The sequence below is a fragment of the Platichthys flesus genome, chromosome 24 (genome assembly GCF_949316205.1).
Source record: "Platichthys flesus chromosome 24, fPlaFle2.1, whole genome shotgun sequence".
NCBI lineage: Eukaryota > Metazoa > Chordata > Actinopteri > Pleuronectiformes > Pleuronectidae > Platichthys > Platichthys flesus.
The window spans coordinates 1,115,046-1,239,811 of NC_084968.1; the positions used below are offsets into that span (position 1 = coordinate 1,115,046).

General features: G+C 42.3%; 6 protein-coding genes across 14 annotated transcripts; 4 read left to right on the forward strand and 2 right to left on the reverse strand.

The window, feature by feature from the left end:
• Window positions 1-3,259: 3,259 nt before the first annotated feature.
• ecsit (ECSIT signaling integrator) lies at window positions 3,260-11,817 on the forward strand. 2 transcript variants are annotated; one of them, XM_062383809.1, is made up of 8 exons: window positions 3,260-3,416; window positions 3,756-3,916; window positions 5,029-5,419; window positions 5,579-5,802; window positions 9,547-9,640; window positions 9,948-10,096; window positions 10,765-10,870; window positions 10,968-11,817. In XM_062383809.1, exons 2-8 carry the CDS (start codon window positions 3,776-3,778, stop codon window positions 11,252-11,254), a joined length of 1,392 nt encoding a protein of 463 aa, XP_062239793.1. In that variant the 5' UTR covers window positions 3,260-3,416; window positions 3,756-3,775; the 3' UTR covers window positions 11,255-11,817. The 2 variants fall into 2 exon arrangements, with proteins under 2 accessions (XP_062239793.1, XP_062239794.1); XM_062383810.1 differs by having other exon boundaries at window positions 9,583-9,640.
• Window positions 11,818-12,014: 197 nt separating this feature from the next.
• LOC133949812 (uncharacterized) lies at window positions 12,015-23,969 on the reverse strand. Of its 2 annotated transcripts, none has more exons than XM_062383806.1 (7): window positions 23,872-23,969; window positions 19,250-22,672; window positions 17,874-18,566; window positions 15,166-15,215; window positions 15,014-15,075; window positions 14,572-14,919; window positions 12,015-14,138 (listed from the first exon to the last, which is right to left on the reverse strand). In XM_062383806.1, the coding sequence occupies exons 2-6, from the start codon at window positions 22,472-22,474 to the stop codon at window positions 14,603-14,605; spliced, it is 4,347 nt and encodes a 1,448-aa protein (XP_062239790.1). In that variant the 5' UTR covers window positions 22,475-22,672; window positions 23,872-23,969; the 3' UTR covers window positions 12,015-14,138; window positions 14,572-14,602. The 2 variants fall into 2 exon arrangements, with proteins under 2 accessions (XP_062239790.1, XP_062239791.1); XM_062383807.1 differs by lacking the exon at window positions 23,872-23,969 and adding an exon at window positions 23,585-23,765.
• A 1,338-nt stretch (window positions 23,970-25,307) lies between these two features.
• zfta (zinc finger translocation associated) lies at window positions 25,308-35,243 on the forward strand. Its single transcript, XM_062384589.1, has 5 exons — window positions 25,308-25,779; window positions 26,935-27,450; window positions 28,535-28,894; window positions 29,867-30,322; window positions 31,494-35,243. The coding sequence occupies exons 1-5, from the start codon at window positions 25,659-25,661 to the stop codon at window positions 31,970-31,972; spliced, it is 1,932 nt and encodes a 643-aa protein (XP_062240573.1). The 5' UTR covers window positions 25,308-25,658; the 3' UTR covers window positions 31,973-35,243.
• Window positions 35,244-36,718: 1,475 nt separating this feature from the next.
• Window positions 36,719-65,055, reverse strand: rtn3 (reticulon 3). 3 transcript variants are annotated; one of them, XM_062384468.1, is made up of 9 exons: window positions 64,755-65,055; window positions 56,364-56,411; window positions 50,176-52,743; window positions 45,211-45,418; window positions 43,760-43,898; window positions 42,057-42,126; window positions 41,376-41,422; window positions 40,348-40,406; window positions 36,719-40,225 (listed from the first exon to the last, which is right to left on the reverse strand). In XM_062384468.1, the coding sequence occupies exons 1-9, from the start codon at window positions 64,843-64,845 to the stop codon at window positions 40,177-40,179; spliced, it is 3,279 nt and encodes a 1,092-aa protein (XP_062240452.1). In that variant the 5' UTR covers window positions 64,846-65,055; the 3' UTR covers window positions 36,719-40,176. The 3 variants fall into 3 exon arrangements, with proteins under 3 accessions (XP_062240452.1, XP_062240450.1, XP_062240451.1); XM_062384466.1 differs by lacking the exon at window positions 50,176-52,743 and having other exon boundaries at window positions 64,755-65,038; XM_062384467.1 differs by lacking the exons at window positions 50,176-52,743; window positions 56,364-56,411 and having other exon boundaries at window positions 64,755-65,037.
• A 671-nt stretch (window positions 65,056-65,726) lies between these two features.
• Window positions 65,727-77,317, forward strand: men1 (multiple endocrine neoplasia I). Of its 2 annotated transcripts, none has more exons than XM_062384464.1 (10): window positions 65,727-65,906; window positions 67,210-67,692; window positions 67,816-68,024; window positions 68,749-68,877; window positions 71,755-71,795; window positions 71,939-72,026; window positions 72,464-72,600; window positions 73,765-73,906; window positions 75,745-75,903; window positions 76,034-77,317. In XM_062384464.1, the coding sequence occupies exons 2-10, from the start codon at window positions 67,257-67,259 to the stop codon at window positions 76,556-76,558; spliced, it is 1,866 nt and encodes a 621-aa protein (XP_062240448.1). In that variant the 5' UTR covers window positions 65,727-65,906; window positions 67,210-67,256; the 3' UTR covers window positions 76,559-77,317. The 2 variants fall into 2 exon arrangements, with proteins under 2 accessions (XP_062240448.1, XP_062240449.1); XM_062384465.1 differs by lacking the exon at window positions 65,727-65,906 and adding an exon at window positions 65,956-66,535.
• A 7,953-nt stretch (window positions 77,318-85,270) lies between these two features.
• Window positions 85,271-117,565, forward strand: map4k2 (mitogen-activated protein kinase kinase kinase kinase 2). Of its 4 annotated transcripts, none has more exons than XM_062384191.1 (32): window positions 85,271-85,543; window positions 94,023-94,080; window positions 95,174-95,264; window positions 96,118-96,182; window positions 96,824-96,879; window positions 100,508-100,555; window positions 100,674-100,716; window positions 100,840-100,912; window positions 101,555-101,686; window positions 101,882-101,944; window positions 102,066-102,147; window positions 102,695-102,811; window positions 103,004-103,082; window positions 105,175-105,233; window positions 105,327-105,379; window positions 107,267-107,305; window positions 107,751-107,784; window positions 109,583-109,739; window positions 109,852-110,027; window positions 110,253-110,294; window positions 110,955-111,039; window positions 111,460-111,539; window positions 113,299-113,359; window positions 113,450-113,573; window positions 113,669-113,727; window positions 113,827-113,930; window positions 114,770-114,947; window positions 115,043-115,111; window positions 115,213-115,299; window positions 115,383-115,453; window positions 115,564-115,619; window positions 116,742-117,565. In XM_062384191.1, exons 1-32 carry the CDS (start codon window positions 85,451-85,453, stop codon window positions 116,827-116,829), a joined length of 2,622 nt encoding a protein of 873 aa, XP_062240175.1. In that variant the 5' UTR covers window positions 85,271-85,450; the 3' UTR covers window positions 116,830-117,565. The 4 variants fall into 4 exon arrangements, with proteins under 4 accessions (XP_062240175.1, XP_062240176.1, XP_062240177.1 ...); XM_062384192.1 differs by having other exon boundaries at window positions 105,330-105,379; XM_062384193.1 differs by lacking the exon at window positions 107,267-107,305.
• The last annotated feature ends 7,201 nt before the right edge of the window (window positions 117,566-124,766 follow it).

Consider the following 124,766-nt stretch of genomic DNA (forward strand, 5'->3'; position numbering starts at 1 on the left):
ATGCATTTAAACCAGGATTTAAAAAAGAAAGATTCAAGCTAGTTGATTTTGCCGGCACGTGTTCCGGAAATCAATACATCTAACTTGACCCTTTTCGCGGTAAAGTCACTAGTGTGCAGAGATTCAACGTGATTGTCAAACGTTGCACGTGTTCACTGTCTCCATCACGTGTTTTCTCTCAGGCACAGCGACTCAGCAGATGTTGGAATGTGTACAAGTACAACAACTTTTACAACAACAACAACAACAACAAAATTACCAGGCTTGAACTCAGCGGCTGTCAGCGCGACGATCAGCAGGCTTTCACTGTTCACAGGGCATTTGTCGCCCCCGCGCGGCGAGTTTGTGTTTTGCACCACCCACCTCTGTGTGGCTCCTCCGTCAGTTTCACCCGTCAGGGTGAAAGGGATCTATTGGGTGAAACTGAATATGAAACATTCCTGGTGATGTTTTCACAAGTGTGTTATCATCTAAATTGTACAAATTGTTGTTTTCTTCACCCTATAATGGGTCCCTTATGTTTTATTACAGTTGTATTATAGTTGAGTTTACATGATAATTAAAGGGTACCTCAGGTTCTCTCTCATGTCTGGAAGGGGAGGGTAACAAGAGGGGTATTCAGCTGCAATATGCAACTTCATCACTAGATGGCACTAAACACTGAACACAATACACTCCAGGTCTTTCCATAGCCACATCTGTCTTTAAAAGCAGATTTGCCCATTATCGTCATGGCTTTTATTTTTTTTAAATACTTTCCCAACACACTTCACCTCGTCTTCTGGTCTAGGCATAACTGTACTTTCTGTTCAAATTGAGAAATGCAATTTTCATTTCTACCTGAGCTGCATCTTCATTCTTTAGTCCCAAAAGAAAAATTATAAAAGAAATGGCAAAATCTAAATCTATTTTTGGATTCTGACACCCAAAACTTTATTTCGTTTTTTAAACAAATAACAGAATTACGGTTTTATAGGTACAAATGGAATATGGACTATCCAATGGTATACTACCAGGGGAACTGAAAATAAATAATACATAAAATAACTGACTTTTTAAACAGTTACCGGTCACTCTAAGCCACACATGTGTCATGTTGACAACACACTCGACACACTTCGGACAGATCATCTGTTGATTTCACACAGATAAACAACACTTGCATTACAGAAACTACGAAAAACCAACACACCCGTTCTGTGATGAGCGGTTGGGTTGTTTTCATTCTCCGATGACAGAACCGTATCATCGACAACAACGAGAACATCTTTTAAAATCCCGTCCGCTGACTTTAACCAGCAGCGACAGGAGGACACGTGAAGCACCACACGTCCATTAGAAGCACGTTCACCAACTTAACTCATGAAAACACCGCTCGAGCTTCCGCCTTGTTGATGTAGCACTGGTTTGGTGTGTGCGCGTTGTAATGATCACCAGCGTCAAACAAAAGCACTTCGAGTGGAGCTGGTGACGCGTGTGTGTTCTTCAATGCTCCCTGTGTCTCCTATGAAGAGGAGCGTCAGATTTGTAAAGCCTGGTATTACGTTTAAAGCGTTTATTCTGTGTTCGGACTATCACCAGATGACATGGGCGTTAACTTAAAGCTGACAAACAAAGAACGTGACATTTATCTAACGCGCGATGCAAATTTCAGCGACTCGGTGGCGTAGTGAGATCGTCATCAGGCTAGAAGCTTATAGTGTTTCAGCTTGTTGTTTCGAATCCCGTTCAAGGATTTTGTACAATTTTTTTACCATTTGAATGTATATTGCGGTCTCAACGTGATAGTCCAGGCAAAGTAACCCATTTTGGAGCCAAAAATAGAAGTAATTGTAAAAGAATGGATTTCCTAGGACTTTTAGTATGTTTTTCTGAACACCTCATAGAAATGATCTATGCTGAATTAATTTTTTTTTACAATTAGTCGGCTGTAAAACGCTACTTAGGAAGCAAAAGTAGCGTACATTTTTTTTCCAGCATAGATAATTTCTATGAGGTGTCCAGAACCTTGCGGACATCTTATGACAGTGTGTGTGAAATGTATGTCAGATATGTCACACAGAAATATGGTACGGCTACTGTCATAGTCTTTGATGGCTACAAAGAAGAACCAACAATAAAAGACACCACTCAACAACTGCGTCGAACAGGTGTTACTCCCGTTATGACTGTACTTCTCTGGTGACATGATCATCCAATCCAAAAAGGACCACTTCCTAAACAAACAGTTCTTGGTTTATCTCAGTGATAAACTTGAGAGGTATCACAGACCATGCAAAGCACTATGCAGATGTGGTCATTGTCCAAACTGCCATTGCCTCTTCCAGAACAAAAGACACAGTCTTAGTAGGTGATGACATAGACTTGTTAGTACTCTTGCTGCATCATGCTGATCTGAATGCAGTGGGAACTGTTTCTGGCTCTAGAACCGAAGAAGCAACAAAAACAAGACGGATATGGGGCATAAAGCAGACAAAAGGAGTTACTTGGTCCCAAGGTGTGTGACAATATCCTCTTTATCCATGCCATTTTAGGCTGTGATTCTACATCTCGTCTATTTGGCATAGGAAAGGGAATGGCACTGAAAGAAGTAAAGAATGACACTAGCTTTCTCGAACAAGCTAAGGTGTACAGCCAGTCACAGGAAAATGTGGGAAAAGGCATCATCATTTCAGCAGGTGAAAAAGCTGTAGTATCACTGTATGGGGGCGAAAAAGATGAATCACTGGATATGCTGAGATACAGGCGATTCTGTGATAAAGTAACTCAGAAATCATCTCCAGTGGAACCGCGTGATGCCTTTTCCCACATTTTCCTGTGACTGGCTGATCACCTTAGCTTGTTCGAGAAAGCTAGTGTCATTCTTTACTTCTTACAGTGCCATTCCCTTTCCCTGTCACGTCATGGTAAATCAGTCTCTTGTGCCGCCCTCTCGGCATTTTGCGCCCTAGGCAACCGCCTATGTCGCCTGTACCAGGAGCCGCCCAGGGCTTGATACGATGATGATTTAAAAAAATGGACGTGAACATGATGTTCACTCATGCTCATCATATGAAAACCGATTCGTTAAGTTCACCGTTCGCGAATAATTTGCGCAACATGCACAACACTGTACAGGGAGCCACTGCAGAGGGGCTGAAGAGCCGCATGCGGCTCCGGAGCCGCAAGATGCTGACCCCTGCTCTATGCGGATACAACAACACAATAACATATTACGACGGTAATAGCGGAACCACATCTGCGCAATTGTGTCTGTTGTTTGGGGGAAGAGAATGTGTGCAGAACCAGGAAGTCCTAACGGATTTCCAACATGGCGGCGTCCACTGAGAGATATTCCTGAAGGAGACCAATTCCTTTCTTCACTCATCAATTCTACTGCTTGGTACTCAGTAAAGGATCAATACATATATACATATGTAAGTACATGAATCATGTATTACAGAATACTGGTTCGTTATAATACGGTGCCTGACTCTACACACTAACTCTGACATGTCACATGTGGAACTTCATTCAAAAAATGAACTGATTTATGTTTCCTCCTTTCCTGACAACTAAGTGTGGGTGACAGAAGTTAACTGAGACACGTTTATGAGCTAATTAGAATTAATCTTCTGTTCTGTTTGTATATTTGTATTGGTAAACATCAGATACAGCTGGTCTATTCACTGTGCTTGGTGTTGTTAGTGTATTTACAGTCTATGAACGGTGCACACGTCTTGTTCATTGTCTCTGTGCTGCTCTGCTCCCTGAAGGTCAGTGTGATGGTTCAGCCATGAAGTGTGTCCGCTGCCTGCTGCAGTTGCGGTGCCTCAGACTGGTGGGCCAGTCAGCCAGGTCTGCTGCCCAGTGTGGTGCTCTGCTGCAGGCTGCCGCATCCAGTCAGCCCAGCGTGCTCCACCAGAGCCAGCACAAGGTCAGCTTCATCCTCTGCACCCGGACTCCGGTCACAATGCTTCTCACCTCATAAATCCGGCATTATAAGCAAAGGCAACTCTCTACACAAGGATGACTTAGGAGTCTGGTCTTCATTAATCATACTTCACTGAATTCAATCCTTTTATTTAATGACAAGGAATCCCAATTATAAGCAAATGCAGCTCTACACAAGGATGACTCAGGAGTCTGTGAGTCTTCACATGGGATTATAGGAAAATAATAGATTTTGATTTAACTTCTTTTATGGCGGTTTTTTCTCTCCCAGAACTAGTTTCCATGGCCATGTCAAATGTAATTCAGTTTATAGTGATAGTGAATGACCACACTGGAAGGTGGAGTGAAATTCCAGGTCTTCATTGAGAGGAACTGTCATTGAAAAACAGGGATAATGGTACATATTTTTATTCAGTCTCAAGGAGGACATTCATAGTGTTACATTCTGTTGGTGACTGATTGGAATTTATTATCTGTCTGAGCAGTATGTCAGAATGTCAGATGGGGGGATCTGTTTTCATTCTATCTGAAGGGGACTGAATTTATATTCACACTGTCAGATGTCCCCTTCAGAAGAAAACTTAAAAAAATGTTTTATTTCAGATTCCAATTCCTAATAATTGTATAATATCTTCAATAGCTACAATTCGCTTTTTTAATTCTCTAATCCTGTAGCATTTGAGAGAGGATCTTGATGTTTTCTGAGATGTTTTCTGTGATTATTGGGACAAGCAATATTCGATTTCTGAGGCCAAACTCAAAATCAGCATTTAAGGGTTTAAAATAAATCTGATAGTTTATCAATTGCTGTTAATTGTAGACATTTTCAATGAATGTTCCTAGTTTGTGTTTTATTAGGCAGGTGTATGTTTTTGTTTGACAAACGAATGCATATAATGATTAGCCTCTACTTTCGCATTTGGACATTTTTTGTTACTTGCCCAGTGAAATTTCCACTGATATATTTCTTTCCTTTTTTGCTTAAATATCATCTCAGATTTTGATCCCATTTCACGGCAGGTGTTTGTTGCACTGCAGAGTTGCTTGGGATCTTCCTTTTTCATATGTGTTAATAGATAAAAACCTCTCTCGTAGGTGTTGAGACATTTCCACGGCAGCCCAGCCTTGGCCAAGAGTCAGCCAGAACCAGTGTACAATGACAAGAGGGAAAAGTCCCTGATCACCAACGATGATCTCTTCGAGCGGGTGGCGAAAGATGCCAGAACCAAAGCCATGTTTAACAAGGTGATGGACATCTTCATCAAGAGGGACATAAGACGGCGGGGCCATGTGGAGTTTATCTACGCCGCCCTGAAGAAGATGCCGGAGTTCGGCGTGGAGCGAGACCTCGCCGTCTACAACAAGCTTCTGGATGTTTTTCCCAAAGAGGTGTTTGTGCCCAGAAACTATATCCAGCGCATGTTCAACCACTATCCCCGACAGCAGGAGTGTGGAGTGCAGCTACTGGAGCAGATGGAGAACTATGGTTGGTGTTACAAGATACACTCTCCTGACCCTATTCCTGGAATGCTTTGGAAATTTAGACAGCTACTTTAAACTGTATATTGTATATTCATTTTACATGTATATGTATATGTTTGCAGTTTCTTGTGTATGACTTCCTTTTTAAATTGTCACATTTCAGGTATTATGCCCAACATGGAGACCAAAGTCCTGCTGGTTCAGATTTTTGGAGAGAAGACCCACCCCATGAGAAAGTATCAGCGCATCATGTACTGGTTCCCAAAGTTCAAGCACATAAACCCCTTTCCCATCCCTCAGCAGCTGCCGGAGGACCCGGCGGACCTGGCTCGCTTCAGTCTGACTCGCATCGCTAACGATCTGGATGCAAAAGTTATCGTCTACCAGGTACAACTGTACTGACTGTGATGTCTGTGTGTTAAATAAAAAACTGGGTTCAGGATGCTGTTAACCTAGCTTAGAATAAAGACTTGAAAGAAACAGTAAGTGAACCCTTTGGAATAATCTGTATCTACATTTGTATACATGTATACATTGATTATCTAAGTTACAACAAAGACACTCAGTCAATCTGAACTCGGAGGAGGACAGGGTCTTCAGAGACTGACAAAATCCTTTTTTCTACTATTAATGAGATATACATTCTCATCAGGGGAATGATTAACTTTTGTCAGCTTGTTACCTGTTCACTGTGGGTGATGAAGAAAACTTCAGCAAAAACACTGTATGCAATTAGCAATTTACACGCTAATAATAATATCTTCTCCTTCAGTTTAGTTTTTTTTAATGGTGTTTGACTCATTAGGGCCCGAGCACTGACAGGGTGAGGCCCTATTGAAATTGTAAGGATTATTATTCAGAGTAAATTAATTGCCTTTTGAGGGCTTTAACATGATAAAGAAAGTGAGAAAGTGGTGAACATTAACGTATTCAGGAGAAATTTTATAGAAAATCGATACACAGGTGTATCTTGACCAGACAAACAAAAAAGTCTTAGCTGCAATAAGAAAGGCGCAACAGGAAGCCTGCTATTTTGCATTCAGTGGCCATTTTGGCCATATTCCACATTTTTACTTTGAGGTACTTGTAACAGGGCTTTCATCAGATCAACTTCAAATTGAGATGAGTGTCATCACAACAAGATGGAGATACAAAGTTATTAAAAGATCGATTTTTCGCCACACGGTGTCGTCCATAGTAAACATGTTTTATTGTTCTACCACAATCAAAGAGCAAGTGTTTGTTTCCCTCTTTTCATCCCCATTCCAACGGACATTCAGCAATCATGAAGGAAGAAAGCTATCACAGACACAGCAGTGGGACCAATTTCTCTACCCAATGTAGCCTCGGAAAATAACATCTTGCACCTGCTGCGTTTTGAATAACGGCAGAGACTGTAGAAAAAAAGTTAAACATCCCCCGCTGCTTTTCTGATGTCTATCTGGCTCCAGATGAAACTTTTCTTCTGTTGATGAAAGAAAAAAGCTACAGATCTAGTTCCGGATTTATAGGAGAAAACAGGAGAACCACTTGCTCCTCCCCTTACTTCCCCTCTCCTCCTTCTCCTTCACCTTCTTCTCTCTCTTTTTCAGTTCTTTGCTCTCCTTCTTCTCCTTCTTCTCTCTTTCCATTTGCACTTTCTTTTCCTGCTTATTAGTTTCTTTCTTCTCCTTCTTGTCTCTCTTCAGAAAACAGGAGAACCACTTGCTCCTCCCCTTACTTCCCCCTTCCTCCTTCTCCTTCTCCTTATCCTCCCTCTCCAGTTGCTCTTTCTTCTCCTCTTTCACATTTTTGACCTTCACATTGTCCGAGTTGGTCTCAAAAGTGAGATTCTGAAAAGACAGAGACAAAACATAAGTGTCAACATTTTCTTCGTCAAAGTCTAAACGTGAAAGAAACGTACAATCCATATCATTAAGATCTGAAATGATCTGATGTAATGTACCTGATGCTGAATGCTCTTCAGTAGCAGGCTCTGTGCTTCCTTCGCCTCATTGAAAAAAAACTTCTCTGTCTTCCTGAGCTTGTTTTCCAGATACTCTTTCTGCTTGAAGCTGGCCTCCCCTTCCAGGACACTGCACCTCAGCTTCTCCTCGTAGTTCTCCTGCAGAGCTGCAAATTTCACCTTCCAGTCATTTTCGGCTTTCTGGAGCGTGCTGGAGATGAAGATCAGTGGTCAGGGAGATATTTTCTTCCACTTTCTCTTTCATCGTCGTCTTCATAACTTCAAGCTCCTTCTCAAACTCTTCCTCTCTGGCTCTTGCTGTGTTAACAAGCATCATCATGTCGACACAGTCTTCTCTGGCCCGAACGAGCTGTAAGGTAGTAGAGATCATGTGGTCCTGCAGTTTTTTGTACTCAGCAGTCAGCTGCCTCTTCAGAGCAACGTTTACTGCAGCTAGACCAGTGCTTTCTGCAGCCTGCTTTTTCAGAGCAGCTTTCTCTGCCACATGCTTCTGTATGACTGCATTCTTAGCCGTCAGCTTCTTAAGAATAGTGTTTTCTGCAGCCAGAGCAGCCTTTTGTGCCGCCTGCTGCTCGAGCTGTGTTTTCTGCAGCAAGAGCTGTGTTTACTGCAGCCAGAGCTGTGTTTTCTGCAGCCAGAGCAGCCTTTTGTGCTGCCTGCTGCTCCAGAGCTGTGTTTTCTGCAGCCAGAGCTGATTTCTCTTGCTCTCTCAGACCAATGTTATCTTCAGCCAGAAACGTTTGTTCTGCTGCCTGGCTCCTCAGTTTAGCCTTTTCACTCGCCTCCTCCTTTAGAGAGGCTTTCTCAACAGCGAGCTCCTGGTTCTTCCTCCTTGTGTCGCGGAGGGGCTGCAGGCTTTTGTTGACGCTGTACCCCTTATGTTGGGCAGCATCATCAGATTGCATTTTTCCAAGTGACTGACACAGTCCCATCCTAACTTTATATATATTCAAAGAGACAGAGCTGAATGAATTTGAGACTTTAACACACATCTGATTTTTCTTGCCTTGAAGTGCTGGTCTACTTTGTCATTGTGAAGATTCCTACTAATAGTTAATCTGATTCTCCTTAGATTGTGTTTCTCCTTTATATGCAAGTCAATTGGCTTTGATCTAGAATTTAGAGGTGTAATTTAAGTAGTTAGTAGCAAAGGACTGTTGTTTGTATTATTGGACCTGGTTGTGTCGATTGGCCTACATCTACAAAAATCGATAGGGACATGTGTCTTTTCATGACAAAGAAATAAGTTTCTTGTATAGACATGCTAGACAAATAAGGAAGCCCGCCATTTTAGATTTGGTGGCCATTTTGGCCATTTTCTAAAATTTTACTCTGATGATCTTGTCGTAGGGCTTCCATGAAATCAACTTCAACTTTTTGAAATGTCACCTAAACAAGATGGAGATATAAACTAATTGGGTATATTTGATTTCATCACATAGTGTGACCGTTGCGTGGCGTCAAATTTGTATTTCACGCCATCAGAACACAAGCTTCTGTATCTCAGACATATTTGGTCCAATCGAGTCCAAACTAGACATGTAAGACTAGAGTCTCGACCTGATGACAGCTACAAAGACATCATGACTAACATCACAGCGCCACCTGCTGGATACAGGAAGTGAAGCGTTTATCCTTGCCACAGAGCGCAAAACGCACGCTTGGTCATCGACCGCTCTCTCTCCATCAACCGCAACAGACTTGAAATCGCCTGTGCAGCCCAAGTTTTCATTTAGCATCTGACTTGTCTACAAATCTCATTGCATTGCACAGCTGTTAGTCAAATGTAAATGTGTTTGTTCTTCGATTACTGGAAAAACCAGAGTCATCTACAGGATCCTGACAGGGACAAATGAGTTACAATTAAGTGAGAAATAATAAAGAGTAGCAGATAATTTTATAGATGAGTGGAATGATTCTCTGCTCGAGACTTTCTGTGTCCACTCTGGTTTTAAAAACAACATTAATCAATGAAGGGCGGATTTATCATGACTATGAATGGAGATTTCAGATTGACCTCATCACATGACTTCTCTTCTCTCTGCTTTGGGAGCAGAAACAGTTTAATACTTCAATTTCTGTTCAGGATATTTTGTTCATCACCAGATAAATGCCACCGCTCATAATTTTTTATTTCATTGTCATCCATCCAATCGTCTTTGCAGAATATATCCTGTCTTTTGCTTTGCTCTTCCCACCAGCTGCCCTGCACAGATGTTACAGTGAGCGGAGAAGAGATAACACTTCCACATATCATAGGTATGGAAACAACTCGATCGTTGGGATTCAGAAGTTTCCCAATCCTCATTAAATTGGATATAATATCTCGACATATATTTCATAATATATGTATTCTTTGACATATAATGGCAGTGGATGATTTAAGGCCAACTGGAAACCACAGAACAACATTAACAAACCAGGGAACTGCTTTTTCTTCATCTTAGCCATGAAAAGTAATGAATTCATGTTTAAACGAATACAGTGGTGGGTTCAAATCCATATATTCTGGACCTGGACTGTGTCTCACTGCCGTTTTTCCCTCACCTTCCTGCTCTGTCACCAGGGACCCAGAGCCCCAGTCAAATGGAGCTGCTGGCCAAGCATAACCCGAGCAGGCCTGTGTTTGTGGAGGGCCCCTTCCCTCTGTGGCTGAGAAAGACCTGTGTGCACTACTACATCCTCAGAGCTGACCCCATACCGCCTGATGAAAAGGTGGGGAAACCCTGCTGGCAGCCATGTTTAAATAAATAACAGTTGAAACATTATTGCACCTACTGGTGAATGAAGTCAGTTTTAAATAGCAACACATTTTTTATATATTTTATCAATTATTTTATCATCTTTGAGGGAATAGAACATTATATTTTCGCATGGGGGGGGGATTCATAAAGCCTGAATCCATGCGACTGTGTAAAAGTAAAATCAACTAAATAAGAAAAGGGAGTATATTCCTTGTTATTGCATATAATGACAAATTTTTTGGGTAAACCCTTAAAAATGTAAAATCCTACTAGTATTACAGAGTCTCACACATGTTTAAAGTCAAGGAACACCATTAAACAAAATGTGTAGGTAATAAAAATGGTTCAATATGATCAATAAAGACCTTTTTTTTAAGCTCAGTCTAAACAGTAAAGACTGTGGAATGTTGTTTGACCAGCTTAATGAATAGATGTTAATTGGCTGTAGCTCACTAAATTCGACAGCTACATTTGCCTCAGTAGCTGGAGACCATGATGGATATGATAACAGCCAGGGGGCGGTCACCTCGTGTGTCCTTTCCTTTCTTTCCGTATAACTATGTGACTAATGTTTAGTACACTGAAGTCTGCAGTGGTTATTTTTCAGTCACTGAGTTGTATCTGTGTTTCTCTCCTCAGGTCGAGGAGCCCTATGATCCAGAGCAATGTCTGGACTACCCTCTGCAGTTAGACCTGGATTTGGACCGTGACTTCGGAGACGAAGAGAGCTTCGATGTAGAAGACTGTAAGATATTTACAGCCTTCCTTGTGGTACTCTTGTTTTAGAGTAACCATTGTTTTCTCTGTGTAACTCAGCCCTTGTATGTGTGTTGTGTCTCCAGTGGATGAGGGCCCAGTCTTCGCCATGTGCATGACCAGTCAGGGAGACCAGGCCACCCTGAACCAGTGGATCTCTGGCCTCCAGCAGAGCAACCCCGTACTGGGTCAGGTCCCCACTCTGTTTCGTCTCAACGCCGGGCCCCGTGAGCTGCAGGGGGCAGCCGCCACAGAGTCGGGTCACTCCCACGGGCCTGAAGCAGAGACCCTGAAAGAAGAGTCACCGCATGAAGAAGAACCGCAAAATATAGTGGAAGAGGAGCCAAGGAGGAGCCAGGGGATGCAACAGTGAACAGCCGTCAAACTGGCAAAATAAATCATGACACACTGTCAATGGCTGATTAAGAGATATTAGTCAAGGCTGGTTAAGAACTGAACTCGTGGGAGGCCCTGGTTGGGTTCAACAGGCAAAGCTGCAGAACCGGAGGAGGACTCCTGATCTGTTGCTGAGATTCAGGAATGAAATAAATTAAATGAAAACAAAACTGTTCTTCTCCATTGTTCCCAACTTAGGGCTCATTGTGGGGGCACAGGGGTTTATTTAAGGTTTTTTGTTGTCATTGATCCTTATTCAAGTAATATGGCAAAATATGGTTTCTCACAGGCTTAAGTGGAAAATCTAACATGCAAAGTAATAACATAAAATCCGCCATAAGAGAACCGTTATCGTAGGTTGGTCAGCAATGTAGATATGCACATTCAGTTACTGTAATTATGAAATATAAATTACATGTATAACACATATATAACCACTTACTGTAAAAACTGAATATATAGATAAAGGAATAGTACATTCAAACAAGTCCTCTATTTTATTGTTTCCCAAATACCAGGCAATAAAAGCTGCAATTCTGAGATTTTGCCTTGTATTCATCTTTTGATCTTTAGTGTGCACTGTCAGATCTCACTGTTCCACACTGTTGGACACTTATGTGTGAAGTGAGCTGGGACCAAATGCGTTCAGTCCCATTTGACCTCCAATCAGTTGTATATGGCCACGACGAAGGAATGTGTGACCTGATACGTGAAAAAATATATATCGAACCAACCCAAAGGTAGAAAAGGTTTATTACTTAAAAGGCATTGAAACATTCCCTTTGAACTGGTAAACAAGTCAGAATTACATTCTCAGAAGGTAAATTAGCTTGGTCACTTCCAGCTATTTACAGTGTTGTGGCTGTGCAGGCAGCTCCTCAAAGCAGAACTGACCTCCGCAGCCTTGTGCTCAAACAGATTTTTTTTTTTCAGCATTTTTCTCTACATAACAATCATACAAAGAAAACATGGGAATGATTTTCCAGAGCTCATCTCTGGTACACAACTCTTCATCCATGTACTACTCATGCAGGAAAGCCTTTTGATCCTCAATACTCACAAATGAGATGCTTTTCTAACATGAAACTACCTATGGTTATGAATAATGCATCATCAATAATATAGAGACAATTCAATAAATAATAAATTAAGTTGCACAAAGTCAAAGAAAAATTTGGCATCTTATAACCACTTCTGTTTTTTTCGTGTATTTACAGTGCAAACTTTACACATGGTGAGGCTGGTATGAACAGCAGGAGCGTCTTTTTAAAGAAGCTAGAAATGTACTATTTAAAAAGTTGTCTCGACACAAAACAGTCATCTAGAACATGTGTAAAGTTTCGGGTTTGAACAACATGGTGCTACCACATACAAAAACATGTGGAACAGTTCCTGATGCCCATAGTAAATAATAAAGGGTCTCAGACCTTTATCCCAAATCTGATAGCAACTATCAGTTCATACAACTACACTACAGTAAAAAGTGTTTGATTCTTGTGCTGTATGTGTGTAGACACATTTTCTGATAACTGTCTGACACTGGGTTTAAATCTAAATTTACTGAATATTCTACTATAAATATCTATAGTTTGATAATAGCTCTGATATGACTCCGACAACAGCTATTACAAACACATCCTTCTAAACCTGACAGTGCACTTTTATATTTTCTACCATTTCATGTATCTGTTCAATGTCTGATACACACCTTGTTTCTATTTGTAAGCTGTCTCATATCCCTTGGTTGTCATTGAATCGTTAGGTTGTCGCTGAACCCTCTGGTGACTCATCATTGGTCTGACTTTAAAGCAAGTCCATGTAACTTTTGGACAAAAGAAATCAATTCGTCTTCTTAAAAATAAAAAGTTGTAAAAGCAGTAAAGCACACCCTGACTTAATTCATAACCCTCAGGGTTTTACTGCTGCAGCCCTCTATATTCTGACCAGTAGCCCATATTTGACTACGGCTGCTTTGTGTCTGCTGGATAAATAAAGGAACGTAATGTAAGCAGACCATAGGAGGGGAAACCTAAATCGTACTTTTCACCTGTTATTATGCCACAGGGGCTTGTATTTTCAAGGGTTCATTTCTGATGGCCTGAAATCCTGGATCTTTGAAAACCAACATTTTGTTGCAACACTGGCCATCCCCTCATCATGCTCGTGTTAGTGTCGTGTAGGAAAGGAACTTGAGCTGAGTAGCACAATGTGCATACAAATTATATACTCAAGGGTTTGGCTTAAGCAATGCATTAAGCACAGTGGGATTACAAAAATATCTGGAACTTTAGAATTTAAAAAAGAACAGCCCACATCTAAAACAATGTGGTTTTTTTTCCTAGGGTTTGCTCAGACAAATCTATACCAACTGCTATTTATATCTAAACCATCAGATTGGATTTATAGTTTGTGGCAGGCATTGAAATAACTGGGGATTTTAAATGGGTGGATCACAATTCAAGAAATTAAAATCAATGTAAATTTTCATCTTTGTCTATTTGAGAGTAGGTCCAGGATGCATTTAGTCCATATTAGCACAGAGATATGCTCCCTACAATGTTGGACTTCTCTATTGATTATTTTAAATATTGTAACAAAATCTCAGTTGTGGCAGCTTCAGTATAAAAGTGTCCATACTGAAGAAACAATATTACAATCCTGGCGGGACAATGAGGTAAAGCTGCTGTCAGGGCAAGAGCAGCATTCTTTTCAAGGTGACTTTTTATGAAGGTAAACAGATTGATTGAAAAAAAAATCTAAAAATAAAGAAGACAACGCATGAGTGGGGCTTCTCTCCGGGTCCACGATCTTCAGTTGACTCCTGCAGGACACGTTCTCTTCTAATCAGTTCCTGCTTTATTCTGCAAAACAGAAAAAAAAAGGTGTGTTAAGCATCTACACAATCATCAGACCCAAATTCATAACTTTCAAAATAAAAGCTCTGTAATCCGGCTGGAGGGCAGCACCTGCGGACAAACACACTGACTGCCACAGAGTGCTGATTGCCTGTTTATTCAATTTTCATAAAGTTTGAACACATCACATATCCAAATAACACCAAACGAGATATGCATTCCACAGACAGACAGACAGAACTTCTGGGACTGTTGAGTGTTTTTGTTTTAACAAAAGTTACATAGTCTCACGGCAGTATCCAAACCATGTAATTGTTATGTGACCAGTGGTTATTTAGATATTTTACTCAGTGTGAGCAACAAAAATGTTGGAGCTGGGCCCTTTCACTACTTGAACAACCATATGTATACAGTAGATGAACAATACATGAATAGCTACCTTGCACTCTCTACATGTCTTCTCTCTGAGGTCATGATGTACCGCTCTGCTGCTGGAGCTGACTGGTGAAGAAGCGTTCCCGCCGGGACACCTGCTCGTCCCATGCCTCCAGAATTCGCTGTCTCTCCCCGGCTTCTAGCGTCAAGGTGTCGGGGTGGGCGTCCTCGATGTGGGCCCTTACGCCCTCCAGGCTGTGGGAGTACTGCAGCTCCCCACACACCATGCACACCAGCAGCTGGTTGAGTGGGTCGTAGTCCATGAGGTACCTGTACCTCCACACGCTGTCCGAGATAGAACCTTCCTCACCGCTGTGGTTCTCATAGTCAGTGTACAGCAGCTCCGGGTCATCTGCGGAGACAGCAAAAGGAGAGTGAGTTTTGTGCTAGCTTTACCTTTGTAAAGTTCATTCTTTACGTATAATGTGACAGTATTAATACTCCACCTTCCACTGGTGCTGGGTAATTTGGGAACTGAAATGATTCCTGGTCAGTGTCCACTGAAGTGCTATGACAGGAGGAGAACAGTTCTATTAATCACCATCCTACATGGAACCAGTAGCAGATATACCAAAGGGAAACTAAGCTCATCACCCACCTCATTAGATGCTCTGACTCATCAGAGGAGCTCAACCACTGACCAGAATCCTACAGAGAAAAATATATGCAGAGTTAGAATACGTTCGCTATTTACCAAATAATTCCCAATTCTGTTTTTACTTCTTGCTGAGTTGTATCCTTAATTCACGACTTGTTTATTAAATCTTATCAATGCACACTTCCTGTCTTTAAACTATAAGCCTATATCTGTCAGTCACTACAGCGAGGCATTAGATAAGCCAATGAGAATAATAAAACATGCAAATATAATAATAAGCAAAAGAGACAGAAACAACAGGAGGCTGAGCAAACCGTTTTCAAATGACATCTCTTTGTAGTTGTTGAATTTGCTGTGCGCTTCTATATCGTTTTTGTGTAGGCTAGCTCAGGACTTTAAAATTCATACTAGGGCTGTGGTCAGAATAATCCCCCTTCCAAACCACTTTTCCTCAACCCCCCCGGCAGAAAATGTCAGTAGGTCAAGGAAAGATGTGAAGGAGAAACCCTGAGGAGTTAGGAAAGGAACACCACAGTGCAGAGGAAATCTGACTCCACTTGCACTCTGCGTTTAGATACACACAGACTCTACAGTAGAGAAACAAACTGTGCTGTGCAAATACAGTTTGAGTAAAGTGTCCTAAACAGAAATCCTGGTCAAAGGTTTTTAGTTTATGCAGAGAGAACATTAAACCATTGGTTACTCACAGGAAGAAATAAAATTAATTTTTATAAACATAAAAATAACTAACAGGATTGAAATGTTAAACTAATAGCATGACGAATATTAGTGGAGAAAACCTTACATAATTAGAGAGAATTATTTTGTGCAATTCAGGTATTGAAATGACTTTAATGATGATACTTATATATTATGTATTTTCTGATTATGATATTTATATATATTTATATATATTGTGAACTATGAATTCAATATGCCTATGACTCCTGACTAGACATCTTGTCACAGGTCAAAAACGTCTGTTCTGTTTTTTGGAATATTTATGCGGGTCTGTCCAGGTGCAACTACGAGATTGTGTCGCTTCAAACATTGCTGCAAAAGAATTGTGGGACGGCATTCTCTCCTTTTCTTTCATAAAGGATGGTCCAGTGTTTCCTATGCTGAAGGGGATAAATTAGGAAGCATTGAAGCTCCTTTCCTTATCATTTAGAAAATTGGTACAGCTCTTATTATGGCGGCCGCTGAACAACTTCCGGGTAATTTCACTCAGTTGGGAAACTTCCGAAGCAAAATGGACTCTTCAAATGCATCCTAGGACTCCTCAGCTTGTTGAAATCTGTTTTCTGTGACTTTGGAGGAACTTTGGCACGGCTCTACAGATGTCACCTGGGTTATCTTGGCTTGAGTTTTGAGACACACAGCTAAGGGGCCTGTATTGCAAAGAAAGTTCAACATACCCACAGCATTTTTTCGTTGTCCGCTTTCGGCAGACCTTGATAACCTGGACTATGAGGCTGTCTTCGTAAACCCTATGTTTTCTTATCCAGCTATGAGCCCAGACTTATTCATTATAATCTGCCACTTCAGAATCTTGAATAAAGTTCTTAATAAGTATGAGAATAACACTGAGGGTCTGCAGGTAGAGTCAGACACAGCGACATCCAAAAGGGACTTTATACAGTGAAACATCAAAGATGATCACATTACTAGAAAGGAAAAGAAACAGTGGGTATGATTCTCTAACTTAAAAGTATAAAGTTAAAGATAAGTCTATAAATTAGATAAGATAAATAAGTATTTCTCTTGTTTTAGTCTGATGATGTACAAACTATGATGAGCATGTGTTACAGATAAACAAAGTTTAAAGTTATGTCAGTGTTTCTGCTGCAAAAGCAGAGAGGAGAGAGGCAGGTGATGAGCTCAGTCTGACTGACATGTTGATTTGTACTCATGGAAATATTTCATGGATTTTTAATAAAGTACATCGTAGGCTTAAGTTTTATTTAGTTTTTACTTTTCTTATTCTGGTCTGCAGTGATAGAATTAAGCAGCAAAAGCATCAACACTGTCGGGTTTTATGTCTGCTATCAAAGGATCTTTGGTGAATTAAAATGAATCTATAATAGTTCTGATGTATTTACTTCTTAGGTTACTGTTAACTCCTATGTCCCTCTCAGGATCTTAATCTTAATTATCTTAATGACTTAAAAGTCACAATATGTCTGCCTCCATTGATTTTAATTTGTCAAATTGTATTCGACTCCCTTTGTTAAAGGCTGAATAAAGATGAAGAATGATTATACTGAATGAACTCAGAGTTAGGTAGAGGATATATTTGCACTGCACCATAAGATGTACCACTAGAGTAAGTAATCAGTACACAAAGTAGCCAGTCTGCCTCCACTCTGTGTGGGGACACTATCTAATGCTCACTGGTTTAAATTACCATTATAAAGTACAGATCAAATAAAGCTACGGTCTGGTTTCTGTTAAGTTTTGCTTTTATATCTATTCTGAACTGTTTTCACTGTGTCCCTATCTCTCTTTTATTTCTTTACTGTCATTAAGGTTTATATTCCGGAACCAAAAATAGACATTTAACTCACAAACCGACTGCCTCACCCCTTTATCATCTAGCTGTCATTGAGCGTGTAACCCCTGAGGTACACCCTCATTATGAGTGATCTGTGATGTGCAGAGCGTGTGAGCCAATGAACAAGTCTTTTGTATATCTGTGTAGCTCCTACCTGTGTTGGTGGGTCCTGTGCAGGTAGGATGGGCCTCCAGTGGGCAGCTCTCTTCGTGGGGGCTCCCTTGTCCTGGATGGCCTTCCTGGCTCGCTGCTCCTTCTTTTTGATCCTCCAATACTCTCGCTTCCTCCTCAGAAAGTCCTCCTGAGACTCCCCAGGGATGGGTTTAGGTGGAGCCATGGTGCTTACAGGTACCAGCTTATAGGGAGAATGCATCGAATGTGAGGGGCTATGAAGTTGAGAAGTGATTTTTATCGCACTGAGGGTGGGATCAGACGTTTCAACATGGGGTTCAATGGTTTGCAGGTTGATGCTGGACAGTGGGTTGTCTGGAGGCGTCAGAGTAGGAAGGCGGGGTGCTGAGTCTACATCCGAACTTGATGACATCGGCATTTGAGAACGTGGCACGGCTTGCTGCGGATTCTCAGAAGCGTCGAGACAGTCTGACATGATATGTGAAGGTCCAACGTCTATGTTGTTCTGCTCACTCCCGGGAGAACAGGAGACACTGAGGACAGGCAACTTCACCTGGGCCGTGTGCGGTGACCGCTCAGCACGACATGTTGTGGGGCTGAGAGCAGGGAAGCTGGACACGGCCGGAAGTGAGACAATCGATGACCTGGATCTGAGAGCTGGTTTTACATGAGGATTTCCACGCTTAACATTGTTGAAGACACCAAAACCTTGAGCCTGAAACACAACAATAAAACATTAACAAAAAAATGTATATACCAAGCAATCAGTTCAAATTTAACTGTTAAAATGACAAATACCAGAGGAAGGTTTGCTGCGTCATTCAGGTTTTATTTGGAGAGCCCACTGGTCATGCCTGTAAGCCCTGAGCTCTATTCTCTCATCAACTGATACATCTGTGGCATCGTTGATATAAAGAGTAAGGGTCTGTCTTTTGAGATCATTATTCAGTGATGGACAGAAGCCTAAAAAAATCTATGTTACGTTTATAGGAATATAGTAAGCCTTGATACACAGATGTATGGAACCACTATGGGGACATGAGCCAAAAGTAGTTTTCCCATAACATTCAGGTGAGCACCAGATACCTTTAGAGTACAGCAAATACACCAGAAACTAAACTTAACATTTTTTGTCATAAAAAATGTATGTCTCTCCTCCGGCTTGCTACTTGCAAGGTGACTGACAAGAAAAAGACAGAGAAAAAACTATTTCGAAAGTAACTTCAATAGACCACAGCTTTAAAACATGCAGCACAGACAATGAACTCCTTCAGCATACAAAGTTGTTTATGCTTCATCAGAGGCCACTAGAAATCAAACATTTTGATTATTTGCTCCTTGTTGCAGTAACATTTGCTACACAATCTATCAGAATCTAAATAGATTGAGTCTCTTCACCTGGGTTAGCCGACTGCATAGTCCTCCCTGCCTCTCCTTCTGCCTGGCCTTTGACCTGGCCCTCTGCTGCCGCTTCATCAGCTTCCAGTACTCCCTCTTCCGCTGCAGGCTGGTCAAGCCGACCTGCTCAGTCCACACACTGTGATATCTTCGTGCTGCTGGTGACATGCCGTTTTCGAACTGTTCCTGTGTCTCACACTGTTGATCACCCGGTTCCTGCTGTGGGTGCAGCTCATCGATGGGTGGTTGATGTAGCTCGGGCGGCTCTGGGGAGCAGCAGCCTTCATGGCCCTCCTTTCTGGTGAGAAGCCTCTGGGTCCTGTGAGGTGAGGATGGACCATCGGGGTCTTCCTTGGAGGGGTTTAATGTGAATGTGGGAGAGGTTTGGGAGGCGTGCTCAGAGGTGGGAAGCATAGGTGCATCACTGGAGGTAGGAATAGGTGGGGGTGTCTCACTAATTTGTGGTGAGTTTTTTAAATGAGGGCCTGGTGAACGTGAGTGTGCCAGGGCCCCAGTGTCTGGCGGCCAGCTCTTTATCTGCAATGTCAGGTTAGCAGCCAGAGGAGCCACCTCATCCTCTTCAAAAATGAGCTGAGGTAAATTGGGCTTCAGCTCTCGCTCTGAGGCCTCTTCTGTTGTCTCCATTTTCATGTCAGTCTGCGGACTTTGACAGTCCCTCACTGTGCTAAGTGATTCTTCCAGGAGCTTCTTCATAGAGGCCACGGCTCGCAGAGTGGTGGCCTGGCTGTCTGCAGCCAGAGCTGGATCAGACTCCGGCTGGGGTGCTGATGGCAGTGGTAAGGAGTTTGGGCGTTTGATATCTGGACAGATGGCTTGTTCCGGTTGAGAATTTAGGTCAACTGCTGGCACAGTCTCAGTCTCTTGTTTTATCTCATTAGCATTTGGTGTAACGGGCACACTGTTATCTGGGGGAGGTTGTGTGTTTCCTTTTAGGTTAGAGAGACGTTTGTTCTGTGGTGCAGAGTTCAAGGCTACTTGCTTCTGGGCCCTTCTCCTCTGTAAGGCTGCGTTAGCCCTCATTTGTAGGACACCCTGCTTCAGTCGCCCTGCACGGGCTGCTCGCTGTTCACGTTTCTTTATCCTCCAGTACTCCCTCTTCTTTGCCATTCTCTCTTCCTGTGTTAGCGCTGGATCCAGAGATAGAGCCAGTGGAGCTGCACTACTTGAAACAGCCATTTTCATGACACAGCTGGACCCTGCCGACGATCCTCCAGAAATGGCCTTTTGAGGATGAGTGAGTGTGAGCTGCCCTACAGCTTGAGCGGGTGACGAGTGAGAATTAGAATTATCACGTGGAGTCCTTGGTCTGGCAGACAGTAGTTTTGGAAGGTTGATGACTGACTTTCCAGAAAGAGGAAAAGATACTTTCACCTGAGCTGGGCAGAAGGGCTGGTTAATTGTAACAGGGGTTACACCTCTTCGACTCGTATAAGGCGGATGTTGAGGCTGCGTAACGTGGGTATTACTGGAACTTTGAACATGAAGTTCTTCTTCACTTTGATGAGCTGCTGTGTCGTGACATGTGGAAACCTGGGGGATTTTAATGGTCACTGTCCCATCCTCTTTGATGAACCCGCCAATGGTCTCCGACGCGTGGGTCAGAGTTCTTCCCGCTGATTGTGTGAGCGCTCTGGCTTTCCTCATCTCCTCTAGGATGTTCTGGTAGCGTTTCACTCTTCGCATCAGAGAGTCCCTCTCCTTCAATCGATCCCTCACCTCCATTGACAACTTAGCTCGCTGTTCCCGCTTTTTAATCCGCCAGTACTCTCGCCGTTTTTCTATTATCTGCTCAGGTGTGTCATTGGGGTCGATCCTGGGCATATTTCTGGTACCAAAGACTGAAGCAAGCAGCGGGGACTTACATCTCATGTTTCTTTGAATCATCAAATTCCTCTGAGCTTCAATTAACCTCTGTCTGGGTGTTTTACATCGCACAATCCCTCGGGTAACATTGGAAAGATGTGCGTAACTTGGAAACCTTCTTAGCGTTTCCCCAGATTTTCTCCGAGAAATTGCTGTTGGTGATGTCCTGGTCTCATGTGGATTCTGCACTTTGATCTGCAGGTTAACTGTGGTCAAACTCGCTGCCGCAATTTTCAGTTTGTCATTTCTCTTTTTGGCCGGCCTGAACGTGGCTTTGGCCTGAGTAGGACCCGCTCTTCTCGAAAACGACTGAGATGGAAGATTTTGACGTGGACCCATGATTCCTGTTCTTTGTGCCATTTGCCTCTGTACCATCATCTCTGTGGCCTGTGTCCTATCTCTGGCTTTAGCTATCTGAGCGGCCAGCTTTGCTCTCTGCTCTCGCTTTTTGATCCGCCAATGCTCTCTGCGTTTGGCTGCTCTCTCCTCCTCAGACTCGATGGAAGGTTGCGAGTTGCCAACACCTTTAGCTCTCTGTGTGGTGACCAAGGAACTCTTTGTTCCACTCTGAGGTGTTGTGTTCTCTTCTTTACCCTCAGTTTTTATGGAGATGGGGCCACATGGAGAGGACACAAGAATCCTACCCATGGTCAGATTGGTAGGGGAGAGTCTGGGCTGACTGCGTGAAGCAACATGTTGTCTGTGTTGCAGGTTTAGGACTGATGTGCCCTGCATAGACACACGTGTATGAGGTGTTGTTTGGGCAGAGCTGCCATTGGTAATTCTGGTCACTCTGACTGGAGGCACTGAGGAACTGGAGTCCAGCTGGGTTCCACTAGGTGTGGGTGAGGTAATGGCTCTGTTCACAGCCCCCCTCGCTGCTCGGCATTTCACCGCGTCGCCCCTAGCCGCTTTGGCTGAGATGGAACATGATGCTGGGAACTGAGGCAAGACCTTGTCGAGTTTCATTGTGTGGAACCACTTCGGCTTTTGGCTTTCAGGGGTTTCAAATGAACCTTCTCCCACTGCATTTGCACTATGGGATGCTGGGGAGACATTGGGTGTTTTATATGACTCATCATTACTCTGCACAGGAGAAGAGGGAGCAGCTAAGATGCCAGATAAAGTGGAATTCACCACTGCGGTGGTATTTAGGTGGAGGATCTTTTTCCCTCGACTGTCTTGTGATGGCCTCCCTCTTCGCTCTGACAGACGAGCCCTCTGCTCTCGTTTCTTGGTTCTCCAGTATTCTCTCTTTTGGGCCAGGGTGGCATCATTGTATTCTGAGGCAGGCTGGTGGCGGTGGGACGCAGAACCACCTTTATCTTTTGCAGTTGGCATGCTGTTGCCAGCTTGGACAGCTCATCAGTTCGCATCCAACAGTACTGGTTGGTTCTTCCCTTGTCACACAGATTCAGACCAGACTCCTTCACTGCCATTTACTCACACAATGTCCTCCCATATGATGCTGCTGTGGGTGGTTTTCCTCCACTGAGCAGCTGCCAAATGTCTCAGACATCACATCAGTCTGCAGGTGTCCTGAGGAACAGAAAAAAAGCTCTTTGTTACGTCTCATACAATAAAAGTGTGAGACAAGCATGTATCAAACAAGTTTAATTGAAAATTACTGTATTTGCTAGTTGCCACTTTATTAGGGACACCTGTACAAACCACTCAAATACAACAGCTCAGCCATAAATGATATCCTCTGTCTCTTTTTTGGGTATAGCTGTACAATATAATGTAATTCAATGGAATAGCCCTGATAAGTCCCTTATTAAAAGGTTTAATGCTCAGTTTTGTGAATAGTGTCCAGGAGAAGTAAACTATCAATTTGTTATATTTCATGTGACAATTATATATCCCTTGCGATCATCCAATTTAAGCACACCAGGTGCTAGAATGAGATTAAACATCTTTTCACATGGGATTAATCCTCAACATAAGGTAACAGATTACTGATATCCCATGTTCAAAATGCAAAACATCACCTACGAAAACATCCAATGTGAATCGTAAGTCAGATCAGTGATACATTCACCCTGAAGATCTGGGACCTTCAATAGGCTCTTTTGGAAACTTTCCTCCTTGCTGACCAAACGTCACTTTGGGTGTCACATCATAGCGAGTGTACCCATTTTCCACACACGGATCCAATGCGAATGAAGACAATGCAGGAGCACCGAGACGCCCATTGCACTGTCACAACACAGTGCACGGTGCGCGAGGTCCAAGTGAGACAGACAACGTCTCTCAAGGTGATAACGGCTATAAATGTGGCATCCCAACACATCGACGCAAAGCATTTTCATCGCCCTGCACCTGTGACCCCGACACGTCGCGTTTGCAAAATGTGGAGGCTACAGGAAGCAGGACGGAAGCGGAGTGACACTGTCCCTTTAAACCTGTCCCTCTCTAGCACTAATTCTAGCAGTCGAGGGCCATTTTTACCCGTAACTCCGGCTCTGTTCGATCACTAGCGCGGCCAATCGACCAGGCGGCAGCACAATCGATGTTAGAGATAGGAATTCGCCCGAAGAAATTACCGCGTTTGCGCGCAAATGGCGCATACGGCGCAGTGTCTCCGAGGCGGCACAATGGACAGGCTCTTCCTCATCCTGTCCACACGGACTGCCTGAGTCTACTGCCTGTCGAAAAGACACGAGAGAAGCCGAGCCCTGCCGCGGGAGAGCAGGCCGCTCGAAGGCGTGTGGAAGAAAAACATGCATATCAGTTACCTTTCTGTTACACATAACTTTCCGGGACAGTTTTGGGACACAGATATTTTTAGTGCCAGGACACTGCAGCTACTTTCCGCCTGCCTGCCGAGCTCTGGGGCTGCCTTGACAACGCTCCGAAAGTACCAGGATGTGGGACCTGGATGCTCGCTCTTTCTGTGTGTGTGCGTGAGTGTGCGCGCGCTTGTGTGTGTGAGTGAACCGTATAGTAGCGTACAACGCCCCCCCCCCTCCTCCGATCAGACCCACAGACATTAAAATGATTTCACCAGTCAAACTATCAGCTCATATAAAATAAATATTTATATATGTCTTATTATTCAGGCTGAAGCGCGTTGAAGCCTGATTTTAGGAGAAGAAATTCTAAACCCGAGCAAAACAAATCTCAATGTATTTTCTGTTATATCTGACATGGCCCTGCCTGTAACAGCTGGACAAAGGTCCATTGATTTATTGGCTTTTTCTGCAGATGACCTCAATTGATGTGTGTGTTTTTTTTAATGCAGAAGCTTCAGGGTTAATGCAGTTTAGCTTTTGCTCTGAATAACACAATCAAATTATAATCTACGCGCGTAGAGGAGGGTGTTTAGAGCAGATGGTTTGTAGAAGTTCCAGAGACCAGGAGAGGGACAAATATAAATATTTTTTTTCAATTTTATTTCAACGTCAATATTTAATCAATCAACACAGGTGCTCGGATGTTTGGACGAGGTTTATTTAAATATATCATTGTGTTTATTTTTTGGATGGGCGGATCTTAGAAATGGGGCCAACACCCAACAATAGAAGAAGAATTAATGATTCTATTACAATAGATGACACTGCATATGAAACTGAATCTATAATTAGAGATAAAACGTTGATTAACGGGTTGATCAACAATGTATGAATTATTCATCCTCTAACCGCCAGATTGCTCCACCGATCTCACATGTGTTCGGGCCCATTATTTGTTTTTCTTTGTCTCCTGTGAGAATAAAGTGAACCATGTCCCGGTTTTAACTGCGACTCAGACCGAAGCAGCATTTTGATCCCTGCTGTCCAACATCCCTGCTTGTTGTGTACTATAGACCTACACTGTGTAACACAGTCTGTGTTTATGAACAGGGTTTGATAAAATTGCCGGAGCTCACGCACTAAACATTATGAGCCGGCGGAGCTGTGGGGCCCTGATTCAGCAAGGCCCCGCCTCGTGTGTTAACCGATGCTTCCCCGCAGCAAGCCTTCTCTCGCCGCATGATTTTGTGAGAACAACAGCATTAGTATTAGCAGCTTATCTGTATTAGCGCCTGCTGCCTCGCTGCCCCCCATCCCGTGCACACACGTATACACTCACGCACACGCACAGGGGGGTGGGGGTGCATTGTCGACGCTGCTACTGTCTCTTTAAATTTACCCAGGAGCCCCTTAAGGAGCCCCAGGGGCCCCTAGTCCGGCTCCCCACCCTGAAGACAAGCAGGAGCCTTAAAATACATGAGTGTCGGCCTGCGCCGCGGCGCTTCCCCACAGACAGGCCGGAGGAGCGCGCTGCGTTCGCGGAGGAATACCTGAATACCTGCCGGTGTGGTTGTATGAAAAGTTAACTTGGCTCCCGTGCGTGCGGGGGGCGCGTGTGGGGGACATCGCAGAGCACGGGCTCCTCGGCTCGTTACGGCGGACAGATGCGTGTCGAGCGGGGTGAGCGGGTTGCCGCCGCGAACATGTTGTTGTGGCGAGCGTGACAAGTCGGCGCCGCGCTACAGGGACGGAAGGAAGGAAGACGAGCACGGGTTTAAAGAGGCCCGGTGATGGAAGAGGCAGAGAGCGGGGGACGGGAGCCCGAGCCCCGGTGCGCCGAGCAGACTGAGCTGCTCTCATTAATAATAAGCGGAGAAGAGGAAGCGACGCCAGAGGAGAGTGAGCTGGGAGGTAAAGGGGAGAAAACCAGTGTCGTTATTGTTGCTGAGTGGGTCTGTGTGGCTGTCAGGGCCACGGCCATTGTCCCGCAGCCAGTTACTCTGTGTCAGGGACAATGCCAGAGAGCAGCATGGCCCCTCTGTCTCTGTGGCTCCTATAAACAAAGGCTCAACAGCACGCAGGCAGGCGGACACACTCTCTGCTGCCACCTAGCGGTCAATAGACAACCCTATGGCTGCTTGGATCAAATGAGCTGCAGGAATAATGATGTTATAATAAATAATAATGATCCCTCCACCTTTATGGTAAAAGACACCCAGAGGCTGTTTAAGCCATATAAGCAAGCTGAGGTTCATTAAGAGCAATGTGATGTCATCACATATAATGGAGATTTAATGACAATATGTACAATTCCTCTGTCAATTTAAATCAAGAGGTATCTGTGTATGAGAGCAGAGACACATGTTGATGCAAAGAATTTACGTTTCACAATGAGCAGTAGTTCCACATGTCAGCACATACACGTTCCAGTGTCATATAGAAACATTGAACTGGCTGTAACAGACTTTAGGACGTTACTGTTTGAATAGTGTAACTCATCTCTACTGATTCTTCTTGTTATTTAGCAGGTGACATTTTCCAATTTTTATTCCATCTGCTCATATTGGTTATATTCCAGTTATTGTGGAAAGTGTTTCTCCACAATTTAAGGTTATTAACACTTAATACGTAAAGTGCTTTGAGATCATGTATTCTATGATTTGTCTCTATACAATTAACATATAATTGAAATATATATAACTCGATGGTCTGTCACTGTGTGATATTGTAGTGCACTAGAATAAAAATAACTTGAAGTTCCATAACCAGATCCATCAGCATTTCCTCTCCACACTCTTGATCCATCTGCTTCAGTACTGATATCATGAAATGGATTGGGGATAAGCCAGATCGACATTAGATACACTCCTTCTCTGTGTCATTGATTTTTTTATTATTATTATAAAAAAATACGTGTTTTTGAGCCTTCGAGCTCAAGAAACCCCAAAAGAATGTTGCCTATTAGAAAACATATAATTGCTCAACCATACTAAAGATATATTTACCATACTTGTGTGAAGTTGCAACTTATAAGGTTTTATTTGTGTTCTCTCTTGTTCCTGCTAGAAGAGGATGGTCTTGCCAATGGCCATGGTGAGGAGGAATCAGGGGCTGACATGGTCACAGCTGTCACATCTCCAGGTACCAGCTACTGGAGCATCACAGAGGGTCCTGACCATCCCTTGCTCCTCTCCCTGGCCCCTGGGCCCTCTGGACGAAAACCCAGGGTGCAGAGGGCCTCGCGCCCAGGCCTCAGCCGTATCCCAGGTCGGGACCACCGCCGCTACTACCACGAGTACTGGCGTAGTGAGTACCTGATGGACTTTGACCCCCAGCGGCATGGGATGATCTGCATGGTGTGCGGCAGCTCACTGGCCACTCTAAAGCTCAGCACCATAAAGAGACACATAAGACAGAAGCACCCAGACTCCTTGCTGTGGAGTGCTGCCGACAAGGAGGTGATTCGCTCGGGCTGGGAGAGCCACCTGAGCCTGGGGGGGAGTCAAAGATCGTACAGCTCTGCTGTTGGACCTTTACCACAGGAAGAAGAAGAGCAGCTGGACTCAGGCCAACATGCTGCTGGTGGGTAGGACTCTGCTCAGATAGGATTGGCTAGAAGTGCTGTAGATCTCACACTTGGTGGCAGTATGAGTTTGTGTTTTGGCTCCAAGTGAGAGGAGGAGACAATGATGTAATGATTCACAAATGATGTGTCAGTAAAAGGAGAAGGGAGGACTGTGCCTGGGCATGACGTGTAAAAATGTTGGATATATTTGAGACGCTATATATTTTGAATTATTGCCTGTTGTGACATGTAGCCAGGGAAAAGCTTTTGACATTTCCATGAATTGAAAAACAGAGGAGAAGTGTGTATTTTTCACATGCATTTTAACTCTGAAATGAAACACAACACTCACTGTTGGAAACCTTTTTTTAAAATCAAGGTAGAGGTCATCCAAAAATGAAAACAAAGTCTGTCTGGAATACATTAGTTGATCTGTGAGCTTTAGAGGTGTTGCCAGGTGTATTTTTGAACAGGTTAGCTGTGTCCCCCTTCTTCCAGTCTATATGCTAAGCTAGGCTAACCGCATCCTGACTCCATCTCTGTACCGAACACAGAGATTCATATTCATGTTTTCATCTCATTCATGCTACTTCTTACTGAAATACATTAGTTATTTAACTGATTTTTTCAGTTAGACATTGCATCACTTCTTTAGTCATGCACATGTACTTGTAAAAAAGCTGATAAGAAACTCTATTTACCTGCATACATGGAAAATAGGTTTCATAGCCGACTTGAAAGCAAGACCATAGCATTAGTTTCCTTCAGGCCCTTTGTTGCCATCCCCACACCTCCTGCTACTGCAGGCATTGTTGATTCCTCTTCTTAATTTATTATTTTTTTAAATGTAAAAACAAAGATTAAGCCATGTTTAGTAATCATTTATAGATAATGATAAGTAACAGTAAGTAGTGTAGCACAGGAAGAATGTAAATATTATAATTCTTCTAAGCTTTGAATGTAATACTGTTCAAAAACAGTCAAATGGATTATGTAATTTTTTAACTGGACATTTCTACTCCCTGGTGGTAGTATCAGAAAGACCCTTTGTATTTTTCAGTTTTTTAAATACGAGCTCCCGTTCTTATTGATTCCTTGCAGATCTCCTGGATCTTGTGACTCCCCATGAGCAGCCACAACAAGCCCTCAGTCTGTCTCCCAAATCTGAAGAGGTTGAAGTCCCACAGACCCAGGAGGAGGATGAGCAGGATCTGTCCGGACCATCGGCTCAAACTTTGGAGCGCTACCTGAATGACTCACTGCATGCTTGGTTCCGTCAGGAGTTCCTGATGGAGTACGAAGCAGAGGCTGGCCAGCTAATGTGCATGGTGTGCGGAGGAGAGCTACCCTCCCTTCACCTTGACCACATCAAGAGCCATGTGCTGGACACCCACCCTAACTCCCTGGTCTACAGCTCAGAGGAGAAGCACTGCATCCTTCAGGCCTGGGCTCAGACTCATGGTGAGAACAGACAGTTCAAAACCGCATGCACTCAAACACAAAATGTGAAAATGTTTTGAAAAATGTATCTCATCATTTACGGCCAATCCCATTTAGGCCCTTGGCCATATCCCTCTGTTCTGTGGGTTCCCATGTAGGGAACAGCTGTCCCAATACCTGTTGGGAGGGAGGATTAGGGCCAAGTTTAGTGCGCGTCTTTGCTGCATGATAATCCTGTAATTTCACGAACATACATGATGCACTTGAACTGAACTGCTCCTCTAATAACAAAGCCTCCTCGGAGGGTTGCCTAAAAACCAGCCAGAAGCTGTGTACTTTTGATTTATACGTCAAATAATGACGAGCATCCAAGCTTTTCAATTTCCAACGTCATTGATTCACCTGCATTAGCAAAGATCATATAGGTTTGTCACTTTAGTAACTGCAAGCTATAGCATTGGTTTAGTTAAGATCCCATCAATGTTGTAACAATGACATCCCCGGTCAAACTTTTTGTCACATCTGTTTACATTGATGACTACTGATGACGTGTCGACTTCTTGAAGGGCTGTTCAAATTCATAGGGGAAGATAACCCTTGATAAGCCCCGGGTAGGGGTCGGGAGAATGGTTGAAATGGGATTGAGCCTTAATCTGTCTGAACTTTGAAATGTATCGACATCACAAGCACAAACCCACAAAAGCATTTTTATGACTGCATATCTGGATGTTATCTAGATAACATAAATGAGCAAAGCATCCTGGACATCCTGTCCCCCTCTTGAATCTTACAACACTGCCTCCCAACCACAGTTCCTGAGTGTGTTTTATTATTATGCTCCTAAATGATTATTTGGTTTGATCATTCAGGCTCTTTCCATGAGTTTCTGACAGCGTCAAAGTCCCAAAACCTCATGTGCACTTTAGACAGAAAAAAAAACATATTTTTATGTGCTTAATATATCACATGATATGCTTCTCTGCTCCACAACAGAAGATTCAGAAAACTCAATCAAATCAGAGCCCAGCACCAAAGAAGAAGGCATGGACCTATTTGCTCAGGATGCGGAGGCCATCCAGATCAACACTGACTTGTACCCAGAAAGTGATGGCACTTTAACTCAGGAAACGTGTCTCATTGGTGAGGACGGCGGCGTAGGAGCTCCGCAACAGGGATCCCAGCCCCTTCGCCAGCCCAGGAAGAGGCGGCTGCCTGGGGGCGACCCATGGCGGCTCCGCCTTGACTACCTGGTGGCCTATGGGCCTCAGGGCCAGGACACGTTCTGTATGGTGTGTTCTCAGGTCCTGCACGAAACCAAGGTCAGCAGCTTCCGGCGCCACATAAAGGAATGTCACCCTGAGACCACAACCCTCAGCCGACCAGAAAGGGAAGCCATGGCTGCTGCCTGGACCAAAGATTATTCTAGTGACGACATGGAAACTCAAGATGGTGAGATGCCAATGTTACATGTCACTATGAAGAATATTCTCCAATATTAACAAACGGTCAGCTTATAGAGAGGTCTTGTTTTCACCAGAGAGAGGGCTTCATTCCTGTATCATCCCTCTTTTCTGATCTGCTCAGTTTTTTGTGCTTTTAAATGAATAATCCCAAATGTTTATTTCTTTACTTGACTCAAGTTATTATACATTTCATTTCCACTGCACCTATTGAACTAGCACAACAACACATTTAAGTCAGACTCACCTCTCCACACTCATCATTTCCAATTGCTTTTAAGCTGTAGTTATCAAGTTAGTGTAAAAAACAACACCTCCTGCAAAGAGGTCACCTTTCGAGCTTTACATTAGAGTACACTTTAATTTAGTTCCCTTGATACAATGTGTACTTGTTTTGATAAGAACAGGAGTTACAAGTTGTCTTAAGACAGAGGTGCGAAGAACATTACAATATGTTCACAGTTCTGGGCTTAAGTTTACTTTTATTTGGTTATTGTTTTTTTCTTCAAAGAAGTGATACTTAAGTTATGGACAGGGCATTTTAGATCATCAGGAGTGAGGAGTTACACTAGAAGAAGTTCACAGTATAAAAACAGTGAGTGGAATAAACTAGTGAATAAAAAAAGTGAGAGCAGGGCATCGGCACATGACTGATGGAACTAGTGCAGTGGAGATAAACATTACATTGAATTTATCATGTGAGCCTGTAGATTCTTAGAGATGAACTCGCTGACATAGCTACACTAACATTACTGTCGCTAATCTGGCGCCGACCTTTCAACTTTTATGACATTTCTAAAGACACTGTGTGCAGAAGTAGCAGCTTCAGTCAGCTGATTCATAACCGAGCCATCAGCTGGTTCATAGTGCAGATCGGCCCAGGGTTCCATGCATCTATGAGTCACAACTCTAACGTTAACATCAGCTTCTTAATTTATATCAGATCACTTGTTATAACCTAAAGTTTATAATTTGATGGGATAAAATAGGATCATTGCTGATTGAGCGTAGTAAAACAAACACATCTTCATATACTACCGCTTAAAGACACAATATTACATAGAAACTTGTAAGAAGATCAGCTTTGAATGTTAAAAGGTTTTGGCAGAGGAAATAGGCAAGACTATCAAAGTAATATAGTTTCATTTTTCATTTTGCAGAAATCAACCTTAGAGAAGCTACTACAGGAGAGACATGTGAGGACACCTGCCCAGACGTTACAAGACCCAGTAAGACAGTGAAGAAGGAGGATGGTGTGAGTGGAAGAAGGGTGAAAGTGAAGGACAGCGGCACCGCAGCCACACCTTCTCGTCACAGCCATTACCCCGGGAAGGACCAGAGGAGGAACTACCAGGTGCGTTGGCGGATGGAATACCTGATGGACTACGACTGCAGGAGACACGGGCTGATCTGCATAGTGTGTGGAGCCACTCTGGCCACATTGAAGGTCAGCACCATCAAGAGGCACATCCAGCAGGTGCACCCCCACTCTCTGGACTACAGCCCAGAGGAGAAGCAGCAGGCTATGCTGAGCTACAACCAGGTCGCCTTGCACTTCACCCACTCCGATGACTGCTTCTCCTCCCCGGACCACGGGCACACAGAGCTAGCTCCAACTCCAGCACACTTTGGCACTTAAAAAGGGCTTCTGTCCGTTGCTCCTCAGAAGTCCCATGTCCAGAAACAGCCCTTCATTATCTTTGTTACAGGGACGTTCAGATCAGACATGGTCTTACTGTCCTATTCCCGCTCCTTGTCTTCTTTAACTTTGTTACCAAATCTATACAATCAGGTGACTAGCTGTCTCAATGGTCAGAGATATGAGAGTAAGACCCAGGTTGAGAGACACAAGAATTCTAAATCTGAGAGTACTTTTGTGGGCGAAGGTGCAGATTGCAACTGCTGCAAAGGAAATGAGACAACCTAAAATGTCATGGCCTAAAAACTCAAAGTCCAGCCACTCATTTGAAATTAAAGCCTTATTTGCACGGGACCAGTATTACACAAGAACCTCATGGGATGTTTTAGGAACTGCACATTTGCATGGATGCACATAATCTGAGCTTTACAGATATGTCTGTCAAATCCTAATCCTTTTTAACAAGTGATACCATTGTTACCATAGATAACAATACTGACCCAGTAGTTACTGCTATCCCGAAACTATACTATGTGTATTGGAATACCAAGAACTTATACATATATAATATGTATATACACACACACATCTGTTTAATCAGATCATCATCAGTCTGCTTTAATGTGGGCAAATACAACATGGAACTGCACAGATGGTATACTCTGTAGAATGTGTATTTAAGGAATACTTATATTAATTTAATTCTGAATGGGATCCCCAGTTAAGGGCCCAGTCAGACCAACGTTAATGACTTCACAGCATTAATTGTTGTGTTCAGTGGAATCTCTCACAGAACCTTTGACATCCAAATATGTTCCACTGACCAAAAAACAAATGGTCATGACATTGTTGACCTTTTGAGGTAATGGAGAGCTGGATTGCAAGCTAACATAGTAGCTGTGTTGGACCTTCTTCTTTCAAATAATCCCCTGCCGGAGACTAAAGCTCAACAACAGAGGCATTCACCGTATTCGCATGGCATGTATTTAACCACCTACCAGTGTGATACCAGAGAAAATTAGTTCCTATGAAATTTTAATGGCATGGCTTCAAAACCGTTTCACTTACATGTGGCTGCTAGTGCTAACATGTTCCTGTCAGCTCAGTAGCTACAAGCTAGCTTCACGAATGGTTACTTATGTTGTCAGCACCACATGGGGCGGCTGTGACTGAGGGGTAGAGCGGTCATCCTCCAACTTGAAGGTCGGCCGTTCGATCCCCAGTCTGACCCATCTGCATGCCGAAGTAATTCCGGCAAGATGCTGAACCCCGATTTGCCCCTCATAGAACAAGGAAGTGCAGCTAATAGTGGCACTGTATGAATGGGTGAATGTAAAAATGTACTGTAAAGTGCGATGAGTGGTCATCAAGATTAGAAAAGTGCTATATAAATACAATAAAAACATTTACATGTTTCAAAAGGACACACACATGATATTTGCTGATCTGGTTTGACCAGGGTCTAATACTGAAAATGGGGCTTTAGACGTTCAAACTCCTTCTTGCTTCTTCCTATACTTTCAACACCGAATGGCTCCCTGGACTTTTACTTTTGAATGACTGTCATCATGTTTTCCTCTGAACCATGTGTTCAGGTCTGGCTTGTTTCTGGTAGGGGCCAGAGTCTTATGTTCTTAGGAACTTAGAAACAGAACCTTGGGCAAGGCCGGGTTGAATTAGTTTGATGATAATGTGTCTGAAGACAACACAGCACTTTGCCCTAAAATATGTACTAAACCCCAGCTTTCCTTCTGTACAGCTAATAGAATGAGACTGTGTTTGATGTTATTGCTGAAGACAATGAATGCCAGCGTGCGGTCAATGAGTTTCGATCTCCTTAATGTAATGTATTTAATTCCTTGTTTACAGTGGAGGAGACCTCCTCCTCTCTCTCATCCATTCTAATGAGATATGTTATCTCTCTGTCATTTTGCATTGTTGCTACATCGACCTGCATCCTTTTCAGCATCCACAACTCATGTGAGCCAAAAGCTGCACAAAAAAAGAATATGTAAATACTTATATGAAAAATTTGAATTATTTTTCCTTTATACAAGCACTTTTATGCACCCTGGTTTCTACAAAACATGTTTGTAACTATGTCCAGTTTTTCTACTTCATTCAAGATTTCAACAATGTTTGTAAACGGCTGGAGGACAGCCTGCTGGGCTTCACTTTGAAAAGCCTACTCCAGCTTTGGTACTGCTTCATTTTTTTCATTCATTGTACAAAGTTTATGCAAAAAAATGGAGTTGAAGAAAAACTAAGAGTGTGTGCGAAAGAAAAGTCTGCCATAAAATGTCACCAGGAAATGTAACTCAGGGATTCTGGTTTCATCAACAACCATTTTATCGGTGATAAGAACATGTCAGCTGGTGACATGTGAACATAGATAAATACATGTGTCTGCTTTGGGTTGTACAGGTATTAGGGCCAAAATAAAGTTATAATTTCTGGAGATCAAAGTTTTAACTGAAGGAATTTAAAAGGTCACATAAGAAGAATAAGGAATTTGGAAAATAAGAAAAATGGAAATATTTTGAGTAAAAAGCTGAAGATGATTTTTCAGCAAAAAATATTTCATCATGCGGGTAACAATTTAAATTATAAATGTAATACATTTTTATCAAAACATATCCTGGTCTGTCAGGAAAGTAAAATATGCAAATGTTAAAACTACCAAGTCTATTAACAGAGAATATATCAAATCTAAGTATGATGTTTATGTAAAATTATTACTTTATAAAGTTATACTGTCAACCCTGTCTCTTGAATTCAGAAGAATCTAATTTCTCTAAGATTTTGACGCCAATTCAACATTTTCAAAAAATGTTGGACATAACATACAAATCTCCTTTTCTTTCCTTACAGTGGCCCTATCACTCTGTCGGACAGAAATGTGAATGACACATAAAATCTCAATAGTTACATTTTTGAAGAATGATCAGAAATTACGTTCTTGTACAAAAGCTCTTAACAAACTCCCTGCAACGCTCTGACAGCAGACAAACTGTGACTTTCCATCCCACACATCGCTCTGGTAGAAATCTGACATAGCACTTAAATTATTTAAAATGAACAAACAGTGAATGGTAAAGCAATTGAAAATGAGATCAAACTTTTTGCTTGTGTGTACGTGTGTTTATACTGTGAATGATCAGCTTCTCATTTTTCTTCAATTTGACTTTGTCTTCTCACCCTTCATCTGTACATGGCCAACATGTGACATCTCCATTCTCTCCAATGACTTTTGAATAAAGACTCAACACTGTGATGCTCTCTGCTTATTTACATTTTCCTGCTCATGGTGCCTGTCTTTCACAGTGCACAAGAGAAAAGACAAAAAAAAATGTACGTTAATGATTAATGATTAATTGTTTATATTATTTATATAGTTAAGACGTGTCTTATGTCACATAGATACAACAACCTATGCTAAATAATAATTCTGCCAATATATTGCATTAATATGCTTTGGGTGGCTGAGACTTATAGTGTTAAGTGCTTAGAGTGGTTGGTAAGACTAGAAAAAGGCTATAGAAATACAGTCCATCTGAGATAACTTGCACATTAAGCAGGTTCATTGGAGTTGGGGCTTCAACCTCCCAGTGCCTGGGGTTATTTGCGAAGTTTATAACAGACCTCGCTGTACAGAGGACCTTAATCTGCTGCCACAGAACAAGAAGATGTCAGAGGAAAGCTTTAACCACAACAAATCAAACCTGGATTAGATTTAACAGGATCCTCAGTGCAACAGCCTGCAACTGGCAGTAAATCAGATCTGCTCAGAGATACAGTAACTGCTCCACAGAGCCACAGAGCCAATTTCATTGAACTACAGGGTCATGTCTTAACCTGCTGAAATGAGTCGGTTAATTGACATCCAGTGACTTAACTGTGGAACCTCCATGGTTGTCACAGCTTTACAGAAACAGGTCATCTATCCGTTATCAAACCACTTCTCCTATGAGGGTCATGCAGGGCTGGAGCGGATCCCAGGTGAAATCGGATGAGAGGTGGGTTAAACTCTATACATGTCGCCAGTCTGACGGGACCGATGTGTGTGTTTAGGATTAGAGGAAGACAGAAAACCCTCACAGGCACAGGGAGAAAAAATACAAACTCCACAGGAAAACGGCCTGGCTGGCCTCTACTTAATTCAGGATTAAAGGATTTTAGCCAACTATCATGATCCAGTTTATTGTCCTCCAGCGTGTCTCGTTTTTTATCTGCCTTCAGGTTTTTATAATCCAGTTACATGCACTTCAGAGGTTTGTTGCTTTGATTTGAATGTCCAGAACCTTCAACTCCAGGTTTATGTGGAAGCTGATGTCCATGTATGGAGAGCAGGGCCCAGCATTGCTATACCCACAATGCACTGTCTGTTCATCTGTAACACAGCAGCTTTATTTCAGCATTTATACAAATGTGGCTTTGATTCTATTACGTAACCCCACATAGGCTTCAAAGGGGATATGTGTTGGAAGTGTTCATGTGTCTATTACCCCTTAATGGTTTTAGTATGCTAGCTTGGTCTAAAATTAGAAACTATAATCGCCTCTCCACCCAAACACCATAACAGACAGCTGCCTTCCAAGTCAAATCTTCTTGTTTTGGATATTTCATCTGGATGCATTTTTTAAATCCCCCATCCTCCCACACTGCTGGCAAGCTGGGAAAATACAGTATTTTTGTATAGATGCCCTCCAGTGCCCTTAGCCCAGAGACAAATGAACAGATGCAGAGTCCTTTGACATGTTTTATTAATTTCACTTTGACATCAGTACAGAGACCACATACGTTTTTTTCCAATTTTCCTTTTTTTATTCCTGCAACATCTTTCCCAAAGCTTCAAAAACCAAAGTCATATCTAATACAAAACAAAGCTGATGTTAGTGAACAACATCTAGATACCAGTTACGAGTCAGAAGCAAAACAAGACTCCTCAAGAGACGAGATAAGTCAAACACATTCCTGCCACACACCCCCCCGAACCCGATGAAGACACACTTGGACAAACGGGAAAAGGAGCAAAGCAACATGCTGTGAGGGAACAGGTTCAATGTGTCAAGGCGTTATTCATATTATATATTAGACTCTAAAGAAATAAGCAAACTATAGCTCTGAGTTGCAGTGATGGGTTAACCCTGGTAGCACAGTAACATACAGCAGGTAACATGGTCTTTAGTTTCACCTAGAGGTGCAGTGCATAATGGTAGCTGCTGGACCGTTAAAGGGTCCGTTCAACCAAAACACCTCAAGTAGTATCAAGCCTGGCAAACGGATTTGCTTCTAGTTTATTATTTACTTCAGAGAACTACATTTATATTTGCCTTAGTTTTCCAGATTAAAGTCAGCATCTCAATTTCTACCTCCACCATAACGGATGATAATGGAATTTAAATTGGAATAAGTAATAGTCCCTAAAAGAGCTGACTGTTCTACAGTTAATCCAGAAGAACAAGGACACCGTTTTTGGATAGAGGAGTTTTCTGTGGATGTTTGATAGAAATTTTCGACATCTATTTACCTCTACTGTAATCAAGTAGAAGCAAATATCTCAAAAGCAATTTTCATCTTTATTTTTTTTACAATTTGATTGAACCGACCCTTTAAATAAACTGAACCAAACTTTTCATATATATTCCAGTGGTTTACGTCATACCTTTAGATGAAAATGAGAATGTAACTTTTTAAAGCTACAATATGCAACTTCTTCACATTCAAATAAATAAGCAGGATGCATTAATACACCATCATTCTCTGCATCATGGCCTGAGCCCCCCCACGGCACACACAATCTGTCTGTAGGGGCCGTACTGACGCTGCTCAGACTGGGGTGGGGGGGGGGGACCTACTCCAAAGAACCTACTTAATGTGCAACATCTCCAACAGAAATGTTGCATATCTGGGTTTGAACACCCTGGGTCCGAATGAGACATCATGCACGGGGAGTTAACCACGACGTTGGCGAGTTGACACACAGAGGTGTGGCATGCATGGAGAGGAATGTTCCACCAGAGAAAACATTCAGCGGAGAGACGCGTCGTGTAAGCACTGAGAAGCAGTGACAGCACGGCCCTCCACTGTCGGCCTGTCAGCATTCAGGGGCTTGCACTCTGTGGTACTGGGAAATGGTTAGCAACACAGACACACCTGTAATTTAATTTCCTTCTACATACTCCTCCCTTAAAACAATATGGAGCTGTAGCAGTAGCGCCGACATATGACTATGGTTTTTTACTTTTAGTTCAAAAACACCACTGAAACAATCACAAGTAATAATCATATTAAACAAAAGTCAGGGTCAAAACTATGATACAGCCTATATAAAAGGGTGAGAATCTTTCCAGCTTATACTATGACATGCGCTTCATGGCAGTCAGAGAAAAAAAAAGTGACAAGCAGAGCTCTATAATAAGCAGCTGCACTCAAAATATCACTGCCCGGGTTTGTTACACCAACCCCTCAGCTCTAAAATGTCTCTCAAGTCGCCGCTGAAGCTAGTACGAAGTCTGAAATGTGTTATTTCAATAACATTAATAAATCATTCTGGTAATTAGTATAGTAAACCTACCAATTACATTTGCTTTTGAATTTTGTTATTCATCACTAGAGTCAGAGTCTGCCTATCATATTCCAACTAACAATTTGTCTCCTGGCTCCTTAATGAATTTGTTTGAATATTTGAGTAAATAAAGTTCCAATTACATGTCAATTCAGGGCCCGCCTACAGGGCAGCAATTGGCCAGACACTTGCAACATGAAAGCAAATTTGTGTTTCAATATAAACTTGTAAATAGTAAATCTGAATTTCAAAGACAGATCATGTTTTTAAATCATTGAGTTAACCATGGCACCAGTTAAATGCAGATTCCACAAAGTTATTTGACAAAAATATTTCCCAAGAGCTGTCAACCCTTTCTCATGGTCTTCAAGATCCCTGACAAAAAAAACTAGCTGTGTGAAACCCTGATAAGATTTAACACAATCCAGACTCCTTAATTGAGAAATTCCGCTGTGAAACCATTTTGAGATAAAGGGGTGTGATAACACTTTAAAAGAGTATTTCATACCCTAAAAGCCCATCGGGAGTTTATTCTGAAAGAGTTTCAGTGTAAATGATGAAGCGCAATGACACTAACATAACTCTTACAATGCTGCTGTCAAGCTAGTAGGGAGTCAAAGCAGCCATTCTAACTCATATCAATAATAGTAATAAGTAGTGATAGGAAGAATCAAAATGTACAAGTGCATGTGAGATCAACACTTTGTGGCTTGAACGGGTGCGACGTAAAAGGAGTTAGGACTGCTGTGCGGGAACTGTCCTTTGATATAAAAAGCGAGGCTTACGTGTTCCACACAGCAGAGAGCCTGCAGTTGTCTTTAGGTGAATATATACAAACAGAACTGTTCCAGAGAAGCATCTGATCAAGACGGTGAACTAGACCAAATTATCACAGCTGGCTCCGTGTTCCGAAAACCGTTTCTTTCACCCGGCTGATGATGGTTTCAAAAAGAAAAGTTCAGTGCATTGCGGAAACTGTCTAACATACAGAGGTGCCTGTAAGGTGAATGGAAACAAACCCAATACACAGGGCAATTAATAACAGCAGACCCATTAACCAGCTTCCAAATATGAACTCATATCATATCTAGTCCAAAAGATTGCTTTTATTTATTTTTCTCTTTTTTTTTTCTTTATTGTTTGTGGCTTAAATTTTCCGTTGATGTTTGGGGAAATGTGCGGTTTTAAGGCCAGACATTCGCTTTTTTATTGATGAACGGCTGTCAAGCACCCCCTGCTCGCTGTACACGATGGAACCAGGTTATAGATTCAGTCTAGTTCACTCGACCCTGCCTCCATTCCCCTGTGGCACGCCCACAGACAGGCGGACTCGCTGTGGCATTACATCACTTCCTCGCTAGCGCTGCTCTTCCTGTCTGCACAGGCGCAGTTCTTTTCTAATGCTTGCAAGTTAAGCTGCGCAGTAGTTTTACATTGAATATTGAGTAGCTCAGAGATTTTCTACCTAGCAAGGTTCAGTGCTGTAGGGTGGTGATGGTAGATAGAGTTGGGAGGGGCAGTTAGACTGGGGCCCTGGGTTATGTGGAGAGGGGGCTGGGGGAAGTTAAGGGGGTTTAAGGTGGTGATGGAGATGAGGATGATGGTGATGTGGAGGTTTCGAATGGGCCGAAGGTGATCATTCAGTTTTGCTGCGCTTCATAGCTCCAGGAAGTTTCTCTTGCAACCTGGAGGAGAAAAAGAAACAGGCGTGAAATACAGAAACCGAATCAGGATGTACAAGCTGCTGATTGTAAGATGATTACTGATTAAACCCCCCCCCCCCCCACTGATAATTAGAATCACTTACTTGGCCATTGTGGTGTTGACTTGAGTACGTGCCACGTCAATGTACTGATCAATCTGGGTCTGGAAGGTAATAATGAGATAAGTATAAGTGAAAACATATACATTTAAATCAAATTTTAAAAGGGAACATGCAAGACCTCCGTTCAATTAGGGGTGTTGGGGCTCTTTTAAGCAAAGTGAAAGCTAAGTTAGGAAAGTCGACCACATTCTCCATGAGTGTTAGATGAGAGTGTGACCTCTCAACTCTGATGATGTCACGCTGTTGGCTTCCTCAACCTGTGACCTCTAACCTTTACTGGTGGCAGTTTGAGTTTGGATCAGCTGGAGGATGCTGAGAATGTTGGAAACTAGTTGGAAGGATTATCGGAGGATCTTGCTCATGAGTTAAAGTGAGAGCATGAGATCAACCGGAGGACTGATGCAATGTTGGTAATAACTCGTGGTTGAGCATGAAGGACAAGCCATTGATTCACCTGATAATCAGATAATCAGATAATCATTTACCTGATAATAATTTAAAAATAAAGTAAAAATATCCTGAACATTGAAGGAATCCTAACTTAAAATGACTGGTTTAACAATGAAGACAAAAGGTCTCACAGGTGGTTGATGATGTAAAACCTCGGCTCATACTTAATGGAACAGAGCTGAGTATTAAATCATAAAAATGGAGTATGACTGTGAAGTTAAAATAACTCAATGACAAAGCAGCACCTTTTTGAGGGAATCATAAAATGTGGCCGATGACAAATACTGATACAGCAAATGAAGAAAAGAAAAGAAAGAATGGTGATGCCGGCAGACATGTTGTATGACCTAACAGTGCAGTGAGGTCATACTCTCAGCAGCTGGACCAGAGGGATGCAGAAAGCCTTCAGTGTCTGATCAAGGCTGGAGTCATCCAGTGAGCTCCCTGCTGATTGCTATATTGTATTACCCAGGGGATAGTGGGGGATGTGGGCAGCTGACTGAGAGTCAGGCTTTCATCTGATATATTCACCATGACCTGGGTGGGAGGGTCAGTCTCACCTTGTTCTTCTCGTAGACTGGAGGCACAGCGAAGAGCAGGATGTCAGCTGGAGAGCAAAGGGAGACAAAGATGTGTTAATGTTTGATTCTAATGTTTCAATGGAAATCCATTTTCACAGAAGACATAAAAACCATGCTACGATGCCGTCTGAACTATCAAGCTGTTATAAGGGCTTATTTAACAGGTTGATAAATATTTGTATTGATGGTATTAGCAGTATTTGTAATCAACTTGTTAGTCATTAAAAAGATGATAATTTGCAAACATCTATGTAAACGTTTGTGATGGTTGAGGAAAGAGACAAGGTCAGCGACCTCAGAGAGAGCTTTGCTGTCCTGATGTGTGCAATCCATTATGGGATGGTTCACTGTGGTTATCTGGTCATCACCCCATATATACAGTAATCTACTGCCTATGATCTATCCAATCACTTGGACCATAAGAGCGAATGAGTATGGTGGCCTCACTACAATACCCAAGGTTATTATGGTCTCACAATAATATCTGCTAGTTTCCATATATCGTGAGGCCCTATTAGTTACAGGAGTTTACAGAAGTGATAACTTTAAACTTAGAAATATGAATTATTTTCGATGTGAGTATTTGGGAAAAAGCATAAACATGCACTTTTTCTGCGGCATGGTGAATGTGGCATGTTTTCTGGTTCCCACGGTGCTTACCCAGGATCAGAATGGTGATTCCATTGAAAACAGCTCCTACGTAGGTCAGCAGCCACATGACCACAGCCAGCTGAGGAGAGGAGAGCAAACAAAGGAGCACACAGGGTGAAGTATTTCCAGGACACAAACATACTTCTTAATTTTACTGATATCACACTGAAAATGATTAAATCATGTGGTAAATAACAGGGACAAACTAATTTTGGGGCCTCATCCTCTTACTGGTGTAGAGGCAAAGCAAACTGTAAAGCTGAGTAACCAAAACAAAGTAAAATAACAGCATTGATTGGAGATTTCAAACTCATCAGATCCATCCATACATGTTCAATCTAGGAGAGTGGACAACACAAACACAAAAACTACTCTTGCATTAATTTCCTCATTATTTATGCATGGAGCAAATTGTCCGTATCGACACCACAGAGCAAACACAGAGCTGTTCTTCAGAAACACCTGAAGTTTGCTTAAGAGCAGCTCGACTCTCTGCAACACTGCTGGGAAATTTTAAGAGGCCTGTTGGAACTAAAACTGAACTGTTGAAACATTCAGCTACTGTTCAGTGGAGAAAGCTTCATGATTTGGGGTTTTGCTTCCTCTGGGTTTGGATAGTTCATCAATATGGTATAATTATTATTACTTAGAGTATAATGTCAGGCATGCGTCCCAACTGAAGATCAATAATTAATGAAACAGCAGGAGAATCACCCTTAAAAGTAAATCTACTACAGAATAAGTTCAAACCAGAGTCATTTAGTATCACCTCTAATGCCGGTGGTTGCCGTCAGGAAGGGAAAGACTTGAGTGGGGAACAGTTTCCAATATGTGGTCTAACAACCCCAAAACCAGCACCTTTGGTACGGTTTGGAGGAAATTCTCTATGGTAAGTAAGATAGTTGTGAATCCTAGGGTCAGTCACATTGAGCAAATGTCACTATTGCCTCAATCCACCAAATTAATTTTGATCAGTAGGGACAGGAGTAGAAAGCTAACAAATCAAAAACTCTCTGGCACGCGTGTAGTGTATTAAATTGAACTAAACGAAAATCTAAACACATTTTCGACAACAGGTCGAAACATCTCCTTCAAATTAAGACAAACATTCTTGAGCAGGTAACAACATGTGTTCAGGTAAGCTACAGAAGGGGCTGAGGCTGACATTTGATGGTAATCATTTTACATTTGCACTTTGATCTACATGTTATTAGATCTGTATTACATCATAGCTTCAACCGGCTCCCACTAGCAAAGACCAAACACAAACTGAATGATAACTTTACTTTGCTCCTTTTTTGTTGACCTTGTAGCATTAGATACGTTTTTCCTACATAGTGAAACATGTCCACACCTTCTTTAAAATAATTTAATTTAATTATCATTAGGGATGGGACTTTAAAGGAGTTTTCATGTTCCAAAATTCATAACGTTATAGAACAATTAATCGATTATTTGCTAGGGCGGGGGGGGGGAGTCGCTAAGAACCGGAGGACGGCTGGCGAGTCTTAGAAGACGGAGTCGGAGTCCTATTAACTGACTGACTCGCCCCTCATGTTGAGTGAATACTGAGCTAATCAGAGTTAAAAAAAAAATTCTCCCAGGAGAGGAGTATGTTTGAGCAGAGTGGAAATAGATACCTGGTAACATACATTATAAGTCATTTAAATGATCATAATAAAGGATGACAGCGGGCAGCTGCGGCTGCTCACCTTTAGGGAGTCCACAAGGTCCTCGACCAGAAAGAGGCGGCTCATCTGCTTTAGGGCTCGGTTGATGTAGGTCAGACTGGAGTCCACGTGCTTGCGGAAGGTCTCTGGGGGGATGCTGACATCCTTATCCATCAGCGTCCTGCGGAGAGGGAGGAGGAGGGGAAGGTTAGCACAAAATTAGGCTAAGTGAAAGTGCAGCAGAGAAACGTGCATAACCAGCCTGTGGCAAAAATAAATATTCAAACAGGAAACCATAACATTTCCTTTCAGAATTATAATTTCTACCACTTGGCACAAATTAATGATAAAAAGCTAAAAGGAGGTTAATAGGATCAAGACCAATGGCTCATTAATGACTTAGTCATATAAAGAAATGTCTTGTTTTCAAGACTCACTTTCTGGCAGGTATTTCTTTCTCTTCTGTGACACTTACTGAATTTCACAAATTATTTCCTCTCGCTGCTTCTTTACCATTACCGATTGTTGGCTGTTAAATTGCCATCTATAAAACTTGATATTGAAACAGATATTTCACATTAAAAACCTTTCGTAAGCCTGGTGCAACTTTAATTTTAAATAAATGCAAAAACAATCAAGTTTCACAGACAGTAGATTAAAAGCAATTAGAAAAAAACATTATAAAGTAGGAGCAACTTTAAATAATAAGTAGATATCAACAATTTTCATTGAAGCAGAAACTGTAAAATAACTGTTCATTATGTATCATGTGAGCTGCGCAGATAACTCCAGCTTCCATTTTTTTTGTTACAGCTCTTATTTAATACTGCCAGTACCTCAACACAGGCTGTTATCTGACCATTTATGGTAATTACATTCATGTAACTGGAAAAGGGTGCAGAACGTATCTTTGTGATGTGACGTCTTTGGTTCGTGCTCTGGAAACTTAAGATGGGCATTTCCCTCAATTTATGAATATAATGTTGGGTTAATAGGTTAATTAAATTTGTACCGTGGACGCATCATGTGTTTTCCATAATAATACATCATGTTCCATTCTGTAATTCTCTGTATCAGTTGGATTAAATGTTCAGATGGAATATTAGGAGGGCTCAGTTTTGTACCTTTATGAAGCCTTCCTCTAGGCACTAAAGTGGCTTTGGTGGCCTATGTGAAGCAGTGGTTTAAGCCATGTGGCAGAGCAAGGCAGTAACATGGCTCACTGAAACTAGTTTTATCGCAATCAATCTTTCATGCTTTTTTATTCCATGCAGTGGAAGTTGTTTTTCAAAAACTAGTTCAAAAACAGAGTTAATTGTATAATTCCTGCTAGAAGGATCACATGGAGTCTCACCTGATCATCAAATTATCCGTTTCAGTGGTCAGATAAGAATTATGAGTGAAATACCAATTCAATCAAAGCTCCCAGACAACAAGTGAGAAAAGGTCAGATTCAAAAGACAGCAGTATTGATGGCTTCTACTTGGTCTTACTTGAAGGGGTGTCCATCGCTAGACTTCTGCACGGCCTGGACCACAGACTTGTAGATGCGGAAGGTGATGGTGACACAGAGCAGGGCCAGTAGCAGGTAGGAAGCCACGCTGATGACACTGAAGGCTGCCAGGGACAGCAGCATCAGCATGGACAGACCGAACACCACGCCCGACTTCTTGGGGTCTCGCCAGTGGATCAGATCCTTCACTGTGGAGATGAAGAGAGAAGGTAAGACTGGTGTTTGTTTGACAGGCCTACACTGAAATATCATGAAACCTGTTTAAAGTAAAAAGATAAACTACAAGCACATCCAAATCTTTTCCATGTAATGATTTAGATGGAGCATATTAGAACAATATTTTAAAGCACTTTGATGGATCACATTTGATAGAAAAACAAATTTGAAAAACTTCTATTCCTAGGATGACCAATATTAAGTTATTGTCTTTGAGAATGTATGCAAAACACTTTATGTAGCTATTTCCTATCAAACACAATGAAGAGGAGAGTTGAAAGGCTTGTTAATATTGTGTTCCACTGATGGAAGCATTATGCATGAAAAAAAAAACACAAGATAGAGTTTGACATGTCTCGATGGAATTAAAGTTGCTAAATTTTTTTTATGATTATTACTAAACATGGAGCAGGTTTAGATTTGACATCAACCTAAACAGGAGCAAATCAGTAAACACTAAATGATTGACCTTGTTGAAAAAAAGTCAATTAGGCCCACTACAGTGCAGTTCTGGGCCAGTAAAATGTCAAACTTATATGCGCCATAAATATCCTTGGGTGTCTGTGGCCAAGAATAACAGAGAGGCACATAGCTGTAGATGCCACTTGGTGTTTGCATGCATGTCCTGTGAGAAGTTCTGCGTGCAGAAGTAATAGCCTCTATACAAGGCGGTTATGTAATGCTGGGCTGTCACTCCTTCCCCCTGCGTAGGGAAAATGGGGGTATTTAAAAAAGCCTTGTGTCAAATTGGTGGAGAAGCCACGTGGGCTGATGCCTCAGGGACGGTTCAGGCCTCGGTGCTGCAGCTAGTTTAATGGGAACACACGTTACAAAAAGGACCCACCGACACACCACAGGAAAATGGAAATCTATTTGACAATTCCGATTTTGAACAGCTGTATCGTGTTATTCCTTAGCTAAATCTTGCAATATCTTTTGTGATACAAAATACAAATGATGTGTTTTTTTTTGCACTTACTGTAAATACAAAAAGACAGAATTTATTAAAGTTTGCCCAGCTAAGTAAAAGACACCTCCCCTATATAAATATCAAAAGTCATATAGATCAATGAATAACATTGACTCAAGACTACTTAATTTCATTGTCTTTCTGTGGTCAAGTTAAAATGATGTGCCTGCTCACTTTTGATCAACTATGACCTACTAAGAAACCGGAGTTGTTTCTTCACTGTCTATAATTACTGAATTTTCATTTTGTAACTTTTATAAATTTGAATTAAGAGTTATCCTGAGTTTGTTCTGAACCAATTTAGAAATTCAGCTCAATTGCTTCTCGAATGAGTGTGCTAAAAGTTTCTGAATCACAAGAGACACTTGTCAAGTGGAATGCAGATAAGACAAACAGTTTGCAAGATATGCAATCCACAAACAGACTAACATACAGGTAATATAAATAGGACAAGTACAACTAATCTTCAATTCCAGTGTGGTTCAGAATGCCTTAACTGTTGGTACCTTGGTGCCTGTCTCCTCTCAGGCCTGTGGTTGTGAGTGCAGCTTTAAGAGAGGAACACAACACAGCGAAAGCAGGCCGAGAGAGATACAGGGTGAGAGAAAGAGGGACACGAGAGGAGATCTTGAACAAGGGGCATCGAGTTCCAGCTGCCTCCCTGTGGGTGCCCGCAGCAAAGCATGCTGGGAGAACACACACATCCCTGCAGTGCAAGGTGAGAAAACCACTCACATTGCTGCTGTCAGATTGAAACATTACATCAACTTTGTTTCCAGCTCAACCATAGAGCAGTTGAATGTCAACCCAGTAAATATGCGGAATTTGTAAATCCACCTACTATATTCCAAAATGTGTACAAGGTCTAGAATCCAGAGGTCATGAGACCAAAGTTGATACGCTAAAAAAGCAATTGTAAGTAGCACAGACTTATAATAAGCTGCATTACTACAAACTGTTCAGCAGGAGTTACAAGCTGTAAGATTACGTCAAGTAACAAGTAAGCCTGTTCAAACCTTGCTCTATTTTTCACTTTACAAACCCAAATATAAGCTTAGTGTTAGGGTTACTAAAAAACAGATAACAGCCACAACAAAAAAATATTTACCGGTTCATGTCAGGCAGCTTAATGGGAGTCGGATACCACTTAATCAAAAATGGCCTAAATTCCACTAATCTTTGAAGCACTGACAACAAGGCTGTGATTAGTAAGTCAACAAAGAAAAGTCAGAACGCCTTTAGCTTAAAACGATAGGGATTTCACAACCGGAATGTTGTAGTGGATGTTTTAAAAGGTGCTACTTTGGTCAGAAAATAATCAGTAAGCGTCCTGCATGACGAGCAGCAAACCAACTGAAATGAACACACCTTGTACCCCGCCTAATATCCTACTGAGGAGCAGCACTGCAGTGAAGCATTTAAATAGAACAAACTCATGGCTGGAGGGGGAGGACACGAAAACGCATGCCCCTCTATTGAGCACACATAAAACAGAGCTCATCAGTTTGAGTAAAGATTCTAAAGATTTTGTGCATTGTTAAGAGGCTTCACAGAACAATGAATATGACCGATTTTGATACTTAAATGTCTGATACATAGCATTTTATGCTTTTTCAGCACACCTTTACTGCAGCACTAGCACTCTGCACTGTTGTTTACCAGGCCAGATCCAAGTTAACATATTCAACACAGATGGAGACGTATCACTGAATGTGTTAGGATTACTGTCTGCATACCAACCTCTGGGTCTGTGTGCGTGTGGAATGGAGATCATGTTTGCAGAAAGGGGAGGGTACTGCCGGACTGGCAGGAGTATTTACTCCTGAAATATAACACCCTTTAAGAGTCTATGTCTATGCAGTTTAGTTAATGAGGCCTTATCCATCAAAAAAAGACAATTGATTCCTTTCCCTTTGCCAGTAAAACAGTTTGACTTTGAATTTCTGGTGAGTCACAATGATGTCACAAAGCTGCCCAAAACCAAGGTTTGTAATCGAACGAGAACAGAATAGACGGATTACTATGTTACAGTACAACACTGACTGAAAGATGTTCCAGCAGTTACTGAGATGGCAAATAGTCCGAGAAGTTACAGATGGTACAACAGCACTTCATTGTTTCCATTATATTGCTGTTAATTTGAATTATTTGACCTGAAAATAAAGCACACTAAACCCTTTCTCGACGAAGAAAAAAAAGCAGTGGTGTCAGTGGGTTTTTCTTAGTTCAGTGTGAAAGGGGGTTAACACATTCCAGGATTCTGACCTTCACAACTTGAAGTGAAGCGTATATACAAAAAATTATTAGAATGGTTTAAATCAGCTCTCACGTCTATAGTGAAGAAGAGTGAGAGCATTATCAAAAGGTTATTCTAGATTACTTTATTTTATTTTGTTGTGTTTAATCTTTATTTAACCAGGAAGTCCCTTATAAATAAATTATCTTGTTTAAGGGAGATTACTTTTGCATCACTTGGTTTATGTACCATGTCTTTTAATCACCAAGTGTACTGTGGACAGTTGCACAAAGACAGAAACCTGAGACTGAAGATTGACTGTAACACATGACTTCCAAGGTTCTTGCAAGCCAACACCAGGCCACCATATTGAATCCCCCACCCACTCTTTCTATGGACCCCTGCCCAGCTGTAATGGACAGAGGGCAGAAGAGGGTCATAGGCTTAAAATGAATGGGAATCACTGGAACATAAGCTGCCTTAGTGTCAATATAGCACACTACCCTTTGCTTTGATTGCAATAATCACTGCACTGTCTTCAGCTTCAGCATCCTGTCCAGTAAGATATATTTCAAGAGGAATATTTGTGTATTGCAGGCCCCTTAGGTGCAAATGCAAATAAAAACTTTACACAGTATTATCTGACTGAGGGTAGGCAATATCACATCCAATGATATAATTTCTATCGGAAACTTTGAGAAGCTATTCAGCATTACATGCAAGCTTAAAAGGTGGATGAGCTGTATCCAGTATTCCTTGATGTATCAGGCATTAATACATTATGACATAGGCACACCGGATCTAGCTACGTAAGTGCTCCATTTCACTGCATTTTGGCATTCAATGCTGAACATGTTCCATCATGTTGTAATAAAATTTGCCCTAATAGCAAATATGGGCTGCGTTATTGCATTCCAAACTGCGCTGAAATGTCCTCACTGAAGCTTCAAAAGAAATTAATTCTCCAATTTTGCTACAACTTCTAGGTGGTTTGGACAAATGACAGAATGAGTAACATCTAAACTCTGTAGGGAGTTGTCAAACATCTGTAGAGGTTTTCAAAAAGGCACGATATGCAAGTCTTTCACACACAAATTTTCCCCCCATTCTACTATACGTCCCTGTTAATGTACGGTGTATTTATTTTTAAGCCATTATTAGATTAAACATTTATGACTTTTGTACTTAGGATGCATTTGAACTATAGATCAAATATAAAGATGGATGATGTGACAGCTCCCAAAATTGGTTGTTTGAAGCATACTAAGGCCTACACTTCAGGCTACCCTAGGTCAAAAGTAGAGAATGGCAAACAAAAATAAAAAAATCAATCCTCCTGCAATCATCAGGTAGCTATTTTTTTCTTCTGGCCTAAAAACATTTCTATACAAATACAATATATGAAAAAATTAAATCATCTTGAAAAGGAGCAGGCAGTTACAAGGTGCAAGTGAGAAAAGGGATTCTATTGAGGTGACTGCATCAGCTTAGAAGGCCTACTGCCCTAAAAGAAGGGGCGTTACCTGATAAGTGGGTTAGTATCGCTGTCAAGACATGCTCAGCAAGATGACAGGCTTCAGCTACCCATTCATCAATGGCTTCCACCTCTTTGGAGTATGTGCTGTCCATTGCATGTTCACTTTTGGAACACGGAGGGGTAGGAACTGATGTATCGGAAGACTGTTCTATAACAGTAGCATTGGAATTAGCTTTTTCCTGATCAGGAAACTTAGACTGAAGAGATGCCAACTCATCCTCCTCTTGACTGCTGCCCAGCTCTTTGAGAGCACTGATGGTAAGTTCTTCTTGTGCAAGATCATTCACCATGGTTGGTAGGGACTGGGAGATAGACCAACCAGTTTCACAGAAATTGGACTCGGAGAGAACACTTTGTTGCTGGTTGTCAGGTTCTTCTTCCTGCCTAGATTTCAGGCACTCTCTCATGAACTCCACAAAGCTATCTGTACGCTCCAAAACTGTGCTGTCAGGGTCAATGCTCTCTAGGATCTGTGTTGCCTCAGGTTCGAGGACACCTGGTTTCATGTCATGCTGGAGAGAGTTTCCATTTGCAATATTATCTGAAACATCATCCGTGGTCTTTATCTTATTGAAATCTGGCTCATTGGTGCTGCTTATTATCCCACAATAATTCAGTGAAGTGAAGTCATCCAGAGTTTGAGAGTCCTGTTTGTTCTCCAGAACATCACTTTGTGCAGGGCTTGAAATCAGTGTTGGAATGTGGATTTTAGAAGGATCAGTAAGAAACTTCTCATCCACAGGTGAGGATCGATCATAATCGTAATCAAAAGACTCTCTGTCATACATCTCATCTTGAATTAAGCTGGTGCTAGTGTGGGAAGCTACTTCCACGCAAACTTCTTTTACAGCTGTGTTGCTACTCAAATCCAATTCGGACTGGATGGACGGAACGGATTCCTTGGATGCAAGATTTATGCTGCAAGATTTAACCAGCATATCATGTGCTTCATCTGACCATTCGTCATCATTGTTTGGGAAGTCCACTTCTTCTTTTGGGACTATGAAAGCTAAGGGTTCATCATTTACTTTATTAAAAGTACTCTGTGACTTTGGGAAATGTGCTTGGGAAAAGTCTGTTTCCGAGTCCTTTGAAACAGTTGGATCGGGTGGGGCCTCTGGCACAGATTTAGACTCCTGATGGTACGCTTCTGGAAGAGATTTAAGAATCTTGTGTTTAGGACTGTATTCAACATCAGAGTCCACAGGTGAGGATGGAGGAGAGTAGCCTTCGATGAATTCAGTTTCTAAGGGGCGTGTTTTGGTTTGTTCATTTTCACTGTACTCTGGTTCTGGGGTTTTGGGAGCCTCTCTAGTTGAATCTTTCACAACTTCATAATCCTCATCTTCATCTACTTCAAGCTCCATTTCCATTTCCTCTTCACTGTAATTTGGCTCATCTGTCTCAATAACATTGATTGTTGGAACCTGCATTAACTTCCTCTCTGACTTTGGTGGAGGGGTCCCCTTTTCCTCAGTGGGGAGAGAAGGTGCTGTCGAGGCAGGGGCAGTGGTGGGATCATTTGAAAATGCTGGATCAGAAGATGCAATGGGAACAGATGCAGGGACGATGACACCATCTTCAATGACGGTCTCATCCGATTCTCCTGAGCTGTCTGCTTCACTTGCTTCTGGTCGCTCCAGATCTCTGTTCCAAGTGGTTTTCTTTTCATGCAAAACATTCTGTTTAGCCTTCATCTCAATGAGTGGGGAGACAGGAGGAGATGGGGATTCAAAGCCTGCAGGAGGAGCAGGTGATGCGGGAAGCTCTGAATCAAGATTTGCTTGAACCTGGACGGCTGATTTTTCCTGTTGATCCCACATGTAGGCTGTTGGCAAAAAACTAAGGTCAAACGCTGGCTCCAACTCTTGCTTATGTGCATCACTTAGCTCATCCTTCAGCTCATCCTTCAGTCCTGAAGTTACAATAGGAGAATCCATGAAAGCATCTGGGACACCAGCAAAGGTAGCAGGAGCATCGGGTAAAACTATGTCAGTCTCCTCCTTCTCTTTGGATGTAACAGTTTTGGAAACCAGGGTATCTTTGATTAGATCTACAGCATCAAGGTCTGGCACAGGTGGTAAATGAGCCTTCATCCACACTTCTGTTTCTTCAAATTCAGTCACTTGTCTTAAATCTCCAAGTTCTTCAAAAGGAGATTCCGGTGACTCCTTATCAACAGACCCTCCTTTTTTCTGGTTAGTTGGATCTATTATCTCAGTGGGAGATTTTGGGGTATCATTGGGAGATTTTTGGGCCTCATTGGGAGATTTCTGTATGTCCGTGGGAGACTTTTCATAGTGCCGATCTCTGAAGTGAGAGAAACCTCCCTCATTTCTAAAGTCGGGTTCCTTCTTTTTGGCAGCAAGAGCTTCCAGTGCCTTTATTCTCTCAGAAACTGGAGACGTCTTTATTGGTGAATCCGGCTGTCCATCTGCTGGCCCCGCTTCACTCGCATAGTGACCAGGTGTGAATGAGCCGGGTTGAGAAGGAAAGCGAAGGGATGTCGCTACACTTTCACAGGGCTTTTCAGAGCCCATGACAACTCTTTTGTCTGCATCAGCATGCATTAAGAATCAAAGCGAAGAGGAAAAAGGAGGGAAGGTCATACAAGTCACAGTCACCAAAATCGTATGCACTTCTACTATTCAACGGGACATTATTGTTGCAGCCCAAGCAATCATGCATTGCATTATGATAAAGTAAGGCTGATTCATGAAATAGATGGGATCTTCACTTTTTGCATGCCGCTTTAAAGTAATACACAAAGTTACCATCAAGAAGCACTTATGATATCTTAATTTATTGGATGATCAAATGAAGCAGCAAAGGAAATAAAAACTCACTGACCAAGAGTTATTGTTAATTACCATGTGTGGCTATGGCCACTGCTCATCAGTTGCAACCTGTATATCAAGTCTGTATAACTTACTATGAACTTGCAGGCCTGACGGCAGTATATTTTTGATAATGATTATTTGATTTGATTATTTAATTTAATGTAATTCATTAATAAATTCTCCAGATTTAATCAAGTTTGAAAAAGTTGATTTGACCGCCCTTCTCTTTAGATACATAGCTACAATTATTTTGGCACTTTTATGTGATGTGCAATATCCTCAAGTCTGCATTCTTCTCTTAAATTTCACGTCATCTGAACTTTGGCATCAGCCTCAAGTATTTATATGGTTATATATGTATTGGTATTATAGGCCTACATTTTTTAAGTTTGTCCACCAAAAGTTGCAGTCACTGAGACTAATACATTCACTTTACAGAAAACTGAAAAACTTGATGAATGAAATGGACAGTAAATCCATGTCACGTGTGTCAAGATAACTCTGTCACTCTGCTTCTTTCCGTAAGCAGACTCCAGTCTACAGCGTAGTTTGAAACCGTTGGGACTAATCTGTGTCTAACCCTTGTCAAGAGGAATGTCAGACTGTATTGGTTGACCCAGGAAACCCAACTAATCTTAAATATAATGTTGTAAAAAACTAAATTATTCGATGGACTATAAAAATGTTTACTTCTGTCTTCTAAAACAATACCTTTATCTGGATGTACATTGTTTTTTTAAAGGTAATACTTGACCAGTGGATCGCCTCCCATTTCACAACTATTTGCATTCAATATATCCAGACCAACTCCTGACCTTCACACACACGTTCAGGCCCATTCCATCAAATCAGATTTTGAATGAATGCCAACGAGACAAAATTACATCAACTCTTTTAACACTTTCTTGACGCACAGACTGAGCAAACCACATATCCTCAGTGCATTCTGCATACTTGTCTGACCACAAAAAGTGACCAGACAACAAATTGCCACTACTCTCTAACACAGATACCTACAATAGTTCTGATTAAAGAGAGGCTGTACATTTCACTATAAATTAAATACAGACCTGCACACATATACACACCCAACCGAGAATTTACTGTCAGTTCATTTAAGGGCTTAACCATCAGGAAATGATGCAGTCTAATGATTGGATGGCCAATAAACCTGCCAGCCAATAGCTGAGATTCAAATGTCTGTGTCTACAAAAATGCAGTTTTATTCAAATTCCAAAATTTCGAGTTCTGCACATACAAACATAACATTAAAGAAAATGATGAATCTCAAAAACTTATACCCAAAACTAAAGAGTTGCACTAATTTTTTTTGCCAGTTACTTGATGTATTGGTCAGTTACTTGATACATAATTAGTGTTGGTTAACTGTCCATTATAAAATCGACAAAAACATGTAATAATCTGATGGCAAATTTGTGAAACATATGCATAAGAGTTAGATAATACTCCTGCTCCTGTGCACATTGAGGTCATTTAAACACTATTTACTCACAAAGTTGAGAAGGATTTTATAATCACTCTGATGGCAAGGCGTCCCCCCGCCATACTGGCAGCCACAGTTCCATAATATTTTCTATGCAACTGTTCCAACGATCACATGATCCTTTTCAGCACCAATGATCTCCCATTTCAAACACCCATCACAATATATCAACACTCAACCTCCACCTACAAATGACAAATAGAGATTGGCTGACTTTGTCTAGATAATTTTTTACTTGAAGTGTTAGAATATTAACCATGTCTGCACAATACCATGACCTCTACCCTTCCCTGACCATGTATAGACAGACTTTTATACTAGTGCCCAACTGACTGGTCAATTTTATCTTGGATAGCACTGCCTCCTACCCTACACCACAATACAATGCCTTGTTCAAACTAGGTCACATGAATGGACCTTCAATCTTGCCAACAGTGCTGGAGTCCTTTAGCTCTGTAGACAAATTCCCAATGTACCATCTCCTAATTTAGGCCTATGAGGTTTTCTTAGCCTGATGTATGTTATCCGCTTTCTGGAGTAACTGGAGTTTTACGATTATGTATGTGGCCTGGATATTGTGATGTGCTCGTAATAGGTAGAGATTCACAGATTTATTTTTTAAGTGTGGAACTGTTAAATTTGATTAAAATACATTGTGGCCCATTGACGCTATTCTAATTTAACAAGCACTAATTTCACAGTATTGGCTACCATTTAGTCCCACGCAAGTCTACACAAACTAATGAAAAAAAAACCTACTTTTGAATGCTTGAAGCAAGGATATGAGACATGCACAAAGCCTAGAAAGCTAAAAGCAGATTGTGGGGTGGAGGGCGAGTGAACAGCCACAGGAAATGCTAGGCCCAGGCCACTGGGCGGTGGATGGTATCTTCAGTGCCACTCATCCTCTGGGACCTGGTTGCTAAGAAGGCTGACAGAGGGTAGCTTGGATACTAGGCCAGGAAGAAGGTAGCACCATCCCCTCAGGACATCAACCTGATCCATTTTTAGGTTTCTGCTCTTGTGTGCACAATGTGAACTTGAACTTCTCTTCTTTCTTAAAATAAGGTGGCAATCTTGGGATTATCTTGAACCGACAGTGAGGGCTGCTGACCTAAATAATGCTCGTTAGCAGGCGGAGCCGGCTGAAATGGATCAAATTGCTTACAGCTGCAGAGGCATTGTTTTACAGGTTTAATTCTTGGCGTCTGTAAAGATCCTGAGATCAGCGAGAATAAGCTGCAGTGACCTCTAAATCAGAGTTATAGGGGTTTCCCTGTAGACAGCTAGGGATGTTTGCCAATTTGATAGATCACTTCCAAGGCAACCGAGGCATATTATTCAAAATCTATCATGTGTGTAAATATCTGTAGACACTCTGCGGTTTCAGCTCCTGCAGCCATTAGAATAGTCTAAACATAGCAGTGTGTAGCATGACCTGGCAGCAGGGGTGGGGTGGAGAAGAAAATTACCAATGCCATATGTCACTTTAAACAGGAGGTATGCTGCCCTGCTAACAAACAATTAGTCCAGCATCTGAGGGTCAGCAGTGTCTGATCCAGATGGGTGGTACATGACTAATTTTGAAGGAGGAAGGGCAGGTAAAGACCGGTCGAGCTAGGAAACGAGCTAGAGTTAGAGCTGGAGTTCATCATGTTGCTGGTTTTTGTGCAGGTCCTTTTTATTTTTTATTGTTAAATAAAAATAGACTGATACAAGCAGGAGAGGGGCACTTGAAAGAGGGATGAAGTAGCGCATAGCAGCAGGCCAGCGTGAGAGTAAAGGATAGAGGAAGAACAGGCTAGCAGCGTAAGAGAACCATACACTTGCCTTGAGGAGACTGAATGAGAGATACAGGCGAAGAGGAAAGAAAGGAATCTGAAAAAATAAAAAGGACAGAAGAATGATCATTCTAGAAGAAGAAAAATAACTCCTAACCACTGCAACCATGGAAATAAAGGCATTCAATAAGAGGTTAACTTATCCATCCTTAACAACTCTATTTTTACGTAGAAGTTAACAGATGCCCATGCACTCTCTCATTGTTAACTTCATTTAAAGTACACCAACTTTAATACATGCACTTATATTTGCTATGAAGGTAAGACCAAGAAGACCTTATCCGTAAGAAGCAGGCAAAAGCATTTCTCACTTTGCTCCAACAGTTTAACTACAACTACTACAAAAAGACCATAATTTGTTCTTCAGTACCTCTTACAAAGATCATGTTTGTTCTAAAGAAAGAAGCAGGGCACAACCAGTTTATGTAAAGTACAATCCAAGAAGTATGTGGGCAGTCTTACTCAACACACCTGTCCACATACTTTTGGTCTGGGGCTGTTTGGGCGAGGCCTCTAAATTCCCATTGAGGAAAATCTTAATGCTAAAACAAACAATGATAACTTAAACTAGTATGCGTTTGATTATCCTTTCGGTCAAGGCAAAGAAGAGACTGGTTTCTCCTGTTTGTTGCACTATTACATATCGTTTAACTCATGCCTTTATCCAAAGAATGACTGGTATGCATGGAGCACTGACCTCAACCCCATCAAACACCTTTAGAACAAAAATAGATTTCCAATCAGACCATATAGCACTACAGCAGTGGACATCACTAATGTTCTTGCAAAATCCTTACAAAGTGTCTCCAGAATCGTGTGGAGAGTCTGTGTTAAGAGGGCTGCACCTCACACACAGATCTACCACCACGAATAGCAGCCTCCTGGAGGATCATGGTTATGTCAACACCTCTTAAACAAAGTCTCTAAGAAAAATTTGTATAATTAGTTGAATGTAAAGAATATATCAAACTGCATTAATTTCAGTTTAGTTCAACTTGTATACATGTAAAACTGCTCAGATTGTACTTCTGTTCTTGTAACTGTACATCCTTTAACGTTTCATGTTTCAGCCTCTGTCAGGGATAAGAGGAAGTGACACTTCATACTAAAGTGTTTTAGTTTATAAATGTTTAACATTTGCTACATTTACACCTGGTGTCCACACTAGTCTGGAGTCTGATTCCCAGAAATGAAGCCTTTTGGAAATAATGACATAGACAACAACGCTTGCTTCTTGAATCGGTCTTATCAGTCAAAGACTCAACTACCAGTAGTGAATGCAAGGCATTGCCAACACTTACTTTCAGTGACAGTTCCACCTCGTACCTGCTCTTACTTTTCACCATTGCTGTTTCTAGTTTGTGGCTTGTTCTGCAAGTAAGCAACCAGCTGCAGAGTAGAACATTCCTTCTGTTTCAGCATGCAGGTACATGACAAGAGTATGTGAATGGTCCCATGATAATGCATTTTCAGGTCTGTTAGTGTGGATTAGGATTATTTGTGATGTGTAGCTAACACGCTAGTCTGGAGGGAGATCATTTTAAAACATATTAATGTGAAGCTAGTCTGGGTCATGATTTAGACCGCTCTTTCCTTCTCATTGATTTTTAAAGGGAGAAGTGAGCAGATGAAGCTGGCGGGCCATCCAAAATGACTGCATCATGCAGCAAAGTAATTGAATATGGTTGAACTTTTGCTGCAATGCAACATAATGTCATCTGGCATCCATTCCCAGTGTGGATGCAAGCCCGTTCGTCCTGCCTGACTTCTCAGATAGTATTTCGCTTTCTCACTGGTACATGGACAGCACACCCTCACACACGCCGCCCCTTGCCTTGTTTAAAAAAGGCATGACTTACGTCTGTCTGGATGTTCACTGAAGATGTGGGAAAGTTCAGGTTTACTCAGGGAGGTGTGGCATCTCCCTTCCAATCATCTAAAGTGGAGTTGGTACAGGCCGAGCAGGTTGGGGTTGCTGTGCCCTTGCAGGGCAACATTCCTTCTGTCAGAATCATACAGCTGATACTCTCTCAACACACCACACCTTCACTTTTTAAGCATAGTGCCATGTGATAGTTAACAAGAAACCTTTGACATTAGATCTGGATATGAAACCATCCAAAAAAACTATATTTGGATATTAACATAGGTCAAAATAAGCATAATATGAGCATAACATTATATATAGCAAAATATGGAAATAACAATTATATGAATAGGTCTTTTTAAAATACACTATGCGCTCTGTTGGAATCTGACTAAAGTTCAAGCTGTGGAAGAAAAACCAACATGCACCAACATACTGATCCAAAGATGACATAACCCAAGTTTTCAACACAGCAGAAGAGAGTAGACGATTAATTTATATATATCACTACATCGGCTGCTAATTGAGCATGGGGTAATGCCAGGCATTGCAAAACTGCATTCTGCAATGGAGGAGAAATTGATTATTGGTGGGGAACCACCCTGTTCTCTAGATGTCAAGGCAGCTTGTGGTGATAAGAGCTGATGCCAGTGTAAACATGTGGTCTCCTCAGCAGATTTAATACATGACGCCCTGCCTCTGCATGATGCACCGGCCATCGCCTGAGTCCTGTGGAGGATTTGTGCAGAGAACCTCCTGCTACGTTGTTCATGTTGTAAAGACAAACTGCGGAGATAGTCCGGACCAAAGTTGCTTACATGATGGACGTTCACTGGATATCTTCAGATGGGTCGTAGTTCTGCTCTCACATACAACAGTTGCATATGGAATAACAATCATTGTCAGCATAGACTTAATTGAAGTGTAGCCGTAGTTATGAACTTGCTGCGGCAATTTAGAAAAAGAGAGAGATCTGGAATCGAGAGGTAAAATGAATCATCAAATCATCAAATTCCGTTATCAGAAACAGACTAGAACAGACAAAATGCAATTGTTAACTTTTGTATGGCAACAACAAATAGAAAATCTACTTTCAAAGACCACCAACCAAATGTAAGAGATGGGCGATAGGAGTGGGTTTTTTGGGGAACTGGGACCAGTTTAATAACTTAACTTTTGGTGTCTATACCTCCTACTACAGTGAGAGAGCTGGGAGACTGGAGGGATCAGTTCTTTCTCTATTTTGTTTGACGTTAAATACAATTACTTAATTTAGTGGAGTAGGAAAAAACTATGCTACAGCTCCTGCTGGAATCAACATGATCACGATTGGCTCTGGTCTTGCTGTCGCTTGGGGAAATTTGAATTAAGTTGTGCCAATTGAGCTCAGGGCCGTAAAGCCAGGTCTCGTTCACAGTGAATAGCAGCTGTAGCTGTCCCAGCTTTTTGTGTGAATGGCCCATTAAGACTGCCTTCATGTAGTCAGTCTATACTCCAAATAACAGCTCCTCTACGTTTAAAGCTGACATTTGCAGATGGGAATTGAATTCACCTTTACCAATTTGCATGGAGTTTATATCTTATTCTTATTCAAGAGCGTGGTCGTTCACTTTGAGAGCATTGCTTCTTCATTTCATGTCCACATTTTGGAACGCTTTCACTCGAAACCCTCCTTGAACAACGATTTGCTCTGTTCCTGCTGAAAACGGTGTGTCTACATTCATTTCCTGTGCTTTACTTCTCCTCATAGTCAGGCTGCCTCTGTTTACTCCAACTTTACTCTCTCTCTGGGACTTTTTGTAAAAATTATCCCGTCAAAATTCCAGTCAACAGAATGCTACGCTTGCTTTACTTCTGACAGCGTCCCTTACAGGTGTCCATTGTTTAACCAGATTCAGAAGATCACTGGCCAGATTGGATCATGGGATCCGTGGGCGTATGAGGATAAGATTGGCTTTCAGGTGTTGATTATGCTATGATTAATTATTCAAACTCCATGGCTAGGCAACAAATAATCAAATGGATGACGACGTTTTCCAACTTACAAAATGTCAGGGTTTATAAATAGGAAAAGTAGACAGTAGAAGTTTTACGTAATATCTCTGCAAGTACGGAAAGTGTAAATTACTGATAAAACTGAGGAAATTCTTAAATCCTAACAAATATCATTCCACATTACTCAAATCTGACAGGGGACATCTTGGAGACACATGATGTGGTCAGCTGGCCTGATTTAGACCTCAACTATCTTCATGTCACGTTGACTCATGAATCTATCCTGAATGACGCGGTGGCAGAGAAGATAAAAGTTTATAGAGATTATAGCAATTGTCCTGTCATGTGGTACTAAGTAAGCAATGAGTGAGTATCAGTATACAGTCATATGAACTGCCAGCGGGTGCTCCCCTGCTGTGTCGTAACATCGACTTCTCCTGGGTTGCTACAGACGTAAGTGGCCAGGGGGATAAAGTGAATTTGCATTCACACTAGCACCTCTGAAGAAAATACTAGAGTAACTGCAGAGTTCAGGGCATGTAGAGGGAGAGTAGAAGTTTGGCGAGTGCACAGGCCTGTGAAAAGGAGTCAAACTGAAGTTTAGGACATTTGTGCAGACACAGTTTAGAGGAGTTAATTTTTACTCTGAACATGAAATGAAGACAAAATGCTCTCAAGATGAAAGATCACACTCTTGAGCAAAGATAGGAAAGAAAGGCCATAACTTTGGTTGCGGGCTTCCAACGCTTTCGTCTTATTTGAAGAGATGGTTCAGGTTGGGTCCAAGGCTGTGCTTGCCATTTCTGCCCTGGCTGAAGCTATCCTACCCAACCCTGAGGGCTATCTGATTGCCCTGCTGACCTCTGTGATATAGTCTGCTCCAGCAGGGAGAAGAGGGAGGGGGGTCGACTTGGAAAGGCAAGCGGAGAGAGGGGGAGGCTGAAAGAACTCGGTGTTCTTGGAAGCGTTGCTTGTAAGTTTCACCTTCAAGTGCTTTATAGTGAGCACCCATCTTAATCTGTGAATCAAGATCCTTTAGGCTTGGTGAAATTAGTTCCTTTAACAACCCGGATGGTAATGATAAGAGAATAGTCAAAAAAATCAAATCAATGCATTGGACCAACTTTTTCCAGCCTGGCTACAGCTTTAGGAGGAATGTGCGTGTTTATTAATGTAGCTGTGCATTTCTCACTTACTGGAGCGTCACCAACTACAGAAATTTAAATATGTTCCCTCATTAAAATGACAGAATGTAATGTATACAAAACTGAGGGATATAACATTGTTCTACTGCTTTATTCTCTGAACACTGAACATTAACAGAATGTAACTTGGGGTTTGATGCCTAAAAATAAAAGGTTAGTCTGACTATATTAAGAAACATGACAACAGAGACCGTTGTTACGTAAGTTGAAAAACAGTGAGCTCAGACTTAATGTTGAGTGAGGGAGTGAGACTAGTTTGATATGTTGAAAGTATGGACAAAAAAAAATATGTTTCTGATTGTGAAATTACATATAATGCTGCATCAAATGAATTGGTTCCATGGCCAAGTTCCTCTGAAAATGTGCTGCAATGTAGTTTGCGAAATTAGGTCCTCATCATGAAGTGTGCCACTTCCTTTGTGACTAGTGTCACTCATCAGTGTGCGAGTCAAGTGAAATGGGACTCATCTGCGGTAAGAAGCTGCAAAGGGCGGAGCAGGTCTTCTTATATGTGTGACGTCCAAAGACTAAGAGATGAACCTTGTAGCTATAGATAGATTTCTATGATAAACACAATCACTATAAGGAGCAAAACTACATCTATAATGTGGCAATCATTCAGGAACGTATACAGTACATTCTCTGGGTTAATCAATACTTTCTTTTCAAGGGTGAGACTGGTACTGAACATTAATGATCAAGGAGAGGGATAGAAATTTGGGGAATTAAATCTGTACATTTGTGGTTTTTAAATCTTGGTATCAAATTTGTGAATGAAAAACCAAGACACAAGCTACTGCTACATAAAGCCGAAATCCACTGTGGTGTACAGGTCTTTTATGTTTTAGTCCAGACCATTTATATTAATGAAGGTAGGCTAAATAACGTACATGTCTGTATTAAGCTTAACAGAACCACACATTAAATCCTAAAATCACAACACACCTCTAAGACAATTTCACTGAAAGCTTAACATTTGAACCTTCATTAAGAGGATTTATTGCAAGACTTTGGTACACTAGACAGCATTAGTTTAGCTAGGTGTTCCTAATAAACTGACAAATGTATATTTGCAATTATTATTCGCAAAGGCTACAAAGTACCTGCCTGGAATTTATTGGTTAATTTTGATGCAATTCTCACCTGGAAAAAGCAAATATGAATTGAAATAATGAAATATGATTTTTAATGCACAGTAACAGTATCATCATGTTACAATCGGGGCTTTCCCAACATTGGGAGTAGAACAAAAGCATTTCTGTGCAGCAGCTGAACTGAATATATTCTTCCATCTCTTTGAAGCTTAGGTTTTAAAAATGTAAGTTGTCACTAATGGACAGATACTGGCTGTTTGTAGCATTATTAGGTTGCTAGGCTAGTGACTGTTGGAATCCGTCTCCAGTGAGTCAGAGTGAATCAGCTTGCTATAAAAGTGTTTGGTTGGTCCAGTTTAACCTGCAGTAGTTTCTGAAGGCCGCATGTTCTGCTCCTACAGAGGAAATTAATACATGGGGACTGGAAACGAGTTCTTAGCATCTCCCTACATCTTTCCGGCAGATATCGACCAGGGACTAAAACTGTCACAGATGATGAGCTAAAACCGACTGAAATGTGACAAAGGTTGAAGGTCAAAGAAAAGGAAGACGTGAGAGCGAGGAGAGCATTGTAATTGAATATTGTAACAATAATATAAATTATAATACTGTGATAATGATAATGGTCATAAATTATATGAGGATTATTTTTCAAAATGGTCAATGTCCTAGCCATTTAACTATTAGCCATGAAGCTACATCCACACTACATATATGGCTATCTTGTTAGTTTTTTACATCCACCCCTCAGTTAACCTGGCAAAAGTGTGTGACATCATCAACTCTGTATTATCGAGACACCAGAATGTTCAGAAACAAATCTCATGAAACATTCTGACTATAAGATCATTTTGTGATCATATCATACATCTCATGACCACTGCACAGATTAATGCACTGGGATGATGTTTGTATCCCAGTGGATTCCTAGTGGACTCCTATCTAATATTCCTGTCCCCACCTTAGCGATAATAATTTCGAAACCAAGTTCAAACTCCCCTAGAGCATAATATGCCACACCCTGCCATACTCAGCTGACGCCCACAAACACATGTGCCATAATTCCTTAAACCTTTTAATCCTTTTCATGAACTGAACATGGCTTCCAAGGATTTTCAAATGGCTCTTGTGTGGTGGCTGATTGAGCCATGGAGTCCAATCAGATAGCTTAAATCTAAACACACACGCACGCGTGCACACAGACACAGACACACACAGATGGCCAAGCTGCCACTCCCTGTCAATATGGTCCTTTGTTTTGATAAGGCTCGTCTAGCCTATAACTTGACAAACTGCATAAACTACATCAGGGAACATGATGGGTTATGAGAGAGAAATAAATGACGGCGGTGAAGCTCATGATGCTCCTGATGCTTTGTTCGGTTACTACGATGAAGACGACACAAAAAAAAGAAGAAAAAAAAGGGGCAATGCGCCTTTAAGAGGTCCTCCCTTCACTGGCAGTTGCCCAGTAACAATGCATCTGCACTGCAGCGCCGCGCCGGTGACGCTTTGTCACACCAGAGGGCCACTGTCAAAACTGTCATTTTTAGGATCCTGCGCTTAGAAACACACACAACTCGACGAGCACGTGAACACACGTCGGCGACATGAGCGGTGGCTGCGACACGCTTCAATCCGGCTAACACGAAAAGCGTGTGAACTGCACGTATTCTGGAAACATGTCCAAAGCAGCCTCCTTATTTCAGCAACGTTAACGCCGCTCATTAGCAAACGAGACCAGTCCCACAATTCATGGCCGACTGTATTGTTGAGTAACGTGTCTCACCTTCTGCTCCGACACATCGGCCACTGGCTGTGCCTCTCGCCTGTTAGCAAGGCGACATGGTCGAATTTGTCAGGTTCATTAAAAGGGGGGGTTGCTTTGGCGTTAGAGCCACATGCGGGGGGGCAGATCCCAGAGACCCACCGTTAAAGAGCATGGTCGGTAGCCGTGTGTCCGGATATGTTCGCTACCACAGGTGTTTCTCTTTATAGCCGAAACTATTTGAAACAACCACGCACGGGCCAACAGACAAAACGAGTAAAATTATTCATTAGCCACATTTCTATCTATGGAGCTAACCTGATAACATGCCTGTAAGTAAACACGAAGCATATAAATATATATGTGGTTGAGCAGCGATTAATGTCAAAAACGTTACGTTGCTATTAGCATTGACACTTAGCTTGCGACGTAACGTCAGGTTATTTCTTACCGGACAGCTTAGACTCTTTGGCAGCGGAATTTTGCCCATCGGCAAGCCCTTGCGACGATGTTATCTGGGCGGACTGAGTCATCGGGTCCATTTTGCTGTGGTTTTAGAGACAAATGACTGTCGTTGCTGTTCGGATGGTTGGACTGTCCCTCGAAGGTGTTATACGTCGTCTGACTTTCCTCAAAAATTCCCTAGGAGCGGGACTCGGGTGTTCACCTTGATCAGTGGCTGAGCACTGGGAGAAAGACAGCGATGGTTGGAAACAAGGCGGACTGACGAGGAGGAGGAGGGCGGAAAACATGTCGGGCTGAGACGCCTTCAGAGTCTCCGCTGGGCCTCCGAAATCTCACCTTCAATCAGTCCAAACGGACTTTGCTCAAGCGCATACACATAAAAACACCAGTTATTCTTATTTAACACAACTATATTTTGTATGTATCCCTGTAACTTTAGCATCAGCTAAATCCAATTACGTTGTAAAAGAATGTCTAATTTGTATCTGAAGTTCAAACATGGTGGGGAAATATCCGACAGCAATGAAGGCAGCAAAAGGAATATTCTTGAATACAGACACCATATTGTCATACTGTGAACCTGCTCTGAACGAAAGTGGGGTTTTATTTTTATTTGAGCCATTAGCGATTATAACACGTGGGTTTATACTGTATGATATTATCAAAAGTATTGTCTCTAACCATATTTTATTTAATTGTGTGTTGAATATATGACGCATGTGTGTGCAGCAAACCCAGGAGGCCATATTGATGAAACATCTTTTATTCAGGACGGTTTCCAGTGAGTTTTCACTGTGGCAAGTTTTCCATTATGTAATGTTTACCTTTGTTCGATTTCCAAGCGACTGCCCGCACCATGCTGCCCCCTCCTGGGTGGCTCGACGAATATTTACTACGAACTACGTCTCCCGGCATACATCAGAAGAGCTCGTGTGCAGACTGGTTTAGATCTCCAACCAATGCGCACATGGAGCAGCGGCGTTCAAGTGCAGGTGACAGCGAGAGACGCAGATGGTTGTGAGATCTGCGGCGCTGCGCTAACGTAGAGGCTGGTACCACACTTTCGGACGGAGTGAACTGCGCGGCAAAAGAAGGGAGACACAAACAAAAACATGTGTCGGAGGCTTTGAGATAACGGGTATGTAATTTACCACACACGGGGGGAAATAGGGCGCGGGTGAGAGCTGAGGGGGAGCCGGTGTTGGGACACATTACGTAGACGTGTTTCCCGGGAGCGCTAAGGGAATTAGCTTTGTGCAAAAGTGGTGAGTTAAGCTAACTAGTAGCCCGTTAGCTTGTTAGCTGCTCCTAACAACAGTCATCATTCAGCCATGCTGCTCTCGAGTCGCTAGTCCCGGTGTGGGCTGTCTCTGGTTCAGGTTATCCTCAGCACCATACCCTTCTTATTTAGCCTACTTAGCATTGACTGTACAAACTAGCGCTGGTCATATATGGGAAGCTAACTTAACTTTAGAAGGTTAGCCGGTAAGCTTACGTTAACCAACCCGGCTAAAGAGTTAACACGTCAGATCGTGTCTTTTGGTGTGTATTGATGGATACAGCGTGGGAGATGAGCTCGAGACGTGCCGACGAATCGATCGCCGCGACCAAGTTGAAAAAGCTTTCGGCTGCTTTGTATTGAATGGATGTGTGTAGCGGTGGGAGTGCCCCGCCCACCACAGCGCCATGTAGTCCCTGTTAGCTGCATTGATGTAACCAACATTATGCAACGAGTCAAGCTGCCCGGCCACGGGTCACTGTCTGCCTGTAAGTGTTGTTTGATCAACGTCAGGTAGTAAAACCACGTTATTAATACATTATTATTATATTATTGACCGTTAAAGACTGGGTGGTTATCAATCCTGACAAGTCTCCTGACGAGAAATGTTGCTGTGCTTATGTTGTGTTCGCTCTTAAGAAGCGGTTCATTACAAATCCGAGATATATAACCGGAAGTAAACATGAGTGAAAACTAATTGAACAAAAAGTTTTAAGAAAATGTATATTATTAGCTTATAATTGTATCTATTTATATTTAATTATCTTTTAATGCGCTTTATTTATTCAGGAATACATTTCCATATGTCTGTTCATTTTCCGCAGAATACACAGAGTAAAAATCCAAAATTGATTGGCGAGTCTGGTGATCATTTATTTTTTGTCGATTTCCTCTTATTTGAATAATGTTACTAAAATATACATTAGCTGTTGGGTTAGGAAAGTACTGCACCCTGTTTAAAAAGGAAATGCCTTTTTTGTGAGCTGAATTTGGAGTTTTAAATGTTGAGTAGGAACCCATGGGCTTGGAGGTCAGGAAAAGTAGATGCATAACAATATAGAATCAAGGACTTTTCAGAGCCATACTTTAACTTCACCTTCTTTCTGCAGCATCAATGTATTATACGGAGGGTTTGTTGATATAACTGCTGTGTCTAATTCAGTACTGCAGGTGAGGAGAACATCTGGCTCGTGACGGACTGTGGACACCATGGGTTTACATTCAGGCCAAAAGAAACACTTTCCCCTGCGGGGGATCGACGGTGTTGTTCAGCTGTTTGACGCTGAGCTCCGTAAGCCCGAGCCAGACTTAGCACTTCTTTCCCTGGTCCTGGGTTTTGTCGAGCACTTCCTGGCTGTGAACCGAGTCATCCCCATAAACGTTCCAGGAGTACGGTTTGAGCCTCTGGAGCCAGATTGCCCCAACTCCTGCTTCCCCACAGTGGAGCTGGGAATGATCTCTGCACTGTACGAGCGCTTCACGGCCCAGATCCGGGGTGCGGTGGACCTGTCCCAGTACCGGAGGACTGCTTCAGGGTCCAGCAGGGAGCTGGTGAAGAAAGTATCAGACGTGATCTGGAACAGTCTCAGCCGCTCGTACTTCAAGGACCGGGCTCACATCCAATCTCTCTTCAGTCTCATCACTGGTAAAACATCACAATTATTCAATTATTATTATTATTCAAAGTTGTTTTGAGGATGTTTGATTAAACTGCAGTTAATGTAAATTCGTAGGAATTCCAATTAATTCCAAATTTAATTTGAACCAGGCACAAAACTGGACAGTTCTGGGGTTGCGTTTGCGGTGGTGGCGGCCTGCCAGGTTCTCGGCCTGAAGGATGTCCACTTAGGACTGTCTGAAGACCACGCTTGGGTGATCTTCAGCAAAGGCGGCGAAGAGACTGCAGAGGTCACCTGGCATGGGAAGGGGAACGAGGACCGACGGGGACAAACAGTCACAGCAGGAGTTAATGAGAAAGTGAGACCTTCCTTCATCTACATGTCTGTCCCAAAACCTAAAGAGATCATGAATATACATCCAGAGGTGCATCAGAACCCTTTATTCACCTCTGCTAGCAACATACAGGTCCCCTGTCAAGTGAAAATATGATTAAATACTGCTCAAGTGTGAAAGGTCAAGTCTTTATAAAAAAAATATGTTTAAATGGCAGTGAGGCAATGCTTCTGAGAAGAGGTCTGGTTAAGGAGTTCTGCATGAATTATAAGAGTCATTGGATAAAAATGTCACTTTTAATTTAATGTAACTAGGGATTTATCAGCAGGCAGGCTCATGAATCAGATAGGTTCCTACTGCTCTGAGTCACGCATGGCCCCATTAGAAAAGGTTAAAAAGGATGTGTCTCATAATCAACCAACAACCAAGATGAGTCACAAGATTTTCCTATGTTATCTCAGAGGGCTCTTACATCTAACCCAGTGGGTGGGACTTAGACATACTTTGGGGCTTTTTCTGGGTTAAACGTGTGCTCAACTTCTGTCTGTAAATGCCGGGACTTTCACTTTTACTTCAGCAATGAGAGAAGGTTCAGACAGAGGTATGCTGAGCTTGTGACATATGACCTTTCATAGGCTGCAGCACTTCCATAGAATATGTTTTAATTTTATTCTATAGCTATATATTTTATTTGATGGGATAGTAATTTCTAATATATGATATTTATGTGTTTGTGTCTATTGTTCAGAGTTGGCTGTATCTGAAGGGCTCCTACATGAAATGTGACAGAAACATGGAGGTTGCCTTCATGGTCTGTGCTATCAACCCATCACTGGACCTACATACTGACAGCTCTGAGCTCCTGCAGCTGCAGCAGGTGAGAACCACCACTTTACTGTCATTCTTATCCTCCCCCAGGAAACCACAGCTTTCATTTTCATTTTCATTTTTGGGGAAGTTGGCTAATTGTCTAGCCTGACGTTGTCAGACTCACAATTCTAGTCAGAATGTGAGTCTGAGACCCCTCCATTGGGCTGTGATTATGGGGCGTGTTTCAACTGACCAGGAAATAAAATTACTCTTCGCTCAATTGGATAGACCTACAACCAATCAGAGCAACGTAGTATGTGACGTATGTTAAGCAACGCATTGTGAGTTATTTACTAACGCCGGGTTCACACCGGACGCTGAAGCAATGCCGAAGCGACGCTTCAGCGCAGCGCCAAGCCTTATATAACAGCTGGCTCCCATCCACTCCCATGTTAAAACTTTGTGCGGGTCACACCGGAGGCCGAAGCACCGCGCTGCGCCAAGGCTGCCTCGCGCCGTGCAGCGATCGTTTCGGCGCAGTCTATTTTTTGCGCTTGACGCGAGTATAAGTCGACAGGAAACACACTGAAAAACGATCTTAAACTAAATTGATGACATATTTTATATGATATAAATTATCAAATATGCATCCCATACTTTGAATTCCCCTTTTGTTGTCCTGGAGTTTTAATTTTACCAATGACATTATTAAATGTCCCCCTCTGCCAATCCACTACAGCCACACAAGCAGTGATACAGATAAAAAGAGAGAGAGAGGGGGCTACGTATTCTCCACATAGGCTTGAGTGGAGAATACGTAATTTACCCCCGACACCCGCGTTTAACGAAGCAAACAGCAAAGTTCTTCAATATGGATGACATTAAACTACTAATTGAAGTGGAGAAGTACAGTGAGTTGTATGATCCTCGGAACATGTTGTATAAAGACAACACCAAGAAAGACAAATGTTGGGACGCTGTTGCTTAATGTTGGAGCAACAAGTAAGTATATGCTTTTAATCTACTGGATCAACGGGTGATATTATTAGCGCTGCCCGGCGGTTCAGCGTCGCTTCAGTGTCCGGTGTGAACAGCCAAGTGCCGGCGCGATAGGGATTAGCGCAGTGCTTTGGTGTCGCCTCCACGTTCTCTGTTCCTCTTTCAAAATGAATGCGCTGTCGGTGTCTTCTAAAACAGACTCAATGGTAGCATCTACACATCTCAGCTCTCCAGCGGCAGGCGTGTTTGTTGAAAACGAATTCAACCCAAGGGCACTTTGATGACGTGGTTGATTACGTTACCGTTGATCATCTGTCCATCATCGTATAAAGCCGCCCTGACAATCTGATTGGCCCGGACGGGCATAATTTCTCCTCAACGGAGCGACTCCAGAACGAACTTCCTGACCTCAAATGTTGTGGGCGGGGCTAAGTTCGTCTGGCATCCAGGCTACTAATTGTCAGCAAGGCCATCTAAAACTCAAAAGGTTTTGATGTTGTTATATATGACATGATTATTGACTCATAAATTTCCATCATCTTTCCTGTTTGCTATACAAATTCTCACAGTTTTATAATTTGTTCAGTACAGTGTTAATTTCGTTGACGAAGACTATGACAAATATATTCGTTAACGACCCTTTTTCCATGACGAAGACGAGACGAAGACGTAACGAAAACAAATCTTTGAAAATAAAAACTATGACGAAATCTATTTTAATTTTCGTTGACGAGACGAAAATGTTGGTGGATGACTAAGTAACAATAATTTTTAAAACATCATTGTATCAGGCCGTCATGAAGTATCAGGAGTGGTCGAGTGAGTGTGTGTCTGTGTGTCTGTGTATGTGTGTGCGCCCCAGATAGCGCTCCGGTCCGTAGCTCCGCCCCCCGCCCCACGCACTCGCTCACAGAGACACAGTGAAAGCAGAGCTCGTTCTCTATGAGCAGCCTCTCGGTGACTGACTGCTTCTTAACTATGGAAACAGTGAAAACACAGAGTTTCTCTGGTCTCAGCTGCTCAGAGATCAGCGCTGCAGCTTCTTGATCAGAGCAGAAGCTGCAGTTGGTTTGTACCGAGCTGCAGTTTCTGTGTTCGCCTTCAGTCTGACCTGCTCTCCCTTTTTGTTTTCACTTTTAAAACTAAATATATATTTTCAAGCTATTAGGCTGCAGCTATATGTTTTTATAGAAAAGGAGTTTAATGTGGCTATTAAATGTGACTAAAACTAGACTAAAATGGAATTCGTTTTCGTCGACTAAAACTAAGAAGGATAAAAATGACTAAATGTGACTAAAACTAATATGCATTTTCGTCAAAAGACTAAGACTAAATCAAAAATTGCTGCCAAAATTAACACTGGTTCAGTACAGTCCTTATCCCATCCAAACATCAACTAGAGCTCATGTGTAGCAGATATTCCTCTAGATAGAAGATATAGAAATGTAAAATGTATCTAAGGAGACCACCATAACAGATTTAGCAGTTTCTTGTGTTGAAATTAAACATGAAGTGAAGGATGGTTGAATAGTAAGAATAATAACATTAGTTATAATGTTGGAAAACATACTCATTCAACCCGCTCAGAGTTTCATTTTATGCAATCAGTCTGTGCAAACATTAGCACCAGAGTCATGTCCTGCTGCTTCTCTGAGTGTCTCTCTGAACAAACAGAGAGTGAAATCTAATTCACTTGTTATTTTTACTTGTTTAACATCACAAAACCTCATAACTGCCTGCAGATGTTTCACATTTTGCACTTTAAGACAGTATTTGGCTTTTAATGGGGACAACCTGTGCAGGGAATAATTCTCTGACATTATCCTAGTAAAGTGTTAGCAGGGCTTTACTATGACATTACTGCTATATGGATGGAGTAAATGTTTTGAAACTTTTTTCAAGTGCATTTTCATGATCTCCCCTTTTTCTTTACGTTCTCTCACAGAAACTCCTGTGGTTGCTTTATGACCGCGGTGACCTGGACAGGTGAGAGTTAGTTTTGAAAGGAATGTGAGAAGACGAGTCTCTCAGACTCGTACTAACCGTACAAAATGCTTCACTGTGGTAAACATTTCACAAGCTAGTTTTCTGAAGTCCACAGGCTCATGTTGTCCTTCACTGTCCACCAGGTATCCGATGGCTATGGGCACTTTGGCAGACCTGGAGGATCAGGACCCAATACCAGGCAAAGAGAACCCCCTGAAAATCCACCTCAAGGTAAGTCTGTAGGTGTTCAGCACAGTAAACAGCAGGGAGACTTGCAGGATACCAACAAGGTTCTTGTTAGTTCTACCATTTAACATAATGTCAAACATTTTTTTTTAAATATTGTAATACAAGAAGCGACATTTTAACGTATTGAACTATCCTCGACTTTAGTGGAAACAGTCATAGGAAGGACAGTATCATACATGCATTTATTCACCATAAAGTGCTCAGCTCTTCTTGGAAAAACCTGAGCGGTCACTTATTGTATTGTTTATGGGTTTTCCCAACATTTTTGAGAATAAGATATTTTTCTTTCCCGCCTCTAACATGACATGACTTTGTGCTTGTGAAGTGTGGGGGTGGTTTGCATTCCTCTTGTGTTTCTTCACACACTTGTTTAATAGAAAATAACGTTCCCTGTGTCTCTGCACCTTCCTTCCTCTCAGGCCGTAAGCTCTGCCCAGAAGCACTACAACAACGAGCACATCTACCCCTACATGTACCTGGCGGGTTTCCACTACAGACACAAGGAAGTGCGGGAGGCTCTGAGGTCCTGGGCCGAGGCAGCTCAGGTCATGCAGGAGTGAGTTCACACTGCTTTCACTCACTATGAGGGACAGGGAGGCGATGAGTGGAATCAGTTTCTCCATGTGCACGAGTCAGCAGGCTAACCTTGCATATTTATACAAATGAGGCCATGTTCTCAAGCTGGGGTAAATAGTGCATTATATTCCAACAAACATGCAACATGCAGTGGCCTGAGAAATAAAAATAAAACTGTAATACTAACATTGTGTATTTAACACTGACACCAGTTCATCCCTCATCATGACATGAGCAGAGAAGTCAGTTTGCAGTGGACTGACATATTTAATCTAACATTATTATAGGCTTAGCTTGACTTAAGTCTTAACCAGTTTAGTTTGCCAGCGGCAAAAGGAACACATGGAGATTTATGTTTTGCCTGTTTCAACATATGCAGAACATTCTAAGCTTGCTGGTGTTAACATCAAGGCTTTTAAACGGGAAACACTTTAGTGAGATGTTCATATTTCACCTGGCGGACACAAGGTGGCAGTCAATACAAGTCAACATTTTCTGACTTCTGTTCCATCTGTATCAAAAATGTAAGTTTCAACCATCCTGGGTCAGAAATTTCCACATTTATGTCAGTTGAATAAGTTTTTTTGTTTTTGTTAGTTCTGTTTGTTTGTTTGTTTTTCTGGAAACATGTCCACCACGGAAAAGCCCAGCTCCAGTTAATGTGACTGGGTGTGGTAGTCGAGCTATTAGGTGTCCAACTATTCATCCTCTCTCTCTCTTTCTCTCTCTCTCTCTTTTAAAACACTGTTCATGAGCTGCAGCTAAAAATACCAGCAGTGACCCACCAGAACACGCATTCCCTCCTCATCTCTCGGCTTCCTTTTCCTGCTTGCCCTATTGTTCTTCCATTTCAGCCTTTCCCTCTGCACAATCCAAAGAAGGATATCTGTATGTGTGTGCATGTGTGTTCATAACAGTGGATTATTTCTAGATCTTTCGGCAAAGTTCACTATCACGTACAGACCAATATACTGTTACTCCTTCAGTATGCTTTGTCTGAATCTGAATCTGATGTGTTAGGATTTGTTTATTAATGGCTAAATGAACAAACATCCAGTGGTAGAAAATAAACGTGGCTTTTTAAAACCATATTTTATCTGCGTGCTGTTAATAAAAGCCCTTCTCCTATATATTGCCTCTGCAGGTATAACTATTTCCGTGAGGACGAGGAGATCTATAAAGAGTTCTTTGACGTTGCAAATGATGTAGTCCCCACTCTGCTGAAAGAGACCCCTTCTGCAGACAGTCCTGGGGAGGGGGGAGAGGCGGGAGAAGGAGCCGACAAGGTGAGTTTTCCAATCCAGTGCAGTTCTGTTAAACAGCAAGTAAAACGATCTTACACATATTATGCATACAGATGCATTAGAGTTTATTTACAGAGCGGTCTCCTTTTCTGTTTGTCGAAGGAAAGAAACCTTTTTTTTCAGCTGGTATTAACATGTGATCTGTATCTGTACACTTCATATGGATAATCTCCTCAATTCGCACCTACTCTGAGGGGAGATTTAACTCTCACTGAAGTAAACAACACGTAGAGATTAGTCGGTACCCGTAGAATGCAGAGTAACTGACTGGTGGGACTGATGTGTGGCAGACTAGAACACATGGAAACAGCAGTGTAACAGTAAAGGTGTATGCTTATGTTAAAGAGGTTTAATAGCATTTCTCACACCAGAAAATATACAATGTTACATGTTAGCACATAACCAAGATTGAAACACTAGATGATTTATCAGTGAGTCTCTCAGCAGAAAGTGTATTGGCAACTATTGATACTTGAGTGACTTTTGTAATCGATAATTTTTTCTGCTTCCAGCTTCCTAACTGTGACATGATTATAAACTAAGTGTCGCTGGGTCTTTGACTGTTTGTTGTACCGATCAAGACATATTAAATTCATCCCCTTTGGGGTTTAGGAAAATGCGACGTCATGTTTTGACTTTTAACAGACAAAGTGAGAAAATACAATCAAAAGAATTGCTTATGCAAATGAGAGGGTTTTGCAGCCCAACAATATTGTCAGACCTTAATTAAAAAAAAAACTGAATATGTTGCAGTATATAAAGGAGCCTGTGATGATATAGTGACTAAATAACAAAGCAAGTCCGACCTCCTCTGAACTTAACATTGTCTTGACAACCAACCCTAAGCAGCTAGTTTGTCTCAGGTCACTCCAGAGGTGTCAAAAGTATTCACATTCATTACTCAAGTAGAAGTATAGATACTAGGGTTTAAATATACTTTTGTAGAAGTTGAAGTATCAACTTAAGCTTTTTACTTAAGTAAAAGTGTAAAAGTACTGGTTTCAAAACCAAAAGTAACCAAAAGTTACTTAAAGTAAAAGTTATGTTGAAAAATGTGGGATGCACTAAACTACCCGTTTCAGCTGCATATATGCCCATTGAAAAGGATCACATTTTATTACAAAGCAAATACATTAAAGAACCATAAGTGTACTACTGAGCATTAACATGCGTTTCATGGAGCGGAAGACATGATAACTAGTTGCCAATAAGTATTGTAATAGTGCAAAAAGTCAAACTTCATTGGAATGTTATCAATAACCTTTATTGGAAGAGACCTTGAGACCTTTGGACTCAATCCTGTATGTACAACAACACTACCAATAGGCTTGTTCAGCTGCAAAAGCAGCAGGTTCTCAAAGTTATTTGAGCCTATAGATGCTCTACCTGGCCTGAAGATGAGCACACACCAAGGACTCCCATTATCAATCAATCAATCAAATTTTATTTGTATAGCCCATATTCACAAATTACAATTCATCTCATAGGGCTTTAACAGGGTGTGACATCCTCTGTCCTTAAACCTCAGCAAGAGTAAGGAAAAACTACAAAAAAACCCTTTTAACAGGGTAAAAATATGTAGAAACCTCAGAGAGAGCCACATGTGAGGGATCCCTCTCCCAGGACGGACAGAAGTGCAATAGATGCCACGTGCAGGACAACATCATCAATAATTAAAGTCTCTAGCAGCATTGATGAGAATTATAATTACACAATTATAATTCAGTACAGATGCATTGCAAATTTTTCATTGATATTTGTATCATTGTGCTTCTCTTTCCTTCGCACACTGTGTCTCTAAACCACCTTTGCATTTCCAGGAGCTCCCCTTCTCGGCACTCCTGGACCCAGAATGCTTTGCTCACCTGCTGCGTTTTTATGATGGTATCTGCAAATGGGAGGAGGGCAGTCCCACACCGGTCCTTCATGTGGGCTGGGCCACCTACCTGGTTCAGTCTCTGAGCCGCTTTGATGCTCAGGTGAGGAACCCAGATTAGTTCTGTGTTTGAAGAGCAAAATGAGTCGAGCCGACAGGAGGCGAAGCTGATGGTGCTCACATACACAATGATGCTTTGTGGCTGAAAATAGGTTTGTGCTCTCCTTCCAAAGGTGCGTCAGAAGGTGTCCATCATCACAAAAGAGCCAGAGTCCCAGGACGATGATGATCAGTCCAGTGATGACCCCCGGGAGGGCCGCCGACGAGGCCCCAGGAGGGAGTCCAGGCTGGAGGAGCAGAACTCTTCTTCCCCACCTGCTGCTCCCACCTCCCCATCCACCCTGCTTCAACCAGCAGTTCAGCCCAGGAAGGTGGGTGAGGGAGGGGGGAGGCGCCGCTCCTCGCTTAGTCAGCGAAGTGGAGACGCCGAAGGAAAACCCAAGTCCCCCAGCCCAGATTCTGCATCCTCCCCGTTGTCCCAGCAGCAGACTTCCCCCTCCCCAGCCGGTCCTGTTGTCGTCTTTCAGAGCGAGAAGATGAAGGGTATGAAGGAGCTGCTGCGCGCAGCCAAGGTGAACTCCAGCGCCATCAAGCTACAGCTCACCGCCCAGTCACAGGTCCAGATGAAGAGACAGAAGAGCACCCCAACCGGGGATTACTCCATGTCCTTCATGAAGCGGCAGCGCAAATCGCTTTAGACATGCTGATTGTTGTAGAGATTCTGTACGACATACTGTGAACAGCCGCACGGAAGCCCGACTAACCTCGCTCTTGTTTGTGAAACTTTTTGCTGTGTTTTCATCCAGAGGTTGTTTTCAGTGAACACCCTCATAGTTCCCAGGAATATATTTGACATGCACAGTTGTTCTGCAGTTAAATGTCACATATCAGGTTTGAACTGAAGGAATGGACTTTTCACTGTTTTTATTTAAAAAGAAATCCTCCCTTTTTTGGGGAACTACCTGGTTGATCACCTGTAACCTTCACTCATTAGTTTTGTGTTTTAATTGGCAGCCAATTGTACACTGAATATTAACTTCTGATTGACTTATACATGGTCGTTTGAAGCCAAAGTAACAACGAGGACCAGAATTCAACGTAAGGATGTGTAAATATCAACTTGTACCGCTAGGAACCTGTTCATAACTGAAGCCTGGGAAGTAATTAATTTAGGATAGTTACTGTGTAACATTGTCCACTTCTGCTCTATCGACAGCTTCTTTCTTGCTAGCTCTTTGTTGCCTTACTTTGCTTTTGTTCTTTTCTAAAGTAGGTGGCCTTTAGTTTTGAGAATAGCTGAGTGAGGCCCTTTTTTAATGATTAGAGATGACCAGAAAGACCATGCACTGTTGAGCCGGTTCCACATTAGGTGGCCCTGCTACATCCAATTTGCTTGATGACTTGTGGTTTTTTGCTCTTGTTTTGTATCTGCAAGTAATAAAGACCTGACGACAGAGTGCAATGCGATCTGCTGATTTCAAAATGACCTGGTTTTCTATGGAGGACCATACATGACATAAGTAAAAATAAATAAATAAATAAATGTATAAATAAATACAGAAATAAATAAATAAATGAATAAATAAAAATGGAAATAAATAAATAAATACAGAAATAAATAAATAAATATGTTAATACCAAAAGAAATGTCAAAAGAAATGTCTTAAATATATTTTAACATTTATTTTTTCCCTGATACATTTCCTTTGCATTTGCAGTGTCCTTATGCTAATGAGAAAGGCGGGCCTAACCGCAGTCTCATGCAGGATTGGTCACCAGAGTGTAATGATCCAGCCCTACGTCTGCCTCTCAATGCTGACTGTTGTCCAGTAGCTGTTTGCAGCGTTGAGCCAGTTCACACTTAAAATGAACTAGTTCAAGTTCAGAGGGTTAGTTAAGGTTATTTTTTATTGGGATGATTTAGGTGTCAGTAGTCCTGACTGTGAGCGTCACGTCTCGTGTTGTACTGAGCACAAGGAGCGAGCCGAGAGGAGGAGGAAACAGAAACTCCAGCTCGGTACAAACCACCTGCAGCCTCTGCTCTGATCATGAAGCCGCTGATCTCTGAGCAGATGTGACCAGAGAAGCTCTGTGTTTCCACTGTTTCCACTGTTCCACAGAGTCACTAATGTGGTGTATCTGATCGAGTGTTCTGTGCTCGACTGTATTAGCCTGCAGTACCCCGGGTGCTGGGATCGATAGCGGATGCCTGTGTGTTGTGGTACTACTACTAAAGCGTGCCTACAAGTCACCTCGCCTCCGTGTACGTTATTGATTATCAAAGAGTACTAGTAACCCACGGTCCAGTTTGAGACATACCTCCAACACTCTTTATATAACATAAAGAACCACAACATGGTGTCAGAAGACAGAGTTACGGAGTGAGCCGAGTGACTACATGCAAGGTGAAAAAAGATTAGCATCCTGCTAACACCGGACGGCTACGGGGCGAGCATGGAGCAGTTCAGACCACCGTCACAGCTGATGCTCACGGGGAATATCGCTGAAAACTGGCGCAGATGGGAACAACGCTTTCGCCTGTACATGACTGCTTCAGGTGCGTCAGAGAAAGAGGAGGAGGTTAAAATAGCCATCCTACTTCATACCATAGGCGATGAAGCATTAGAAGTGTATAACACACTCCATGTTGTTCCGTCCGAAGAAGATGACATAACGGTGGAAGACGTTCTCAAGGCATTCAAAGAGTACTGCAGCCCACTGAAGAATGTTGTGTTTGAACGACATCAGTTCTGGTCTCATGCGATGTCATCAGGAATTACAGTGGACAGATTCATTACAGAACTGCGTCAGAAAAGTAAAGACTGTGAGTTCGGCCGAAGTGAAGATGACATGATGAGGGACAAGTTAGTGTTCAGCATTAATGATCCTCGTCTGAAAGAGAGATTACTCCGTGAAAACGGACTTACACTTCAAAGAGCCATTGACATATGCAGGTCAACAGAACTTGCCAAGACACAAATACAGGTGATGCAGATGACCCCAGTCACGTATGATGCACCAATTGATGCTGTGGAGAAAACAAAAAGACACAAACAAACAAGCAGCAGGTTCAACATGGGCAAGAAGCAGACGACAGTGAACTGCCAGAGATGTGGGAGACAGCATGAGCCCCGCCAATGCCCAGCTTACGGAGCAATGTGTCACAAGTGTGGAAAAAACAACCACTTCTCCAAGGTATGTCGCGCAGTTGCAGAGAAACGTGACAACTATAAGTTCAAGACTGTGAACAACATTGAAAGTGAAATGGATTCCTTGTATATTGGCATGGTAGACAGCAATGAGAAAACAGCAGCGAGCCTCACAAAGAACGGCAATTGGTTTGAAACAGCCAGCATCCGAGGAGTACCAATAAAATTCAAACTTGACACAGGTGCTGATGCAAGTGTGCTGCCCATGTCTATTTTCAAGCAGATACCAGGTCCCATTCGACTGCGGCCCACAAAGACTGTATTGATTGCTTTTGGTGGAGCCCGCCTGCCTTCATGTGGGGTTGCATCCCTGCAGTGTGAAACCGCGAGACACACAGCCACTGTAGAGTTCCATGTAACCGGACAGGCAGACAAAGCGATTCTGGGAGGTGAAGCATGTACAGAGTTGAGGTTGGTAAAGAGGGTTGAAGCACTGACAACGACACCCCCACAGCCATCAAATCCTCCATACACCAAAGAGGATCTGATTGAAAAGTATGCTGAGGTCTTCACCGGACTGGGCGAGTTTCCTGGAGTACATCACATACATGTTGACTCATCTGTCCCCCCTGTGATTCATGGCTGCAGAAACATACCTCTTTCAATCATGGACTCACTGAGACGCACACTTCAGGATATGGAGAAGAGAGAGGTGATAAAACCGGTGAACGAGCCAACTGAATGGGTGAACAGTCTCGTCGTCACGAAAAAGAAAAATGGTTCACTAAGGGTGTGTTTGGACCCTAGTAACCTGAATGAAGCTGTCAAACGCCAGCATTACTCCATACCTACCCCTGAAGATGTGCGCAGTAAGCTCGCCGGGAAAAACATCTTCACCATCCTGGATGAAAAAGATGGTTACTGGCAGATCAAGTTGGACGAGCCATCTTCGAAACTGTGCACCTTTAATACACCTTGGGGCCGATACCGCTTTCTCAGGCTTCCGTTTGGGATTAAGTCAGCCAGTGAAGTGTTCCAGCAAAAGAACTGCGAGACCTTTGGTGACATCCCAGGTGTGCACATCGTTGCAGATGACATGATCATAGCTGCCTCCTCAGAGCTTGAACATGACAAAATCCTTCATGAAGTGATGGAGAGAGCAAAGGCAGCAAATGTGAAGCTTAACAAGGACAAAATACAGTACAAGGTTGACACAGTGAAATACATGGGACACATAATTACCTCAGCCGGACAGAGGCCTGACGATGCAAAGATCAAAGCAATCATCGACATGCCGCCCCCAGTGGACAAACAAGGCCTCCTACGCCTGTTGGGAATGACCAAGTTCTTGGCCCAGTATGTGCCAAATGAGGCCTCACTGACAGCGCCGCTCAGACAGCTGCTCAAGAAAGACGCAGTATGGCAGTGGTGTCCACACCACGATGCAGCGCTGGAGACTCTGAAAACTGCTCTCACACAGGCACCAGTGTTGAGGTACTACGACCACAAAAAGCCGCTCACACTGCAAGCAGACTCATCAAAGGATGGACTCGGTGCATGTCTGCTACAGGACGGACAACCTCTCTCCTATGCCTCGCGTGCACTCACAGATACGGAAAAGAGGTATGCTCAAATTGAGAAGGAGCTGCTGGCCATTGTTTTTGCGGCCAAAAGATTTCATCAGTATGTCTTTGGCAGACCAGTGACTGTGCAGTCAGATCATAAGCCTCTGGAAGTCATAGTCAAGAAACCACTGAACAAAGCACCAGCACGACTACAAAGCATGTTGTTACAACTGCAAAGATACGATTTGTACATCACTTACACCCCAGGCAAACACATGTATATCGCAGACGCACTGTCACGAGCCACGACGAGCAAAGATGGTGACAATGTGAACGAGAACACCTGTGATGAGAAAGTTGTGTACGCCATGGAGGCCACAGATGCATTAAGTGAGGAGACACTCAACCAGCTGAAATCCGCCTCTGCAGCAGACAGTGTATTACAAGCTGTGTGTGAGAAACACCTGAACGGCTGGCCTGCAAGAAGACGGAGCCTGGACAGAAGTCTTCACAGCTACTGGCCACTGCGACACGACATCAGCATCCATAATGACATCATCATGGTGGGAGATAGAATAATCATACCACAGAGCTTCAGGAAAGTTATCTTAGAGAAGCTTCACATAGCTCACCAGGGTGTCCAGCGCACAAAGGCCAAAGCTAGAATAGCCCTCTACTGGCCTGGCATGACACGGGACATAGAGATGACAGTGGAGAAATGTAAGCAGTGCCAGCTGTTTCAGCCGCAACAGCAGAAAGAGCCACTCATCACACATGAAGTTCCTGAACTCCCATGGATGAAAGTTGGAGCTGACATCTTCCATCTGAAAGGTCAGTCTTACCTGTTGCTAGTGGATTATCTGACAAAATATCCTGAAGTGCTGAACTTGCCCGATTTAACAGCTCAAACAGTAATCCAGAAAATGAAGTCAGTTTTCGCCAGGCACGGGATTCCCAGAGAGCTGGTGAGTGATCACGTTCCTTTTGCCAGCTACGAGATGAGGTCGTTTGCAGCCTCATGGGAATTCAAGCTTACGCACTCCAGCCCTGGATATCCGCAGTCCAATGGACTTGCGGAGAGGTCTATAAAGACTGTGAAACATGCACTACAAAAAGCAATGCAAACTGGCACAGACCCGCATCTTGTACTGCTGTCACTGAGGAACACACCAGTGACAGGGCTGAACATGACACCTGCACAGATGTTGATGGGAAGAGCTCTGCGCAGCACGCTTCCATATTCCAGTGCTTTGCTAAAGCAGTCCACCCCACGGCACATGCACAGCAGGTTACAGGTTTTGCAATCACGCCAGCGTCTATCCTATGACCAAAACGCCAAGCCGCTGCCTGCATTGGACCCAGGTACCACAGTACACATGCAGACACGACGTGGTTGGGAGCCAGCCATAGTGACAGGCCAGAGATCCGAGCCACGCTCCTACAACGTGCTGACTCCAGCAGGAAAGGCTTTACGGAGGAACAGACGACATCTTAGGAGGATACATCCGAGTCTGTTCAGAGACACGGACTTAAGTGAAGGTCCAGAAGAAACACACTCTGAGACACATGAGTCTACTGACCTGTCACCCCAAGATCCACCACCACAGGTTTTGCCGCCTGTGAGCGTGAACAGTTCGGAATTCCACACCAGAAGTGGCAGAGTGGTGAGACGTCCTGTCAGGTTCAGAGACTAGTTCATGGTCTAATGATAATGAGTGTCACTTTATTTTTTAAAAAAAAAAAAGAGAAAAGAAAAACAGAGAAAGTGAACAGACAAAATGTGAAAGTCTTTTGTCATAAATGTTTATTGACATGTTTATAAAAGAATGCTTATTAAGAAAGCAGGTTGTTCTGTTGAGAGACATGTTCATCTGATATGTTTACATAGATGTTGGGAAGTGACTCGTTGATACTGAGTAAGCACTATATTTCAAGGAAATGTTTGATATTGAGCACATTACAGTTTTGCCAATGAAGTTGTTTCAGCTAAGTGCATCAACACATCTCATTCTTGGAAAAGAGGGATGTGGTGTATCTGATCGAGTGTTCTGTGCTCGACTGTATTAGCCTGCAGTACCCCGGGTGCTGGGATCGATAGCGGATGCCTGTGTGTTGTGGTACTACTACTAAAGCGTGCCTACAAGTCACCTCGCCTCCGTGTACGTTATTGATTATCAAAGAGTACTAGTAACCCACGGTCCAGTTTGAGACATACCTCCAACACTCTTTATATAACATAAAGAACCACAACAACTAACTGGCTGCTTCACGGTGAAGAGATCAAGTCTCAGTCACTGCCCGTGTCTCTGAGCGAGTGTGTGACGGAGCGCAGGGGCTGTGTGTGTAGCTCAGTTGACCAATCCTGCTCGAGACTGAGGTTAGGCCCGCCTTTCTCATTCGCATAAGGACACTGAAATTGAAAAATAAAAGTTGGAATAAATGTGGAAATAAATAAATAAATATGGAAATAACCTTAACTAACCCTCTGAACTTGAACTAGTTCATTTTAAGTGTGAACTGGCTCAACGCTGCAAACAGCTACTGGACAACAGTCAGCATTGAGAGGCAGACGTAGGGCTGGATCATTACACTCTGGTGACCAATCCTGCATGAGACTGCGGTTAGGCCCGCCTTTCTCATTAGCATAAGGACACTGCAAATGCAAAGGAAATGTATCAGGGAAAAAATAAATGTTAAAATATATTTAAGACATTTCTTTTGACATTTCTTTTGGTATTAACATATTTATTTATTTATTTCTGTATTTATTTATTTATTTCCATTTTTATTTATTCATTTATTTATTTATTTCTGTATTTATTTATACATTTATTTATTTATTTATTTTTACTTATGTCATGTATGGTCCTCCATAGTTTTCTGCATCAGCTGTAGCTGCGTGTTCTGCAAGTGTAGAGAGTTATGCTGTTCTTCAGCAAGCTTCAGACACAGTGATGTGTTTCTGGAGCGCAGCAGCCTCCTCTGTGGTGTCCTGGTGTGGGCACTTGGCTCCATGCACAATGATGTGTGTTAGTGCGACTCCTGAACAGAGAAGTTAACCAGCCCCAGTGGTTCCTTTGAGCCTTTAGCTAGGACCAACACTTCTATGGAGAGTAACCACAGTCTGAATATGGACTGATGAATATCTAAACTCTTTGAGGGGACTCTTAAACATTTTCCTGCCTCATGTAAATCAACAGGTCTTTTAAAGTAGCTCTGACATACACTTCCAGTATGCTTTCGATGGCTGGACTCAAAGTTTGGTTGATCCTGTCTCCTGTTAGTCCAGAGGTTCCCATTCTTTTTCAACCTACACTAAGGAGCAGTACAATGGTGACAATTGTGTGCACAGTAAATGCAGATCATTCTTGCCACTGTATCAGGACACAAGGTGACTGAGCTGAATAGTGTGGAGGCTGTACACTGCAAAAAGAAACAGGATGCTTGAGCCTGTACTGCAGTGGGAGGCATGTTGTTTTCTACATTCTGTAAAAGATCACTGGTCCGCTGGTTCAGAGGAAACCAGCTCTCTGTGGATCGGGCAACATTAACCAAACAGGTCAATTTGAAAATTATAACTTGAGCACCAATGAGAGGAGCATGCATTTCTGTGGCAGATGAGGAAGTGCATGTTCGTAGAAAAAACTGAAGCGGAATCTTTGCTATTAATATCATTGTGATTTTAGTGAAGAGATGGAGCAGAGATAAACAGCAGTCTTGAGTCGATGCAACATGCAAGAAGTAAAGCACAGTTTGATTTCCCCCAAAAACAATATGCACATAGTGATGTACACAAATACACTATAAACACAATACACAAACCATCAGTTGTGAACCTTTGTGTAATCAGGTGAGATGCCTTTTAATCACCAGACACCTTCTTCCACGGCAGGGTCACCACAGATGGATCAGACCCTCAAATCTGATCATGTTCAATGTTATTCAAGAGGTTCAGGGCCAAATGAACGTTCCTTTTGTCAGCAAAAGGTCTGATGTTCAACATTATTGTTATTTGACTGACTTTACCGTCAATTTGCTTTTTTTATTTTGGAATGAATTCTGCTTCTTTTTTCCCGCTCAAGATTCAGACTTTAACAATGGTGTTAAAAGTCACAGTTTGACATTCTTGTGGGAAAATTCTATTTCCCCAAGACAGATTTAGAGTCCGAAATCCGATGTGACCCTAACCTTCGTGATTTAAATATGGTTTTAACATGATTATTTTTCTTTGTTATTCATGTCTTTTCTGGCATCACAAGTAATGAGTCTGAATTTTAAATTTTTTCTATTGTTATTATGAAAAAAAAGATTCATAATTTATTTAAGGCCTATTATTGAATTCCATGGTATTTTATTTATCACAAGTAAACAAAAGTCAGAACTCCCTTTTTTTAACCCATGTGTTCTAATCCCCTGGCTTCGAATCTTGATTAAATATGATGGTTTTTAGTTTCACTTTTAGGTCTGAACTCCAAATTTGTAACGTTATTATTCTGAAAAAATTATATATTTATTTTATTTACTAAACCTATTATCATATTATTTCACGTGGTTATTTTACGTTTTCTCTTTCTACGGTTCAGGTGAACCTTGAAACAGGCTGAAAACACCCAGTGAGTGATTTGTGTTGAAATGTTTTACAGTGTAGGATTGTGTCCGCTCATGCGTGATGTGACTCCAGCGCCGCTCGGGAACTACTTGCGCACAGACTCTCGTCGGTGTCAGCGATCGCGGAGTTGCCTCCGTCCTGTCAGTGATCCCTCTGCCTCACTCATCCGATCCGATCGATACACCAGCAATTAGTCAGCTCCAATCAGTTCTTCATGTGTGAGTAGAAGCCTCAGCCTCCCACTGCAGCCCGAGCTGCTCTCCAGACATGGACACGATCGGGGTGTCGTTCCTGGACCCCCTGGACGACTACGAGTTAATCCACCGGATCGGCTGCGGCACCTACGGAGATGTGTTCAAGGTGAGTGAGGTTGATTCCAGCGATACACACACACACGGGGAGAGAAGCGGAGGGTCTCTGCGGGAGATTTGACTTCCTGTCATCAAGGTGAACACTGGTTTACTCTGCCCTCCAGTAAACATTGCATAAAGGGGGTGGGATGTCCAAAATCTTATTGGAAAACATTCTCATTCATGTCAATGTGAGAGAGAGATCAGGCAGGTATTATTCAGAGGACAGTGTCACCTTGTTGCTTCAGTGGTGCCACAGGTTTGTTTTCATGTTGTTGGGCAGTATTATCCTTTCACGGTGCTTTTTTTGTGGTGTTGTGCATCTATTTGTCGCAGCAGCGTGTGTGTGTGTGTGTAATTTTCTGGAAAATTTTAGAGAAAAAATAAACAGCAAGGTCTGAAATACCCGATAACACGTCATCAATGTAACACATTCTATCAAATCACAGCCGCTGTACAGTATCTACCCTTTGTCTTCAGTGGGAGAGTGCATGTCATCTCTGTTCACTCAATGACTTTGGTGTCAGGATGCAAACATCCTGTGCTGCTAACCAGCCCCGCTGCCTTGTGCATCCTGCAGAAGAAAAATAAGAATTTGTATTGTTTAAATTTACACCCTAGAGAGCAATGCTTGAGTAAATGTGAAGGTGCTGGGGCCAAGAAAAAAGGACCTGCAGGGCCAGTTTCTCCACTTTCTCCACCTCGCCCCATGTCTTATTGTACTCTGTCAGTCCACTAAAACAATATAAACTTTTTAAGGTTCTGTAGGATCATATTGACCTTTGTAATCCAGCTCTGAGAACATCAACAAAGTAACCCTATTTACATCATTGATTTGAAGATTTGGGACATAATGGAAAAGTGCGTCATTGTTTAAAAGTATCAGAACATGTCAGATAGAGATGAAGGGAGCTGTAAAGACAAATGAATTGAGGAGTTGTTGTCAGTAATGGTAGAGAATGTGAGGAGGCGTATTGTGTGTCAAGCAGTCTTGTTGTAATCATAGTCAGCGATCAGCTGCCACTACTAAACTGTTTCACAGTGGCTCAGGGGGTAGGGGGTCGTCCTCCAACCAGAAGGCTGGTAGTACGATCCCAGTCTTGCCCCCATTCCGAATGCCGAAGTTTCCTTGGGCACCCAAAACTGCCCCTGATGGTTGTGCCGTTCTCATGGAGAAAGTGCTGCCCAGAGATGGCAAAGAAAAACAACCGTAAACCGCTTTGATCAAGACTAGAAAAGCACCGTATAGAGACAGACCGAAAAAAAAGAAATACATTTAAAAAGCAATCTCTGCCTGGATCATGTCCAGGCTGTAATGGCGGAAGTGGTGAGGAGGTGTCACAGCAGAGGGAGACCAAGGTTCTCACACACAGGTAGTGGAACAATGGTTTTGGTTAAATGTTACCCAACAGATTTTGTCTGACGTCACTGTGAACTGTATTAAACCAGTACAGCACAATGCTGGGAGAGTCTGAGCAGAGCCAAGTTTCGTAAAGTGTAATAAGCGGGAGATTGTTATGTAACGTCAGATATTTTGCTTGTAAACAAAAACATTGTCTCTGAATATTTTACTTGTATTTTTGTATGAACGTGTTTTTCATATTGTTATTATGTTAATAGAAAGCGGAATCTGGTTGCAACCATGTTTCCTTCAACATTACTGTTGCTGAAATATAGTTGTATCAAATTTCTAGTAAACGGGTTTGTCGTTTTTCACACAAAGGGATAAAGATGCAGTCGTTAGGGGGGCAAACCACATTGGTGCGTACGTTTTGAAAAGTTCGACAGGACTATTTCCTGTGTGTCACTGCCTGACACCCTCACCACGTCTCCTGTCTCTCCCTCGCCGTCTCTATACATTAAGAGCAAATAGACAAAATATATACTCAGGCACTAAACAGAAAGACCATTGCCCCAGCTAACAAAGCTCCAGACATAACAGGAGATGGACCAGAGCAGAGGTTTTTAGATCTTTACCCCTACAAGGTTTGAAATGTAATATCAGAGGAGAAAGGGGTTGAAGATCATGGATCATGGAGAGAGAGAGCAGCATCTTTCTGTTGTTTACGTACACAAAGGATGTTCTACGCACAGTGTATATATTCTGTTAACATTGTGTATATTATCTCTACTTGATTTATATTTTTACATTTCCTTGCATTTGTATTGCATGTTTACTTTTTATTGCTTCCCAGGCAATAATTCATCTTGATTAAAAATAAAATCAGGCACATATAGATGACTAATATTTGGTGCAGCCTGATGGAATTTAAGGAGACCGTTGGAACTTGTTGGTGAAATGCACAAGATGCACGTTTTTTAAATATTTCAGAGTGAAAGTAAAGTTTCGATGATTTCTCTTTTTGCCAGTTCTACTGAAAGAGGAATTAAGATTACATTTGCTGTGGATTATTTCTCGCTGCAGATTCATCTGTATTTTCCTCTACGTCTTTTACAGTTTTCATATTACCGCAAAATCTTTCCAACAAGAGCTGCTTTCACTTTGTTTTCAGTAGTTTGTTCATGGCAGCCGTTTCCAAACTGAGCAGTGCATTTCCTGAGCTGAACGTTCAGTAACTGCAACAGTGGCTCCTCACACCACTCTGTCTACGTACAGACATGTTGCAAGTAGAACAATCAACACGTTCTGCAGGGATGGCCTCCAGAGCAGATTAGGATGCTCTCGGTCACAGATTATTCAAGAGTGTGTGAGTGTACCGCAAGGACCAGAGTATCTGATTCAATGAGCACTCGTGGGCTGTATGGAATAATCTGTGTTTATTATGTTGGATCTGTGTTTTTAGAGAGTGGTTTCAACAGCGATTTGCATATAGTCTGATTTAATTTGAGAATTGTCTTTAAGAATTTACCAGGTCCAGTCTCCAGCGAGAGCTGTGTGGGGTCTGATTCTGAAGTCATGTCAATGGAGTCAGTGTGGGTTTGACAACAAATGTGAAAAGAAAAAAAAGAAATCTTGGTGTGTGGCTCTGCTGCAGGCTACTGGCTACTTTACCTGCCACTTTCATAACACACCAAGAAATATGTGTTCAGGCTGCTGGGGATTAAAATTGCATTGTGGGAAATTAAGAAAATACCTGTGGTTCTGCTTCATCATTATACATTCTTCAGCTATCCATCATGAGTCCCCACATTGTTATAGGAGTGCAGAGTGGACTCTGTAAAGGTTCTATAAACCAGATTATAAACGTTAATACAAACACCAACAACTATTTCATTATAAAATAAAGGTGTGCTGGAGTAATGTCATCCCGAGCAGAGAATAAAGTAATCTTTTTTTGTTCCCAAGTTTAAAAAGCGAGACACCAGAGTCCAGTGCGGTGTTGAGGTGAAAGAACCTTCTGGAACCAGGTTCTTCAGCTAAAACAGCTCAGACCAAAGCTCCTTTCCCACTGGCAGTCTGTGGAACCAGCATTATGCTCGGCTCGCAAGCTGGGCTCAGTAAAACATTGGTGTAAAGCATGAGCGTGGTTCAGGCTTGCTGAGGGGTAGAGTGGTCGTCCTCCAACTTGAAGGTCGGCAGTTCGATCCCCAGTCTGACCCATCTGCATGCCGAAGTGTCATTGGGCAAGATGCTGAACCCCGAATGGCCCCCCCATAGAATAACAAAGTGCTGCGAATAGATGCACTGTATGAATGTGTGTGTGAATGGGTGAATGTAAAACTGTACTGTAAAGCCCTTTGAGTGGTCATCAAGACTAGGAAAGCGCTATATAAATACTAAATCATTTACCGTTTACCATTTAAACCCTGGGCATTAATCCAATGGAAAGAAGATCCAGATTAAGAGTCTAAATGTCAAAGTAATCCAAGAAGTCCTCTACACAAGAATATGAGTAATATTCAGCTGACTGTGACGTTGGTACTCTGCACCATATTTGTGCGTGGCCTGTGCGTCTGCTGTGAATGGGAACAGCACCACAGTCAGACAATAGCCAACTCTCAGTGCCGCTGTTCGTGGGCTCGGCGGAGCTGCAACCGCGGGAGTCAAGGATGAAACCTCCGGACATGTGACCGTGTGGGCCTTCAGTGGACTCTTATTACACTGCTGTTATTCAGAGGAAACTCCGTTCAGAGCTCATGTGTATGAGCCTCGTATTAATCCTGATCCGTGTCCTCCTCTGGCTCCAAACAGCCAAGGCTCAATCAGTTCTATTTTTAAAGTAAGATTCAGTTAGTTTGAATAGGTTAGGGCATTGGGGATTTTTTTTCTAACTCAAAAGGGGGAGAAATCACAGAGTAAAATCAGCCTTTTAACAAGATGGTAAGTATTAGATTATTATTTATATCCCTCAAAGCCACATTGAATTGATTATCTGCATGGAAACGGCTTGTGCAGGGTTTAAAGGAATCCTCCAGCAAAGTCAAACGTAGTCATAACACTGGGGAACTCTACAAAGGGGCTGGAAAAAAACAAAAACTCACTGACTCTTACTCTGCATTCAAATGCTCATCCAAACATCCAGTTTCCTGAGTTATGAATTCGTTCAGACTTCAGTGTGTTCATGTACTAAATTGGAATGTAAAAAATGTTTATTTCTTTACAAAAAAACATTAACACCCCTTGCCAATATTGGCAGAATGAAAAAAAGAAAAGAAAAGGGATCAGCCATTAGTATTTTGGTTAAAAAGTGATTGGTGCTTTTGAAAGACGGACATACAGTTTGCAAGTGACAAAAGTTCACATTTGACAAGTTCACATTAAATGTTACTATTAAGAGCTGTTCTTAAATGATGTTATGATCTCAGCAACTCGAGAACTCGTGCCCCGAGTTCCGAGAATTGAGATGGCGTTACCGTGAACTTTCCCACTCAGACCCCATTTTTGTATTATTCCAACACGACATCAACGCACACAATGTGACAATTAGTCACTAGTAAGGGCCAACTCCCAAAATCCTGATGATACAGTTCCCATAATGAAACTTGATAGCTGTTATATGCTTCTTTCAAACTGCGAGATGAGGGGTAATGTGGGGTTTCACAGTTATTTTGTCAGATGTGAAGCTACTCTACAGGAATGTCCTTCTATAACAAGAGTCGCCCTGCTCCCCCTCTGTCCACAGCTCCTGGCGAGTGGCACAGAAGTGTTTGCCAGGATTTTAATAGTCTTACCTCCTTGAATATTTCACTTTACTCCAGATCTTTTAACACAAGGCATGCCGCATGCCACACCCACACACCAAACACACAAACACACACACATTTAAATAATTTATTTGAATCCACCAATCATATTCATACAAAAAGGATTCAAACATTTCTCAGGGGTTGAATACAGCTTAGTGACTCATGGGTACAAGAAACATCTCCTACGCCAAACAGCAAGACTACCTATAGCAGCTGATACAGAGCAGAACTTTGCTAGTTCTTTAGACCTTGTCTTACTAAGTCCTGCCAGTCGTAGTCCACTGACCGAAAGCTTATGGACATGCCCCAGACTTCCAAATATCAATATTACCAGCTTACATGTATAGCCTAGGTCTCTCATTTTAGCAACAATGGGCTGGTATTTGGTCAACTTGTCAAGGAAGGCTATGTCCATATAGAGGTCATAGACACAGGCTACCTCAAGGACTACTACCTCCCTTTTAACCTTGTCCAAGAAAACAACATCAGGGGTGTTAGGGATGTTACAGAACACATCATCAGAACTGTTAAACCAATCTGGCATTAGTCAAGAGTGTTTGTACATTGACACATTTGGGGGGAATACTCCCTTAACAGTACAGGAAATGAGATCAACGATGCGGTCATGGCGTGCAATATAGAGTCCTTTGTACTTATTACAGCCATTAACAATATGAGCAATGGATTCTAAATGTTGATTGGGATTAGAATGCATTATACAGTGTGGGTGATGATTATTAGGGTACCACAATGCAAGATTGTATTTAGTTGGCAGCACCTGTAGTCTGGCTTTAACAGTGAAGCAGAGGATGTCCTCTCCTACAGAGGCGTTCCTGTACATTGAATGAGAGACAGAGTGGTCAGCAAAGTCAAGGCACGCCACCTTTCCCTGCAGTCTCAGTCCAGTCCAGTTTAGTTTTGTCTCTGCCTGTTTAATGTTCAGGAGGGACTTTCTTGCTGTTGTGTTTTGAAGTGTGGGTTGTGTCCCATTGTGGTAGACAGTAGCCTCCACATTGACCGCTGGGTCTGTGACAACTGCATCAGATGCGTCTGGTGTAGTGGGTGAATTTTCTTTCACCCACTTCAGTCGAACTGCCGCTCTGTTGCACAGGTCATTGAGGTCCGGCCAGTCTGACCGACAACCGTAGCCTGCAGCTTGGGTATCCAGCTTGCCATTGCCTTTCCTCCTGAAGCCCAGGAAGTTCTCCTGGCCAGCATTTGCCAAAGGGACCTTTCTCCTCCTGAGGTCCATCTCCTGACAGCTTCCACTGTTTTATTGTTCATGTCTAGTAGGACATTCTGTGGGATGTGGACATTTGCAAAGAGATGTTGTATCTTTGCCAGGGCCACTTCTCTGACGGCCTCCAGTTTCATGACTACAGGGAGGGGTGAGGAATCAATTAGATCAATTCTGTTCTTATAGTCACAGGATAGCTTCTGTATTTGCTCACCCCACTCGCCTGAAATGTTGAACTTATGGCCCAGATAGGTGTAAGTCTCGTGACGAGAGTAGACCCTGATTGGTTGTCCCATTAGTGTGAAAGTGGGAGGTTTGTCTGATTTCGCTTTGTACCAGCGGTTTCCACCGCTGCGTCGTTCATAGAGTGCTGCACATTTGGTATGTTTTACCTCCAGCTTTGACCAGAGCAGAAACTCATCTGTTCTGCCCAGCATGTTGGTAATAACACTCTCATCCCTAGAGGACATCTCCACATCATCAGCGTACCCCTGGACAGGGTTTGGGGATCTGATTTGTGGTGGTGCACACTGACAGAGCCATTTCAGCCACTGGTTGATGGCAAGAATGAAGTTAACAGCACTCCAGGGGCAGCCTGTTTTAATCCCTACCTGGAGAGGTACAGGCTCTGTGAGCTGGTCTCCACAGATGACCTGCAAAAAAGATCCCTTGTACACGTCTGTGATGATGTCCACAAAGGGTTGAGGTAGATGGATTTCTTCTAGTGTGCGGAGCATCATATTGTGAGACAGTGTCCCAAAGGCATCTCTAAAATCCACACACACACACACAATCACACACACACACACACACACACCATAGTGCCCCTGATCACAAGACAGCAAGTTGCGTAGTGTGACCTGATTCGATAAATCCTGACTCCTGTTACCTTTAGTAATGTCGTTAAACCAGATGTCACATACATTTTCCAATCTAGACTGTAGGGCTGGGAAACTACCTGAAAAGGTATCGAAACCGACATTTCTAACCTCTCATAACTTAATCTTACTCATGTCGGTTAATTTGATTCATCATTTCCTCAATTGTGTACTGCACTTCACCTGCCAAACACAACACAAGGAGATGTGACACACTCAGTCAGGGCATCAGGGTCAAAGTAACCGAATGATCTGGAACTAAAAAAATGTCATTGTCAGTTTGTTTTAAGCGCAACAATGATGAACTGATTGGATTCTAGTGGTCAAAGGTCAAGGTCACTTTGAAGAATTACAGTTGGACAAGAGACTGTGCATTATTTCTGGCTCGTTGATCAAAACGCAAGATCGTTTCAGCTTCCTTCCTCTCATTTTGGACATAGCTCTATAAGCAGCTGTTATTTCAGGCCTGTCTAAATGAAAACCATGTCGGAGAAGTTACTATCACTGTAGTCACAGGAAGTCCTGCGGTAGAACAGGAAAGAAAACAGGAAGTGAGTGCAGCCTAGCCACAGGTTGAGTGGAGGCGACCAGCTGTGTTCCTATTGGCTGCCGCCTTGTTTGTTTTGGATGCCTGGAGTGAGAAGCGGTGCGTTCGACGTCAGAGCAGTCAGTGAATGGGGATGACTGATGTTCCCAGGAAGAACTGAGGAAGCTGAAAACATAGTGTTAGCTGTTTTGAAACAACATCCACCATGTTCATAATGTGTCTTTGACCACCTGTGGAGGGGGTTTATTCTAAAGGACCACAGTCAACCGTGAGTGTGAACGAGCACTCGACAAACAGAGCCAGATGAGAAACCATTGATGTGGTTTCCATGGGGACTGGCTGGACCAGCATCACTTTCTGCTGCGGCTCTAGCAGGTCGCACTTTTTCATGAGACCATCCTAAGGTCATCTATTTGATTCTGTCAATATATCAGCATGTTCTGTTCTAAGTTGTGTTTCTAAAGGAGGATATGCACAAAATTCTTCATAACCTATTTATCTGTACCTTGTTTTTGAATATGGTTTTGGAATGACGTCAACATTTGGTTATTTAGTTACCTGATTATTTATACATGAAACCAATCCTTGTCCCTAAAAGGGGTACAGGTGCAAGGATGGCTAACTATAGGGTATAATGTATATGAATATATTTATGACATATATTTTTCATCCCGTTCAGGCCCGTAACATCAGGACATCTGAACTGGCAGCTATCAAAATAGTCAAGCTGGACCCAGGTATGTTCCATATCATTCCAGGTTAAAACATCATACTCATGACTGATTCCTGACAAAACAGCAGTTACAGGTGTCTAATTACTAATGTTTTGTGAGATCAAAACGGCAGCTTAGAGCTTTAGAGACCAAGAATAACCCGGGCAGACACTGGCTGACACAGACAGGGTGAGACCTTGCAAACATACATACTCCTAAATACCTAATTGACTGTGGTACAGTTGGGACCACTTTACAATACAATAAAAGACAAATGGCAATATGTCTTTGCTTGGATATAGATATGTTTACTTTGTTGCACAGCAGGTCACACATTCATTCATTCACTTTGGGCAGGAACGCAAATGTCCACATTGGACATGGGACTGGACTTTAAAATCCCTTTTACCTTTAATCAAAGGATTGTGTTTTTCTAAATTAATATTATAATGCTAATACGCACATTATTAGCATTCAATTATACACATTCATGTTTCAGACTGCTGAAGCTTTATACATGCTTTGACTGAATGTGTGAAGGTATTTTGGCCCTAAAAGAGGAACACTGATTTGTCCCAATTAGTTACGCTGTTGAAACATCGAGGAGGGGCAGTTTCACAGCCACTGTGGACACGAGGAAATAATTACAGCAACTAATAACTCTCCTAAAGTACATACTGATAATCGATAGAGGATGAACCCGGTAAAATATCAATTGAAACACACAAATAATAGGTTAAAGTGCACAAATGATTAATAAATATAACGAAAGGAATGATATAGTTCTTGTATTTGTATAATTAGTTTTCCACCTTGAAATGTAAATTGGAATATTATAATGAATTCTAGCAACAAGTAACAAATGAGACTTTTTTAAACATATTGTTATGGATTTTAAAATAAAAAGAAACTTTTCAGAAGCTTTACCTGTCATTGACCTATGTGTGCATATGAAAAATGATCACTAACAATAATCATATTACTACTAACAATAATCATATTAACTTTGATTTATATCCCCTAACCCTCCTCGTACACCCAATGGTTTACTGTGCTATAATTTTCTGTCCAGCTATATGAACTGAGAAACCACTCGCTTCCCTGTATGTGTGTTAAGGTGATGACATCACGTCCATCCAGCAGGAGATTACCATGATGAAGGAGTGCAAGCACAAAAACATTGTGTCCTACTTCGGCAGCTACCACAGGTGCCGCTTGTTTTCTGCCTGTTCACTTCACGTGTGGGGGATTCCTCGGGCTGTTGGTGGACTTAAATAGGCGGAATTTGACTGTTATCGTCTGCTATACACTGCTGCTTGATTCCTTTCCCATTCGTTCTACTGTTTAGGTAGACGTTTGGCCGAGCAGCTTGTGAATTATACTACAGGTTTTTATGGGAGTGATGATTTTGCTTAGGAATATTAAGCAAAAATATTCCTAAGCAAATTTACAGTTCTCACCTTATGACTTGACACTGGGATTAACTCCACGTTTCACTCAGTTGTAAAAGTTGACCAATTATCTTATATATTCTTCCTGATGTTAAGAAAACTATTGAATTAAAAAATGATGGGTTAGGGTTAGAGAACTTAAATAGCATAAAAACTAACAGAATATATACACACAAAGACTTATTTGTTGTTTTCAGTCAGTCTTATACATTATATTACATTTTAATGGTGGTTAAAGCGAGCTCACCATGTTTTATTGAATTATGAGGTAAATCTCTACGGGTGATTAAAAGAATGTTAGCTCAAACTAAAGTGTATTGACACAAACATTTCTCTTACTGTCTTCTGGAATATTTAGAAAATTTGTTCTCAAGATGCTTTGTTAGCATTTGATCAAAGCAGTTGGGGAATATTTAATTTGATATATTTATTAAGAATGTTTAACATGTTTTGTATCCCTAATTTGTAAAGATAATTAGTGATACTTCCTTTTTAATACCAAATTCTTCCATATTGCTTTTCACAGTCCTAGCAGAACTGTGTCTTAATCCCAGAGGATAAGGAGGGCGCGTGTAAAATTCCAAGATAACAGATATGTGTATATTTCCAGGAAAACCAAGCTGTGGATCTGCATGGAGTTCTGTGGAGGAGGTTCCCTTCAGGATATTTACCATGGTACAGATACAAATAAATGTGAAAGTTTCTGAATGTACTGTATTGCAGCCGATTCAGTATTATCTGCAACCTATACCCATTGTGTGTGTTTGTTTACTTGTACATACATCTTTGTGAGATCCATTTTGAGTTGGGAAATTTCCGGAAAGTGTGGACATTTTGATCGGTTTATGTCTGTATGATTTTAAGAAACAGTGGAGATATCTTTTTTGTTACACAGAACAAAATGTAACGGATTTATGTAATTAATTATATATTTAATTGATCTACTTTTACATTACATGTCATTTGGCTGACTCTTTTGTCCAAAGCGACTTAAAATTAGTACACTCAACATTATTGAGGGGCCATTTTAGGGGTTCAATATCTTGCCAAGGACACTTCGGCATGCAGATGGGAGAGCGTGGGCTTTGAACCGGCAACCTTCTTGTTGGAGAACTATCACTCTAACCACTCGTCCACACCGCCCATAGTGTCATATGTGTTTTCTCCGTACTCATGGTAATTAGTGAAAACCAGAGAAAACCTCTTGTTTTCCCGATTGGAGCGAGATTAGCACGACTCCCTGTAAAGCTGATTATGTGAGGTTGATGATGTTCCTCTTCTTGAGTCTGAGCTGTTAATCAAACTTTTCTTCGCAGTGACGGGCCCATTAAAGGAGAAGCAGATTGCATACGTGTGCAGAGAAACCCTGCAGGTAAGGCTCTTTGGATGAAAGGCAGTTTATTGTTGTTGGAGCATTGTAAAGACTCGAAGACAGTGAGTCATGTGTTTTACCCAGCAACGGAAAGGCTAAATAGTATTTAACCTCGCCAGACCACTAAATATACAGTGGAGCTAACTGTTGCTGAAGCATCACAGAGTCGAGAGCAGAACATGCACACTTTAGTCAGCGAGTGACCTTCTGCTCACTTCAACACAGCTACACAAACTAATGCTGAATTCAAAAGGAAGAAATCCCAGATCATCTTTTTAACCACATTTGATCGGTTTGGCACATAATCTGTACGAAGCGATTTCAGAGCTAAACAGTTCACTGCTGTTGGCGTCATCATGGCCACGGTGCACAGAGAAAAGGGAACAAACAGGCTACAAACTGAGAAGTGCTGCTTCGACAACCAAGTGGTTCTTATACTGTTGTGTTGCTGCAGTTTTGACCTCTTGGTTTCACTCGTCCTTTTCAACACAGTCCATTGTTCAGTCACCAGTATACTTTATTACAACACATTACTTAAATTAGTTAATGAGTAAAATCTGATTTCATAAAATACAGTCTCAGTTAAATACATTTTGAGACCCATTTGTTTAAGACCGTAAAACCATTTGTGCTTGTTTTGAACAATCCATATATTATCATAACTAAAATGTAAAAAAAATCTTAAAGCAGAATAATCAGTAACACTGATTATATAAATATAGAAGAATGTAATTATTGTAGTTGAGCCACATTATTGTCATCATGCTGTTCTGTGACTCAGTATCTTTGAGCAGGGCTTCTTCTAAAAATGTATCTTTTTACATCCCTCTGATGAAGGTAATGCAAATGTGTTTTCAGGTATTTTACTTGCAGGATAATGTATCATTACATTATCTATACACAGTTTTTGGAATTCTTTCAATCTTAAGATAAAACAATATAACAGTACAACATCACATATTCTGTGACAGAGATTTTTATCCAGGCAATGATGCCTAAAACATAGATTTTTTTTGACTAACAAATTACATCTCCATGCGACTTAATAACATAAGTTCAAAGTAAAGGATCACATTGAATGAAGTGTTTTCTAGTAAATCAAGTAACTAGATGGTCCGTAGATGGTCTCATTTTCAGACCTTAGACTTTTCATCTACTCTTAATATTATTATCGTAAATAACAAACCAATCATATTAATCAAATTCCCTGAAAATCCTTGACGCAGGACGTCGGGATCCCAGAACCTTTTTTTTTTTTTCTTACTATAATATGGTGGCCCTCAGAGCTCAACCAACAGCAACTTAAGAAAACACATGCAAGTTAAGAAAACACAAGCAAGTTGCCAAAACACAGGCAAAGTAACAAAACATCTTCATCAAGTTCACAACACAACACAACACATTACAGAAACGCGCAGCAAATAGATACACGCGCTGCAAATAGATACATGCGCTGCAAATAGTGAAACGCACTGCAAATAGTGAAACGCGCTGCACATAGAGAAGAAACGACAACGGAAGTGTTTCAAGAGGACAGCTAAAAGTGATGGACACTACTGCCACAGCAGACACAAAAACGTCCAATACATCATACAAATTCGATTCCACACAGGGGTCTGAAACCAGCGGCTCCGAATGCGGCTCCGAATGCGGCTCTTCAGCCCCTCTGTATGTGTGTGTGTGTGTGTGTGTGTGTGTGTGTGCGCGAGCGCACCGGCCCCTGGGCCAGACCCCGCCCACTTGCTCAGAAGAGGGGGCAAAATGTCTCTTTGGATAGTAAAGGTTTCCTACCCCTGCACACTATGGACAAAACATTGCCTCACAAACAGGTGCTTGCTTGTTGGCGCTGTTGATGTGCACAGCAGCACGATGTGCGCCGATGTGCACCCCAGGATGATGTGCGCTGCAAGATGATGTGCGGTGATGTTGATATGCGCTGCAGGATGATGTGCGGTGATGATGTGTGGTGCAGAATGATGTGCGCCGATGTGCGCCCCAGGATGATGTGCGCTGCAGGATGATGTGCGGTGATGATGATATGCGCCACAGGATGATGTGCGCCTCACAATGATGTTCGCCGAACATCATTGTGAGGCGCTCCACAGGGCTATGTGTCCCGCATGATGATGTGCACCGCAGGAAGATGTGCGCCAGGACGATGTTCATTGATGTGCGCCCCAGGATGATTTGTGGCGCACAATGATGTGCAGTGATGATGTGGGGCGCAGGATGATGTGCGCTGCAGGACGATGTGTGCTGCAGGACGATGTGTCCAATGTGAGCCCCAGGATGTTGTGCGCGGCCAGATGAAGTGCTCCACAGGAGGATGTGTACCGCAGGCCGCAGGACGATGTGCGCCAGTACAATGTGTGCCGATGTGCGCCCAAGGATGATGTGAGGTGCAAGATGATGTGCGGTGATGATGTGCCGTGCCAGATGATGTGCCGTGATGATGATGTGCACCACAAGATGATGTGCGTTGCAGGACGATGTGCGCCCCAGGATGATGTGCGCCGTAGGATGATGTGCGCTGCAGGACGATGTGCCGATGTGCGCCGCACGACGATGTGTGCTGTAGGATGATGCATGCGCAAGATGATGTGCGCCACAGGACGATGTGCGCCAAGACGATGTGAGCCAATGTGCTCCGCACAATGATGTGCGCCCCAGGATGATGTGCGGTGCATGATGATGTGCGGTGATGATGATGTGCGGTGATGATGATATGCGCCGCAGGACGATGTGGACCACATGATGATATGCCCCACAGGAGGATGTGCGCCAGGACAATGTGCATGTGCGCCGATGTGCGCTCAAGGATGATGTGCGCCGCAAGATGATGTGGGGTGATGATGTGCCGTACCAGATGATGTGCGTTGATGATGATGTCCACCACAAGATGATGTGCGCTGCAGGACGATGTGCGCCGATGTGCGCCCCAGGATGATGTGCGCTGCAGGACGATGTAGGCCGATGTGCGCGGCATGATGATGTGCGCGGCACGATGATGTGCGCCGCAGTATGATGTGCAGCGGCGATGACGATGTGCGCCAATGTGCTCCGCACAATGATGTGCGCCCCAGGATGATGTGCGGTGATGATGATATGCGCTGCAGGAGGATGTGCGCTGCACGATGTTGTGCGGTGATGATGTGCGGCGCAGGATGATGTGCTCCGCACGATGATGGGCGGTGATGATATGCACCGCAGGATGATGTGCCCTGCACCGCTGCACGATGATGTGCGCCGATGTGCCCCCCAGGATGATGTGTGGCGCACGATGATGTGCTGTGATGATGATATGCGCTGCAGGATGATGTGCGCCCCACGATGATGTGCGGTGATGATGTGCGGCACAGGATGATGTGCGCCACACAATGATGTGCACCTCATTATGATGGGCGGTGATGATGTGCGCCACACGATGATGTGCACCGCAGGATGATGTTTTGTTACTTTGCCTGTATTTTGTCAACTTGCATGTGTTTTCTTATCTTGCATGTGTTTTCTTATGTTGCTGTTCGTTGAGCCACTACAGAGCCTCCTGACCTCAATCTGGCCATAAAAGTGGATAGCTTTAAAAAAGTAATACTACAATATGTATTTATATTTATAACATCTTTTTCAGGGCTTGTATCACCTTCATGAAACTGGCAAAATGCATAGAGACATAAAGGTAAAGCATTTTTTTAAACATTATCAAGGTGTTACCTTATGATTGCGTTCATACATTGTTGTACTGTGGATTGTCATGGGAACAGATGCTCACATTACAATTGGTGTTCTCTCTGCAGGGAGCCAACATCCTCCTGACAGAGAGGGGAGATGTGAAACTGGGTCAGTGGTGATTTGCATCGGGCACATATCTGCAGCACTCATTTAACTCCTGCCACTCATCAAGTGTGGGCGAAAAGCAGGCGACAGCCCCAGTGTAACCCTGTCTCTCTCTTCTGTGTCCAGCGGATTTTGGAGTGGCAGCGGAGATCAGCGCCTCGGTGGCCAAAAGGAAGTCGTTTATCGGAACGCCCTACTGGTGAGATGAACGCAGCTGACCTCTGTCTGTTAACAGTTGACGTGATTTGGATGAGGGATGCAAGTAATCAATGTGCAGCATATGCAGACATGCAGTATAGCAACACATTATATTTCTGTACTTACTACTATATTGATTGAAACCGTGTTGCGGTATAGAAATTGTATAAACAGATGGGAAACAGCTATAGACAGGGGCGGATTTCCCGGTGGGGGACAGGGGGGTCCGGACCTCCAGAGAGTTGTCCCTCTATATATCACTGCAAACATATGCAATGATAATGTTAAATAGTGATACAATATGTAATGAATGTATGTACTCCCAGTGGACCGCACCGCTTCCCCTCCCATGTGTCACACACACGGTTTCTCTCTCTCTCTCTCTCTCTCTCTTCTCTCTCTCTCTCTCTCTCTCTCTCTCTCTCTCTCACATTAATCAGACCTCAATTGTTCATTTAATATAACCCGGACCATCTTTGTACGTGCAGCTGCTTCTTCTAATGCACATGTGAGGCAGGTGGTCAATCAACAATTTAGATGTTCGCAAAGGCCATGTAAACAGCCAGTATCTCCTTTTCAGGATAATCATATCCAATGTCCCCTTTCTCTTTTGTCTCCTATTCATTCTGAATCCTCTGCCCAGGATGGCTCCAGAGGTGGCTGCAGTGGAAAAGAAGGGCGGCTACAACCACCTGTGTGATATCTGGGCAGTTGGAATCACTGCCATCGAGCTGGCAGAGCTCCAACCGCCCATGTTTGACCTTCACCCAATGCGGTGAGTCAGGACAGACGACGGGGACTCGAGCTCAGACGGATCTAATGAACTCATGTCAGAGCAGAGAGATAAACAGTAGAGGCGTGTGTTATGTAACATGTTGCCTGACTGCCCTGCATTTCATTCCTGGACAGTCACTGCCTTTTAACAATTAAGACCTTAGACAGTGCAGTGACATTTAAAAAAATGTTTCAGAGCACTGATGTTGATGTCCAAGAGCAGCTTCCAGCCTCCGAGACTAAAGGATAAATCCAAGTGGTGAGTTGGACTGCCAGTGTTTATCCTTTAAAATCATTTAGTATTTAGACAGAAAAGATGTAAAATTGATTCACACCGCGTCACCCCCCCCCCCCTTCCCCTGTTTGTCCTCTCTGTGCAGGTGTGCAGGTTTCCAAAGCTTTGTGAAGATGGCGCTCATTAAAAACCCTCGTAAAAGGCCCTCAGCCGAGACGCTGCTGCAGGTTGGCTTCTTCTATGTGTCATTAATGAAAAGTGGTTAACTCGCCATTATCATAAAGTCATACGGGTGATAATAATGAATCTGGTAATCACGAATTGACAGATAGTGGTAATAATAATGAAAATCAAAAGCACCAGGGGGGCTGCTGCATACCCTGCTCTATATACCACAGTCAGAGACTCCTGACTTTTTTAATATTGTAATAATGCCGTTTCATAATGATGTCATCATGAAGTAATTTGAACCATATTATGACGATGATTGGTTGATCTCATGAGCTGTAGATTGTGTCTCTTATCTTATTGGTTGCAAAACTGACTGCATTACTACAATATATAACGTCATGCTGACATCTTACCTCATGGTGGCTTCTTCATGATGACACTTATCATACAATGGGGAATCCTTTTCTGATCAATACACGTTTTTGATTGTCTTGAATACTTGAAAACTTATTATTTTTCCAGTGCCATTTTACATGGTTTTCTGAAATCAAACTGAGCTTCCTAATAGTGTCAAAGGCTCTGATCTATACCTTCTTCCTCCAGCATCCATTTGTGACACAGCTACTGACCCGTAACCTGGTCATTGAGCTCTTGGACATGGCCAACAACCCCGAGCTCCACTCTACCCACACTCACAGCATGGACGACAATGAACTGGAGGTCAGTGCAAAGGAAGGGGTCCGAACTGACACCACAGCGGGACAGACAAAGATTCATAGACTGATCAACTGAGGATATTTATTATTTACAATATTTGAGATTGAAAAAATAGAAAAGAAACAGGTTAAGTCTGTTTCATGGTGAACAGTGTTTTTTCTTTGCTGGTGCGACACATACATTTTCTCTTGACAGATTGGGGAAATGGCTCCTGACAAGATTCAGTCAGCTGGGAAACACCTGCCTGCAGAGAGGACCCTGTCCGAAGAGCAATGTGAGGACACACACACACACACAATCAACTTAACTCACCTTTTGCGGTTTTTCCACACACCCAATATGCAGTCTTCCTTCAGACACGCGGTTGATTGTTTGTGACTTTGGTGTTAAGCGTTGCACAGTTTGACTGTGACAGCCACTGCCAGTGCCTAAGCTTGTGACTGTATGCGTGCATATGTAGATATATTGTATGTCCGTTGTACTTGCTGATGAGTCGCCTCATTGTCCAGCACGACCCCCAGTATTCTGTGCTGTAATCTCCATAATATGAATGAGGACAAAAGCCTCTCAGTCAGCCTGCTGGTGACTGCCCTCCTTCTGTATCTCGTCCACACATGTGGGATGGAGGTTGCGTCAGACGGTGGCACTGCGAACATGCCACTGGTGTTTGACAGACAGTGGTACCTCTGTGCCATACGCTGTGGCTAGAGTGACTTCACATTGCTGAACTGCCTTAATGCTTCTTGTGGCCGAATGTTTCTTACGCGACAGTCTGGTTTCACTATCCGTCTAGTCCCATATCATAAACCAACTTGGTGCTGACCTGTACTTTCCCTTTCACACACTGTGACATAAATAGACACACAAGCCACAAACACATTTAACACCTGGGTTAACACTTTGGGTTTGACCAATATGGGCTCACACTGCCTCTGATTTTACTACTCTACTTACCAGTGCAGTAAGTAATTGTTTGCACATTTGTGACTAGGCTGATAAAACTACATTTGGCTGGGTATCAAACCTCAGTCCTTTATTTGTACTCTGTAAGTATTGCAAACTGTTGTTTATGAAACGTTGCCATCAATTGTGTGGTCAGTTTTGTAATCTTTAAATTCTAACCCACTCCCATTACTAAAACATACTGAGACCAAGAACAAATAAAACATGTAATATTTACAATATTCCAAGTTCTGTTCTAGTTTAAGGAAGTCATGATAGATCACATACAGTATGTGACATAGCAGTCTAGCAGGAGCGTAGGTGGTTCTTAAATGTAAAAGGAAGACAAAATAGTGCAATATAGGGAATTAAGGACAGAGAGCATCAAGGAAAAAATAAAATAGGTACAAATATATAAAATCCTCATGCAAATGATATAGAGCAGTATTAAACATGTTGCTGCATTACACTGTAAACCAGCCAAACTTTCGATTAAGGCTTCACCTACAATTTTACTGTCCAACAACAACGCTAGATCTTGACCAAAAAAGGGCACAGAATGTTCAGTGTGATGGAATCTCTGTGGGAAGCAACTTTCAAGTGTCCGCAAGTCGATTTTCATGCTGTAGTTAAATGACTGACTTCTGCTGAGGTGGTAAAAAAATCCAAAGCATGTCATTTGTTGTGAGTGGAGTAAAAAATGCTAAAATACAAATAAAAACACATTTTGGAAGTTTATTAATACCCCTCATTTTTCATTCCATAACTAGCATTTTTTTATTTGCATATGACACAATAGACTCAAACACCACACTTAAAATCTGTGAATTCTACTTGTGTCTAATCTTTACTGAAGAGCCATTAAAAAAAAAATCATCCTCAAAATGTTGAAAATAACGAGTTCATGAAGGTGAAAAAAAAAGGGTTAGGTTTCTGGATACGCCGCCCTGATCTTGATCCACACCTAAATTAATTTTTTTGCCCTGACTCATAATTCATCCTTCCAGCAAGTTTCATGATAATCCTTTCAATTTTTGTATAATCCTGCTTACAAACAAACAAAAACATCGACAAACAAACAGACAGGGGTGAAAACATAACCTCCCTGGTTGAGGTAAAAAAAGAGTAATTGTGCTTAGTCACTGTGTAAGTGCTCAGCTGCTGCTGTGGGGGGTCACGGCTGCAGTGTTTTCCGCAGTGTCAGCTCTTTATCGATGTGTGATAGGTGGTGTGTGGATGCAGAGTGCATCCATAGCTCTAACTACAGGTAATCAATGCACTTGAGGGTTGAGTGCGAATCGATGTTGCGACCCCAAAAAAGGCCTGGAATGTTAGGGAACACATTGTCCTGCACTTTATTTTCTTAATCTGATCAAATCCACGGTTCATGCATTAACGGCCATTTCACATCATTTTCTTTGCAGTCCACCAAGTAAAGTTCGGACCCCAGCTAAGAAAAGTCACAGAGCCTTATCCTGATATGGTAATGCACGTTTTTCCTAGAGGATAGTTTTGTGAGCGTGGCATCCACCAGAACTAGATAAGACCAAAGGTTGTGTCTTGCTTTTACTTTCAGCAGGGTTCGTATGATGATGACTGGAGTATGTCTGGAGAGGAAGACAACTCACCGTAAGACTCTCTTTTTTTTCATTTCACTCTGTACTGGGATTATTGTGGGTTATCATTGTCGACCACTGTCCCAGATGTCACCCTTAAAAGTAATCAGAAGTTATCCTAAGGACACCTATCGGGGGAAATTCTCTAATTCACCTCTTACATCAATATATATTTTAATTATATCCAAGGATTACTTCCTATGTGTTGATCTATAAAAAACTGTGTTCCAAAATGGAAGATCATTTTTAGGCTTTGGTGATTTAGCTTAAAAAAAATCTGTGGAACATACTACTAACAATAATCTTTATCAAATCATTAAATTATTATTGTGTGATGATTACAAAAAATCTATTTTTAGGCAGATGGGTGTCAGGTAATCTGTAAGTGAGAGTGTGACCACTAATAGCTTTGGGGATTGTATTAATGGATCATTGGGCTCAATAGCTTTCAGAGTATGTCACCGTAATGACCCCCTCAGACTTTTTAATAGAATGAGACACATTTGAATTACCAGCAGGGATCCTTCTTAGTGACTTAGTGACTTAGTGATTTATTGAAAGTTAAATGTGTAATTTAGTCGTGTTAGCCTCCCTGTATAAATAAGTAATAATCAGGATTTAGGTTCGCGGTAGTAATAATGTTTATTAGGATGAAGAGAATAATTCACATTTTATATTTTTTTAGTTGTTTTGGCCATCACTTCTCTCTCTTATTACAACATTGTATGCACCAAGGTGATCACAATATGGTGACACTGTAGCAACAAAGTCAAATAACAGCTGGTGATCGGAGAAGCTTGAAAAAACAATTAACAGTTACCCAGATTACATAAACCACAGATTCCAAATTGGGAACATTTGCATCTCAGGGATTACTTCTTTGGTTACCTCAGGGTACAGGTGGGGACTTTAAAGTAGTCCTGGTATTTTTTTATGTATAAATGAAGACAATAATGCACTTTAGACTTTAGACTTTATAACCACTTATTTTAAATTAAAAAGGAAATCAACACACATATACGATAATAGAATATTGTGGGTCAGTACCAGTGACCTTGCAGCAACAAAAAGCCGACAGCACAGAACATGCCTCCGTCTCAAAACTTCTGTAAATTATAATGTCTGAACAACGTAACTGAAATCAACTGGTAACTGGTTCACATACAAGAAGCAAAGTCAAAATAGATATCTGAGATTGCTACTTGCAAAATCGACCGACCATTTGAAACAAAGAGACTCCCACTACACACTGAACTGTTTCAGTGTTTTAAAGCCTTAATTAGAGTCAACAGTCGGAATATGACACAAAACCAAAGTTCCACTGCTGGACCCGAGTCAGGAATATTGTGGTCTCCGCCACACAGCCTGGGAACAATGAGGTCATGTCCTCACTATTCTGGGGGATGTTACCAGGTCTAAGTTTTACGTCAAGTTTTAGGTCTTTGGTTTTTAGTGTGACATTGACTGTGTTTTAGTTCGGGGAATGGTGCCATATCTGATTGATAGAATAAAACTAAATGTGTGTGATCGACTTTGCCCTTCAACTGTTCTTCCATATATACATTTTTGGGAACACGTGTCCCAAGTTTGGTATAAATAGAAACATCAATCATTTTCGATTTGATCTGGCAACAGCCCTTCTTAGAGATGAACCTAGTGAGTGTAATGTTCTATTTAGTGACAGTAGGATGGCCAAAACAGGAGTTCATTGCAAACCAGAATTATAATATAACAATGTGGCACATAGTAACAGCAGATTCAGCTTTGTGATTCTGTTCGTGTATCAGCATGATTATTGGGCTTCAGGAACCGATAGGAGTCGACCTCTGGTTCCTTCCCTCCCATTGTTATGGGCCATTCATGCCCGTAGTCAGATAAACACCAGGTCTTCCTGTTGCAGGAGCCTGTTGGAATGTGTGGAGCAAGCTCTGCAGCTGAGGTAGGCCACGTCCATCACCTCCAGCATCTCCTAACAGCAGTGTCCTGCCGTCCCACTTGAATTTACCTGAATTAAGCTGCTTGTGATGATTGATTTTTTTTTTATCATGTAAATGTCAGCTAACGGCAACATCTTTGACATAGTCAGTGGATTTGTGTTTGTCCTCTGCTTATCCAATCCCCAGACCCCAGTCCTGCGAATTCGGCACAAACCCCCTGGTTCTCAGCTTTTTGGGCTTTTGTCTGCCTCTTTTTTTTTGTTTGTTTGTTTGTTTGCGGTGTTTCATGTACATTTTTTGTGTATGTGCTGCTGTTACCCTGACCTCCGCCTTTTCCAGCATCTGTGTTTGTTGTCCATCTTGTTGTCATGACGATGTTCTCAGTACATGACTTGATTCTTAAATTTTAGAGACTGATCACAACCTTGTCGCTCCATTGTCTTTCAGAAGTTTAACCATAAGGAGGGCGCCATCTACTGACGTAAGTGATAATCACTGTTGCCATAAACTGGAGTTGTGTTATACTCTCATGTTTAGTCCAAAGTTTCAATGTATCCACTTAAAACAACGAATTAAAACACAGAGACAAGTGCCGTAGAAGGATTTCCCCCATTGACTCAACAATAGAAGAGCAGCATTAAAGCTTTTGTGAAAATAGTCCATTTGTACTAAACAACTGACTTTAACGTCTTTATTATGTCTTTTTATTGATCATTCACAGATGTGGATCCATTCTATTTAGCTGGATTTCTCAGTCTAGGATTAGAAACAACTTATTTCATTTAATTTTTTTGTCCACTATGATATGTATTCACTGTACTGTGATAACGTAACAGCCTTGCTTTGGGGCATTCACAAAGTTTGCACTTGCTTGGTTCCCCTTCAAGAATGCAGCTAGGTCCTGGGTAAATCACTTGTTTTGTGTTTTAATCTACAACGATAAACCTGCTCAACGATAGTTAATGGTCCCACTCACTTTTGTTTTATCTTACTAGAAATGTCTAATTTTACTTTCTTATTGTAGTTCCTTGTGTTGCAGTCCTGTTTAATCAAGCAATGCACTTTGTGACTTTGTTTTATAAAAATGAGTATTATTGGTATGTCAACATTATAACATTGTGTACAGTGGATATACAAAGTCTACACATCCATAATAAAATGCCAGGTTGTTGTGATATAAAAAAAAAACAACACCACAATAATGTGAGAATTTTTTGTTGAAAAACAAACTGAAATCTTTTAGGGGGAAAAACTAAAAAAAAGAAAACAGAACTTCTATAGTATGGTCACTTGAATGTGCACACCCTCTTATAATTGGGGATGTGACTGTGGTCAGAATTAACAACTCCCAATTAAACTCACGCAATGTAGCATTAAGTTCTGGGAGGATTTTCCTCACATTTATTTCGTTGCACCTTGCAGCAATAGCCACGGTCCGCAAAGAGCCTACAAAGCATCAATGGGATCATATTGTTGAAAGGTATCAGTCAGGTGAAGAAAGATTTCCAGGCATTACATATATCATGGAACACAGAGAAGACTGTCATCGATAAGTAAAGAAATATAGCAGTGGAGAAAACAGTGACGTTAAACAAGAACTGGACGTCACTCCAAAATGAATGAAAAGACAAGACGAGGAGGCTGCAGGTCTTTCTCACATATTCTTCTTTTGTCTGGTCTATGGAGTAAGGTGGCAAAACACAAGCCTGATCTTATACATTTTTGCAAAAACCTACATCAAGTCTCCAGAAAGCATGTGAGAAAACGTGTTCTGGTTTGATGAGACCCAGGTTGAACCTTTTGGCCTTGATTCCAAAAGATATGTTTGTGCACATCACTAGAAAAACATCCCCCCCAAGGGGAAGCGTGGAGGTAGCATCAGCAGCATCATGCTTTGGGGCTGTTTTCTAGTTAGTCAAGGGGGAGGGAATTATGAAAAGTTCCAAATACCAGACTACTAGCAAAAAATTCTGAATGCTGTCATGAACTCAAAAGGTGCATCAACAAAGTATTAGTTTAAGGGGGTGCACAATTATGCAACCACAGTATTATAGTTTGATTTTGTATTTTACCCCCTAAAGATTTTGGTTTGTTTTTCAATTGAATTGTACAGGTTTTAAGCTATTAAAGGCAGTAAAAGTTCTGACATGATTTATCTCAATCTAATTTTTTTTTACATAACAAATACCTGGCATTTTAACCTGGCAGGGGTATCTAGACATTTTATATCCACATTATCCCCTCAGCTTGAGTCACGTCTTTGCTTCGTTGTTGTTCAGGGAGGTAAGAAGAGTGGTCTGTTCAGTCCGACCACAGCGTCCCTTCCGGCCTTCAGCTCTTTAACCCCCACCACAGATGACAAGGACCTGACACTGAGGCCGAGCTGCACACTTGGCCCTGACGCCGCTATCATCACTGACCCCCCCTCCACTACAGGTAAAACACACTGCTGCTTCAAGGGATCATCTTCTGTAACCAACATGTCTGATTGTCAGAAACTAAGAAAATCTTTTGGGGTCCAACAATTTTACTTTTTCTTCTTAATAAGTCTTAGCTAGGTGCTCAGCCAAACAGGACATCAGACAGCGCTGCAGTGACCCATGTCTGCCTGAGGGGGACGATGTTACAGCAGAAAACAGGAGGGCTACCAATGTTTCTCTCTCGAGACAAGAGACACCACTGTCACCCGAGTGGAGCACACTAAGGAAAAAAACAGAGAACTCTGTGAGTTCCAACCAAACATCTGCGCCTTCCTAACAGAAGCCAATATCAATAAGCTTGTGTGATTTGCTAACCGAATAACTTCCTAATGACTTCATGATTTTCCTTTAAAAGTGTGTCTGTAAGATGAAAAAAATCATGCAACCAAAGATGTCGATTTTTTTGTGTTTGATGGACGGTCTCTATCCTCCCCTTTGTTTTGTCCCGTGTAACCCTTGACATTTCTAGAGGGCTGATTGTCATGGACTTCCTCCTACCCCTCAAGTCCATGTAAGTGTGAAATCTAACAGCATGCCACCTACACTGAAACTTGACCAAAGACAATGCTCTGATGACTAACAAGACAAATTTTGCACGGCGAGGTATGAGTTGCCCTCGGAAAAGTTTCAGACCTGGTATTATGGTGACGTTAAATCTATTCCGATATCCGATCGCTCAGACCTCATTTGGAGATAGTCTGGGACGCATGTGGCCACATTCCTTTAGTTGTGTCAACGCAAATGTGACATTGAAGCGTCACCAACTGAGCTGACGTCCTCTGACCTGCTGCGGCTTCACGATGGATCAAAGTGTTTTCACTCTCCTCTGTGTGCATATGTTGTTTTGTTATTGACCACTGACACAATATCAACACTGACCACCTCATAAGGATTGGATCCCTCCCTCTCTCTTTCTCACTATACTGGGTCCTGTAGATTTTTTACACCCTAATTTTTCCATTCCATTCCACAAATGTATAAACAAATTCATACACATCACACACACATTCAACCTCAGAATCCAGTTTCTGAAGTCAGGAAAATTCAGAAGTATCCAACTGCAACTTTAAATAAATGTTTTTTGTGTGAAGTGATGCCAATACCAAAAATCCAAGTGTTCCTGTTAGCATGACAGACCATGAGTGATTGATTTACTGTGTTGCCTTTGTAGATGGGAGCCTGCTTCTCCAAAGTCTTCAATGGTTGTCCTCTTCAAATCCACTGTGCTGTCACCTGGATTTTACCTAAGACAAGAGGTAGGATAGTGAGGTCTCCTCAGGTCCTGAAGCTCTGAGGGGAGAGTTTCCTTTGATGAGTTTGTCCAGAAATTATTATAAAGCACTACTAGTGTCATGGAAAAATAATAATAAATATTGAAATAAAATTCCATTAATCAATATTTAAAATTGAATACATAATTGAATTTGGATTAAGAATACAGATGAATAAAGGCTACTTCCTCTCCCATTGCCATTTCCCCTGCAAATTCATGAATGCCTGTGTTTATCGTTCAATTAGCCATTAATTCAATATTTTTCATTTTGGTGACACTTGTGATCCTCCATAAGAAATCACATTAACTATACAAATTACACTACATGTATAGGATTGTCTTGTTTTGTAGGGCAGTAAAAACTTGAATTGTTGTCCGTTTGATAAAAACCTTTACTTCTCAGATCAGTACCTTATTCTCGGGGCAGAGGAAGGCATCTACACTCTGAACCTCAATGAACTTCATGAGGATACACTAGAGAAGGTAAGACCGGCACAGACACATGTATTTAGAATACACTGTAATACTATTTAATATAGCTCAGTTTGAAAATTAGTAACTTAAGTGTTGTTTTGGTTCATATGTTCTGGGCCTCATATTGTAGAAGCTCGGGCTGATTGAGAAACCTAAGAGAAGGGGTGCAGACATTATAAGTAATCCTAATTTGTTTCACTATAAATCTGAAGAAATGAACCTCAGCAAAGGTTTAATCAGGAAGACTGACTTCATGCCTGTTAAGTAGGCCTGGGAATCGCACGGTAACTCTCAATACGATACGCCATACATGGCCTGATATACAGTGATTCTGCTATAACCGATATACTGCAAGACAATTATATAAAGATACGTCCCGATAACTGTTTAGTGAAGAAGCAAAGTGCACATGAAAAGTGTAGGATTTGTTTGGATTTGTTTCCAGATTTGAATGCAGATCAAGTTTTATCTTAGTACCTCTCTAGTTTTTTACAAGCACACTTTAAGTTGTCAATGTCCACATATGTCATCAATTCAATGTAAAATAACCATAAACTGGCAAAAGTTCTGTAGTATATTCAACTAAATAGATATTTTTAACCTGGGTATAAACCAGAATCACATGTTTAAGCATGCAGCCAGCATCTTTGGCTTCTCAGAAATTCCTCCATGTATTTCTCGCTAGTTCTCTCCCCCTAGGGAATGATCTCTGACCTGTTAATGGATGAGCATAGAACATGGGTCTTCGTCTATTAAGCACAAGGCATGTCCTTATGAATTCATCATTTCCTTTACATATTATATGCTCAGACACATGCAGTCATGTCCTGCTAACCCACGTGATGTGGGACGTTGTCATGGCCGTAGGCAACCTCTATATATTTCGCGTGCTCGACCCCTGCAAGTTAGACTTCACTATTGGCTGTGGTTTCCCGGGTATCTAGATGCCCATCCTGACCTGTAAACTTCTTTGTAATAAACTTTAATATACAAGCTAGTTCTGGGCCCGCGGAATCCTTCCTTCAACTTCACCATCATTGACATCTCTGCTGTTTAGAGTATAGGTAGACTAAACTATGAACAGTATATACAACAAAATATCAAAATATAGATATTTGATTATTATTGATAATTGTTTCTCATGAGTCAGGTCGACGACATATTATTGATATTTTGTCCAAACTTCTCTCTTAAAGAGGACATATTATGAAAATTCCACTTTTGCGCTAGAGTGCATAGAATGGGATTACGACCGAAATAAACGCCATAGTCACACCATGCCCATGTAGGGAGTCTCGCTACATGGCGTTGGACGAGCGAGTCCAACGCTAGCTGGGGAGCCGGGCTCGCTAGGGGCTCTCCCAGGCTAGGGGAGGGGCACTCAAAGCAGGTAAATCTGAGGAGGGCAGGTTAAAAAGTTGCTGTTTAAAATGATCCTTGTGGTATTTTGACCAAAATATGTCACAGACATTTCATTAAGACCCCAAGTAACTATAATAACTTGTGGTAAAATGGGCATAATATGTCCCCTTTAAGTCACACACAAAGTTCCTGCTATCTCAAGGCTCACTCTCTCTTCATCCAATCACAGCCTGACACACTGGCCTTGAGCCAATCACCACTAGACTGTCAAAGCTTCAAATGTTCTCCCACCCTCCTGTCACCTTGGCTTTCAGTTCAGCATTGTTGGGATATATAGAGATATATAGATGTATGTAGTGTTTCCACAATAAAAGTCCACTGACTTGGCTTTTCTATCTTCCAACAGCTTCTGCCTCAGCGCTGCACGTGGCTGTATGTAATGAACAATGTGCTGATGTCTGTCTCAGGTAACAAATCCCATCCACGTGTGTTTTTCCACCAGAGGACACAGAGTTCTGTATTTAATCCATCGCTCTAATAAAATCTCCGTCCCGCAGGGAAGTCCTCGCAGCTTTATTCCCACAATCTGACGGCTCTGTTTGAACAGGGGGGACATGTGCAGAAGAAACACAGCAGTCTGTCACTCAGCACAAACCGCTTCACTGAGAGGATCAGCACCAGGTAGGGCAGGACGTTAGCTGGATTTGTTTAAAAGTATAGAGTATAGTGGTAGTGGTGGAGAGATAGCTAACAACGTCTTATCTCTGGTTCCACAGAAAGTATGCAATATCTGTGAAGATTCCGGACACTAAAGGCTGTAGGACATGTAGCGTAGGTAAGTGATGCAGAATTTACTTAGTAATAACTGACTTGCTAATAGATTATTTCTGAAATAAAAAATACTGACTCCTCCGATTTTTCTCCCTTCTCTCAGCAAGAAACCCGTACACAGACAGTACGTTTCTGTGTGGGGCTGTTCCGTCCGGCCTGGTTCTGCTACTGTGGTATGAGCCTCTCCAGAAGTTCATGCATTTAAAGGTTTGTACTGACACGTTGTACTTTCAATGGTCTTCAGTGAAATACAGCTTTGTGTATTTACATTATTTGGTAAGTTATGTAGTATTCATTACCTCTGCAGAGGAAGTGAATTCAGATCAAGAACCGGAATCATAGTTGTTTTATTTTTGACTTTCTGTAACATTGTTGTATTATTTACAATTAATACAAGGTAATACGCATGGCTGGAAACATCAAACTGTTGTTCTTACATTTCAGTTATTTTTTGGCATATATATAACAAAAATTCTTGAATTCTCCAGTTTCAATAATACAGCTTCAGATTTTATATCTGGTTTTGTCTGTAATTAACCATAAAGCCTATTCTGCTCACATGACTGATTTAGCCTCAGTCTGGGAGGTTTGTTCAAGTCAGGCTTTTTACAGTAATCCCTACTTTTCTGTTCTTTGTAAGACTATTCTCCTCTGGTTCACTTTAAAGAAATTTAAAAAAAATTTGATACAATTTCGACAAAATAACATCTTTCATCCAGGCCCATTTTGATTGGTTATACTGAAAATCACTGATTGTATTGATTATGCTGTAAAGCGCTTTGAGGGGTCACCAAGACTAGCAAAGTGCTATATAAATGCATTTATCAGTGTGTTTGTTATGCATATGCCCAGAGAGTTTAAACAACACTACACACAATACAATTAAAGTACTGTTTGTGTGCATATTTTCAGGCATATTTCCAGGTAAAACATTCAATATTTGCTGTGTCACGTCATACTTGCCAGGTTTACCTGAATCTAAGAAGTATCTCCCCTCAGAACATTGTTACCATTATATTACTTGACTGTTCTTACTCCACCTGCAGCACATCGCGATGAGGCTGCCCGACTCTCTGCCTGTGTTTGAGCTGCTGGTGCTGGTAACGGACGAGTTCCCTCAGCTGTGTGTTGGAGTGAGAGAGTGCAGTAATGGGAAACCCTCGACCAGCCAGCAGCTCCAGTTTGATATCATCGAGCTGAACGGCACCCCGGTTTCTGTACCAGGTAGGACTGACCGCTGTGCTCCTCCACTGCAGCTGATGCAGCTCAGCTCAAAGGTGAAAGTCAAATCTCCTCTGTGTCTCTCTGTGCGTCTGCAGACAGTGGAGCACTGAGGGCCGAGCAGGTGACCCAGCTGGATAGAGACACCGTCCTCATCGCAGTAGAAAGTAAGTCACGTCCATCTCAATGCATCTTCTAAACCCTCCATGCCATCCTGTCGCACGGACTCTTAATCCACCATAACTGAATGTCAATGCTCATTGGACAGAAACTGTTAGGATCGTGAACCTGCGAGGTCTTCCATCCAAGGAGCTGGCTGCTGAAATGGTCTTTGACTTCCCCATCGAAACACTAGGTAGAAATCAACATGTGTAAAAGCGCAGTGAGTGAGACTTGGTGTGGCTGTGGACACTCGGGTGACGTGATGTGTTTTCACAGTCTGCTTACAGGACAGTGTGCTGGCCTTCTGGAAACATGGCCTCAAAGGGAAGAGCTTTCATTCCAATGAGGTGAGTACATCCAGGATTAACTTGAGGCTTGGACAATATCGGATGTCTTGTGTTTGTCACTCACTCGAACGTGCACTGCCTTGTCTATGAACTTTCACCTTTATCTGCAGGTGACACAAGAAATTACAGATGAGAGCCGAGTCTTCAGAGTTTTGGGAACAAGCAGGTATGTCCACGGTAATCTGACACTTTCAGTGACATTCTCTGTGGAGGGGATTAGAAAGTAGAAATAATGGCAGTAATACTGGTAATAATAGGAGTAGTAATGTTTTTGGGATTACTGTTACCAGTAGTACTATTAGACATAGTAGCTATGAGGGTAGCAGTACTTGCATGGGTAGTAGAAGCCTTTGTAGGAAAAATATTGGTAGTATAGCAGTAGTGTTAATATTAGGGATTGTAGCAATAGTATAAATTGTTTAAAATTACATTCATTAGTTGTAGTAGAATTGATGTTAGTGATCTTAGTGTAACACTAATATTAATAACTCGGTAGTATCAATGGTATCAGTGTTTATGATAATATTTATAGCACAAATAGTGTTAGTATCAAGAGAAGTGCATGACAGGTGTATTCATAGTAGTAGTGGGAGTGATATTATTACCAGTAGTAGTGTCTGCAATGTCAAAAAGTAGTTAAAGCAGTTTTGGTAGTAGATTATATATATATATAGAGAGAGAGAGAGAGAGAGAGAGAGAGAGAGAGAGAGAGAGAGAGAGAGAGAGAGAGAGAGAGAGAGAGAGAGAGAGAGAGAGAGAGAGAGAGAGAGAGAGAGAGAGAGAGAGAGAGAGAGAGAGAGAGAGAGAGAGAGAGAGAGAGAGAGAGAGAGAGAGAGAGAGAGAGAGAGAGAGAGAGAGATTTGTATCGGTTGGCTGATTGAATTAGCCACTATTTCTTTCTTATTTAGTTATCTATTATAAAATTAGGTATAAACGGTCAAATTGAAATGTAAAATATATCATGGACATAGTAGTAAGGATGATAGTAATGTGTGTAGGTATATATGTATCGGTATCTGAAATGTTCTACTCCCAAATATTGGTATCACCTTATCGGTTTTGCCATGTAGCTTTAAAAATCCACATCCGCTCTTATTGATATTAATCAATAGGGATAGTAGTAAATAAAGAATAATGTGTACAAGATGAGTGAGTGCATAATAAATCATAAAGGTAAACAGTAATGCAAATAACAATTACATGGTAATTGAAGTCACTTACGCTCACGTGCCAGATCTTCATGCTGTGTGGATGAGTGTTGAGATGTCTCTCCTCTCTCCTTGTACAGGGACATAATCCTGCATAGCATACCCACTGATGACCCGTCAGCACTGAGCAACCTCTACATCCTCACTGGACATGAGAGCAGCTACTGAGAGGAGCTGGGTCGGCTTCTACAAAAGAAGCAGAAGCAAGACACCAGCACCATGTGATCTCACCAGCTCCCTGCTGTGACAGACGAATAAATGAGCATGGGATGTATGTTGCCCGCACAGATTTAAACTCTTTTTTTTTAAGGGCAACATGACTGTAAAAAGACTAAGAGACTTGTCAACAAGCTTAGTGACTTTCTAACTCTTGAGTGTCCTAATTAAAGCTGCAAAAGCCAAGATTTTCATGTTAAAATAATCCATCCTCCCAGTCTTAGTCACAGTGTGGCTGCTGCAGGTCCATGCCATAGATCTCCTGCTGTCTATCAGGAGCGTAGACCAGAAAAACATGGACATAACATTTGTGACATCACGTACAATCTTCTGAACTGATGTTGAAGCTTTCATTTGAGTTTGCTTTTCATCTTTGTCATCTCGTGGACCCGCCTGAGAGCTACTGAGGAGGAAGGATGAGTGTGACAGACTTAGACTCCTGTCAATCAAATACATGAATAAACCTTGATACCCACATTAACACACAGTCATTAATATATTTGTCAGTGGAAGGTCTGTTGGATTTTTAAAAACATTTCAAGGGATTTCTGTGGAGTATGAGAGCACAGGGACCATTGCTGATACTGCAGCTTAAAGCAACAACATACGACTGTGTACTTTTTCTTACAGCTTCAAAATGTTCATGCACAACGACCTGCAAGGGGAATTATAATTATTTTATTCCCAACCTGTGGCTCGGAGTCCTGTTCTTGCTTTACGTAACAGTTCTGAGCAGGTAGATAATCAGAAGCTTCAACTGCCGGAATCAGGCCCCACTGTAGATCCGTTAAAAAAACTTAGGAGTCATTGGAACCAGGAATCATATCTGATATTCAACAAGGAGAAGTTTAAAATAGCAAGAATTGTAAACAGAAGCTTGGGATCATAAGGAATATCAATATAAAAACAGCTCAGACTTAGTGGCCAACAGAATGAATTACCACCTGTGGCTATAGAGTGCGCTGTTGTTCAGCAAAAGTTGCACATGTTGCTTTTGCTGAACATCAGCATCCTCTTTGTTAGTACATTGCTTAAATCCTCTGGACTTGGGCTTCACTACTCGGCCATTGGGTTTGCCTTATTTATTTTTGTCTTGCATATTTTTCTCCACACTATTTGAATATGTGTCTTGTCGGAACTTCCAAATGGTAAATACTGTTCATGTCACCAATGTCATGATTAAACCATGGGAAACAATATATTCACGGGGAAATACAGAGTTTGTCGGTATATGTAATAAAGCCTAGATCTATAAACAGGTCGTAAACATGGCAATCTTTATCCGTCTCTAGCACTCATCGAATATGACATGATTGAGTCAAGATATTTTATTCTTATTTTATTCTTCCTCAACCGTTAGTCCTGATCAAAAACCTGTGATGAGAGAATCAAACCCTGACTCAAACCCTTAACAGAAAATGAAAGTATGTGGTTGAGGCGAGCCGAAGTTAAAGGCTCATTCCATTGCAGAAAGTCCCCCATGGGTGTCAAACACATGGCTTTAATCCATAACCTGTGATGTCATTCCTCCAACCCTATTAATAATTCAACCTACACATAAGTTAAATATACATTGGATTCAAATGGGTGCCATATCAACTGAATACAAACAGGGAATCCAAATTGTGAATCCACTACATTAGTATTTTGTATAATGATATTTAAGTTATTTATGGAAAGACAACTGTATGAGTAACACTCACCTTTCGCTGACAGATACTTGAAGGACAGATTTTTTATGTTATTCTGTATAAGTTTGTAGGTTATATAACAATACTGTATCTTACACGTTAGAGAGATTGTAATATGAAAATGAAGATTTGAATAAACTTTAAAGCTAAAGCAGCTTTAGATACAGTGGCTTCAGAAACTATCCACACCCCTTCACGTTTTGTAAAGTTATGACGTTGTTTTATTTGCCCATCATCAGTACTTGATTATCATAATGACAACCTAAAAATGTGTTGTCCGAAAGTTTTGTCAAATGTAATTAATAGTATGCAGACCCTTAATTCATTACTAGCAGCAGCTATAGCTTTGAGCAAACGGTGATGATGTGTGCCGCAGGATGATGTGCGCCGCAAGATGATGTGGGGTGATGATGATATGCACCGCAGGATGATGTGCGGTGATGATGTGCGCCGCAATATGTGCGCCGCAGGACTATGTACGCCGCAGGACAAAGTGTGCGGCAGGATGATGTGCGCCGTGTGGCAAGATGATGTGCGCAGCAAGATGATGTGCGCTGCACGAATATGTGCAGTGATGATGATATGCGCAGCAGGATGATGTGCACCACAGGATGAAGTGCCCACAGGATGATGTGCGCTGCACGCTGATGTGGACGGCAGGATGATGGGCGCCACGATGATGTGCGCAGCAGGATGATGTGCAGTGATGATGATATGCACAGCAGGATGATGTGCGCCGCACAATGATGTGCGGTGATGATGTGCCCTGCAGGATGATGTGCGCAGCAGGATGAAGTGTGGCACAGGATGATGTGAGCAGCACCCTGATGTGCGCCACATCATGATGAGCGGTGATGATGTGCACCCCAGGATGATGTGCGCCAGGATGAAGTGCGCCACAGGACGATATGCGCTGCAGGATGATGTGCCACACGATGATGTGCGATGATGATGTGCGCGTGATGAAGTGCACCACAGGATGATGCTGCAGGATGATGTGCTCCGATGTGCGCTGCAGGATGATGTGCACCACAGGATGAACTGCGCCACAGGATGATATGCCCTAAGCGCCCGCAGGATGATGTGCAGGGTGCACTGCAGGATGATGTGAGCCGCTGCACGATGTGCGGGGAATCCCCGCACATCGTGCTGTACCAACCTCGTTTGAGGCTCTGCACATATCCACAGACTGAGACTGTAGTATGGCATTTGCTGGTTTCAGTAGACCAAGCACTTGCACCAGAAACTTGCCAATTTTAAAGAAGTGCTGCCTCTTAATCTGGCAGAGCAGGCCTGATGCTTCAGTGCACAGATCCACTGCAGCATCATCATCCGTTGCCACCTCAGACAGAACAGTGATTATTTGATCTTCATTCTCAGTAATGCAACGTGTCACCTCATAGTGGCTAGTCCATCGGATTTGAATTAGCCTCTCAGATTAGGAGCATCATATTTTCTAGTGATGTAGTGGTGCTGAAAAAAGTTGTACAAGGAAGAAGACAGATCAAAAAATCTTTTAGTACATTGTTCGCTCTGCATGGCATGCACAACTACCAGGTGCAGTTGGTGGTTGTAGCAGTGAATGTAGGGTATATACTTTCCCAGCTTCTGTTGGAGCAGAGCTTGAACACCTCCTCTCACCCCACTCATCACTGAAGCTCCATCATAACACTGGCTCAGAATGTTGTCAGCACTGTAACCAGCATCAGAGAGGTACTTCAGGATCTCAGAGGTTATGTACTGTGCATCTAGTTGGTCGAGGTCAAGCAACCCAATGAGATGCTCCTCGGGTAGGGAAGCACTGACAAACCTAATCATAACTGACAGGTTTTCGACATTACACCTGTCCCTGCTCCCATCACTCTTGAGGCAAAAACCCACAGCATCAGCATTTTCATATTTTTTTTTTTATCTCTCCGCGCACCATGTTTGCCAGTGTGTCAATAATTTCATTTTGTATGTGATTTGATGTATATGATGCATTCCTTGGGATACCCTTGGCGATGCTGGCTAGTTTTTCATCTTTCTCAAGGGTATATTCCATTAACTTAAGAAAAAGCCCAGAAGCAATATCATCATCATCATGACCAGCAGCATCACGCCTGTGTTTCCGTTGTTCCACGTAGACTCAACTCATTGACACAGAGGAACTTCACAGCATTGCCCACACTCTTAACATAGTACCGGTTTTTCTCTACCTGTGTCTTGCCAACCAATAATGTGTCAACATTTCCCCCAGTAGCCTCTCTCTTCTGGTGCTCAGCCCAGAGAGTAGAAGCATGCACATGGTTGTGGGAGGACACATGCCTCTGCAGCCCTTTGTCACTTTCCAGTGCAACTTTCCAGTTGTTGAAACCAGTCAGAGTGAACACAACATCCCTCTCATTCACAGTACTGTATTTGCGACAGGGAAAGCAGAAACATGCATCCCGTTCAGAAGAGTATTCAATCCATGGTCGTGTGCGGTACCAGGCAGGATTGAACGACCTCAGTTTTTTGCTAAATGCACGTTTTGGGTAGCTACTTAATAATAGCTGAGATGGTGCAATGGTGGTTAAGTCACTGGGTAAAATGGGAAGTTTGGGGTTAACTGTAAGAACAGCTGGGAAAGGAGGAGGTAGAGTAGAAGTAGTGCTTGCTGGTGTTATGCTAGCTACTGCTGGAGTGATGCAGGCAGCAGAACCACTACTAACGTTAGCTGATGCGCTGCTAGCTACAACACTGGTAGGGGTAGGTGCAGCGCTAGCTGCTGAGGTGCTAGCTAGAGCATTGCCACCATGATCTCCATTGGTAGGGGCAGGAGGAGTATGTTTTTTAAAAGCTCTGAAAAACTGATGCATTGTATATGTAACCTCAGAATGATCAGCAGAATGGAATGCAAGCAATCTCTACACTAGTGTTGTATGTCACTTGTTTACAAGGCTGAGTCCCTGAGGAGTATGAGATACACAAGGTTGGGACAAGTCTGCTGAAAGTTTTACAGGAGTGGAAAAGTGAAGATGGGATTTTAAAATAGCAGCCAGATTGCAGAAGTTGGGTGGGGGCGGGGCTTTCTTTAGGGGTCTGCACGCACAGATCATTTGTGCTCAGTCTGTGGCAGGGAGCGGACAGTGCTCTCTCCCCGTGCTGTGACACATGACAGAGACTGTGGGCCCACACACCCTGATCTAGGAGAATAGGCTACAGCTTAGCTACTACAAGAATTTGGTTATGTGGTTTTGGTTGTTGTTGTTGACTGAGCAAATAAAGATTTTCAAGAAAAATATTAACTCTTGTTTTTATTATGTTATTAGCAATTAAGTATGTCACTACACAAAACACTATGACCGAATTTAACAGAGCTCCTTTGCTTCGCAGTTTACTGCTGCAAGCTGCTATTAGAAACCTGACACTAGCTCATTTGCATACTAAAGGGTGATTGGAAGTTGGGCAGACAGCTATCCCTCACAGTGAACTGGCAGCAGGCCGATACACTGAGCAGAGCGAAAAGGGGAGATGGAGCGGAGGTAAGAAACATGACATGAGAAACAACTAGATATATTTTATAATTGAGGGGGCAAGCAAGACATTAAGACATTAATAAGTGTAGCGGAGGAGAGAAGAATGAGATAATAAAAAATATATGAAATTTAATATATTTTTGGGGATTTAGTTTGAAGGGGCACAACATTTATTTGAGGGGGCCAGGCCCCCTCTTGCCCCTACCTAGACCCGGCCCCGGGGATGATGATATGCTCAGCAGGATGATGTGCCCCGCACGATGTGTGGCAAGATGATGTGTGCAGCAGGATGATGTGCGCTGCACCATGATGTGCGCCACAGGATGAAGTGCGCCACAGGATGATGTGCACCGCATGATCATGTGCGCCTTACTGTTAAGTGGGGCGGCATTGCTAGCTCTACGTCCAACCCTTCTCCTTTATCCGGGCTTGGGACCAGCAAAATGAGCCAAAAGAGACACTCTGGCAGAGCAAGTTTTGTATTTCACACGTTTTTCTTTTTTTTTCAGGGTCCTGAAAGGGTTCAGTTTCACCACGTTCCACACTTGAGGTCTGGAAATGTCTCGATTCTTAGATGCATCACGATGTGGACTCTGCATCGATGAAGAGACTGAACTCAATGACTCGTGAGGTGCTTTCATTTGCCAGCACCTCGGCACACAAAACACACTGAGGACGTTGCTCAGTCGTGCCAGTGGCGGTGAAACCGAACTCCAAATAGCTCTCGTCATATTTGCAAAGCTTTGTCTTCTTCGCAACTGGCGCATGGGATTGTGTTTGTATGTGTGGCTGGGAGCGACTTACACACGAATAATGAGTAAGGCAGCGTGTGCCTCTGGGAGACTGAGCGGAGCTCGGGGCGGAGCCCCGGCGCCTGTGTGTGTGGGTGCTGTCAGCGACACAGACAACACTGTTCAGGAAGCCACTGCAGAGCCGCCATCGCAGACCCCTGTCTACGCCGAAAGAGCGATTTGTTTACTGCTCCGCCGTTAAAGAGATGTGGAAGTTAAAACATTGGGCGCGCCACACAGTTTGATAATCACTGCTCTACACAGTGGATCCCCCCTTGTCCGTTCCATTTGGGAGACCCAGAGGTGAACTGTCCCCCACACCCCCTTCCCCTTTCTCACGCAGCATCAAGCAGGGGCTGTGCAGTTGCAGGTGGTATTTTTTTGCTCGTGCCGCCTCCCACGTGACATGAGAAAGTGCCGCCCCAGGCGTCTGCCCAGTTCGCCCGTGCCCAAAACCGCCACTGCCTGGGAAATTAGAACAATATTTTAGTTTTACTTCACTAGGCCCGCAGGCCGAATCCGGCCCCCAAACTGCTTTGGACTGGCCCCCGGAGTGTGCTCGAAAAGTGCTTGAATAAAAACAAAATTATTATTTTTTTTTTTAAATACATTTTTATTTTTTTAAACTAACAATTTAGTAGCACTTAATTGCATTTACTCAGAGGACTTTGTAGTTTTGCTTTATTTTGAACCGGGCCGTGGGTCATTTGGTACCAGGCTGCCCAGAGAGAATAAAATACTTCCATTATTTTCGTTTTGTTTATAATCTGATTCTGAACGGTGTTTTATTTTGAAAACTTACCGGATCCTCTCCGTTATGACTCATGCTTTACGCATGTCAAGACGCTTGTCTCGGTCACGTTTTCGCTGAACACAAACTCAGACGGTATTTGTCGGAACCAACAAACTAGGTGAATCCAGCATGTCTGTGCAAGGAGAAGATCAGCTGCTGGAGATCGCAAATGATGGCAGCCTTAAAAGTATGTTCGAGAAAACAACTCCGCCGGTGTTCTGGATTAAAGTCAAGGCAGAATACCCTGAGATAGCCACAAGAGCACTAAAAACTTTGCGGCCATTTCCGACATCATATCTGTGTGAAGCGGAGTTTTCTGCTGTGACGGCAACCAAAACTTTTAAATTAAGGAGTAGACTGGCAGTGGCGATTCTACATGGATTTGTGCCCCAGGCCATGGTTTTTAATTTGAAGTTCTTAATTATTATTTTTTGTTTCTAAGAGTCTTCTTAATTTGTTGGGTCTCATAGAGTTGTCAGACATAGATAAAACACTGGTCTCTCCTCATGTCCTACCACATTGACTGTGAACCAGGCGTCATCGTACTTTCTTTTCAACTTGGTTTTGAACACCGTCTCTTGTTTGTCCCTGACTGTCACTGGCTGCTTGACGTGAACAAGCTCTGATCTCACTGTGTGTGTCTCTGAGAGAGTGAGCGGGGCGGGGGCGGGGGCGAAGCCCTGGGGCCTGTGTGTGTGCTGTCCGTCCGCGAAAAATATGCGCGACATGCACAACACTGTTCAGGAATCCGCTGCAGTGGAGCTGAAGAGCCGTCCGCGGCTTCAGATCCTCGGGTTGCCGGCTACGGCGAAAGAGCGATTTGTTTACTGCTCTGCCGTTAAAGAGATGCGGAAGTTAAAACATTGGTTCGGCTATAATATTAGTTTATGCCGCGTGGGGCGCGCCACACAGTTTGAGAACCACTGCTTTATACAGTGGATCCCCCGTCACCCCCTTGTCCGTTCCATTTGGGAGACCCCCTTCTCACGCAGCATCAAGCAGGGCGCCTGCAGTTGCAGGGGGCGCCAATTTGCCAATTCCCCACACGGTGATAGATAATAGAAAAATGCTTCGCGGGCCAGATGATTGTTTTTTTTAAGTGCTCGTGCCGCCC

Excerpts from the sequence above, each read along its gene's own strand:
- LOC133949812 (XM_062383806.1), bottom strand. The coding sequence starts at position 22,474 with ATGCCAACTGCAAAAGATAAAGGTGGTTCTGCGTCCCACCGCCACCAG. Across the intron at positions 18,567-19,249 it reads TATGCAGTCGGCTAACCCAG|GCTCAAGGTTTTGGTGTCTT; the intron begins GTGAAGAGACTC and ends GTTGTGTTTCAG. Across the intron at positions 14,920-15,013 it reads TTACCCAGCACCAGTGGAAG|ATGACCCGGAGCTGCTGTAC; the intron begins GTGGAGTATTAA and ends CTGTCTCCGCAG.
- ecsit (XM_062383809.1), top strand. The coding sequence starts at position 3,776 with ATGAAGTGTGTCCGCTGCCTGCTGCAGTTGCGGTGCCTCAGACTGGTG. Across the intron at positions 10,097-10,764 it reads CCATACCGCCTGATGAAAAG|GTCGAGGAGCCCTATGATCC; the intron begins GTGGGGAAACCC and ends TTCTCTCCTCAG. Across the intron at positions 10,871-10,967 it reads GAGCTTCGATGTAGAAGACT|TGGATGAGGGCCCAGTCTTC; the intron begins GTAAGATATTTA and ends TTGTGTCTCCAG.
- rtn3 (XM_062384468.1), bottom strand. The coding sequence starts at position 64,845 with ATGGACCCGATGACTCAGTCCGCCCAGATAACATCGTCGCAAGGGCTT. Across the intron at positions 45,419-50,175 it reads GATACTAACCCACTTATCAG|TGAAGGATCTGATCCACTGG; the intron begins GTAACGCCCCTT and ends TCATCTCCACAG. Across the intron at positions 41,423-42,056 it reads AATCACCATTCTGATCCTGG|CTGACATCCTGCTCTTCGCT; the intron begins GTAAGCACCGTG and ends TTTGCTCTCCAG.
- men1 (XM_062384464.1), top strand. The coding sequence starts at position 67,257 with ATGGGTTTACATTCAGGCCAAAAGAAACACTTTCCCCTGCGGGGGATC. Across the intron at positions 67,693-67,815 it reads TCTCTTCAGTCTCATCACTG|GCACAAAACTGGACAGTTCT; the intron begins GTAAAACATCAC and ends AATTTGAACCAG. Across the intron at positions 75,904-76,033 it reads TGAGCCGCTTTGATGCTCAG|GTGCGTCAGAAGGTGTCCAT; the intron begins GTGAGGAACCCA and ends CTCCTTCCAAAG.
- zfta (XM_062384589.1), top strand. The coding sequence starts at position 25,659 with ATGGAAGAGGCAGAGAGCGGGGGACGGGAGCCCGAGCCCCGGTGCGCC. Across the intron at positions 25,780-26,934 it reads AGAGGAGAGTGAGCTGGGAG|AAGAGGATGGTCTTGCCAAT; the intron begins GTAAAGGGGAGA and ends TGTTCCTGCTAG. Across the intron at positions 30,323-31,493 it reads CGACATGGAAACTCAAGATG|AAATCAACCTTAGAGAAGCT; the intron begins GTGAGATGCCAA and ends TTCATTTTGCAG.
- map4k2 (XM_062384191.1), top strand. The coding sequence starts at position 85,451 with ATGGACACGATCGGGGTGTCGTTCCTGGACCCCCTGGACGACTACGAG. Across the intron at positions 101,945-102,065 it reads CTAAAGGATAAATCCAAGTG|GTGTGCAGGTTTCCAAAGCT; the intron begins GTGAGTTGGACT and ends CTCTCTGTGCAG. Across the intron at positions 114,948-115,042 it reads CACCCCGGTTTCTGTACCAG|ACAGTGGAGCACTGAGGGCC; the intron begins GTAGGACTGACC and ends GTGCGTCTGCAG.